The following is a 144,179-nucleotide window of genomic DNA, read 5'->3' as shown; positions in this document are numbered from 1 at the left end:
TATTAAGATGTATATTAGAGATTTATTTGGAATAAGATCAGAGAAAGAAGTAGGTGAAATGACAGCTCTTATAAGTTAGGCAAAGAAGTATGCAATTACGCAAGCAAGATTTAATAAAACAAGCTTGCAGAAAAAAATAAAACTGGAATTCTTAAGTTACATATAAGTCAGATAGTATTAGATTGGTTAAACAAGTATTAGGGAAATGTGGAATGAAATCTATGGAAAATTACTTGGCAAAGTTAATTCAAATAGGTAAGACTTATATTGTTACTTGATGAAGATTCTAAGTAAAGAATGGAAATTAACAGGTAAAAAAGAAAACAAATTATTTAGATCATTCTGATTTTTTTGCATGGAATTCAGTTGGTGACATCACTATCAAATATTTAGAAGTAATAGAAAACATGGTTATTGTAAATATTGATATTAAGTGTAAATTTGAATTATATGAAAGTAATATAACAATGTGAAGATACAAGAAACATGATTAACTAAAACCTTATAATGCAGTATGATTGTGAAGGAAACTTTGGTGCACATACTTCATTCCTGTGTGAAGATATATATGAAAATGTATGTATATATATATATATATATATATATATATATATATATATATATATATATATGGGTCTATTGAAAAGATGGAAAGCCCACTTAACCGAAGACGAAAAGACTGAGACAACATCTTCGAATCGTCACTTAAATGATTCCTCACATAACTGACAATTTTCTCAGAGAAAGGAAGTGGATGGCCAACAATTGCAAGAAACCACATGGAAGCACTTTGAAACCACACAAGTTGGGGGCTTTCCCTGAATAAATTGTTGGTTATGTAAGGAGTCATTTAAATGAAGATTCAGTGATGTCATCTCAGTCTTTTCAACTTCGGGTGAGTGGGCTTTCAGTCTCTTCAAGTAGACCCATATCTATATCTTTATTTATATTTATATGTATATCTATACCTATGTCTATAGATAGATAGATAGATAGATAGATAGATAGATAACTATAGATATAAATATATAGATACATACATATATAACTTAGCAGTGCTGAAAAATTTGGGTCCAGAGAACCAGAAAAATCTGGCACTGAGATTTATGTGAAGTTATGTGAAGCTCTGTTTATGACATTGCATTGTTGCACATTTTTTTTGAGTTGAAGACTGGATTAAGGAGAATTATAATAGAAGAGCAATGTATTTGTTGAGATCTGAATTATGTAACTACATGTAATTTATAATTGTTTATTAATTTTGTATGTTTGTTGTGTATATTTTTTTACAAATTGTAACAACCATTGGTTGAAACATTGAATTTATTCCTGTTAGTACAAATGCAAGAAACAGTAAGATCACCAACCACTTCACTTTTGGACAAACTTAATTGAGCCCTGATTGGTTCTGTAACTAATTTTGTAGGAGACAAATAGGGTCAGCAGCTAAAGGAAATGTAATACTTTCTGAGGATACAATAAGATGACTAATCAATTCCCTCACTAATTGTATGCTGTACCAGAGTCCTACTTGGTAGTCAACAGCTATGTGACAACATGAGACTTTCTAAGTATGGTGTAATCAGTTGATTTAACAGAATTTACTCTGCCTGGTTTCTTTATTGAAGATTTCTTGGGATTTCTGCTAATCCCTACTAATGCACCTTTAATCAAAAACTTTCAGAGTCTTACAGGAAGAACCCCCCCCTAAAAAATAAATAAATAGATTTACTGTGAAAATAACATGGAGCTCAGTTCACTTAGGTCATAGAAGCTGGCTGCAATGCATGTTTACAATTTCATATACTTGTGCAATACAGAAAACCAATTATTTAGATGACATTCTCTGTTGAGATTTACCTCTGTTTCATTCACTGGTGTTTGTTCAGGACTACTTCTAATTATTACTTTCTCTTTAGTTACAGAAAAAGAAAAAAAAACTAGAATAAGGCTGAAAATTAAGCTTTGGGCTTGCTACTTTGTGTCTGTTTGCTCCATATATCTAAATTTATAATCATATTATCCTAGCCACCTATTACATCATTCAGTTCAGCAGAATCATTTCGAACAACCTGTATCTACTCCAAACAAAATAGGGATGGGTGGGTGTTACAGTAATATTGCTTAGGTTATCTGTCTTTTAAATTACCTTTGCTTTTAAAACGTAATGCTTTTTCAACTAAAAAGGCTACATTTCTTGCAGCTGCACTCGTGTTTACTGCTTCCTTTGTCTTATGAAATTAAAATTTACCTCATCACTACACACATTTATGTCCTCTCTGTACACTATTTGCCTTAAGCATCATACCACTCTATTAGTAGGATCACCTTCCATATCTTTTCTCATTGAATTCCATCATACAGTGGCTGTAAGTGTAATACTTAGGTTCAGTTCTCAAAAATCCTGTTTGGTATTAACGGTGCAGTTATTCCTCTGCTGTCTTTAAAATATTTCTCTTGGAGGCAACTAGGGAACAATAAGTCTTGAAAACTTTAAAGATTCTTTTGTGCCAGTAAGGGCTCAGAAACCAGTTTACCCATTAAGATGTAATTTCATTGGTCTTAACAAGATTACCTTAACTACTCCCCTTTCAGTAAATTCCTTCCTATAGTTGAAGGAATGACATTCCAACTCATAGTCCGACAAGTATTTCTACCCTTGGCAGCAGCATAGACACACTTCCTGTTCAGGACCCCTTACCTCTTAGCAGCAGCGTAGCCACACTACCTGTTCAGGACCCCTTACCCTCCTCCTTTTTTGAAATACATGATCCAGTTTGTTTTCTACACTTAAAGGCTCCTCATCTTGGTGGCATCATGGATATGAAACAAGACTTTTTACAATCAACCTCATAGTAAATTCCTTCCCTTGGATGCTGTGATCATCTCATCCTTATTTACACTCTTGGTGCCATCCTGGGTGCAGTAACACTTCAGCTGTTCTTAATTTTCTTCCTTTGCTGTCAGCTAGGGCATAGTTTGTCTTTTAAGTTCAATTATATCTGTCCATTGGTAACAACAATGACACAGTTCCTCTCCTGGTCTTCTTAACTCTCAGACCTTTGTGGTAGTAATGAGTAAAGTAACCATTCCTCTAGTTTATTTTGATCCTTTGATTTCATCACAACGAATGTAACTATTTCTCCCTTAATAAATGATATCTCTTGGTGACAGCAGGACCATGCCTCATTATCTCAACACTGACTTCTCCATTGTGGCAGCAAGGGTTCTCCTTGATTTCCTTCCATTGGTGGCAGCAGATACACAGATATCCTTCTGCTCTCATTAATTCTCAACACCTTAGTAGCAGCAAGAACCAGCATCTATTCATCTTTGTAATTTCCTTTCCTGGGTCCACCTTAGGCACTTTCTTTACTTTACCTTACAATAATTCTATTCTATGGCCTCAACAATGGCACATTTTGTCATTTTTATCAAGTATTTCTCCCTTGGTAACAGTAAAGGTGTAACAACTCATCTGTTCTCAGTAATTCCTTTCCTTGCTGTCAAGAAGAGCACAATTTATCTTCTCTACACATTTAAATGTTCCTATTGGCTGCAATCATTGTGCAGATGCTCTCCTGCCCTCCTTAATTCTCAGCCTTTTGGGTAGTTGGTTGGGATCTGTGAAATTTACTTAACTTCTAGTTAAAGAAATATTACCTCTATGCTTTTGTTTCTCTAACTTGTACTCACTCATGGTAGCCAGGACATTTCAACTACTTCTTACATCCTTTTATAATCCAGCATTGGTTGTAGCAAGGCTCCACTATTTCCTCTGGAAATGTACTAGGCACAACCCACTGGAAGAAGTCCATGGGGCACACCCAGGGTATACCATTGACACTAACCCTATCAGCTGGTCTTGAAAGGCCACGGCATTCCTGGGAGGACCAGAGACTGCTTCTGAGGATAAGAAAGTCTGGACTGCCATACACAGCATAATAACACTGCAATCCTTAATGGAATAGTGGTTTACAAATGGATGGTTGAATTTGCTTATACATTGTGGAAGCTCAGCTACATATATAGGTTCATAGGTTCATAGGTTGGTGCTAGGCTATTGGCCTTAGGGCCTATACAAGCCTAGCCATAACAATTCCCTGGCTATTTCTTCCCACAGTATTTACTTCCCTGAACCCCTGTCTAGCAGGGTGACTGATGTAATCCCCGGGGTGAATTTCCTATCTCCCACCCAATCCTCTTCCTTTTGAAGCTGGCCAAAGAGGAGCTCTGCTTGACATGTATGTTCAGCCTATTCCAGTTTCTGGGGAGTCTCTGGGTCAGGAGCCTATCCCTCCAGCATGTTTTGTTTATTGTGATGACAAGGTTTAGATCCCTGGAGCATGTGTCTCTGAGGGATTGGTACATGCATGTAAGCTAACAATTTCAAGCTGCAGTTTCCAGAAAGTTTTGTATCAAGCTCAAAAGGTGGATTTTGTCCAAATTATAATAAAAAGCCATATGTTCCAACTTGTGAATAACCTAGCCTACAAAAATGAAAAATGTGGGTTTGGTAAAGGACAAAAGATGAGAACGGTCCTTCTTGTTTTCCCTGATGAAAATCACAATAGTAGGACTGATGGTAAATTAATTGGAACTAGTTCTGGAGACCTATCCAAAGCCTTTGAATACATCTCACTACAAACAACTGCAAATACTCCTTTATTTTATTATCAAAGATGATACAAATCTATAGTTTAACATTTGGTTAAACAGAACTAGCCAGTATCAGAAAAAAAATATCACCATTCCCTTCTACTTATACTCTTTATTCATCACATGTTAACAATATGTTTTACAATAGTTATCTATAATTTGGCAAGGATGTCAATTTCTGTTACCATGGCAATCTCTCTGACATTGTCTCTAAAGGATTATCTCATAAAAAAGAACTGTTTTACAGGTCTAAATCTATCCATCATCATAAAATAAATCACACGATACTAGGGACACTCAAGTAACTAGACTGTCTAAAGTCCTACCTTCCATATTCTCCCTATTTGATATTCCTGTGCAGCAAGTTACTTTTTTTTTTAAATGTGTAAGTGTATGGATTAATCTATCCCTTACTTGTAAATACCATGGAAGTAAAACATATATAACATCCAACTGAAAATAAATTTACAAATTCAGAAGAAAATTCCAAAATACTTCAAATACAGTCTCTTCATATTAGCTATAACCTGAATAATGCATTACCCACTACCAGTAAAGGAAAACAGCTTTCACATAATATGCTTCATATTTTCTAAATAAAGCCTGTCAGTTTAACACCTTCCCCTAACCTGAGCACAACTACATATCATTGTCCAAAGTCTGTGTTCAACAGTTCAGTCTCCAGACCAGCTCTTTCATTCCCACTATGCTTCACAAGCTCTCTTTCATTAGCTGTTGCCCTCATCACACACAAAAGCTCACTATCAAAATAAATCCGAGCACTAAGAACATATACCTTGACTAAATCCACTCTACTAACTCTTACAATCATTACTCCTATACATGCAATTATGGCTGTCCTGCTGAACCCAACCTGTGGAACTCATGCTTACTCCCCAAGCCTCTTCCACAAATGTACTAAAATTTCACTTTTTTGCCAAGTTATATGTCCATTTTACACTTGTCCTCAATTTTTGAACTAAATGTTTTAGATTATATTAAATCTTATCACATTCTGAAGAACTGACCTCATCTACAATTCTCTACTGATGCTGAAAACTTAATTATATTCTTTGTGAACCTAAACAGTAAAGTATTTTCTTCTGTGAATATCTTTAACATCTGTGTTTTATTTCACTGGTGCTATCTCTTTTGTACCTTTGCAATGTACTGTACATGATTTGAATTGTATTACTGTAAACATTATAAATATTCTGTAGTGTCATTTTTTATTTATTTGCAAGGTTGTTGCTGAAAATTTACCTTGTATGCAATAAATATGCAAAATTTAAAGATCAGTTTAGTACATTATAAGATAGATGTGAAAACAAGTAAAATAATTAGGATGTGACTTTACAGAAAATATGAATGGTCATATACCTGTAAGCTTCAGGAAACACTTGCTCTGCATAGTCACTGGAAAATCTATTCCATAATGTATATAAAATGTACAGTGTATATCAAAACCACAGGATGGGTAAAAATAAAGGTTTAAAAGGACTTATTTCAAAATCTTGATTGCAGTCAGACAAATTATTAAATTGTGAAGCTGTGCACCTGTTTTAGTGCTACAACATAACTTTGCTTAATCATATTCTGGAAAGAAAATATTGCTCGCGTGCAGTTTTAATGCAGAAAGACTGTTTGAATGGTTCCACTTCACAATATCGAATTACTGAAAACCCGAACTTCATATGGTCGAGACCATATGATCGAGTTTTCAGTAACTCGAAATTAGGAAGTGGAATAAAAAAAAAAACCACAAACACATCGTTCTCCCTACTTAAATATACCATCTCTATGATCACACTATAGCGAGGAAACAGGAGATCTGCACTTCTCCATACAGTGTGTAATGGGAGATTTCCCTTTTCCCCACTGTAGCGTGATCTTGGAGTTGATATATTTAAGTAGGGGGTGGGGGTGCATGGAGGCTTGCCCCCATGCAGAAACTGTGTTTGGGTTTTTTTTTGTTATTCCACTTCGTAATTTCGAGTTACTGAAAACTCAATCATATGGTCTTGACCATATGAAGTTAGAGTTTTCATTAATTCGACATTGTGAAGTGGAACCATTTGAACAATGCAGCAGGAATCCTTAGAGTTAATGCACTTTTTATATATCTATGAAACAATGACTGATTTTCATTTTTCCAAGTATCATCTCTGGAAAAAACACATTAGCAGAAATGCAATTTCCAAAGAACTTATGACATACCTCTGTATCCACTGCATAATGTAATAATCTAAATCAACAATACTCACTAGAAGCAGAAGAAAAACACTCCCCACATGACTGCAAGATGAGATGCTTTCCAAACAAAAATCTATGCAATTCTTGGTAAAATGTGAAGTGTACCCTATGTTTTCCTCTCTGAAATGCAAATTTATGCAGGCGAAAGTAATTTTGGTACCTATATTTTAATTTAGATACATCACTAAGAGGACATACTAAATTTGTCTGAAACATTGTTTCAAAGATGCATTTCTCTTGAACAATATCCTTAATATGTTGAGATCAATCTTTATTGAGATAAATAAAACAGAAAATGATTAATGACCCTTGACATCAGAAATGAAAATGTCCTTCATGCAAATATGCCATGCTAACCATAGCTTCTAATACAATGCTGAAGCAGAAATTAGAATTGCAAAATGCAGAAAAAAATGAAATGTATGGCAATTACACCAAGAAGTGCTTTTCAATGGGATGTCACAAGAGGCATATGAAATGCATACATGATAAGCATAATATAATAAGTCTATATTATTTTATAATTCCCCTCCTTCCGAAGGAGCTCCCATAGCAATGCTTCTAATTAATGAATGTGAGCTACAACAGCTTCATTCTAGAAGAACTTGGAATATAAAAACAGGAAAGCAAGTAATTGCTTTTAGCTTCATCTGGTACTTGAAATTTATTTAACAATCAGGAGTACTAACTTAGTTATATAGTGCAGGCATAAGAAAAGTTTTAGCATGAAAGCTTATATATTAGCAATGCATGGCTAAAATGCTTTCATACTTAGCAAAAAAAAGTTAGATTTCTCTGTGTAATTTTGACAAGCCATTTGAAGTCGGTCATTGTATTAAACATCAACAACATTCTATTTCATTTGTATGGCCTGCAATAAAAAGAGAAATAAAAGGAAGCTATTAAAACTACTTTAATTCCACATGATTAATCTTTAATTGATATGTTGTCCTGCTATACTGCTAAGGATTTAAATATATTTGTAAAATAAAGACAGCATTAAAGTTCAGAACCAGTTTGCAAATGACATATCTAAGAGCAGATGGCAATAACAGACATTACTAATTAATGCTTGTAGAGCACTATAAAGGTTATACTTACAAATATGGTTTAAATGTCATTTACCTTACCTTTTTCTTTTTAATAGATGTGGTGCTGTCACTATGAACATGAATATTCAATCTTTGTACTAGCAAGTGATACCTCTGATTAGGAATAAACATTCTGCACTGACATTTGATAGTTTAAGAAATATAATTGATTTATCTATTCAGAAAGATACTTGTCACGGATGAGAGATCAAGTGAATTATTTTCCAATATGCATTTCTGATAAACATGGCTGATCAACAAATTGGGGCACATTTATCGTCATTATGCTTAAGTGCAGCAGCTATCTGCACTGGTAGCACACAAGTTCAAGCAAGGCACATTTCTGAGACATAAGCTAAGCTAAAATGCAACAGTTAGAAAGTGATTCATCAAGTTTTATACAGATGTGGGTATACAGAGATGCAAACAAAAAAATGTTTGACTTAGTTAAGGAAATTATGCTCTCTTTATGTGATTCATAGGCAATTTTTGATGCAGAGCTTTGTTGTGTGCAGATGATTTATAAAAGGCTTGTCTGTACTCTTTCTGTTTACCTTGTTATCTGCAAAGATGCTCAGTTTTGCTGCAAGCCTATTTCCCACTTTGAGTTGCTTGCCTCAGTTATGTTGAAACCCAGTGTGCTAGGTGGTACTCAGTGACCCAGGAGAAGGTGGTACTGGCAAAGCACAACTAACCTCAACTTTGCTACCAGGAGTTACTAGACAGATTTAAAGTGAACGAGAATATAATAAGGACTTAGGACAGCTTGTGTGGCCCACTAAATGAGGAGGGATACCAAGTTATGTTTAGTCCAAACCACAGGTGCCACAGGGATGTTACAGAGATAACCTGGGAACATGATGAACTTCTCACAGACTTTGGCCTTACGGATACTGTAGTTGTTTTGTGATGTACTTTTGGCATATGTGGATGACCATATCTAATTTTCCATGTCACCACAGGACTGAGCTATTACCATGCATGACTCCTGAGGAATGATACATTTTCCTGATGTGCTTGGTAAAATATATTGTACCTATGTTGCTATAAGGACCCCATCTGGATCACAGTGGTGACATTAAAACAACAGAAGGTCTAGCACTTCATTAACTGCCAGGTAGTGTATGGCACTGTATGGGGGTGCATCACAAATATATTGGCCCAGCATCCTAGCAGCACCCATAACTCTCACATTTGTCACACAAGTTCATTGTTCTGCCAATTCCTGCATGGTAGGATTCTTCATGGTCCCTTAGTTGGTAAGTGCAAACTATTAAAATGTTATTAACCATAGTTCTTGTTTTATCTCTAGATATATAGTGGCATAGGTTGGGTAGTCCTGCGTTTTTAATGTGTTCAATCCCTGTTTTGTTTTCCAAAACAGGCAGGCTACCCTCATGAACCTTGGCAAATGAAACTAATCTGTAATGCAGAAGGAGATGCTGAGATGCACTTTAAACTGCCCTATGACAGACATGGACAGTCACTGAATGAGTGTTTGGCCTGCTTAAAACCTGTTTCATTGCCTGCATGAGTCAGGAGGAGGGGGTACCCTTCAGTATGATGCTGCTGCTGCATTCTTAATATTTATGACTTCATTCATACTGCATAAAATGATAATGTACCAGTTTGGTGTACGACTGCTGTAGCCAGTCACTGGCAGTGGCAGTGCAGCTCCCTATCATTTGTCCCATCAAAGATTATAGCAACAGTGGCTAGTCAAGGGAAAAACATATCAAGTCCTTCTGTAGGATCATGCATGGTTGCATCTAGTCTACAACTATGGGGCATGACATTCATTACATGAAAGCACAAAGTGACAAAGATACTACATACATAGTGCAGTCAGTGTTACTTGTGAGCCATGCTCAGTTTACACTGTACAGCAGACATTTTACCATACATGTGTATATATATATATATATATATATATATATATATATATATATATATATATATTTTTTTTTTTTTTCCTATTAGGTGCTCAATTACTGTCAACCATCATCATGTATAGACACACCTCTCAACCTCTTTGGGTAAGATATCTGGAAAAGGCTTAAAATAACAGAGAGCCAAATGCACAAAAATAAGGACAGATTTTAAATATTGCTCGTATAAACTTAGAAAGCTAATTGAATAAAAGGATTTGTGTTAGCACACTTTTTCTGAAGGGTAGGAAGTCTGAATCTCAAAGTTATGTCATTATTTATCCACTTCATACTTCAGTCTTTAGTGATGTGCCAGAAAACAACACACTTTATGAAGAACAAACCAAAAATATGAGGCAGAAATCTGGACACTCTGTGAAAATCTGGTCATTTGAGAGGTATGCTGGTACAGTGTTCAATGGTTAGTGGCACAAGTGCTGCACTGACTTGAATGAAGGAGTAGGTGATATGTCAAAACCTTAGGGCTTAGTTGAGTAACTGACTGATGAGTTACTCAAATTGTATTTACTTTTTAAATGAAATGCATCGTTACTGCAGCTGTTCTCATTTTTTGTTTTTCTGTTTTATCGTCTCATTTCTCTCTTGATCAAGAATTAAGTGTGGCACTTCTCATGTGGAGTAGTTGTGATGTGATACCATGTATACCTGTTTGCAAAGTTTCTTCCTGGTGATTAAGTTCTGTTACAGGTATTCAAAATGTCAGTTGCATTTGCAAGGCATTATACATGTAGAGCAATATATGTGTATGTACCTTTAAGAAGCTATCCAAGGGCTTGCACAAGTGTATAAATACTGAGCACCTGCAAGTCTGACTGCCATTTTGTAGTAAGCTGCTGAGATGTAAGCATGTATGTATGTATGTAAGATCTGTCTGTTAACTATCAAGTTACTACTTTATGATGATCATACCTCTCAACCTCTTAGTGTAAGAAATCTGGACAAAGGCTGACAAAATGGGGGGCAAATGCCATAAAATAGAGGCAGATTTTAAATATTGCTTTTAAAAACTTAGAAAGTTACTAGTGTAATAGGGTTTGTGTTAACATACATTTTCTGAAAGATTTTAACTCTGAAACTCAAATGTATGTCATTATTTAGTGACCTCAATCCTCATATATCAGTGATTTGAATTTTATGAGGACCACAACAAAAATATAAGGCAGAAATCTGGACATTCTGCAAAAATCTGGAGAGTTGAGAGATATGAATGATGATGCTATCCATCCTGATGTGTTTCTATATATTAAACCATATAAATGAAACCCCCTGCTTGCTTATCTTATGTGTTAGAGAAAGCTGAGCGACATGGTGTCAGAAGAGACATGGCTAAAGGACATGGAATCAGAAACGGCATATCTAAAGGGTGTGAAGTTTGAGGCGGATTGGCTAAAATGACTTAAAGCACTTGCTTTGAACTGCTGGAATATAGAGATGTAGTAAGTCATCTCTAAAGTGTGCATGCTTCGCAAAACAGGTCAGAAATTAATTTCAGGTATAAAACTTGCTCAGCACTATTTCTTTTCACATAATATGAAACAAGGCATACAGAACATTCTAAAAGATATTCACATAAACTGATATGTACGATATTGATAAAAGTATACAAATTACTATGTAAATGTTTGAAATAAAGTCTGAATTGCATAAAATGAATAAAATAAAGGGAAACAACCGTATTTTCACAAAGTATATATTTTTCATATTAAGCAAAAATATCAGAGTTATCAGAAGTGTATAAAGTGTCCACATGTTTGTGCTGTGTTACAGTAAAGCTATTTCACAAAGTACAGCCATTGCAAGGCATATTTTGCAAACGTACAGCCATTACAGAGCATATTTTGCAGAATTAGTCATTACAGAGCATATTTTGCACAGTACAGTATTTTGAAGAGTTTATTGTGCATTTGAATGTTATTACAAGCTCACAGAACAGTTTGTTCATACATAATAACAAGGACCATATTTTCAGTGTGTTTGTTTTTACTTTGTGGGGATTGTAGATGGATTTTGAAAATCCAGTGCACTTGTGTTTGAAAGTAATCTGGCTAAGAAATGTAGAGTATTTGAGCAAGAGTACGAGATATTCATACAGGCTACATTTTCTGATAAAGATGACCATACAAAGGCATTTATTCTACTTAATTTAGCTGGGTCAGAAGCCATAGAAAGGAATGCTCTTTTGTGTGTGTACCTGCTATCTATACTGGAGAGGGGGAAAACTATCACATTGTTGTACAGGCTGAGTGAAGGGAGGGCCCAGAGTACTTAAAGCATAAATTTAGAGAACTGTGCAGTGCCCAGACAAATATTACAATGGAAAGGCACTTATTTTATAAGAGAGATCAAAAGCCTGGTGAAACTTTTGCAGCATATATAACTGACCTCAGAAATAAGACTAAAATGTGCAGATTTGGTGATTTAAGGGAAGAGTTAGTAAAGGACAGACTTGTGTTTGGTATAAAAGATGATGCTGTGAAAAAGATTTTGCTTTGTGACAATAATTTAACTTTGAATAAGGCCATTGAGATTTGTCAGATATATGAGCTCACAGAAAAGCACACAAATATGCTTACAAATGAGAACAGCTATAGAAGACACAGTGACAACTCTCATGTTGATAGTATGCAGCACATTAAAAGAAACAGACGTAAGCACATGGCAGCAACTGTATCCCCTGCAGCACTCACTGGTAAACCCCATAACTTTCTAGCAAATTTCAGAGTTCGCACAGTCTCAGTGAAGCATAAGAGTGAGTCAGCAAACTCAAAGCATGAGCCCCAACCTAGTTTCATGGCCAGCTGTCATAACTGTGGTGGAAGTCATGAATGTAAAAGGGAAACGTGTATAGCTTTTTGTCAACAATGCCAGAAATGCAATAAATGGAATCATTTCAAAAGATTTTGTAGGTCAAAAGGCCCACATTCTTTTATTAAAAGGGAATGGTTTAAAAAACTAGTTGATCAATTAGAAAGCCATGACATAGGGTTGCAGCCTACTCTTTATATTGATGGTGTGTCAGTGCTTCATGAAACAGTCAATGCATTAGATTTAAGGGCAAAGAATGAAGTATTTTGTACTGTTCAGATAAATGGCAAACCCATAGAGCTCAAAGTTGATATAGGTTCCAAGTGCAATGTTATGTCAGCAGAAAGATTTGGTAGAGTGTGTAAAGGTGAAAGGCTTGATTTGGCAAGGTGCGCGTAGCTTGTTGCTTATGGAAGTGAAGAAATTCAAACCAAAGGCTCAGTAGTGCTTTTATGTTACTCCCAGCAGAGTGGAAGGAGCTATGACTTGTTATTTTATGTGGTCAAGAGGCACATCCAGTCATTATTAGGACTCAGGGACAGTTTGAAAATGGGATTGCTTTCAATTAATAAGGAAGTCCATCAGGTTAGCTTAAAATAGCACTAGTCTAATTTTCCCAATACATTTTTTTCTACCTATGCTGATCTGTTCAAAAACAAACTAGGCAAGCTTCCAGTTGTTTACGCCATGAAGTTAGACCAGGAGGTCAGTCCAGTTATCAGGCCAGCATGAAAAGTTCCAATAGCCATGCATGACAGAGTCAAAGCTGAGTTAGATAAAATGGTGTGACAAGGTGTGATTCTTCCTTTTGAATCTCCAACTGAATGGGCAACATCCATGATGGTAGCTCATAGGAAAAGCTCAGATGACATCAAAACATATACAGATTCATGAGATTTGAACAAAGAGCTGAAAAGACCTCATCATTCATTGTAAACAGTCAAAGAATTCACAGCTTTGATGCCAAATGCCACTATTGTTTCTGTCCTAAATGCAAAGAGTTCATTTAGTCAAATACAGCTTGATAAAAAAAATCATCATTGCTCACTACGTTCAGTTCTCCATTTGGCAGTTACAGATTTTTGAGAATGCCATTTGGGATAAATTCTGAAAGTGAAGTCTTTCAATGAGAAATGGAGCAAATTTTTTCTGGGTATCCTTGTGCTATTATAGTAGACGACATACTAGTAGGAGGTCATAATGAAGGAGAACATGACAAAAACCCCAGAAAAGTTCTGGAAAGGGCACGTCAAGTGAATCTTAAGCTCAGTCCACAGAAATGCAAGTTCAAGGTACAAGAAGTTACTTATGCTGGTCATTTATTTACTCGTACAGACCTGCATCCAGATCCTTCAAACCAAACAGCCATTCTCAAGATGCCAGCACCAGACAATGTTCAAGCCTTACAATGTTTTTTTGGCATGGTCAACTACCTAGGCAAGTTCATTCCAAACTTGAGCCAACTATCAGCATTGCTCAGAGAGATGCCACATAAATATGTATCTTGGTCTTGGTTAGAGCAACAGCAAAGATCATTTGATGTCCTGAAACAGAGAATTACTAGTCCACCAACTCTCAGATACTATGATGTTCACAAACCAATTACACTTTTCTGTGATGGTTCGGAATTTGGTCTTGGTGCAGTCATTCTACAAGAGGATCAACCTTTTTTCTATGCATGGAGAACTCTTACCCAAACTGAGAAGCAGTATGCTCAAATTAAGAAAGAGCTTTTGGCTTCTGTGTTTGCATGTTCGAAGTTCCATGATTATGTTTAAGGTAGATCTATTCAGATCGAGACAGACCACGAACCTCTAGTCACAATCCTGAGAAAAACAATGCATTCAGTCCCAGCCAGACTGCAATGTATGATGCTGAGATTGCAAAAGTACAATTTCAATCTTGTTTACAAGAAAGGCAAACTTCTTTATCTTGCTGATACATATCTAGATCACCCAGAAACACCACAGAACAGCATAAGAATGAGAACCTTGATTTTGAAGTCATGGAAGTGAGAAATATTTCTTCCACACATCTTGATGCGCTGAGAAATCACACAGTCACAGATCCAGTTTTACAAAAGGTCAACCATTTTATCAATCAAAGATGGCCATTAAAGCAATCAAGTTTACTTCAAGAAGTACAACCTTATATTCCACACAGAGATAAGACTTTGTCTGACAAAGGTATCATTATGAAAGATCCCAAAGCAATTGTTCTAAAGTCCTTGCAACAAGATTGCATTACTATTTTGCATCATGGTCACCCAGGAGTTGATTCTACAAAAAGAAGGGTGAGAGGTCTAGTATTTTGGCCTTCTGTGTCACAAGACATTGAGCGAGCACTTTTTTCTTGTTCAGTGTGTAATAGTACTAATCCACATCAACAGAAGGAACCACTTCAGCTAAACCAGATTCTGGAACTACCTTGGTTGACAGTAGCCACAGATATTTTCGAGTGGAATGGTCAACATTATTTGGTTTAATAAACTTTTACTTCAATTGATACGAGATTGACCTACTTCCTAACCTAGCATCCAGTACTGTCATTACTAAGACACAGCGGCATTTTGCAGTGCATGGTAGTCCACACAAAGTTATTTCTGACAATGGCACGCAGTTTAAAAGCCAGCAGTTCAAAAGATTTCCCGAAGAGTGGGACTTTACTCATGTCACAAGTAGCCCTGAATACCCGCAGTCAAATGTTTTGGCAGAACGTGAAGTTCAAATTGCAAAACAGTTACTTGAGAAGTCAAAATGAGACAATAGTGATGTTTTCCTGAATCTCTTGAATCTCAGAAATGTTACTCGTGATAAACATTTTGGTTCACCTGCTCAGAGACTTCTGTCGAGACAACCCAGAACCACATTACCAATCAGTAGTCAATTGCTGGTGCCACATGTCAAAAACAACAGGTTAGTGAAAGCCAATCTGTTGAAGAAGCGCTTAACCCAGAAGTCCTACTACGATAAAACCAGCAAATCGCTCAATCCATTTCGAGAGAGAGATGTGATGAGGATGCAAATGTCCAAAGGTTATTATTGGATTGGTTTCATGAAGACTAGTGGTTCAGAGCCAAGATCATACATTGTGGAATCACAAGGAGCAGTTTTTAGGTGGAATCGGAATCGTTTGAGGCCGGTGTCTGAGCCTATATCACAGCACATAGCCTGTGAGAAAGATTCTGTTTCAGAGTGAGTTGTCTGGTGTTCCAGTTCCTGAGGAAGCTCCAGAGGATATTCCAGTTCCTATAACAATTCCAGAATTTCCTGATATGAGTTGTGCAACGTAGACTGTCCATGTTGCTAACTTTGGTCCACACTGTTATCTCATGAGATATGGTCGAATCTCTAAATCTTGTGACAGATATGAAGCAACTTGGACATGGGCATTGTGTTTTGTTTCTGATGTATATAGCAATGCATGTCTACCTCTGATATTGTTTTTTCAAAGGGCAATCTTTTTAAGAGGGAGGATGCAGATTAATATGTGTGTATGTACCTTTAAGAAGCTACCCAAGGCTTGCACAAGTATATAAATACTGAGCATGTGCAATTCTGACTGCCATTTTGTAGTAAGGTGTTGAGATGTAAGCATTTTTGTATGTGAGGTCTGTCTGTTAACTAGTTTGTCCATACTTTATGATGATGCTATCCATCATGATGTGTTTCTATATATTAAAGCATCGAAACAAACCCCCCTGCCTGCTTGTCTTATGTGTTAGAAAAGGACGAGCGACAATACATAATGTCAAAAAAAGGTGATGTTGATGATGGTCTCATAAACTATGAGCAACTGTTAGCATGTAAGCTCAATGCTGAGTTGCTCCAATGATGGGATTTACTGTATGCAGATGAATCTGTTAATATTGATAACATGCTACAAGATCTATACCTTGAGACAGAAGTTCTACAGTAAGATATCAAACTCTGAAGAGGTCTAACTGCCCTTTTTTGGGGAAATTCACATGAATGCCTTCAGCACTTTCTTGGGATATATCTGGAGTCTAGTTTACTCATCCACATCCTGCTGGATCGCTAGTGTATGTTTAGTAAATCCTTACTAGTGTGTTGATGGAGGATAATATGGATTCCACATGAGCAACTGTGCTGTGCATAAGGATCATCATGGTATTGTCTCCAGCCTCTACCATTCTTATGTATTGTTGAATTTCTTCACATATACCCTGTGACACTCTAACCATCTCAACCTGACTATCAGTGACAATAGCCTGGGCTTTTTCAATATCATGGTCCATCTACTACTGGGCAGACAATGCCTTAAATGTGTCCAGAGTTGCTGTGAAAAAATGCTTTGACTGGCACCCATGTGTAAAAGTGGGTACTGCCACCTCAGAAATGGTGTCTTCTTCATCCAGGCATTTGGTCTCTGCACTTTGCTGTATTGTGATTTCCTCATTATGGTGAGTGTGTGAACCTCCAACAGTCTGGTTAGGGGGTTCTGCAGTACACTATATAAGTGTGCACTGCAGTGTCATAAGAATGTGAATAATGGTATAATTGTCGACAGCCATTCTGCCTTCTACATTAGCTGCTGTGGTTAATGTGATCCCTGACAAGGGAAGAATGTTGTTTGAAAGTTATAATGCCCACAGATACTACCATGGGAGGTCTACAGAGATGGTGCTACAGCTGAAATTGATGTCATACCCAAGGAAAATATATTTACCAGTTAAATAAACACAGTTATCCAAGCAAATACATATAGCCTGAAATCACCATTGCCAGCAAAACACTGATCATCCGCACTGCCTGTATGTAGATGTCGGAGGTGTCTCAAAGTACTGGTGTTTACATCACCTTGAATGAACATCATCTACCTCAAAGTAATTGCCCTTTAAGAGAAGAGGTAATTACTACTCATTAAGTGTTAACGGTTGGACAGTAGGAGATCCACCTGATGTGCTACTACAGGAAATTACAATTTGCCAAGCCTTTGTCCTTGAATGACCCAGCATGTCATTTGTTCATCTCTTATACTATGCCAAGGTATGGTTCCATTCCCCCTGTTTCATTTATGTTAGCCACAACTTGATTCCAAGACTTTGTTTATGCTGCTTGCTTTGCCCCCTTTTTCCAAAAACACTTTTTATACATCCTAAGTTATCCATGAGGATGTGGTTTCACTCAAAAGTTAAAGTTTCACTCCTATGCTTTGCTTCCTTATGCTGCAACATCCTTTATCTAGAAGTACAAGCAGTTATGCAGACATACACTATGGCAGGGAAATAAGAGCATTTCACTGAGGATTTGAACATTTTTCAAAACAAATAGTTATGTACATAGTAGTTTTGCCTGCTTTTTATTATTTTATACTATTTACTGCACTTTTTTATTGCTTTCCACCTACCTTTATACTGTATTTATTTACCAAGTACTAAGCTACACTCTTGTTCTGCAACTGTCTGCATTACTGTACCTGTTAAATCTAATTTTATTGTTGTTTTCATGGTTAATAAAGCTCTTTTTGCTATTTTCACTGTTTAAGTATTTACTGGTATTTTTCACTGTTTTAGATTTATCTGTTCTGCTTGTTCTTGTTTTCCCTTCAATGCGTGTTTAAATAACTGATATGTTAGCTGTTTAAAGCATTCTTTAGTACCTCCTTGCTGATTTTCTGATGTTTTAAATTTTTTTTTTCAGTGTCTCGCTGCTATTTTTCTGCTGAGTTAAACATTATCTAGTGTTTCCCACTGAAACTAGGGTAGCTAGTAATTGTAGCATAGTGCAGATGCAGGCTTGCTGCTTCTAGGTCTGTTTGAAGTGGTTTGTTTGTTCTGAGCCCATCTTGGATTGGAAGGGGCCTATTTGCACTTAATGAGAGGAATGTGCTGACTGCAATCTGTCTGGTAAAGGGAGACTGATCTAAGGATTGGAATAAACATCCTCATTGGCCCTTCTGAATCTTTTTAAAAATTTTTTCAAGCTTTTAGCTTCTGATATTTAGGCCCTGCATTTCAACAGGTTTCTGCTTTTGTGGGCATTGCTCAGCACCATGCACTGCCTCACAACTGTGCACCAAAGCCTGACAGATAAATTCAACAATTTTTCTCTAAATCCCAGCAAGAAATATCCATCCACTGAGCTCCTCTGTGATCGATTCTGAAAAGCCACCCCTAATGACATCAGTCTTCAACTTAACATTATGAACAGTTAGACTACCCTTGTTTCTCCTACCAGTCTTGTTGACTTGGGTCACTTGAGACAGCGGAGAAATTGCTTTGTGTACACCAACAACCCTCTACTAATAACTCACTGTAGTCCAGAGTGTGAGAGATGTATCTACACCAAGAATCTTGAATACATGCTCTCTCTCACACAGAACAGTAACACAATAATAGAATCTGGACCCTGGTTAAGTTATACTGGCTCCTGGGTATGGGGGTTAGACTAGTTAAGAAACATTTAGACTTTATTACAACTACTTCTAAAGGTAATATACTAGGAGGTGATTCAATTGTATCACAGATATTACAGAATCTACAAACAGGAAATCTCCTAGACTATTGTCCTCAGTCAAACAGTTAAAAAAATGGACAGAAATGTTGAAATTAAAAGATACCTTTAATGCTTTGGGACCAAATTCTTTACTATTTTCACACCAGGACTATAGACATGGTACCCAAACTAGAATCGATAAAATTTATATCCCATAAGATCTTTATTCTAAAATCTTGATTTTTTTTCAATACAATCTTGCCCCTTTTCAGATCATAATTCCCTGTTGTTAACAATACACTTGAAATTCAATAAATTAATTATTACTTCAAGGATTCCATCATATATCACAAAAATTAAAGACTTTAAATCTTGGATAACTTTTGAACTTCAGCTTTTCTTAGAGATTAATTATAAACCTGAAGCAAACACGATTATAGTTTGGGATTCTCTTAAGGCCTGTCTATATGGTAAAACCATTAGCTGATACAAAAATAAAATTAAAGAATGGGACTCAGAGTTACAGCAACTCCAAAATCAAATATTATCTCTTAAATGTAATGAGAACTTAATTGCTACAGATAATAAGAAGAAAATAGAAGAAGCAAATAAGAAATACAATGAAATATTATCCCATAAAACTAATTTAGCTAGGAAAAACTGAAATTAAATTCTTATGCTACCTCTCCTAAGACTCTTCATAACCTATCTATGAAAGTTAAGATACAATCAAAAATTAATAACATTGATAGCATCTTTCATGAAGGGAAAAGGAAAAAAGTCTCAGACATAAGGGACATTCTGGAGGCTTTTAATTATCATTATGCAGAGCATAATAAAGATAAAATAAGTATAAATGAATGTGAGAAGTTAGAGAATATAGTTCCCAACATAACAAGAATTCCTGAGGAACTTAAGTTAGAACTACAAAAACCTATTTCTCAAAAGGAAATTATAGATGGGATTAAAGGAAGTAACTCTAATAAAGCACCTGGAATAGATGGCTTAATTATTGAAATTTATAGATTGTTCCCTTCTTCTATAATCTCTCTCCTATATAAAACCTTTCTTGAAGTTCAGACATTAGCAAATATTCCTTCTTCTTGGAGATATTCCCTGATTTCCTCTTTATTAAAAGAGAATAAGGACCCTAATCATTGCAGCTCACATATACCAATTTCTTTGTTCATAGGTTCATAGGTTCATAGGTAGGTACTAGGCTATCAGCCCTAGGGCCTATACAAGCCCAACCAAAAAGGTACCCTGGCTTTTGCCACCCAAGAAAATTATTTTCCTGTGTCACTGTTGAGCAGAGCCACAGAAGTGATCCCTGGGGTGAATTTCCTATTTCCCATCCAATCATCAAGATTTTTCTTGAAGAGTGCTAATGAGGAGCTTTGTTTGATATAGATAGTAGTTTATTCCAGAGTATGGGAAGCTCTGGGACAGGAATCTATCCCTCCAGCATGTTCTGTTTATTGTAGTGACAAGGTTTAGGTCCCTAGAGCTTGTAGCTCAGAGAGATTGGGATTTCTTTAAGCGGAGCATGTCCAACAGCTCTGGGTTTGACATAGCTTTGTATGTTAGGCAGAGATCACCTCTGAGTAGACGATATGTGACGGAGTAAAGCTGGAATTTTTTGAGATGGTCTGAGTAGGGCATCTGTTTGTGGCCGGTAATCCTCTTTGTAAGGTATTTCTGTGGCCTTTCCACTTGTTGTAGATGTCTTGTAAGGTACATACCAAAAAGGGTGTTGTACTCTACAATGGGTCTAATGAGTGATGTGTAGAAGGGAACAATGACCTCTTTTTTTCTGGATGAGAAACCTTTTGTGATGAGGTGTGCCATGTAGAAGGATTTCCTGACTACTGTGGCAATGTGATTATCAAAGGAGAGACTACTGTCCACCTGTGTCCCAAGGTCTCTTATCACACTTTTGGTGTTAAGTATACTACCGCCTATGTTGTAGTTCATGGGTATAGAGATTTTACCAAAGGAGACGACAATGCACTTTTTGGCATTGAGTTTAAGGCCATGGCTTTGACACCAGGCATCTGTCTCATTGAGGCCCTTTTGTAGGATGTCCACATTATTAGGAGTTTCGATTATGGCTCCTAGTTTGCAGTCATCTGCAAACTTCATTAGCCAAAGACCTTCTGTGTTAGCCTGTACTTCAGAGAAGTAGATACAAAACAGGAGAGGACCCAGGACTGAACTCTGTGGTACTCCACTTGTCACTGATCTGAAGTTGGATTTGAAGTCTGCTACTTTCACAGTGTGGGTTCTGTCAGTGAGCCAGTTGGCAACCCATCTTGTGACATAGGGATTTATACCTAGTTTAGTGAGTTTATCTATAATTCCAGAGTGGGGGATGGTGTCAAAAGCCTTAGCAAGATCTAGATAGGCTGTGTGAACCACCTTACCCTCGTCTATGGCTTCGGTGACTGCTTCAAAGTAGTCTATCAGATTTAGGAGACATGATCTGCCTTTTACAAAACTGAACTGGGTGGGGTCCAGAGTTTGGAGATTACCAATGTCTTTGTTTATAAGTTCCATGATGATATGTTCCATGGCCTTGCAGACCAGGCACATCAGGCTAATGAGGAGGTAGTTCCTGGGGTCCGTGGTGGCTCCTCCCCTTGTGGAGTGGGATAACCATTGCTGTGTGCCATTCAGCAGGCACAAAGCCTGAGGTGAGGGTATGATTGAACATGGTACTTAGGTGGGATGGCAGTTCGTTCTGTAGTTCATGTAGAACACAGCCTGTGATGTTGTCTGGTCCCATGGATGCTGTGTTCTTGGCTTTGGAGAGTGTGGTTTTTACCTGTGCAGCCGTGATTACAGGAACTTTGCATTCTTCTGGTATAGAGATGGGCCCTTTAGTGTGTGAGAGGGGGTAAAGTTAGCACTAAACCTATCTGCCAGGATGTTGGCAATATCAGTTGGGTCTGTATATTTAGTGCCATTGTGCTGTAACTCAGAGCAGATCTGAATATTGCCATTGAGATTCCTGACATAGCTATAGAATGCTTTGTGGTTGTCTTTAGAATCAGTGGCAATTTTGTTTTCGTAACTAGCTTTGGAGGATTTTATCAGGGATTGCAGCTTCTTACTGAGGCTGACCATGGACCTCCTCCACTCATGGGATTTTACTCTCTTTTGCAACAGTTTCTTCCTTCTGTTGTACAGTTTGTTTATGGCAGGGGACCACCAGATTGGCTTCCTTTTTTTGGAGGATAGCATCTTGGTTCTGTTGGGATAGCATGATCCATTCACTCGTGTAAGTGCTTATAAAGTGCAATTGTGTAGGATTCAGTAGTCGTAACTGTATTATCCATCTGCATGGGTGTCATGAAGTTCACCACTTCTGTCTTAAGAAGCATGAAGTTGGCTTTGGAGAAATGTTTTACCATGGTTTCCTTAATGGGGGATGGGGTCAAGATGTGGATATCTAGGGTGATTAGCTTATGGTTGGATCGGACCCAATGAGGCATTGAGTTTAGGTATGGAACACCGGTCACTCATGTTGGTAATGACTAGATCTAGGATATTGTTGCCCTTGGTGGGGGTGCAGATAAGTTGATCCAGGGCATTAGAGTTTATGAATTCCAGAAAGCGTTGAGTGAAGCAGTTGGTACATGAGTAGTTTTCCCAGTTAATGGTGGGGTAGTTGAAATCGCCCATTATTAGGGTGTTTGGTTGAACCCTAATATTTTCCAGTACATCAAGAAAAGAGGAGTGGGAATCCTGGGGCATGGTGGGGGAACTGTAGCAAGCTACAATTTGGATTGCAGTTTTGCCCAGAGTTAGTTGCACTTGGATAACCTTGGATGCATTATGCTGAGCAACTAGCCTGGAGATGTGGATATCCTTAATGAATATGGACACACCTCCACCTTTGGTGTTCCTGTCCAGGATACATGGCCGAAAAGTGTGGTATGAGTTATAGCCTGGTAGTGCAGGGGTGCTCTCTGGAGCCTTGAACCAGGTCTCAGTCACTGCACAGATATTGATGTTCTCCATTTTAAGGAGTGCCTCAAGTGAGTGCATTTTGAGATTTAGACTTCTAGCATTGAGTAGCATCACCCTCAGTTTTTGCTTGCATGTTCCTTTTACAGTGGTGAATTTGTCATTTGAACCTTGCCTAAAAAAGGCACTATAGGGGAGGCAAGAACCTTAGCCAGTATCCGGAGTCCCAGGGGTGACAGGTGCAGGCCATCTCTGGCAAAGCATTGTGGTCTGTTGACCATGTCTTCCCAGGCAGACAGATACTGGATCCCTTTAGAGTGACACCAAAAGCTTAGCCAATTGTTGAAGTCAATCATTTTATCTTTGTACTGCGGTATCATTCTGGGTGATGGCTGAATGCTACTCAGGGCTAGGGTCATACCTGCCTGGGCTACAAGATCGAACAGCTCTTCCATGTTTCTTGTCATGTAGTCTAGGGAGGTACATCTCAGGTCGTTCACACCAACATGGACCATGACAGAATCATATTTGTACTTGTTGTGGAGTGACCTGAGTGTGTGGGTTATGGGCGGATCCTGACACCCGACAGGCAGCTGACAGTAACCTTCTCCTTGTTTAGCCTGGTGAGTGGGACATCAGTGTGCCTGACTACAGAGTCACCTATGACTAGTGTGTTGGGTACATTGTTTTGCTTTATTGGCTGTGGATGAGTGGCACACTGAGTCTGTGGGCTATATGTCATTTGGATTGTGTTGCGGGGGGTGGAGGTTGCTTGCATTTCTGCTTTGGAGGTCTCTGTTGCTTGAGCAGATTATTATTGAGAGCCTCCATGAGTGTTTTTGTGTTTCTATGTGTGGATTTTGGTGGTGTAGATTTAGTGAGACTATGTGATAATTGTGGTGTGGTGCAAGTGTTTACCTTCTCCTCTTGACTGTCAAGTTCAGTCTTGGTTGGAGAGAACTATACCTCCAGTTTGGCTAGATAAGTGCATCTCTTACAGGTTGTAGTGTTGGATGGTAGGAGGAGAGGGTTGTCTTTGTACATAAGGCAATTTTTACATTGCCCCAAGATGCCCAGATTCATCAGATAGACAGGAGAGAACACTGGGAGCTGACCCTTGGACATGCCTGAATAAAAAACTATTTTTCTCTAGATAAGTGAGGAAAGTGAGTACAAGAGCTGCTTTTCTCTATGCGAGTGAGGAAAGTAAGTACCAAAACTGTTTTCTTCTAGGTAATGAGGAAGATTGAGTGCTGCAGCAATTAGTAGCTTATCTAGTGCTTACAACAAGTTCCGAACAAGTGCTGATCAAGAACAAGCAAATTCAAGTGCTAAAACTAAGAATCTGTATCTGGACTAAACTAGTTACAGGAAAGGGGGGAAACAAGTGCAAATGCGGGATTTTAAATCAGAAAGTTGAGAGAGATGGAAAAACTGCCCAACTGGCCAATAACTACAATTTCTGGACCAGAACCACTTCTTATGTGGTATTTAGGTTACCTAGTGCATACCATTCCCACTGATAAGCTAGAAGGCTTCCCTACAACACAGAAAGCTTGGGGGGCTCAGAAGCTTACATACAGTCCTGGATACAGTAAATCTGAATCTGGACTACGCTAGTTACAGGAAAGGTAGGAAACAGGCTTAGAATTTTATATACAGAAAAGTAGCTAAAACAGCAGTAAAAAACAATTCAAATGCAGTGCAAGCTAGCACACTGAGTATGTAGCAATGTTAGACCAAACAGTTTAAAAAAAGCAATTAAATTAAAAATGACTAAAAACAAGTGCAGAAGGAGTCTATTAGGTAGAATGAGGTAAAGAGATGGGACAGGGGGGAGGGTCCCAGATCAAATCTACAGTGGGCATAGGCAACTGCAAAAGCCTCCAAATTTAAACAACAAGATAAGAATAGGGAGGGTGGGTAGGGGGAAAACAACAACACCTTCAGCGGAGATCTGAAGAACTATACAGTGAAGCAAAAATAACAGTGCACAACTCTGAAGTCAGCCAGCAATGATATATTTGTTGAATAATGATTTTGAATTTGTTGAATATTGATTATAAACTATTTATGTCAATTATGGTCAGTAGATTGAAAATACCCATATCTAAAATAATTAATGATGACCAAACTGGTTTCATACATAACAGGCATACACAGGATAACATTAAAAGAGTATTAACTCTGAAAGAGTACTTCAATAGAGGAAACCATGAAGCATTGATTATAGGTCTAGATATTCAAAAGGCCTTTGACTCCTTAAATTGGGGTTATTTATTTAAAGTCTTACAGTTATTTGATTTCCCCCCTTTTTATAACAATGATAAAGAAAATTTATGAAAATAATCTAGCATATGTCAAATTAGGTCCCTTTACTTCCAAAACATTCCAAATCACTAGAGGTACTAGACAAGGATGTCCCATGTCTCCTATCCTATTTGCTCTGGCCATAGAAATACTTGCCATTTTAATATGTAATAACCCAAAGATAAGCAGTGTAAATATATATGACCAATATAGTTATAAAATAATGATGTTTGCTGATGATGTCTTACTTACCTTACCCAACTCTAAGGAAGTGTTAGGTGAAGTGGATATAGTAACAACAAATTTCCAGAAAATCTCAGGACTCTCCTTCAACAAATCTAAATCAAAATATTTATTATTAAATAAAAAAGAACATACAGGTTCCAGTTAATCATATTATTGGAAACCAAGTTTCAACTCTAGACTATTTAGTAATAGTCCTAGGCAAGAATATAGAGGAAACCTTACAGCTTAACTATGCTAAAACCATAGACTTAATCAAGACATTAATAAGCAAATGGAATGATTTGTTTATAACATTTGATGATAGGTTACAACTGATAAAAATGGTTTTGTTACCTAAAATATTATATATAGCACAAGCCCTTATACTACCACCAGGAAAATAAAATCCTTAAAGAAATCACTTCAGCTCTGATGAAAGTCCTATGGTACCCCAAAAGAAATAGAGTGGCATATTCTCATCGTATCAGAAAATGGGAACAAGGGGGGATAAAATTCCCAGAGACTGAAACTTATATAAAGGCATCTATAATTAAAATAGTGATGAATTGGATAAATCCTAGATCCTCTTCCAATTTGAAACAGTTACACTGCATTATACTAATGAATGAAAATTATTTATCAAAGAATGCTTTGGTAACTGACATAGATAAGATATGGCATTATTTAAGTTTAAATTTACAGTATAGTACAACAAAATTAACTAAACTAACACTAATAAACAATATTTTCAATGTGTTTAGAAAATTCATTAACACAAATTTAGATATAAAACTGTGGCATGGATTTTTAATACCATTTACTATTACAAGGGATTTCCCTGATAAAACACACAGAGAGATTTTTGGTTTATGGGAAAATAATAACCTATTTTGTTGGTTGCAATGTATTGAAAACCAACAAGCTTTGAACACACAGAGTATATTGTCAACCTATGGCCTATCCTCTAATGACTGGTTGGTTCTTCAGAGTGTCACAGCATACACTAACGATCTGTGTAGAATAATACATAACTCATCCTTCAAAACCATACCAAAAATTATAAACTGGATTTTTGGAATTCTATATAATAATATCGATGTTAAGAATGAATTATCATATATATATATAACACTTTAATTGTCTATAAGACAGCTCCTAAAGATTCTTACTGGCAATACTTAACTAAAGGGTTTCAAGTATCATTATCAATGGAAGATAAAACAAACATTTTATTTTCAGTTAAACTAACTTTTTACTCACAATTCTGAAGGATTTGTCATTGGAAATTTCTACACAGATCCTTTTTGACACCTGAGAAACTATCAAAAATGAACCCTTCAAACAGCAAGTTATGTTGGAGATGCCATCTGTCCACTAATGCTGACTGGTCTCATATTTTTTATGACTGTACTAATATTAAACCATATTGGAATGAGATTATCAAATTTCTTCAAGTTGTCTATACTGATATATTTGTTTTGACAAAGTCTTTAATTTTATTGAATGTTGTTAATAGTAATAATATGAAGAAAGATGACCTGTATTTGTTGTGGATAATGTTAGCAATAGCCAGAAAATGTATAACTAGAAGATGGAACTCTAATGTAGCACCCACAATGGAGGAATTCCTATCATCACTGAAGAAATGCATACTAATGGAGAAAAGAACTAAATAGTTAAGAACCTTTCCTAAACCATTGGTTGATAGTCAGTGGAGGAAAGTTTTGAATTTGATTAACTCTTCCTAACTATCATAGTTTATATATTAACTTATTATTTAACTGCAAATGTTTTTATCTGAATCCTTTTTGTCAGACTGAATGCAAATACTGTAAATAGTTATTGAATGTTATGAATGTATTAAATTATTGTGTTATTTTATCAAAATAAAAATCATTTGAGTAAAAAAAAAAAAAAACAGTAACACAGAAAAGGTTGTCAACTCACCCACCACCACATCTGTGCATAGTACCACCACTCATACATATATCACTACTCATACACATAGTATGCATCAAATAGGTAAATCCACATACACGGAGGTTCTCTCAAAAATCATACCGAAAAACCTGAGACCTCCAAAAAACAAGATTGCTACAGTAAACAAAATCTCCACAGCACCCATGATGTATAGTAACACCAGTGTCTCATCCACCAAGCCTGTAACACATAACACTCAAAAAAACAAAATTTCTTGTCATTGGAGACTCAGTTATGAGGCACACAGATGCCCTAATCTCCAGGTTGAACAAAGAGAAAGTCACGGTCAGCTGTCTGTCCTTTACCAGGATTCATCAGATCATGCATACAATCAGGTCTCTCAGCAACAAGTACCATTATGTCCCTATCATAGCCCATGTTGGTGTAAATGACCTGAGATGTACCTCACTGGACTATATTAAGAGAGACATGGTTGAGCTCTCTGAGTATGTGTCCCAGGCAGGTATGTCCATAGCTTTGAGCAGCATACTACCCTCACCAAGAATGATGCCATAGTATAAACACAAAATGATTGATTTCAATAATTGGCTTAGTTTTTGGTGTCATTCAAAGGAGATCCAGTTCCTGTCAGCCTGGGAAGCCATGATAAACTTTGCTGCTTTCCAGAAACAGTTTGCACCTGGCACCTCTAGGCTTTCGACTGATGGCAAAGGCTCTTCCTCCCCCAAAGTGCCTTTTTTAGGCAAGGTCTCAAAAACAACATTAATGATGTGAAATTCGCCAGTCAGAACAAAATAAGGGTCATGCTGCTAAAAGCTAGGAGCTTAAACCAGAAACTGCACTCCCTGGAAGCACTTCTAACACCAGAAGATGTAGATGTCTGTGCAGTCACAGAATCCTAGTTCAAGGCCTCAGAGAGTATCCCAGCCTTGCAAGGCTACAATGTCTTTTATACTAGACTGTAAAATGAATGTGTGAAAACCAAAGGAGGCAGTGTTTCAATCTATATTAGATATAAATTCACCTCCCAACTAGTTAGACAGGACAGCTCCATGGAGTTACTCCAAGTCCAGGATATGGTGGGAAAGATCCCAGTTCAAGTCATAGCAAGTTATAGATCCCCCTCCATGGGTCATGATGCCCATGAATCCTACTTGACCAAACTGGAAATAATCCAAATTTTACCGAATACACTGGTTATGGGGATTTCAATTATCCCACCATCAACTGGGAAACCTACACTAGAAATAACTTACTAGCACAAAAGTTCCTGGACTTTGTTAATTCAAATGCCCTGGAACAAACTGTCCATACACCAACAAGAGGAACAAACATTCTAGATCTGGTCCTCACCAACATGTCAAAGAGATGCACTGCTGCAACTGTCAGACAATCATTAGTTAAAATTGACCATAAATCAGTCACCTTTGAGCTAACACTAACACCAGAACTCAAAAAGGGTAAAATCAGACTAAAAAATGTCACCAAGGCAAACTATGCCCCCATTGGTGAAGGTATACATGTATTCCAATCCCCACCCCAAGCTGGAAGTGGTAACTATGCCTAAGCTTACCCTAAAGCCCTGCACAATCACTTGCATAAGAGTATAAAAGTGGCTGTACCAGAAAGAATCAAAGCCAGAGCCCCAAGTAAAAACAAGCTGCCATGGTGGACATCCAGCATTAACAAACTTTACAATAAATGCAAAAAATTGCTGTCCAGGAAAACAAAGGCAAGGCCCCAACAATGGAAAAGCACCCTCCTCAGCTTCAACAGGCAAATAACACAACTTGTCAAGTCCTTCAAAGGCTCCTTTGAGAGACACTTAGCAAGTACAGCCAATGATAACCATAAGGCCTTTTACAACTATGTACATAGCCTAAAAGGTAGGACCCAGCATGTACAGAACTAGTGGCTAACAGTATCACACACACACACTGACTCCACAGAGATAGCAAACCTGCTAACAGATAGGTTTTGTGAAAATTTCCTTCTGTCATCTCCTCCAAACTTATCATAAACCTTCCCTCAAACATCCCTCCACCCTACATATCTAAACAGCAGGTCCTCAAAGCCTTGTCTAAGGCAAAAACACACAGCCTCTATGAGACCAGATGACATCAAAGGCTGTCTTCTAAACAGGCTAAAATATGAACTAGCATCACCAATTAGCACCCTTTTCAATCATAAACTAACCATAGGTTTGTTCCTACAGAATGGGAACAGCAACAGTTATTCCCCTCCACAAAGGTGGCCTAGCAACAGACCCAGGGAATTACAGACCCATAGGCCCGACCAGACTCATCTGTAAGGCCATGGAATGTATCATTATGGATCTCACAAATAAAGACATAGGTGACCTCCAAACCCTGGATCCTACCAAATTCGGCTTTGTCAAGGGCAGAGCCTGCCTGTTAAATCTGGTGGATTTCTTTGAAAATGTGGCCAGGGTCATGGTCAAAGGCAAATCTGTGTAGACAGCATACCTCAACTTGGCAGAGGTTTTCGACACAGTCCCACATTCAGGCATTACTGATAAACTTAGCAAATTGAAGGTAAACCCCTTCATTGTAAGATAGGTTGCCAAGTGGCTCACAAACCAGACACACTCTATCAAAGTGGATGACTCCACATCAACCAGCAGACCTGTTACCAGTGGAGTGCTACAGAGGTCACTGCTGGGTCCCCTACTGTTTATTATAAACTTCTCAGAAGTTCAGGTCAAAAGTAAGGAGTTGTGGCTGACCAAGTTTGCAGACAACTGAATCCCCAAATGATGTCAGTATACTCCAGGAAGGTCTCACGCAGACCAGCAACTGGCATATTAGTCATGGTCTCAAACTGAATTCAAAGAAATGCATCATCATTCCCTTCCGCACAAACAATGTCCCTTCAAACTATCAAATCAACAGCAATAGTCTAAGTGCACACAAAGTGGTAAGGGACCTGGGATTACAATTTGACTGCAACCTTAACTTCAACCACCATGTGTGTACTGTACTAAGGAAAGTTTTCTGCATAGCACACTTTATTAGTAAAGGCATTGCCTCAACAGCAAAAGAGGTTATAATCTCTCTATACTCGGCACCTATCTCTCCCATAATTGAGAATAACGCCCCGTTCGACATGTACTGTGCAAAGCATCTGTAGCAATTGGAGAGACCTCAGAGGTTTCTAAGAAAGAAGATCAAGGGGCTCCAGCATTTGCCTTATACAGGTTGACTAAAGTCCCTGTCACTATACTCTGTATCATATAGACTTCTTATAGGAGTTATGCCTGGCCTACAGAGCAATCCAATACCCAAACCTAATGAACTTGTGACATATCGGTAAATGAAACAGGACTAAGGCTACTCATTCCAGTGACCTAAATATAGCCTCCAACTTAAATAGAGCATGCTGGAGGGACAGATTTATCTCCCAGCAACTGCTGCATCTTTGGAACAGTCTACCAATTCATGTGAAACAGTGCACCTCTATGACACTGTTAAAGAGGAACCTGGACAAGTGGATGGGGCACCCTAAATTCTTACGGGGATAGCACCCACAACCCTCCTAGATATGGACAGTTATCACTAAATGCAATCTTGGGTATTAACTAGCATTTCTATGGTATTACATTGGGATGAAATGGCTAGGTTTAAAATGACCTCCGGGTCGATAGGCTGGTAATCTCCTATGATCCTATGCTATTTTGGTTTACCTTCAATGTCATTGTGCAATGCTCTAAAGTGCGAAAGTACAATGGCAAGATTTGTACATGTAAAAAAAAAATGTGTGAAATCAAATGAGCAAATGCCAGTGTCCATTCACTCATGTGAATTTGACATTCCGAGTGCAGATCGCACTACAGTGGTGATCGGGACATGTACCCCTTCCCTCACTGTAGTGCAATCTCAGAGTTAGTATATTAAATTAGCAGAGGGTATGGAGGTAGCAGGGGGGCTTGCTCCCTGTATAACGGTGTTTGGAGACATCTGGAAATGTTGGGTGTTTCAAACACATTTGACATTTCCGGATTGTGGAATTCATTGTGTAGCGCTTTTGCTGTTTTAAGCAGTCGAACATGCAGTTTCTAACATTCTGAGTTGGATATTTGACCGATCTCATATTTCATTTGGGACCTTATGAAGGTAAACCACTATTTCTCTTAGCTCTAGTGAATATTTTGTTTCTCTCTCTATTCTTCACTGTATTATACATTGGTCACCTGTCTTATTGTGCACATTGAATTGTAGGTCGGTGAGATGATGTTGGAAAGAAGGGAAAGGAGAATGACAGGTAAGTCTTCAGTCAGTTATTTTTTCAATTGCAGTAAGATTCCCTTCACTTTGATCCCATGTATTTCCATTACAATAAACCACATTCTCCAGTTAGCAGTTTTATGAATTAATGAGAAAAAGAAATGAGTATTCTATATTTACACAGCTTGTGTACATCTAACTACAGTGCTATTAAAGATTTCACACCTTACCAGTATAGCAGAGGATAATCTGAAAATATCAGAATAAAATGCAATGATAATTGCCTATTTCCAATACTTTTATCCTAACTGTGCCTGTTTTACACTTTTTTATTTAATTTGCACATTCTGTCAACATTTTCATAAACATAAAGCCCAATGACAGCCAAAGTGTAAACCATAAAATGTTTTATGAAAATGTTGTTTAGTTTTGCTTAGTTTTATAAAGTTCTTATGCAGATTTGGGAATTTTAGCACAAGTACGTGTAGTGAAGTAGCTTGGATCCTTCTGCTGTGGATGAGTCTCCAACTGGTCAAGTACTCAAGTGCAAGCTCTTTCAGCTAATGATTAATGGTGCAACACAGGTTCATGTGCCATGAATCAAGGAATGCATCTACTTAATGAGTGCAGTATGTAAGGTGCAAGAAAGACAAATGTCACTTATATACTTATTTATCTATCTATAAATATATATGTGTGTGTGTGTGTGTGTGTGTGTGTGTGTGTGTGTGTGTGTGTATATATATATATATATATATATATATATATATATATATATATATATATATATATATATATATATATATATATATATATATATATATATATATATATATCTATATATGGGAACACTTCACAATGCCGAAATCCTGAATGATCGAATTTCATAGGCTGAAATCATATGATTGAACTTTCGGAATCCCGACATTTACTGGAGATTTCCCTTTTCCTCGCTGTAGGGTGATCGCGGATTTGGAATACTAAAGTAGTGGGGGTGTGCAGGGGGGCTTTCCTCCCTGCAGGAACATTTAAAATGTTTTTTTTTAATTTGTTTTGGAATTTCAATATTCTGAAACATTGATCATATGGTCTCGATCATATGAAATTCAATGTTTTTGGAATTTCGAGATTCTGAAGTGAATCCATGTATGTATATATATATATATATATATATATATATATATATATATATATATATATATATATATATATATAGGTTCATAGGTTGGTACTAGGCTATCAGCCCTAGGGCCTATACAAGCCTAGCCATAACAATTCCCTGGCTATTTCTTCCTACAGTATTTACTTCCCTGGACCCCTGCCTAGCAGGGCATCTGACGTGATTCCCGTGGTGAATTTCCTATCTCCCATCCAATCATCAAGATTCCTTCTAAAGAGGGCTAAAGAGGCGCTCTGCTTGATATGCATGCAGCAGTCTATTCCAGAGTCTGGGGAGTCTCTGGGTCAGGAACCTATCCCTCCAGCATGTTTTGTTCATTGTGATGACAAGGTTTAGATCCCTGGACCATGTGTCTCTGAGGGATTGGGATTTCTTTAAGTGTAGCATGTCCAACAGCTCTGGGTTTGACATAGCCTTGTATGTTAAGCAGAGATCACCTCTGAGTAGAGGATATGCCACAGAGTATAGGTGGAGTTTTTTTAGATGATCAGCATAGGGCATCTGCTTTAGGCCTGTGATTCTTTTAGTCAGGTATTTCTGTGGCCTTTCCAGTTGTTGCAGATGTCTTCAGAGGTACATACCAAATGGGGCATTGTATTCTATAATGGGTCTAATGAGTGATGAGTACAGTGGGACAATGACCTCCTTTTTTCTGGATGAAAAGCTCTTAGTGATGAGGTGTGCCACATAGAAGGATTTCCTGACTGTTGTGGTGATGTGGTTATAGAAGATGACACCACTGTCCACCTGTGTCCCTAAGTCTCTTATCACACTTTTGGTGTTTAGTGTACAGCCACCTATGTGATAATTCATGGGTATATGTTTTTTTCCAAAGGGGATAACTATAAATTTCTTGGCATTGAGCTTGATCCCATGGCTCTGGCACCAAGCATCTATTTCTGTAAGGCCCTTTTGTAGAATATCCACATCATTTGAGGATTCAGTAATGGCTCCCAGTTTGCAGTCATCTGCGAACTTTGTTAGCCAGAGTCCGTTAATGTTGGCCTGTACTTCAGAGAAGTAGATGCCAAACAAGAACAGTCCCAGGACTGAACCCTGTGGTACTCCATTTGTCACTTGTCTGGAGATGGATTTAGAGTCAGCTACTTTTACAGTGTGAGTTCTGTCAGTAAACCAGTTGGCAACCCATCGAGTGATGTAGGGATTAATGCCCAGCTTAGTAAGTTTATCTATAATTTACTTCCCTGGACCCCAGCCTAGCAGGGCATCTGACGTGATCCCTGTGGTGAATTTCCTATCTCCCATCCAATCATCAAGATTCCTTCTAAAGAGGGCTAAAGAGGCGCTCTGCTTGATATGCATGTGGCAGTCTATTCCAGAGTCTGGGGAGTCTCTGGGTCAGGAACCTATCCCTCCAGGTCCAGATAGACTGAGTGGACCACCTTACCCTTGTCCATGCTCTCAAGACTGATTTGAAGAAGTCAATCAGGTTCAGGAGACAAGATCGTCCCTTCATGAACACTGCATGAGGTCCAGTGTTTGAAGGTTGCTAATGTCTTTGTTTATAAGTTCCATGATAATACGTTCCATGGCCTTGCAGATCAGGCTCATCAGACTGATGGGGAGGTAGTTCCCGGGATCCAAGGTGGATCCTCCCTTGTGGGATAACTGTAGCTGTGTACCACTCAGTGGGCATGAAGCCTTACGTGAGGCTATGATTAAACATGACACTTAGTTGAGGTGCCACTTCATTTTGTAGTTCATGTAGTACATAGTCTGGGATGTCGTCTGTTCCCATGGATGCTGTATTCTTAGCTTTGGAGAGTGCGCTTTTTACCCATGTAGCCGTTATTACCAGAATTTTGCAATCTTTCAGTATTGAGATGGGCCCTTTAGGAGGTGAGAGGGGGGGTGAAGTTTGCACTGAATTGATCTTTCAGGATATTGGCGATATCCTTGGGATCAGTATATTTAATGGCATTCTGTTGTAGCTCAGAGCAGATCTGAGCATTGCCATTTAGATTCTTGACATAGCTATAAAATGGCTTGTGGGTGTCTTTGGAATCTTTGGCAATTTTATTTTCGTAACTAGCTTTGGAGGATTTTATGAGGGATCTCAACTTCTTTCCGATGCTGGTAAGGGAGTTTTTGCATCCTGGGATACTCCTCTTTTCTGCAACAGTTTTTTTCCTTTTGTTGTAAAGTTTGTTTATGGCAAGGGACCACCAGATTTGCTTCCTTTTTTTGGAGGAGAGCATCTTGGTTCTATTGGGGATGGCATGATTCATGCATGAGTGGATGTGCTCGTACAGTGCCTTAGTGTAGGATTCAGCAGTCGAACTTTCAGGTCCCGTCTGCCTGGGTTTCATGAAATTTGTCACTTCTGACTTGAGTAGCATAGAGTTGGATTTGGAGAAGTTTTTTACAGAGGTTTCCTTCCTGGGGGTGGGGGTGGGATGTGGATGTCAAGGATGATAAGCTTATGGTCAGACCTGACCAATGAGGGGATGAGCATAGGTGTGGAGCATCGATTTCCCATGTTGGTAATGGATATTGGAGCCCCTGGTAGGACTAAGGATTAGTTGATCCTGGGCATTGGAATTTATGAATTCCAAGAACCGTTGGGCAAAGGTGTTGGTACATGAGTAGTTTTCCCAGATAATGGCAGGGTCGTTGAAATAACCCAGTATTAGGGCGTTTGGTTGTAGCTTAATATTTTCCAATATGTTTAGAAGGGTGTAGTGAGAATCTTGGGGCATGGTGGAGGATCTGTAGCAAGCTAGAGTTTGGATTGCAGTCTTACCTAGTGTTAGTTTCACCTGAAGAATTTCAGATGCATTGTGTTGGGCAACGAGCCTGGTGTTGTGAATATCCTTGGTGAATATGGACACTCCTCCACCTTTAATGTTTCGGTCCTGGTTTGGTGGCCGAAAAGTGTGGTAAGAGTTGAAGCCTGGTATTGCAGGGGTACTCATTGGAACCTTGAACCAGGTCTCTATTACTGCACAGATATCGATGTTCTCCATTTTTAGGAGTGGCTCGAGAGAGTGCATTTTGAGGTTTAGACTTCTAGCATTGAGTAGCATTACCTTCAGATTTTGCATGCTTGTACCTGTTATGGTGGTGGTTTTGTCTTTTAAACTTTGCCTAAAAAAGGCACTATAGGGTTGTCAAGAGCCTTAGCCAGTACCCTGTATCCCAGGGGTGACAGGTGCAGAACATCTCTGGCAAGGCATAGTTGTCTGTCGATCATGTCGTCCCAGGCAGACAAATACTGGATCCCGTTTGAATGACACCAGAAGCTTAGCCAATTGTTGAACTCAGTCATTTTGTACTTATACTGTGGTATCATTCTGGCCAAATGCAGGATGCTACTCAGGGCTAGGGTCATACCTACCTGGGCCACATGATTTTAGAGCTCTTCCATGTCTCTTTTCATGTAGTCCAGGGAGGTACGTCTCAAGTCATTCACTCCAACATGGACAATGACAGAGTCATATTTGTACTTCTTGTGGAGTGACTTGAGTGCATGCATTATGTGGTGGATCCTGGCACCCGAAAGGCAGCTGACTGTAATTTTCTCCTTATTCAGCCTGGTGCATGGGACATCAGTGTGCCTGACTATAGAGTCACCTATGACTAAAGTGTTGGGTACGTTGTCTTGCCTTAGGGGCTTTTGTTGGGTGGAACACTGGTGTTGTGAGCTATGTTACACTTTGGTTGTGATTGGTGTTTGTTTGCGTTTCAGCTTTGGAGGTCCTTGTTGCTTGGGCAGGTTACTGTTAAGGGCCTCCACATATGTGGGTTTAGTGTTGCTATGTGTGGGTGTTGGTGGTGTGGGTTTAGAAGGGCTATGTGTTGCTTGAGGTGTAGTGCGGGTGTTAAATATATATATATATATATATATATATATATATATATATATACTACTTGCTGACTTGTATATTATTTTGTTATAAAGCACAACAGTTATGCTGTACTTCGATATTAAATGCAGTTCAGTAAAAAAAACTTTTAATACTACCGATGTTGATGTTGTTACCTGTGTTTCACTACAATAATCATAACTCAATTTTCTGGTGAAATATTCAGCCAGAAATTCATTGGGGGGAATTTAATAAAGCCTACATGGACTTATTTTCCATGTAGTCATAGTGGCATACTGCTTACATGAAAGTAGGCAGGTGTGCAATCCAGGAAACAGAGCTGAGAGGTGTGCACCAAAACAGATGTGTCCATTGCATGCAAATCACCTCATAAGCAGGTGAATTGAATGCAAATGAGGGCGGTACAGTGATCCAGTAAGCAGATAATCAGTCCTGCAGATCTCGTGTTGGTGTCCATGTACAGGATGTTAAACAGAAAACAGGGGCTATAAAAGTGCAGTAAAAAGGATAGAAATAGCATGTGTTGGAGCATGTTTGTGAGTTGCACCACTGTACTGAGTGCGATCTTTCATGGGGGCATGTACACTGCTGAGCATTGTTTACCTTTGCTGCACATGTTTGCATGGTGCGTCTCAGTGCTGAGCCAAGAAGGTTGTAAAAAAAAAAAATGGCTGAGAAAGGCAATCCGATCTTAATTACTGGTAACCCCTGTTCCACTTGAACACGGAAAAGTAGCAGTCCTTAATGATTTGCTTGCCAGGTGGAATGCATCATATGTAGCCAATCACAAGGGCTGCACCTACAGCAGAGCATCATAAAGGTTGCAGAAACCCTACAATCTGATTTCACCCCTATACTCTGCACCAGTAGAGTACAGACTTGGGACTTTTAACTGGAGAAATGGTAGGGGCTGCTGCAGGTCTGCTACATCTGTATGTGCTAGATGCTGTGGTTAATGCTGCTGCTGCTACTGACAATAGGCCTAGACTGAGAAGGAGAAGAGTGTTCAGGCCCAGGGTAACCTACCAGGGAGCTACATGAGCTGGAGATTGTAGAGCCCTACAGTGTGGACAGGGACATAATACAGGAACTCAGTGAGCTATGACAACCTCAACTCAGACCCAGAGCCAACAGAGGGGAATCCATCACAGTGGAAACTATGGTATGTGTAGCTATAAGGATATTAGCTATGGGTACATAACAAAAACCAACTGGGGATATGATGGAGGTCTCACAGACATCAGCATCCAGGGTATTCCCTAGTTCCTGGATGCCATGCCACCATATGCCAGTGAGCACATTTATTTTCCCCTCACCCCTGAGCTGAGGGCCAGCAGTATGCAACACTTCTACCATGTATCACACTACCCTGAGGTACTGGGCGCCATAGATTGCAGCCAGCATGTGGGAAAAAAGGCACAAAATACCAAATGAATGTTGCATTAAGCCAAAAGGCTAAATCCGTTTATTGTCCATACCAGTTTCAGCCACAAAGCCTTCATCAGTGGAACAGAATCACAAAGCAAAAACACACAATCCTACCTAAATAGACCCATCCACACCAATAGAAAAATAGCCCTGCCCACTGCAACACAAAAGTCACCCCTTCCATAGTATACAAATAGTAATAGTAAAAAATGACCTGTGATTACACCAGCAACATTCTAAAGAAATACTATGCATATAAATATGTACCACAAAATGATAATTTCCAATAGAGAAAAAAGATAGAACCATACACATACCTAATCTAGGCAAAAATGGTCCCATAAAAAATATAATACAAAATGCAACATTACAAATAATCATTAAGTCCAGGAGGGAATAATACCCCCAACTTAATGATCCAATATTTTTCTTTTTTGTTTATAATGCTGTGCCATCCCTGTTTGTTGTTTCTGTACCCAATAATTCTGTCAATAATCATGAAATGGAATTCCGTATTAGAATGTATCATACAATGTCTATATAATGCATTGGTTTCACGCTTGTTATGAATATCACTACAATGTTCAGACATTCGGGTTCTAAGTGCACGTGATGTCTGACCACCATAAAAAGATGAACATTTACATGTGGCCAGATAAATAACCCATTTGGTCCTACAATTCCCAAAGAACTTCATATCATAAACTTTGCTGGTGCTTTTGCTACTAAACTGTTTGAGTTTACTGACATAATGGCATGATAAACAATATCCACAGGGAAACATACCAATCAGATTATCCCTGGATACTGTTAGTTGTTTATAAATCGCACCCCCACTGCCTGTATGTTTAAAATGGGAAAAGTGGGACCCCAATGTTTTACCCTTCCTGAATGAAAACTGACATGTGGTCCCTAATACTGTCCTTAAGTCATCATTAGCCAATAGAATATTCCAGTGTGTATGTATAGTGTCTCTAAGAGTGTTAATGTTACACCCATAGGTGGTTACAAACCTAATGGTGTCAGCAGGGTCTGCTCTAGTTTTGGTTTTGTATTCCAATAAAGAATCCCTATCCTGACAACTGGCCCAATTGCTAGCTGATATAATGTCAAATTCCCTGTATCCCCTATTTCTGAACCTGTCACAAAGTTCTTGGCATGATAAATCATAATCCTGCATGGTGGAACTAATTCTCTTTATATGGAGAAACTGAGATTTGAGGATGTTGCGGATGGTATGGCTAGGATGTAAACTAGTGGCATGGAGCAAACTATTATATTGGGGGTATTTGTGGAATACTCTAGTACTTAGAGTATTATCCACATTAATCCGAACATTGACATCCAGAAAATTAATTTCATCAATGTCCATATTAAGGGTAAATTCAATACCCCATTTATTTTCATTCAGGTATCGAACAAACTCATCCAAATAATCTACATCAGCCCGCCATACCATCCAGCAATCATCCAAATATCTTCGCCAAATGTCAAGTTCATCCAAATAAAGATTATGTGAGGAGTCATAAATGAGTTGTTCTTCCAGGAAGGCCATGAACAGATCTGCATAAGTCAGTGCAAAAGAAGTACCCATGGCCATGCCCTGTATTTGCCAGTAGCATTCTCCCTGGAAATAAAAAATATTCTTCATTAATACATGTTCCACCATGCATAACAGCAATGTATTAAAGCCTACATAATACAAAATGGCACGTTCCAACCAAAATTGTAGGGCTTCAAGACTGGCCCAGTGGGGGATGTTAGTATACAGGGCCTTAACATCAAGCGTGCAAGGTAACCACCCAGGTTCCAATTGTGTATCTGACAGAATTTTCAAAAACTGTGTGGTATCCTGTAATCATGACCTGATAAGAGTCAAAAGGGGTTTAAGATACTGGGACAAAAATGCTGAGAGAGGTTCAGTCAAAGAACCAATCCCAGAAACTACAGGTCGACCTGGAGGTTTGGTTAGGGATTTATGGATTTTTGGTAAGAGGTACAAAATCTGTTTTTGTGGGTCCTTTACAGTAAGATGAGTTTTGGTCATTTCACTGATGATACCTTCTTCTACTGCCTGACTCAAAAATGAATCAATAGCCCTCTTAAAGTTTGGTGTTGGATCCAGGGGCATAGCCATATAATGCCGAGGGTTGGACAACTGACTCTTACCCTCTTGTAGATAATAATCTGTATCCATTATGACTACTTTTTTTCCCACATGCTGGCTACTCATGTCTAATTCAGGATTTGGTTCAGCCTTGCATGTTCGTATGTGCAGAGTGCCTCCTACTGTGTCATAGATTGCACTCATGTACACATCAAGGCACCACCTGGTGAGGAGGGTAAAATCTACATAAACCACAAGGAGTACCTCCCTATCAACTTCCAGGTCATGTGCAATGCATTATCATGAATGTGTGTGTTTGCAGCCCTGGTAGTTATCACAACTCCCATATCTGGCACACATCACAGCTGTATCAAATGTTTGGTAAGGTGGATATCCCACATGGCCATATACTGGGGGATGCTGGCTACACACTGGAACCATGGATGATGATACCCATCAGAATGCACACACACTCACCGAGGAATGCCATAATGAGGCCCATGCACAAACTAGGAACATCATAGAGCATGTGTTTGGGCTGCTGAAGTCATGGTTCCGGTGTCTTTATATATCTGGTGGAACCCTGCAGTACTCTCTGGCCACATGTGCACACATGTTCACAGTATGTGCATGCTACATAATATGATCCTGCAGAAATAGCTGTAGCAGGATCAGCAATGGGAAAGGATACACAGCCCCCCACCAGTGCCTAGGCCACCACAGCCACACCCACAGGAGGACTCGGAGGAGGAAAACCCTGAGGTTGTCCCTGTAGTTAGGCATAGGCATGCCCAGTATGCCCTGGCCTTGGCCAAGAGACAATGCATTGCACATGCACTGACAACCTTGAGCCCTAGGGACTGACACACTACTTCGACTAGTATACATATTAGTAAAAATGATACCAACCAGCTCACATAACCTGTACCTCACCATGTATTGGCTGTGAACTGCATGCATCAGACAGAGTCAGCCTCAAACTGTAGGTCTGCCAGCAGCTGCATTTGCAAGGTAAGTCACACAGCATCTCATCATTTGTAAGGTATACTAGAATATGGTAACATATATATGGACCTGCCACATGCATGTAAGGGAATATAGTGGGCTACTGGGCTACTTACAGACATCTAACAGACACTTGGGACAACAGGTACCTTTTTCAAAATTATTTGTCCTTTAATATTCAGTAAGCCACATGTTTGGAAACCACACTACATTATTCAATGGAGATGCCAAACAGTGGGATCACAGAACAGTCGCACGACTGTGTATGCCACCAGAGCATAGGCTGGTTTCACCCATCCCCAACTCATCAGTGTACCCATATAAAAGCTATAGCAGTATATTTGCAATTATATATCACACAATTCCAGGGCTGTGACATAGAGATAGAAGCTGGCCACACATTCTATGTCGCATGTAACGAAGGAGTGACAATGTATATGCCTGTATGCTGTGACTTGTGTGATGAATGACGCATCCCTGTCTTCCAGCCTATGTGGCTCAATAGGCTAGGGACATGAGCACAAGTGATGGTGTTGAAGGTTTGAATCTAGCAGTAGCCACATCTTTTGCACTTGAGGTAGTTGTTTGGTGGTATTCCCATAGGCTATCATAACCTCTCAATCTGTTACCACAAGAAAGCTAGACAAATCCAGAGTGAATGGGGGTAAAATGGCCAAACCTACAGATATACATTATACATGCTCTGAGTAACCTAGAAAGTGACTAGTATAACAGCAGGTTGCAACATGTCAGATTAGCTGCAGGATGTAAAGGCAATGAGTTAAATGCCTCAGTAGTTGCAACAGTTCAGTGGCTGCATTTTACAATATAGTACCGGAAAACCACAACTGTATGAGAAACAGACATATGGGGCAAAATGCTGGACATTCTGCAAAAGCATGTATAAGGAGAGGTATGCAGACTGTCACACTGTGTGCAGTGTTACATCATGTACCCCAGTCACATCATACCTCTCAACCTCTTAGAGCAAGAAATCTGGCCAAAACCATGAATAAAAGTGGAACAAAGGCCCAAAAATAGGGACAAGTTTTAAATATTGCTCTTACAAATTTAGAATGTTGATAGAATAACAGGTCTTGCATTAGCATGAATCTCTTGATGTGTATGGAGTCTGAAACCCAAATATCTGTCATTATTTATTGACTTCAGTCTTCAATGATTTGCCACTAATTTGCCAGAAAACCACAGTGTTATGTAAAACAGCCCAAAAATATGAGGCAAAATTCTGGACGGTCTATGAAGCTCTGTACAGTTGTGAGGTATGAGTCATATATTAAGGTCAGCAAACAGCCGGAGAATGCCTTGGATAATATCAGGATAGTGCAGTACTGGGGTAACAGGTGCAGCAGCTAATGGCCTGTAGTACACTTAATCCCAGACTAAAGTACAGGTAGCTCTGGCCTGCAGTCACCTTGTAAGCACTGGCAGTCACACTGGGCATGCTCCTACACTTAGCTAGCTTGAGCCCAAGTCAGTTGCCTCTACTGCCCAAAGACTTGCTATGTGGAAATATGTCTGTACATACATACAGCTATGTATACATATCTGTCTCTCCCTATCCCCCTCATGCTTGATTAGTGTATCTATCAGTATGTGTCGCACACACACACACACACACACACACACACACACACACACACACACACATATACACACACATATATATATATATATATATATATATATAATATATATATATATATATATATACATATGGGTCTACTATACATGATCGAAATTTCAGAAATCCAAAACCCATATGGCCAAGACCATATGTTCTACTCCTGAAATTTCGAACATGCAAAAACAAAAATAAAAACAAAACACTACATTATTTTAAAGATGCTAGCAGGGGGGCTACGCCCACTACACCCCCTTAACTTTAATATACCAACTCCGAGATAGCACTACAGTGCAGTAAATGGAAATTCCACGCAATGAGGATCTTTCCATTCAAAACGTTCGAAATTTCAAAAGTCGAACATGTGGTCTCGGCCATATGGGCTTCGGCTTTTTGGAATTTCGAACATCTGTAGGGGTCCCATATACATATATATATTTATATATATATATATATATATATATATATATATATATATAGTTATATAAAGTACAATGATACATAGACTCTCCACATATATCTACATAACACATTTACATAACATACACATCACAACAACAGTTAATGAGATGTCCCAGTTATACACATTTATATAGTTACTTGTGGGGATGTACGAATGTCCCCACATACCCCAGAATGCTGGGGTTATCTGCACTTACACATTACAACAGTTGTCCTATGGAACTAGACAACAGTCCACAACAGTACATAATCCACTCACCCACATACCAGTCTGCCTGTGGACTGTCACCATGTAGACAGGCACAGGTACACAGGTGGTGTAATGTACTTCAGTGCAATGCATGCATTGGACAGGCCATATTGTCCCTGGCCACATGTCTGCCTATCAAACTGCAAACAGCCACATATTGCCAGACTGGTAAGTGTATCCACACAGCTGGGATATTACCAGGTATCCCACCCCTAGGCAGTAGAATCAATAACAGTACCAAGCAGTATCACTCTGCAGGCCCCACATGCTAACACAAGGCCACTTTCATACTCCACAAGTACTGTGCCTGCATTCTCATATATCATGGATATAACCTGTGGCATGTGTGATACGTACTATGAGCTGTAGTGTGTAATACTAGATAGGTAGGGGTTCTAATCTCACATAATCCAATATGTGTGTGTGTGTGTGTGTGTGTGTGTGTGTGTGTGTCTGTGTGTGAGTACATCAATATATCCCCTTATAGCACTATGGACATGCCCATATGAGCTATCTCCATGTCATGGCATGCATTTTATGGCTCTGTGACTGGCTGCTGGCCTCTAAATTGCCCTCCTCTACAAGGTCTGCTGATGTCATCCACCTTAAGTGTACTGGCTGATGATCTAATATTAGATATACTCTGTGGTGCATGCAATAAATTTTGTGAACAGTAGTGTGTAACAGTAGTTAGATAGGGGTTTTAATCTCACATCATCCATCATCCAACTTGTGTGTGTATGTAAATATATCCACTTGTGGTACTACACACATGCCCATCTGGCCTATCTCTGTACAATGGTTATGCATTTTAAGGCCATGTGATGAACTGCTGGCCTCTACATTGGCCTCCTTTACAAGGCCTACTGACTTCATCCAACTTAAGGATGCTGGCTGGCAGTCTAATGTCAGGTAATCTCTGTGGCACATGCGATAAGTACTGTCAGTTGTAGTGTATAAAATAATAGATAGGTAGGGGTTCTAATCTCCCATCATCCAACTCTGTGTCTGTGTGTATAAATATATCCCCAGACAGCACTCTGGACATCACCATATGGGTTATCCCAATGCAAGGGTCATGAGTTTTATGAGCATGTGACTAGCTGCTGGCTTCTAAATTACCCTCCACCACATAAGCATAACTGATATCCACCACCTTCTAGGATGTGTACGCTCAGAAAATCCAGGTGACATGTATCGATGATAGAAGACCTTGTCACAAAGTATGACTGCATGATGACTGCCCCATTGTCCCTTATACATTATTATGCACAGATGCAGCTAGGGAGCCATGCACTTATACTGCCTTACCCTGCTGACATCATGTGTCTGCTGTGCTGTCATGCCATCTTGTGCCACAGTATTGCCACCATGTTTCCATTGTTTAACCCCTTAGACACCTGAAATGGACACATACACAGGCCTGTGACACACCTGCCATTCTGTAACTCTACTGTCAGTGTAACATCATGCAACAAAGATACACAAAGTTTGATGTGTAGTCATGACACATGCAAGCATACAATACTTGTAGTGGCCCACAACAAGTGCCATGGCAAAACAATATTGCACTACACAAGTACCTGTAAAGTTATATAGTCACTCTGTGCATCAGACACATATTTGCATTTCCCTGCATCGATGTCATAGATGGCAGGGATGTGGTACAGGTATCATCACATGCACAGGGTGTGGTGAGGGGGTGCCAGAGGCCTAGGCTGTGCCAAACAGGTGACAGCATATATATGAGTCAAGAAGGGGTGTGGGTTAGATGGGCCATGGAGAGGTGGCGTGTATGTCTGTTGGTGACCTGCATGCAACAGTGGTGTTTGATTATGTGGGTGCACACAACAAGCCCAGTACTAGCCCTACATGTGTGTATGTTGGACACCTGTGGACAGTACATAGTAAAGTGGACAGCTCATTGTCTCCAGCCATTACCACATGAACTAGTTCTCCAAGGAGAAGCACTGGCACCCAAGGTCAGATGCAGTGCCAGTACTTGACTGTGATGGCAAAATGCTGGGGCTGTGGCCCACACAGGATTCCCCAAGACCACATGCCCATGGCTTTCCATGTTTGGTGTTGACAGCACACTTCCCTATGTAGCCCTGTAGGTACTGCCAGTACAGGAGTGTGACCATGCATGGCCACATGGACTCGCAGCAGATGATGTTGATGAGATTTGTCCATGCCCAACTCCAACCACATGTTCCTGCACAGACAGCATGCGGCCAAAGACTGACACTGTCTTAGTCCACTGTCTATCCACAACAGCAGGGAACCAATCCAGGGTGTCCCCAGTGCAGTGGAGACAGTCAAGAATGTTAGAATGTGCTGCATCCATAACCCTAAGCATCCATCTGGTGTTGAGTTCAGAATGTGCCTTTGCCTCCTTGATGGAACAAAACATGCAGTGAGTGACCCTTGATGTGACACTTGCAACAGATGGTGGATGAACAGCAGTCCCTGTCAATCTGCCTGTGTGGGACCTCACCAGCTCTCTGGCTATGGCCAGTGTCTAAACTCACTGAAACCATAGTTGTGACACTGCCCTGTTCAATGTCACCACAGTCTGATTTTCCACTATCTGTGGCCTCTGGGGATTGGGTATGTGTGGGTATACTCACTATGTGTGGTGACAATGGGGGCAGAGACAGATTCAGCCACCGACAACCCAGCCTGGGCCTCACTATGACCACCATCACCATCAGCATCTGATGAGACATAGACATCAGGTTATGATTGGGTCACACTCCAACCCCCCTGATCACCTGTGAGAAGCAAATCAACAGCAGTCCATTACTACCTGCACTATTATGTATGATAATCCACACAGACTCATACAGATGAGGATCCACAACTGCATTACAAGTCCCACATCTTCACATCTGTGCTCCCATGCACAACAGACAAACTCACAACAATATACCCAGACAACTCAGGCCCATTATAACATGCACATCATCCACATCCAGTGAACATCGCCAGTACAATACACCTGTAAGGCATGTAATATGACAGTGTATGTCATAGCACTAAATAAAACATCACATGCACCTATATTGAGATTGATATGTCAGTAGTAGTATCACTGCCTCAGGTATGTACCATGAGTTTGGGCCTTTGCCCTCCCATTAATTATGACTTTGTCCTGGGTTCTTGCTGTAGGAGGTTGACAAGTATGTTAGACATAGCTCTCAACCAAACAGGGCAAATGTCAACAGACACAGGGACTTAGCCAGAGTACACCTGGGACATTCAGGGTCTGTTTTACAATGCTAGAACTAATTATGTGAGACATGGACAGAATGAGAGGAGGTGAATTACAGTGCATCATTTGATGTTACAAGGGTGTACACCCTCCCTTATTGTCACTATGTACTCCATGTTATCCACTAGCTTTCCTACAACAACCAACCATTGTTGGTGGTACTGACTGCGATCAGAGCTGAGATGTGATTGAAATCAGGAACAATTGAGAGGCACGCTTGTAGGTGTAGGACACCACAGTATCAATGACATGTCATCATCATAGATCTAAGACAGGCTTACTGTTGCAATCCCTATTCTCCATACCTCTATTTTCCCATCTGCATCCCATTATATGTAGAAATCTATTACACAACTGGTGGCATGTAGTACTCCTTTGCTGAACTTTGCTTCAAGTAATCTTTTGATAATACACCATCTGTGTGTGTTAAGTCTCATACAGACCTGTTCCTTATAACCAGCTGCTTGCCTTTGTAAGGTACTGCTCATTACCAGGTAATTGCCCCTGCACCACTCTGTGGCTCAGAATTGCTAATTGCAGCCAACACAGCTGTACTGCTCTATCATTAGCCAATGACATGCCACCACAGTGCAATATATAAGGCCTTCATGTAGGCCTTGACCCCTGTCTTAGTTTTTGGGATGAACAATACTGAGGTGTGGAGACTACAGCATTGCAGATGGTAGGTACAAACAACATCCACTTTAGAGATATATGACATATGTCCACAATTTTGCCTCATGTGTGTGGTCAGTGTCCCATACCATTATGGTCATCTGGCAGTGCACTGGCAATCATTGTGGGCTGAGGCCAGTAAGGGATAACACACATGAGTGTGTCACATTGCATACCCATCAGACTATGCATGCTACTGCAATAGCTGTTATTCTATCAACTTGCTATCTTTGTAGGGGTAAACTGTTACACATGTCCCTACCTGTGAGCCTTTGCCCCCTCCATTAAATATGGCTGTGTCCAGATTCCTTGTTCTATGGGGATGGGAGGTATGGTAGGTCTGTAGCAGCTACCTTTACATACAGCTGTGTATGCTATAGGCTGCAGTTGCTTCTACAGCCTACAACACATACGGGGGAGTGTGAACATTTTGGTGGACAGCAAACTGTACGTGTAACTGTGTCAGCTGTGTCAGACCTGTTGTTATAGCAGAGCCAGGGCACAGGTATTCTATACAGTGCAATTGGGGCATGTGCATAAGGTATGTATCTTATGCAACAGTGTGACTAACATAGTAGAAGGTGACATATAGTTAGGCTATATGGATATGTGCATTGTGTATCTGCCTGCAGGCCTTTGTCTTGCAAAACTGGATGGCAGTTAAGTTGTAGTAACCTGTGGGGAAGTAAGATTGCATGACTCAGTCATTACTTGCTGTCTTTACAATAATGTAATTGAAGTGTAACACAACACTGGAGTCAAACCAAGGACTGTGTGTGGCAAAATGCACTGCATGGAAGGCATGTAACAGACTGAGAAACTGAGACACTGCAAAAGGATGTGTATTTGTAGGATATATATGCACATATATGGGCTGTGAGAAGCATTTTCACATCCATAAGTATGTGTGTGGCTTTATATGATTGTATTTCTGCACCAAGGTTCCCGTTGTACATGTTCTTTGCCATTGCTGCCTTAGCAGGTGTTTTTCCATAAGTTGCTGATCAAAGGGCACATATACCTACTATCACAGGCCTCCGTTATACCCATTAGTATGTCTTCATTATTATGTATTATTGCAGCAGACTCCAGGGTACACTCCCAGTTTTCACACTAGTTTCTTATGTCAGTTACATGCATAACGTCTGTGAGTAGCAAGCAATATGTTTTGATGGAAACTCCTCTTTAGCCTAAAGCATGTGTAATGTGGTGGGTTAATGCAGTGTGCTGTAGTTGGGAGGAGCCTGGGTGTGACACTTGGCAGAGGTGTTTATTTTCTACATGTAAGTAACACTGTAATAGACACATATAGACATTAAGGCACGTTAAAGCTCATTTAAGCTGAGCTAAGTGAAGCAGTGTGGTGCAGCTGCACAAAACTTCACTAAAGATATAAATAAAAGAAAAAGGGGGTGATAGGAAAGGGGTGAAATTTGGGCAAGCAGGGGTAAAAACAATGTGAAAGGCAGGTAGGGATGTGCAGAACAGGTGCAGGGAAGAACCATAGCTATCCATTTCTTGTACAGCAACAGCTGTGCATTTTGACAGGTATTCTCTGTAAACTGTTTTGTGTTTTTTTTTTTTTTTTGGACCTTTTCTCCTCGGGTCTCTACTGAAAATGGTCCACAAACCCAGCTGAACCAACCTGGTTAACAAATTGCAATAAATAAATAAAAATAAATAAATAAATTTAGATTCTAAAACCCCAGAGAGAGGGGTGAGGACAACATAAATTTGTTTTCAAGCCAATTGGACCAAATTAGTTGTGTCCAGTGCACATGTGCGTGAAATAGAGAGCTATGTATGGGGCAATATTTTTTTTTGTGGGACAGGACCCGTTTTGTTTTTTAAGGAGAGAATGAAATGTTGGGGAAGGGACATAAGTATGTGTGGGGAGGTAAGTTGGGTAGTAGAGGATGCTATAGCAGACAGACATGACAGACAAGACAGCAGAGAAGGATGGTGTGTGACACATGTGTGGGTAAACAACTAGGATGGGGAGGGTGCTGTGGATTCAGAGTCACATGTGCCTCCAGATGGCAGCAGCATGACTGACATCCCCACCCATGGGCAATCAACACTGCTCCTTCACTGCCAGGAAGATGGCTGTGCTGGAGGCTGAGTGCCAGGGCCAGCCTGCCTCACCAGGTTGGCCAGTGTACCCTCAATCTGGTGCAGGTGACATTTAAAGGTCCAATGAATGATCCTGCACATCATGACCATCCATTCCTGTTGAGTTACTGCAGCCCCTCTGCCACCACTCCCAGGGAGAGGCCAGGCCCCATCCCCTGAGGCGGTTCCACCTGATGTCACAGATGGAGCAGGGGCAGTGGAGGGGTCACCAGCATCATGGGTCCTAGATGTGCTAGAACCCAGTGCCACGGCCAGTTGAGGCAAGGTAGGCAGATCTCTAGGAACCGGCCTACCCTGACATGCAGTGGTGATGGAGATATAGCAATAAGTATAGGTTAGTTATGAACAAAACATAGTAATGACAGCATGCTAGAACAGTGGAAATAACCCAGTTACATGTCAATGCATATTTTGTGAAACGTAACACATGCCAGAACAGTCAGTATGTTAGCAGCATGCCAGTAACAAAGACAGCATAAGATCAACAAAATAGGTAATCCAGAAAGATACGTTAATATGCAATCATTATAATACATAAAAATAATAACACACATGCCCAAAATACAGATTATTTAACAACTTGTGTGAATAGTAAACCATAACTAATGGATAACAATGAAATGAAAATAATGGATGGAGAGAGAGAAAAAGAGTCCATTAGTACCATTATATGCTATTTTCTTGACAACAGTACTACTATCTACTGCTCTGGTCTGTCCTTTCTTTATGTGTACCAGTCCCCTATAGCTGCTGTAGCACACACATACCTCTTAAGCTATTTGCATGGGACAGTATGGGCCAAGCAGTAGCAACTGTGGGTACACAACTACACAGAACACATGCACATTAGGTGGACATATATAACTACCAAGGTATACTGTTTGCTGATGTAGTGATACTTTGCAATTTAAATAATCATTCCAATGGTAATCTTGTGACAGATGGATTATGCACTACTAATTACATTATGTGACAGCGTGACACTTGAGAGACATGTATGTGTACAGTACAGAAACTAAACAACTATCATGCCCTGCTTGACAGGTATGGGGATAGAACCCAACAGCAGTGTCTGCAGAGGACATCTGCATGGAATGTATGAACTGGCCGCAGCAATTTTGAACAGACACTTCAGGCATACAGCCATACCAAGATTACACGTTATTTATTTAATTATATTTTTAATTATTATATTTATTTCCTTTATGTGATGCTGCACTTTCACATTGTTGTTAATGATTTTGTCTGTGATATCTAAACACAATTATTTACTCATAATATGGGCTACTTCACCCATTTACCTGTAGTTCCTGTGGAGAGAATCTGTAAACATTATGTGACCAATACTGTAATATTTCATACTACATAGCACTGGATTTGAACCCTGGTCTGTGTGTGGCAAAATGTACTACAGAGAATTTAACAAATTAAATTAACAAATGCGTTACTGAGTCATTGCTGACTACTGATTGAAATTTGCCTAGAGCTGACCTGGAGCCAATATATAGCCTGATAGTACTACTGCAGTTGTATACAAAACTGCAGTGACAGCAAAACACGCATGCATGAAATACAAGCATGACAGAGATAGTAGGTAATCTATACATTAGTACATAGAATGCAGTTGTACACAATATATTCTTACTGGTTTGAAATATCGGTGAAGTCAACAAAAATATCAGATCATGGAATGGGCTACTTCATTCATATACCTTGCTTACCTACTGTCTGTGGATGACAGAGCATTATTTGGACAATATTGGCATAGAAACAGCCTTGAATGGTATTGTATGTGCTAAATAAGACATTTAGCTGCCATTATATTTGCATGTTATAGCTATTACAGTGTTATACTTGAATGCAGCACATCACCTTACAGTCTGAATCCATACAGTTGCACTGTAATGGTTAAATCAAGAAAAACAATGTACACGATTTATCTTTGTGTTATTTGTAGTGGTTCATGTGTTATTACAGAACAGTTGACATTATTCATTTATTGACAAACAGGTATAATTCCACACTTACTGCACTGCAGCCTTTATTGTATATACTTTCATACAGTTTCTGGTACTGTTTCTAGTTTTTATTGAACAACAGTTGTCATTATTCAGGTCTTGCAATACAGCTCTACTTCCACAGTCATTGCACTACAGACTTAATGTGATATACTTTAATGCAGGTAATGGTACAGTTTCATGTTTTTATTGCACTACAGTTGGCATTATTCATTCATTGCTCTACAGCTCTAAGTTCACTTTATTGCAATACAAACTTTAATGTACATATTTTATTGCAGGTAATGTGTTACTCTCTCTTGCTTATTTCACTACTGTTAGCAAAATACATCCATACTCACCATACTCATGGTGCAACCTGGCCAAGTGCCCAGCATGTGCCTTGAGGTTGTGAGCCCTCTCTGCTGCAGCTGTTGGGAGATAACACCATTATGCATACCAGTTTAGCAGACATTCAGATTAGATATTGGTGGTACAGAGGTAAAAGTACTTACATATATGTGGGACATCCCCTGCTCAAATTTCTTGGACCTGGGTGTCCAAGAGATCCCCCTTACAACTCTTCAGGTTGTCACAGTGGTGATGACACTGCTCACCTGTGTAGGGGATAGCAGTTGCACTGGTGAGGTCACTTGCCACTCGGGCCAGGCCTCCGCCTTGCACTCTGAGCCCAGGTAACCTCCCTGCAGAAGCCGGCCTTCTTGTTTTTTTATAAGGGGTCCAACCCTGACCCTGGACTCCAGGATGCCCCAACACTGTACCCAAAAGAGTCAACCCTCACCAACACCTGCCATAGTATCTTTTAGAGACAGAGCTCCAGTGGGTTATGCTGTATTCCTACATATTGAGCTTAATATAGCCTGTTTTACTGCCCTTACATGCTACTGGGTAACATTTAAAAATGTGTCACATTGCTTAGCAGTGCACAAACCAGTGCAGCTGAGCAGTGTGAAAACTCAAAGACCCATATGCTTAGCAGTGCTTAGCAGTGTGCAAACCAGCTAAATAGTGCATAAACATTTTCAGCCATTATTGTGCTTATGCAGTGCTTAGTAGGGCTTAGCAGAGTACAGTGGCCCAGAATTGAAATATAAGTGGTATAATTTATATTTCAAAAATAAATGCTCATCTTTCCTTGCATGTATTCAAATCCTGCACCTACTGTTCATGAGGCTGTACGTCTACCAACTTAGCTCCGAGGATATGTGGAATTCAGCTACACATTTACATATACCTCTCAGCCGCCTATAAGCACTGCTGAGCAACGTGCCACATCGCGCCATGCAAACCTGCTCAGCTATGCTTAAACATGACCTTTAAATAAATAATTAATTGCATCTGGTTTCTATTTTTAGATGTCTGCCAGGTGCTTCAATGCCACTTGGCATTACTGCTCTCTGTGTCATGCCACCCAAACATCTTTTAAAAAAAAACAGAAAAAATAACATTGGGATAATAGAAGTGGACAGTGCAGGAAGTGTCTTACTCATCTGTGGACACAGTTGGCACTACACTTCCTACACTGATTCAATAACTGTGTTCCACAGTTCTCCCTTGGCAATGCACCATGTTTAATATGCATGGCACGCTGCCAAGGGGGGAACTGTGTACACAGACATGGTAACATTCCAAGTAGGCTCTACACTGTGCCTACACAGATTCGATTAATCGTGGGGATTTACTTAATTTATTACTTATATTATTGTACTAAAAATATCCATTGTAGCACATTAACTCAGCAATGTAAAATGATATTGATAATGTATAAAGGATTTCAAGGACTTTTCTCATTTTCTGTAAATGATACAATCCAAGGCACAACACCCGTGGGGGGTGGACTTATTGAACTACATATCATTCAACAGGTTTGCACTAATGCTTGAAACCCTGATCTGTGTCATTTTTTGAAGGTGCACCTACTAATGAAAATATAATTGCAATGTAATATCAATAGTAGCAATGCAAAATATGCATACTAAAAATAGTAGGAACATATAATTTGGATGACTGCAGTTTCCGCAATGCAAAAAGAGTGAGTACTGTTTGGTGAAACTGCTTTTAACAGCAGTGGAGTTTGCTTTTTTCTCCAATATTGTGCGATACTGGAGTTGGTATACACAGGCCCTGGTGGGTGTGGTGAATGTCCCTCACATGGGGGTGCAGTGGTATTTGCTACCATGCAAAAAATAAATAAATCATTATGTTTGCCGAAGGTAGTTTTGGCAAATGGTTTGCAATTTATTTCCACTGGCTGAAATTACCCATTGGAGAATTGACATGAATCCAAAAAAAGTGAATAGGAATGGCAATAATTTACATTAGCTTTTATAGAACTCTTGAATGTTGTTTACAATCACAGCAATGCCTGCAATATCCCAGCCTTCCTGAAACTATCAGCAAAGGTGCTATAGCAGCAAACTTTTCACAGGTCGGTAGGGGAATACCTCAGTCAGTCACTGCCAGTTAAAGATATTTGGTCCATATGAATGTATCCAAAGCAAATAGATGCTCAGTAGGTAAGATATCCTTCCTGCAAAAATAAATGTATGTCTTTTGTAAAAGAATGGAATATAACTGAAATGCATGTAACAATTTCTTTTCAGTTGTATTCCATTCGTTCTTTTACAATAGACATACATTTGTTTATGCAGGGTGGATATCTTACCTACTTAATATGAAAACTTTAAACACAACTAGTTTGAAAGTTCCAATGCTTGAAAATATTCATTACATTTAAATGTTTCACTTGCTAATATAGGAGTTATGGATACCAGGGGAAAAAAATATACAAAAAAAGTGTACAGATATATTGTCTAACCAAAAATATTTCAGGAAAGCTTATACAAATATCATGTGAAAGTATTACGGTTGCACCTCTTTGAATTACACTCTTCACTCAATAATCATTCGGACTAGTAATTCAGGGTTAGCAGCCCATGTTTAGTACTCCAGGTTTAGCAGCTCAATGTTAGTAATCCAGGATTAGTAATTCAGTGTTAATAACCCTTTATTTCTTTCCTTCTTCTCTTATTTTGATAGCCCCAGATGAGGATGCTAACAACAATGCAAAGTACCTGAGGAGACAGAAGCATCTGGTTCCCTAAGTACTGGTTATTGTAAAGAACATACAAAAGTACAAATGAAATAGAATATATATTTTACCATAGACTGCATCCAGAGAAGTTGTCGTACTTACAGGAAGTGTAAATGGTCAGGAAATACAGATAAAATGTGGGATATGTTAATTTGCTTCCAGATATTCTTGCAGTTATTCAGTCATGGCAAAGGAAATACAATAGTACAGGTATGACTAATTGTGAAATGCTAACAGATTTGAATATGAACCAGTGGTTATCACTGTTAAACTAATTACAGCTATATTTCATTACTGACAGGTTAACATTCCTTAATAAAATATTACTGGTCTGATTTTCATCACTGAAAAAAAGACATATACTACTAAACTTATGAGTCATTTTGTTGTTTCCATTTCTCTCTCTCCCTCTTTTTTCTTTCCCTGTTGGTTGATTTTTTTTTCCTGCAGGGCCAGTAGGACTTGTAACACTTCAAGCACAATCAGCTCAGGAGAGGGACCGATTACCATTACCACAAATATCTCAGCCTTGGTACTACTTTAAAGGTTGGAAGCTGAGTCCACACTCCTGTGGGCACCCTGAGTTGTGGCTGCCTAGAAAGACAACAACTTACAAGGCCTCCTTCAGTGAGTGCAAGACTTGCCATCCTAGCTGGGTCTGACCACCATATCACTAGAGGCCTTTATTACCTCACCATGGGGTACTACCATATAAGACTATCAAGATAGGGCAATTACTGAGACTTTCCTGACCAGAATGGTATGATTCATATGGCCCTCATCTTCATTCCCGTATGCCAGTGTCCACTTCACCTTCGCAGCCCAAAATATTGCTCCTGTCTGTCTTGATTGTCTTTTACATTTTACATTTTCACCCAAAAATCATACATTTTTCCCTAACACTCCTACACTTCTCCTACACATTCTGCTGTAATTGTTTCCCAAACTTTCCTTATATATTTTTTCTTATGTTTTTCCTTAAATATAAAGTTGAAAAACAGGGGTCTGTCCCCAACAAAAAAATATTACCCATCCTCTCCAACCTCCTCTAACACAACCCTCTTCATGTGTTCCTTTTGTGCTTTCATTGTCTTCTGTCTTCCTCATTTTTGACTGCCATTTTTTTCTTCTTCCAAACTTAAGGGACAGAGTCAGAGTAAATTCAGGTCTTAAAAAACATTTGGTAAGCTACAAACTAATGGCACTAAACCACAACCAGTCCAAACTCTCATGAAAGCATTTGTACATGTTGTTGCATGTGAAGCATGTTCACAATATTTGGGACATATCCACACATACCTACACTGTTCTCAGATCAGTTTATGTAGATTTAGATATGCCAGACTGCATTGGGTGTTCACTCAGAAATCTAAGACCCTCTAAAACCAGCATAAGTTGTTCACGGTCTGTTTATTTACAAGAAAGCATAGCTGCATTATTGGCATATTCACTTTGTACATCTGTAAAGCAAAGGGCTGTGAATACCATCATCAATAGTTTTTCAGCAGTCTGATATGTTTTATTTGAGAAAATAGACCTACAAATGCAGACTAAACTACCAAGCACAGTAATCTACATATCCCTGCAGCATTTAATACATTTAATGGTTATTTTATAAATCAGTAAACATCACCAGCCCCAAATTAGCTTAAATATCTTGTAAATTACTAGTCATGCCATAGGAGCCATTGTTGTTCTGGCAGCATTAGAATGAAGAATGATAAACCCTTATCTCAGAGCTCACAATCAAGAAAGGGAAAGCTATTATTTGCTTTAATACCATATCATGGCCAAAAGAAAAATATTAATATATATTACAAACTCTACCACCTAAACTGCTCCTTAAACTTCTACAAACTGAACAGTCAAAAAGCATAAGGAGGGATAAGTCCAGTATCCCCGTCAGAAATGTGCAGCTTAGTACTGCAAACCTGATATTTCAAACATTTAAATGTAATTAAAAATGCTAAATTGTGAAACTTAACTCTTAATATTTTTAAATTGCATTTGCAGGGGTGAGTCACCTGTACCTCCATACCCAAGCAATTAATTATATTCTAATTCTGAAAATGACTGTACCTTCTAAGGCAATTTTAAGCATGCAATATAATCCCCTAATCATGCAAGCTTTCAAAGTTCTAAGAGCACTTATCCACCATATAATTCAGTAGCAATTTATATTCATTAGGAACATATTCCCAAAACAAAATGTCCTGTCAACACAAAATAAAGAAAATTCATCAAATGCCTCACTCAAACAGCCACTATTCCTTTACAACTCAACTGAAATAATATCACTCCCTTTTGAGATACTATAAAACAAAGCTTTGGTTGCTTAAGAGCCAGACTTGTACCCCATAAAATACCTGTGCTACTTTTAATATTTAATATCAGTATGACTTTCAATTTTTGAAATTGAAAATAGCAGCTTTCAGCTGCTTACAGTCATATGTGGGAAACACCTTGATCAAGATCTGATAATCAAAGCACCTTTTGGTAAATATGAACACTGGGGCCATGCACTCTTCCCCTTCAAATGGTTTCTACCACTAAATCTGAAATTTCTTTTAACCCAGTTCTCTTAAATAGTTAAGTAAATGATGAGGAATGTTTATTTTCTTGCTCTTGTGTGAAAAACTTTAATTTTCCTTAGCCCCTATTAGGGTGGCCATGACAATTTTACCACCATAGGCATCACCCTACAAAGGCTCTGCCAGACTACTTTTTTCAAGCAACAAACTCTACATCTGTTGCTTCTCAGCTTCTTTTCTTTTAACAATATCAGAACATGATCCCAACCAGGAACTCAGATTATTACTCACCCATACTCTACTAACATAGTGCAAGCATCCTGTCTACACTTGTAAAGTATTTCCTCCAAATCCTTCCACATTCCTGCTCCAGATATGTAATAAGAGTAGTGTTGCTACACACATACATCCAAAGGAAGTGGAAATGATACATATGATATATGCCCTCTACTCAATCTGGGGTTAAAAGCACCCTGTGAATTATTTTAATATCCTGTCCCCTTGCTTTAGGTACGTCACTTTCCTGAGCTTGGAGGGTTAACAGTACACCTTATCATACTTACATAACACATCATCCTGTTCTACATTTGCTATACTTCAAGCTGCTTTATACCTTAATCAGTATACTGCCATCTACATAATACATTCTTGGACTTTCATTTCATTTCCACCAAGAGTGATATAGCTTTTCAGATAAGCACCTCTGCCTGTGACAAGCAGCATTCAACACACAGTAAGAGGGGTTTCAGACAACTGGCACAAATTCTCTGGGGAACTGCATGACAGAAAATGTCAAAAAAAGTATCAGAGTAAGGTGCATAAAATCGTGGGGTGACCAGATGTATTGCACAGAAACCAGGACAGTGAAAGCAGAGCAACTGAGGAATCTTGAGATGCTAGAAATGCAGAACATGAGAGTTACAAAACATGAACAACCCATGCAACTACTTCATATATGAAATCCCTTTGGACAAAAGCGTAGCTAGGGCAAGGCAAAGGGGTCAACTGCCCTGGTTACAAAGTGTTATGGGGAGTGCATTCTGGCCTTTAAAAAATGATATTGCATTTGCGGTGAAGCTTGAGCTCTGTAGAACTTCCTATGTGGTCTAAACTGTAGCAAGCAGCTTGGTACAGTTTAAAACATTTCTTTTTTTTTAATAAAACCTGAGCACTGCAGCATTCCATGCAGAGTATAAACTGCAGTAATTGCTTGCTATTTTATAGCAAGCAGTTTGCTATGGTTTAAAAATATAAAAAACAAAACAAAACAAAAAACATTTCTTTATTTTCTTTTTAACTAAAACCTGAGAGTTGTAGCGCTTTGTGCAGTGTCTACACTGTAGCAACTGCTTGCAATGCAGCACTCCATGCAGAGTCTAAACTGTGTTAACTGCTTGCCATATTGTAGCAATAAGTCTTGCAACAATTGAAAGGATTTTTTTTAATTAAAAAGTGAGGAAAGAGGAGAGTTGGAGATAGGGCACAGAAACAGGAGCACATTGGCTCCTAGGGCAGGAGTGAGGGGCTACGTAGCTGGGCAGGAGTGGACCTAATTGTTTTCCTTCTTACTTGAACAACCGAGGGGGTGGAGCTGACTATCACTGGACCAGAATACAGTGCTAGTTCAATGAGTTATGCCTCTGCATTTGAAAACTGATACAGTTATTACAGACAAGAGTACTTTCACTGACAATTAATTCACCTTTTATCACCAAGTAGGCATGCTCATTAGGTACATTTATTTTGTCTTAGAAACATCCCTCTCAACTCCTCCCACATTAGACCAAAGCAGAGTGTAATGTCTGTATTGATATGCAGTTATCTAAATGCATAATTAAGTGAAGAAATGCTTCTGGTCTCTAGCTAAGATAGTGAAGGCCATGAAGTCTTTGTACTACACAAAATGCCTTATAGCACACTCTCCCCTCTGTCTCTCTGTTTCATACTAACTTAGAGGAGGACCTATACCTAGCATACAGAGCTTCAAAGGATCCAGTCTTATTGGACCTCCTACCAATCTATCAAACAACCACCACGCTTAATGTCAGGTTAAGGAAATTAACCTTCTAGTGCAGTATAAACTGGACCTACTGGTGAGATAGATGCCTGTCTTATAGAATTCCTCTTTAATGGATTAGACTTCCCTTAGATGTAAAGCAAGGTTGCTGCCTGACATACCTCTCAACATCTTAGAGCAAGAAACCTGGACAAAGACATAAATAATGGGCGACAAAGGCTGAAAACAGGGGCAATTTTTAAATATTGCTCTTACAAACTTAGAAAGTTGATAAAATAACAGGTTTTGCATTAACATGAATTTTCTGAAGTTATGAAGTCTGACACTCAAATGTCTATCATTGTTTTATGACTTCAATCCTCAATGAGCTGTCAATGATTTGACAAAAAAAATGAGGAAGAGACAAAATATGAGGTAAAAATACTGGACAGTTGAGAAGTGTACCCCCTTTCCCTTTTTAGCCTGAATAAATAGAAGGGTAACATTAAATTCAGCCTGTATTTGGCCATTCAAACATTTATTGAAAGGGGTACAGAATTTGGTATTATTTATTCATATCATTGGGAAATGATGAATTGGGATAATTGGATAGGCTACTAATAATCTTCCCAGTCAAGATCCTAGTAATAACTTATGAACATAGCAGGTGGATAGTAGGATGAACATTCTGAAACAGATGAAAACAAGGACAATATAGGAGATACCAAAGTAGCCCCAGTTGTAGATAAAGGCAAGGAAAACAGATTACTGTGGCTTGGTCATATGTGCAAGAAAGCAGAAGATGATTTGGAAAAGCAGATTTAGAAGAGAAATTAAATAGGCAAGAGATAGATTGACTGTGGGAGAGAGGACCTGTAAAGTGGGGCATGACTATTATATGTAAAACAATGGCTGTTAACTGAGTGAAGTGCTGGCAGCTAACCTAACACCCCAGCCTCATGTAAAGATAGGAAAAAGAAGGTTGACCATGGCTATAAAATTACAAATATCACTGGATTACCAGAAATGAGTGGAAAGCAATTCATATGTCTTTTAAATTTACCTAGTTTAGTTTATAACAAATCATGCCGATCCTTTTTAATTACCTTAAATAGGCCTAAAACGTCAATGTCAAACAAGTCTACACGCAAACTATATAGAGGTCAAGATAGCCCTTTGGAATTTTTAACAAGCCACTTTGCAGGCTATTCATTAAAATGACAACTCATTTGGCCTACTGTTTGTTTACACTGTGAAACATTCATTCTTTTACCCACCAAAGTTACCAACATCAAAGACTGAGCACAACCCTCCCACCTTTTACACCATCCATCTTACACAACAACTGTTTTTTACATGTATTTATTTATGTATTTACTTATTTTATAGAGAAGTCTATCTCAGCCAGCCTGCCAATGCATCATAGTGCAAATAATTGGCACTGGGTTTTGAATATAATTTCATATATCTGCTTAACAATACTCTGGCTCAGTTCCTTCTTTTCACACTTCATAGACAGATAGCCTTTGAACCTGAGCTGCTATATACTGTTCTTTCCACTGACCCACCGGTCTACAAATTTCAGTTGATCAAATATAGAGGGTTGGGAGGATGGCCTAATGGTTAAGGTGTTTGCCTTACAAGCACAAGATACAGGGTTTAAGTCTCACAAGGGATAATTGTCTAGGCTTAAAATGGTTCGCAAAGGCAGTTAGCTTAGTACTAATCTAAGAACCTATGAACCTAAGTGATCAGCTAAAACCTAAAGCCTCACCACTGTACAATACTGACAATAACAGACTGACTTCTACACAGATTAAGTTGATAAAGTTAATCATATTTTGCTTTTGCTTCAGTTATCCAACAAACTCTAAATCTCTCTCCAAACTTTTTTTTTTTATCTTAGATCTGATCAATGTATTGCAACAAGATCACATCTGTCCATATGACTGTCAGGAACCAAACTGACAAATGTTGTCTTCTAAAGGTTCCACCGAAGTTCAAAATTGTCAGCCCCTGCAAGTCATCTCCGTACCATTGATACTAGTCCTACACAGAAACATGGACCATTATTGCAATCTCCACTGCTGTTCACTTAATGCCCACTACTCACATAAGCATTTTAACTCCCCAATCCCATTGGATCAGCTCCAATCTTCATGTCTAGGGGAGCCACGTACCACAAAACAAACACAACATATGGTGCTGAAGCTCCAACACACTGATTTATTTCCTTCTCAAAAGTTTTGCAACATGGTGAAACAATATACAAGGTGTGTCATATAGTATCTAACATGGAATGGAATGTTACCATGTTGAGCACATGAGGTACTGTTGATGTATAAACAACTGTTACAAATGTGGCTAAGGAATCTTGTATTTAGTGCTGATGCTTACAGCTCAGAATTGTTAAAGTACTGCTTCCTGTAACCAAAGCATACAGAGTTTGATTCCTTCCACCTCTGCTTGACTCTGGACCAAGTCACTTAAATAGACAGTGCTCCTGTGCTGTTTCTGAAAAGGGACACTTATGCTTAATGGGCTTACTCAGTTATTGAATGTTTAAAAACATCTACCTGTCAAAATGCTGCGACAAACTCTCTTGATAATCATCCTTCTTTCACCCTATTACCCAGCTCTAATCAAGCTATTACTCCTTCTGAGTACTACATATCCTTTATGTCATATTCCCCTCTCATAAAGAGATCTATACTTACTAGAAGAAATAAACCAATTTATAAAAATTGGAAGCATTTTAAAAGGTTAATAAGCAAGTAATACGTTCACATTTCTGTTCATTGCTATACTTCATTGTGTGTTATGTCATAATAGCTATGAAATAAAAAAAGTCTGCATGCATGACATAGAGCGTGAAAGACATGAGAATAACAGTAATTTGTCTCCATGCCGTAAAAAGTAATGCAAGATTCTTATCATATAATGTCTAAGCTAAATTGCCTGGAAAAAATACACAAATAAAATGGCTGGTTTGTTCTCTGAAGAGTGCAGTCATGGTGAGGTCCTGTTAAAATCCACATTTAGTACTTCCTACTCATTACAGGTTATCAGAAATATATGTTATCTGTATAGTGTACTGCTTTGAAATCAGGCCCAGAAATACAGTATTTTTGTGTAGATGTGGAATATTCTATTTTACTAAATGTACTGAGTGTTCATTGAAGAGTAAACTATTTCAACCCACCTACTCTATTTTTTGCAGTGGTGATATTTTTTTCATTTTTGATGTAGCATCACTGGTGATGATCTTTTTTATTTATTTTTATTGATTTGCAGTTTGTTTGCCTGGATGGTCCCATTTTTAATGGAGTCCTGGGGGGAAAAGCTCCAGAAACACATTATACAATGTAAAATTATTAGCGATATAGGAATACAGAAGTACATGGTATTTAAAAGTATAGTTTAGTAAAAAGGAAAAAAAAATGTAAAAAGAGAAGTTAGGAAAACCATTAGTAAATATTTACAAAGATATTTGTTCATACTATAGAAATACAACAGCAGAGGCAAAAGATACATAGGTATCCTATGAGAGTTTTAGTAGGAAAGTGAGACAGAGGAGAAGTAAGCAGAGAGGGAAAAGTTAGGAGAAGAAAAGAGGAAATAAGGAGGTGGGGAAGTAGATAGCTTAGTGTGAGGTGAGTAAAAGAGAGAGGGAGGGAGAGGGAGAAAACAGGGTGTGTTGCTAAGGGAGTTATGTGGGGTGAGAGCAGGGACATTCCCACAGGGATATTAGATGTGAGTGAAGCAAGGTTTTAAAGGTAGAGAGGTTACGGGTGGTACAGATAAGAGGTGGCAGTGAGTTCCAAAGGTGTGTTAAAGAGAAGGATAGTAGATGTTTGCCTGGTGTGCAGGTAGGCTTGTGCAGTTCAATCAGATTTTGGTTATTGGATTTTAGAAGTCTATCAGGTAGGTGCATTTTAAAGGTGGAGGCAAGGGAGGAGTAGAGAGACGGACTGAAGATGAGTTTGAGCATGGGTGAGTTGAATGTAGGTAAGATAATTAGGCAACTCTAACCGATTTAGTTTGTAAAGGGAAATACAGTGGTGGGTGGAGGATCTATAGCCTGTGGCGAACTTGGAAATTTTGTTGTAATAGGAAGAGAGTTTTCTCTTGAGAGAAGATTGTAAGTTAGTAAGATGTGGGGCATCATATAGGGAGAAGGTATAAGGTATGTGGTAGAGAGAACAAACTTGGTAGAGGAAGTGAGGTAGCAATTGTGGCGATAGAGCATACCATGTTTCTGGTGGGTTTTTTTATGTTTGTTTGTAGGTGGGTATCAAACTTAAGCTGATCATCAATGAGGACACCTAGAAGTTTTGCATTGGATACTATTTTGAAAGATGTATTGTTTGGACTAGTAATAGAGAATGAGTTTTTGTCTATGGTGGTGTTTTTATTAGGAGCAATTGTCATAAGTTTATTATTTGACACATTGAGTGCTAGATAGTTATCTAACATCCATTGTTCAGTGGAAGAGAAGGCATCTTGGGTTAATTTTATGAAAATGGAGGCAGAGGTGGCAGAACAGATGATTGTAGAGTCATCTGCATATTGGATAAGTTTTGCATTAGGGATGATATGGTGGAAGTCATTTATGAAAATATTGAACAGTAGGGGACCTAATATGGAACCCTGGGGTACATCTGTGGGATACTTAAGGAAGAAGGAGGTGGCTTTTTTCCATTTGACTGCTTGTTGCCTATTAGAGAGGCAACTGGTAAACCAATTGATAGAGGAGAGGGATAGATTTAGATTAGAGAGTATCGTTAGGAGAAGGTTATGATAGATAGTATCGAAGGCCTTTGACAGGTCTATAAGGAGAGTAGACACAATGCAACCAGAATCATGGGCTTTGTTAACAGTTTTGAGGAAGGAGAGGCAAGCATTGGTAGTACTGTGGCCAGGTCTGAAGCCATATTGTGTGGGAGTTAGCAGGTGGTTACCTATGAGATAGGGTAAAAGCTGTAGGTGGATACATTTTTCAAGAAGTATTGAGATGGGGATAAGATGGCGATAGGTCAAAAATTAGGAATGTTATTGTTGTTGCCCCCTTGTGAAGGGGCATGATAAAGGCCTTTTTCCAAAGTTGGCGTACATAGCCTTCTTGGATTGACCGATTTATTAGAATGCAGATGGGGAAAGCAATGGGTTTGGCAGCTATCTTTAGAAAGTAAGAAGCAATGTTATCAGGTGTGTTGGAGCATAGTTTCAAGTTCAGAATAAGTTTTTTATGGTAGATGTAAGGATGGGTTTGATGGAGAAAGGAGGAGGTTGGGAAGTGGAAGTGCTTGAGGAGAAAGAGATGATGGAAAGTAGAGATGAAGATGTAGCATTATTAGTGAAGGATGCTGTTAGTTTGGTTATGGAGTCAATGAAGAAAGAGTTAAATTGGGTGGCTAAGTCCAGATTGGAGGCATTTGGATCAGGGCAGGGGTTTTCTTTTCTACCTGGATTGAAGAGGGAGGTGATACCATTCCAGAATGTTTTAGGGTTTGTCTTGTGGTTATTTTGAAGTATGGAGAAATAAGATTTGCAGTCTGATGCAATAAGTTTTTTTAACTTTGTTACAAAGTAGTTTGTATTCATTAAGGGTGGTGGAAGCTTTGTTTTTCTGGTAGCATTTCCAGGCTTTGTCTCGAAGATGCATGACAGCTATAGCGACTTTGGTTAACCAAGGGATGGTGTTACTTTTAATTCTTTTTGTTTTGGAGGGGGGAAAGGTATTTAAAAGGTTTAAGAATGTTGTATTGAAGTAGGTAAAAGCATTTTCCAGGGAGAGGGCTTTTAGAGGGCTCCAGTTAATATGTTTTAGAGAGTTCAAGAAGGTATCAGGGGTTGAAGTTTTTTAGGGAGTGTGTGGAGATATAGATATGAGATAGTTGTAAGGAGGAGGGAGGGCGATGAGCAAAAGTGGGAAAGTGATCACTGAGAGAGTTGGGGAGGATACCACTATCAGAGATGTAATGAAGGTGAGAGACCATAATCCAGTCAAGGGTACTACCACAGAAGTAGTCCCTGGAAGGTCTAGTTATGGAGTTGATTAGCTGTGTGAAGTTGTAGAAGTTTATGTTTAGGGAGTTTGTAGGAGATTGAATGGTGGTCCAGTTAATATTCATGTCACCCAGGATTATAGTCTCATTGCTAATGTTGGAGAACCAGGAGAGGATATCCTCGAGAACTGGGACATCCAGAAGGGATATAGAGGGCAACTATACATATATGTTTGTTTCTATTTTATTCATCTGAAGTAGGGCCAGGATTAGTTCTGCATTAGCGAACTGGGGAATAGGTTTAATGTAGGAGTAACTGAGAGGGAGGATGAGTAGAGGAAAGTGACTCTACCACCTTTTTATGAGTTCTGTCTTTTCTAATGATACAATTGTTGGGGGGTATTATCTCAGAGTCTTTTATATGAGGTTTCAGGCAAATTTCAGAAATGGACAGGATATCTGGCTGATTATGAAGAAGCCAGGTATGGAGGTTGGGTATTTTGTTACATATACTTTGAGCATTCAGTGATGTGAAAAGAATGGATTTTCCTGCTGAAGGGAGCATAAGTCGGGGGGAATTTGAATTGTGAGGAGGAGAGGGACCGGGGTTAGACTATATGTCACCAGAGAGAAGGATGGCTATGAGTTGGTGAATATGAAAAAAGAGGTATTTAGACTGCTTAGTGTCTGGTTTGAGGGTCAGGTATTTTGTGGGTGTAGGGCTAATTGGGGTTGGAGTAGAGTGTATGTAGATAGGTATAAGTTTGTAGGGAAAAAGGAGACAGTTATTGAAGATGTAAAGATAGAGGGATATGAAGTTTGAAGAGTGTTTGTGTTCTATGGGGAGTGAACTGGTTGTATGAAAAGGGGGAGAGTGATTAGTATTAACAGGACAGGTGAGATAGTTAAGATAAGATAAGATAAGGTGAGAAGAAGAAGTATTTGAGTTATGAAGGAGGCAGGTTTTATAAGCATAATGGTTATTTAGAATTTGAGCTGTGGAAGAATATTGAGTTGAGTGTGTAGTGGAGTGGGCTATACCAAGTATGTTTAGAAGTTTAGGAGAGGTGAGGGGGTGAGGATTTTTAGTAAGGGGAGTGGTGGAAGAACTACTATAGGCAGAGGATGGAAAGAGCCTATTAGGCTATGTGGGAGTGGATGTAGTTTTGTTACTATAAGTGTAGAGGTAACGGGGTGGGTGGAAATTGGGGGCAGGGTATGGGAGTGTAGTGAGCCCACAGGGCAAATGGAGTGGGTAGAGCCAAGGAAAAGGAAGAAAACTAGCCAGCAAAAAACAATCAGTGAAGTCAAGACCAAGCTCAAAGGTAAGGCAGAACAGGGTTAAGGCACTGGATCACTTTGTATGGAAAGTACAGATAAGCAGAGAATTCACTGGGGTATGGAACTAAACACAGGGCAGCCATAGATTAACTTAAAATATTAACTTAAAATATAGGGGTAGGGAATGGATAGATTCTGCCACCTAGTGGCCAAACTATGAGTGACTACAAGGATAAGCCAGGAGCACACAAGGGAGTGGGAAGGAGGCTGGGGAGTAAAAGGGAGACTAAAGGCCATAGTAGGCTGCTAGTGAGTGTGTGATGAGTTAAGAAATAACAGTAGAAAGGAATAAAATAATCATCACCGTAGGGTTACATACACATTATAGTTTTGATGATCTTCCTGTTATTCATTTTTTGTTGTTGGTTTGCTTGTCACTGAGCACTCTGATTCCACTCTTAATAGTGATGGAGATAATGAATGGATTGGTAATTTGGATCTTTTGCTTCATGCCATGCTGGTTGATTTGGTGACTCTATCTTTAGACTTTTTCATCTTTAACAGCCTGAACACAGGTCATACTGCAAGAAATGGTGAACAGTGGAAAGGGTGACGGTGTAAAAAATTGACCTAACAGTACAAAAGAACTTGGGTCAGGTAGTGATTGCACTAACGCAGCTGATGCTTCTGCACATCACAGCTCATTCATTCAACAACTAATCATGCCTGTTAGTAATCCATATGGAACCTATGTTGGACATTTTGTGAAGAGTAAGCTATTTCACCCACTTTATCCTATCCCGTAAAGTCTAATAGGCCTTTGTTGGATGCATACTGTCTAAGGCAGACCATGTTGCATACTGAATCATAGTTCTGCTTAACTTTATCTGGTGCAACTTTTGAGATATGCAAAGGAAAGTTATGGACTGAAAATCAAGGACTGTTCAACAGTGCAAATGAGACAAAAGGACTGAAAAACAAAGATATTCATTCCATATTTTCTCTGTTAAAACCCCATACCATAATATTTTATACCTTAGTGCACTGAGAAATACATGGAATGACATGTACTTCTATGAACTACAGACTAGGGTTACCACAACTTTGCGAGGGACAGCCCCTCTTTGGGCAGTTGTGTCCTGCAAAGAAATTGAAAAAGTGACAAATGTCCTGAGAGTTTAGGACAAACATATTTCCTATATTTTATGTAATAGTTGCATAAACAGTTATTATGTATCGGAAACACCTAAATGTTATAAGAAACAGAATAAGGAACTAAAATGCTACAAGAATAAACTTTTTTTAGGCAAAAGAGTGAAGTTCTGTCCTTTGTACTGGCCATGGGTATGTTTTTCCCTGCAAAATCTGACGTTTGCAGCAAACATGTCCCACTTTGGGCATTTGAAAAGGTGGCAACCCTCCTACAGACTCACTAATACTTAGAGCAGTTCAAGGATGTGACAATGCATTGTTTTTGATCCATGATGCATCTCATCTGCACATGACTTCAGAATTACACATTAGATGTGAAATACTGTTATAAAAGAAATCAGAATCCAGTTAATTCTTATTTGTAACACTTACAAATTCCATATCTAAGCCCACATCACTTGGAAACTTCAGTCATGGTTTCTCACAATGCAGTGTGGTCAAAAGATACTACAAAAATTTGAGAAGCCTATTTGGGGGACTACAGCCGTTCTGAACACGAGTTCCCAATATCACACTGCAGCTATCTGTCTATTCTGATGAGGAGTTCCAGCTTGGTCTCATATTCCACTCAAACTGGCACTGATGTATCAGGCCAGAATGAAGCAAACAAATGCAATGTATGCTTCTCTTCTACTGAATCCACAACCTACAGTTTCAACTGACATGATCTTCTTTCAACTACATTCCTGCATGGATATGCCAGCTCCCTGACTGGATACCTAAATCCAGTACACTTATTTTAAGTATAATGCTTTATTGCCAGTATATAGTATTGTATATAATACTGTAATGTGGTTTGGTAATATAACTCCTTATCATGTAACATCATTTCTTATACTTAATGCCTTTAATTTAAGTGGGACGATAATCTTTTCAACAAGACTTAATCATTTAAAAAATGCAAAGTAAATTGTGCTTTTAGATTTAGCAGTGACTTTCCAAGAAATGAGCTGTGACTAAACACTCATCTTATATTTCGAATGGTACAGTCATATTTCTGTACTTGTTTCTTGCAACTTTCCCAGCTATTTAATAACTGAGACGATAGAAAATTTAATATAAAAACAAAATGAGCCAGGATGCACACATTATTTTTTGTTTGTATGTGTTTATTTGTTTACTAACTTGTAATTATAGTTGTATACATTTACTGGATTGACATTACAGCAGTAGAAAAAATTGATATTTTTTAAGAGAAGTGAAGATTTCTACCACAGGACAAACACCACTACCAGAATTCCCTTTAATGACACAAGTAAACAAAAATGAAGAATTGAACTAAGTTTAAGCCCTTACAGTTGCAGCCATACCTATCAACTGTCTTTAATTTTCAGAAACATCCCTGATCTTGACTCAAATTTTAACTCTGTCCCTCTTAATCCCTCCTAAAACTGATGACATTTGGAGGAAAAGTGGTGAATTACACTTAGAAAGTAGTGACAATAATTAAGAGTTGTAGACTTCTATAACTTCAAAAGATGTAAATTAACTCACCTTCTCTTATTTAGTCAATGTCTCAAGTTAATAGTACTAATATTTTATAAGGTTCCCTGATTTTCTCTGGATTTGTCCCTGATTCTGTTGACATTTGTCCCTGATTGGTTGAGAGCTATGGTTGCAACTGCAGTCTTAAGTGTAGCATATGCCTAATTGTCTAGATGTGAAAGTTCAGGAAAACTTTATTAAAGACTTTAAAATGTTGTTTCTGAGCATGTGTCCTATACACAGATACCAAATTCAAACTTCAACAGATATGTCACAGCATTATTCTGTCAATTTACCTTATACTTGTTTTTAGTTATGATAAATGCGTTGATTATCGTTAGAGTAGATGAATGATTTCTACTTAGGGTCAGGCTTGCAATACATGCCTAGAATATGTATGTATGCATGCATGTACATATGTATGTACTAAGTTACATCAGAAGTAAAAATGATATACATTTTTTATACAAAAGTAGCATTTTCTGTGAACAAAGTATGTTAGCTTCCATCCCCATAAATCTAGACTCATATGAAGTGGCTACATTTTGTGTGTGTGTGTGTGTGTGTGTGTGTGTGTGTGTGTGTGTGTGTGTGTACGCACGCGTGTGTGTGCCTTCAAATATATAATCACCAATGATGTGCATTCTGTAGCTCAATGTTTGTTCTAATCTCTGATCAATGTCTGGGCAGAATCTGCATATACTCTCATCCCTAGGAGTTATCTCCAAATATCCCTGTTTCCTACCTCTTAAAAAATCATAGTGGTTAAGTAGCTACTCTAAATTAGGATCTACATCAGGTTATTGAAAGCTGATAACATCGAATGCCAGTTGATCGACCTCTAAAGGTCAAACAACAAAAATAGCGAAGACACAGAACAGCGATTTTTTTTCCCAGGGAAATAAAATCACTGGGCTGTTGTCACAAATTTGGCATTTCCTCCACTGTGGTGCAATCTTGAGTTGGTATATTTAAGTAGGGGGTGTGGGGGTGCACAGCCCCCACATTTGGGGGGGTGTGGGGTGAAGCTCCCCACTTTATTTTGTGTTTTTTTTTTTTTTGTGGAACAATGATTTTTTTCCCCTGGAAAAAAAATCGCTGTTCTGTGTCTTTGCTATTTTGGTTGATCGACCTTTTGTGGTCGATCAACTTGCGTTCAATGTTATCAGCTTTTGATAAGCTGATATAGACCCCTAAATTATGCATACATATGTAAAAATAATATTGGTTATTGTATCACAGCTGATTGCTGCAAAAGGGGTCCATAATGTCCACTATATTTGCCTGGTTAACAAATGTACAAGGCTAACTGTTCTTTAGAACTTTTTTAAGCCTAAACAGTTACCCCATATAGGAATAAAAACCCTGCACCTTATGCCTTTAAGGTAAATACCTTAACCATTATGCCAACCTCCCAACAATCATTTATACTTTGAAATGTGGTATAGAAAGTGACATTATAATTTCATATTGAAATGCAAGCTATAGATGGCTTTTTGACTTTCAAGATGGAACCAATTTCTTAGTTTACCGTACATTGCAGAAAATGTCCTGAATATGTCTCATGAAATTTTACAGACACATTGCTTTTCATACATGCAGTAACATCTCCAAAGCAGTGAATGACATGGTCTTCCTGAAAACAATCAGTTATAAATGGGGAAAAGCCAATCTTAAAATAGCCTATATGATAGGTATATGATATAATGATATAAAGAGATAGTTATACACCATCAACAATATTTACATCTTGATAGCACACTGCTTATTGCAGAAAGTCATATTCCATAGTTATAGGTTTGTTTGAATTTAAAGCAGTTCATATGGTATCTACCTAAATACTTTTTAAAAGTATTTTTATTTACATTTAAATGTGAAATAACAAATTATTGTAACCAAATAATAAACTATTTATACTTTTATGACATATTTTAATGTAAATTCTCCATATTAAACATGGTCATCTTATTAACCATTTAAAATTGAAATAAAAAAAGAAAAAAATCTAAACTAACTTATTAATACCTGTTATATGTATCCAATATCCAATATGTATAACTTGCTATTGTCTTTAAATTTATTCTATTTCCTACTGGCACAAATCAGTGGTCAATGATATAAATTCTTCTAAAATTGGAATTATATAAATTTTTAATTTCTTAGTAATCATTTTCGTAAATCTTGATAGAATGTTCCATAACTGTGCATATTATTGTTTCTGTGTACATTTAGGATGATAATTATAGGATCACAATACTTTCATGAATCTTCATTTTTTTAACCAAAATTCTCTAAAGCCATTGCAACTATAGAAATATGACTCCAATCAGTCATGACATTTCTGTTAAATTTCTGTCACCCATATTTCTAGGTATTACAGATTTCAACTGTTCTAATTGATTTATAACATTATCTATAAATACGTTTCCTTGAAAAATTATTCCAACTCAAATAATTTGTTAAACTAGATGACTTCACAATCTTATTGTTTTCATCTAGATTATATGATATATTTTCCATGCATTTCCAGTGGCTGCCATACATACATTTATGTAAAGAATATAACATCAATTTATTCACTGCTGACACTCCTATATATCCAAACCATAATCAGAAATAATTTGAAAGAAGTAATCAGGTAAAGGAAGAAATTATTTCTTATCACAATCTGGCATTCTTTGTATTTCAGCCACAACCTAGATATTGTTTCATTTACAAATGGAAGCACCTACTTATGAACCTATGAACCTATGGTATAGAGTTCAAATTATAATTAACATCCTCAACTGTTAATAAAGTATCCCTGCCAAGTAATTGGATTTTAAACTAATATGTAGATAAAAATCTCAGTTTCTTTGATTCAATTTTTGAAATTATGAACATTTGTAAATGGCTCAATGACAATGTTAAATAACAATGGAAACAAATCACATTCTTGTTTGTACCTTTGTATAGGTTCATAGGTAGGTACCAGGCTATTGGCCCTAGGGCTTATATAAGCATAGCCAAAAAGGTACCCTGGCTTTCACCATTCAAGAACATTATTTTCCTGTGCCCCTGTCAAGCAGAGCCACAGAAGTGATCCCCGGGGTGAATTTCCTTTTTCCCATCCAATCATCAAGATTTTTCTTGAAGAGTGCTAACAAGGAGCGCCTTTGTTAATATTTATTCCCTGTAGCAAAAAGGAAACAATTTTGATATCCAATTTAGAATTATTGTAATGTTTGGATAGAATCTTAACATGTTGCACAGAAATCCACAGGTTTTTAAAGTTGCATGGAAATATGTCTGCTGTAAAAAAAAACAAAACAAAGTCTAAACTATGTTTTGCATTACATTGTTGTTCCATCATAAATCCTATCTATTAAATTATGTAAATTGTTTTGCTCTGCTTGTTAAAACAGGCATGTATATTATAATGAATATGTAGTGATGAAATTGGTCTATATGCACTATATTACTCAATATTCTTATCTTGTTTTAAGATAAGGGATATAATAGCACACTTCTAAGAAGGAGAAGGAAATGTATTCACATAATAATCAAATAGAAAGTCTTCTTTATACAATAATGATATTCTAATGATATTCTAGCAGTCATTTATATATCTCTGGGATTAGTCCAAGCAGTCCTATACCTTATTTTCCTGTAGACCTCTTACTGAAATTGGCTTATAAGCACCATGACTTGTTCTTGAGATAATACTCTGAATACAATTTGCTTCAAAAACATTTCAACTGTATCAATGTTCACGTCCTTTTTCCTCTGTATTATTTACATAATCAACCTTTTTTGAAAGGTCCAAAGTATACCTTTTAAGTCAGATGATTTCTTAGTCATCAGAGCTGAATTAATAATATTCTTGACTTGTGTGGCTTTGTTTATAATTTCGAATGCATCCAAAAACCTCTGTAGTCCTTTAGAATTAGTTGCATATGATTGTAACTATACTCTTTCAATAATCATTGCCACTTTTTGATTCAACATGTCTTGTTAACTTTTGCTCTAGGAAATATTAACCTTAACAGTAAGTTTAATTTATTCTCAGACAACATAATCAGATCATTCAACTCATTCTACTCTGCATTCAGTTTCTTAAGCCATGAATTATTTTTACAAAAAATAAGTTTCATATAATTCTGGCAACCTTTTAAATTGTTCATATATTTTATAAACTGTCCAACTGTTCTGATTATTGAGTCTTTGAGGGCTTTCAATTTGGTCATATATCTAGGTGTTCTTATGAAGGTCATAAATCTTTTGAAATTAATATGCAATAATTATAGAATTGTGATTAGAAATTGACAACATACAACTTCTCATATCTGTCAGTAATTTCCCTAGAAATACATATTCTGTTCTCATTTGTGTACTAAAATAAAATAAATAATGAATAGAATACAATGTATACAAATCTGCTACAACCATCAAGTCTTTTGAATACAAATTCACAGTCCAATAATTCCTGGAGTCGTGTGTAAGCTTGTGTGTTCTTTCCCTACAATACAATAAAGTCTCGTATGACCCCTCTACTAATAAACATCACTTCATATTGGCGGTTATTGATACTAGTATTTCTCTAGCTATTCTTGTCCCCATTCTTTCAATCTAATATACAACAGCCAATGTGAAGACCTTTTTCCCCCCTTTTGGTATTCCATACAGACTAAAGATAACAGTCCTCTAGAATCAGAATAAAAAAGAAGTTAACAGACTTACAATATTAAACAGAATATGTATTTTGCTCCATTCCCCTTCAAGAAACACATCACACCGAATGACATTTGACGACCTTTATTAAATTTTCATAAACATAAATGTTAACCAATATTCATTCATTTCAACCAAACATGATACAGGTGAAATAACATACATGTAACATTATCATAGGACAGGACAGCGTAAACATGCTCATCCTGAACAGTAAGCAATGTCCTACCTCCACTCACTTACTTATGAAGCAGCATACCCACTCACTTCTGTTACCATTTATTGCATTATACCAACCAAATAAGAAGCTTCCTTCACTTGCTTATGTACTTATCAAGCAGTGTAACCGCTCACTTTCCTTTCCCAACTTATTGAATTGACCATCCAACACTAGAGGGGGAACAGAAGAGGGCAAGCCTGCCCCTCTTCTCCACCCTAACCAAACTAAACATAACCACATCCCCACTCATAAAGGGGGAGGGAAGGCGGGTAGCAAGTTCATGCCAAAATGTGACTCCTACTCCAGTTACACTTGCCTAACCTCCTTTAAGCCCCTCCCTACCCCTACCTCAATTCCTCCCAAACCTCATCCATTTCTATTTAACCCTGTCCTCCCCTTATACTCCCAATTCCTGCTACTCTATCTAACCCCCCCTCCTTGAAGATATCCCTGGACAAATTGGTCTGTTCCAAACCTCATTTGTCCTGGTCCCCTTCAAGAAACACATCCAACCGAATGATGTTTGACGACCTTTATTAAATTTTCATAAACATAAATGTTAACCAATATTCATTAATTTTAAACAAACATGATACAGGTGAACTAATATCCATATAACATTATCATAGGACAGGACAGTGTAAACCTGCTCATCCTGATCAGTAAGCAGCGTCCATACCTCCACTCACTTTCTTATGAAGCAGTGTACCCACTCACTTCTGTTACCATTTATAATGTTATAACATCAACCAAATAAGCAGCGTCCTCCACTTGCTTATGTACATATGAAGCAGCATACCCGCTCACTTCCATTACCATTTATTGCATTATTCCAACCAAATAAGCAGCGTCCTCCATTTGCTTATGTACATATGAAGCAGCATACCCGCTCACTTCCATTACCATTTATTGCATTATACCAACCAAATAAGCAGCTTCCTCCGCTTGCTTATGTACTTATCAAGCAGCGTAACTGCTCACTTTCCATTCCCAACTTATTCAATTCGCCTTCCAACACTAGAGGGGGAACAGAAGAGGGCTAGCCTGCCCCTCTTCTCTGCCCACCAGCCTGACCAGGCTGTTCCCCCTCTCTCCACCAAGCTTCCATCATTTAGCCACCATTAGGGGATAAGGCCAAACATCATTCGGTGTACAGTAATTACCAGGACATTACCAGTCCCTGGCAATTACCTAATGATTACCGGGGCATTACCTGCCACTGGACCAGGAATACTCAAACTCCCAACCATTGAAACTAAATAAAATGAATTGCATACCACCCTTCCCATAGCAACCCCTTTTGCTTGCCCAGTGACATGTAAAAACAACCTGAAAACTTTAAAATGCCATTTAACAACCGCCTTGCCAACACCAACTTCCCATTATAAACAGTAAGGCACCTACACCCCATGATAGCTTTAGCAATCTGACCCCTCTTAGCTCTATCAGTACCCTTGAATGCCAACAATATACCAAACTTGAAAATGCCCTATGACACCTGGTCAAAACAAGATTAGTGGCATACCAACTCCGTCCAGCATGTAGAAATTAAACCATACTCTTTCTGTCCTTCAAGTACAGTAAATCAAAACACACTTCCATGCAAGGACACCCCATCTAGCTCACCACTGAATCCACTTATTCAATGCAACCTACTAGTCCCCTACCTCTGAAGGCTGCAACACTACCAGAGCCAATCCAAGAAAAAAACCCAGCTACCAATAATACAATGTAATTCACTGCTGATGCTCCCCACCCAAAACAAGCAAAACAAACCATTACATTGTAATTATTGGGAAGAAAATATAACAAACAATGTCATATGTGGCTGCCTTGCTGGAAGACCATGACCTCTTTTCACACCACTCCATCAACAGACATCATCCTCGACCCCCTCTCATAACTGTCAAAGCCACCTTCATTCACATACCAAGTAATGACTGGTCAGCCCATCTCCATTTGCAACCTCCGAGGGATCTGTAAAAGAAAAAAAACTGTAAATACTTCATTCACACATAATCACAACTTCTTAATGACAGTATGCATCACTACTGGCATATCTCCTACATCAACTGCTTAAAATGCAGTTACTACCACATACAAAACACCAATGAAACTTAATATGTGTTAACAAAACTACCCATAAGATTTCCTTCACACCTCACAGATTTGTGATATAACTGATACTCATGCAAAATAAAACAAATGATTGCATTAAAAGGCCTATTCTATAAATAAATATCACTCTTTTTCCAACTACGTAGTTCCCAACAACATTGCTAATCATAATTAAGGCAAAGAGAAAACCATCCATAGTCATGCTATTATAGCTTATTACCAAACCTGAGGTGTAACCCCCCCATGGCTCTTTTGAACATGGCATTAATCACCCATGTCCCTCTTAAATAAGAGCAACATGCAGTGCACTCTGTATAAAGGAGTCTTACTTACCTGAAGCTTGGCAGTTCGTCAAAACCTTAGAGCCATTAACCAAGCAAATACCTACACTCCTGAAATTGGTGCCGCTCCTTCCCCCAGTAAAACCCAAAACTACCCCTATGGAAATATCAAACCCTGCTATAACTTGCCCACAACATACTCAATTTTCCCTTGGCCTTACACTACCCAGCTGCACCCACCTCAAAATGCTTTAATGAGTACAAAACCAACGCTTGTTAACATACCATCTACCAAACTTCAACCCAACCTCTCCAGTAGCATACCTTACTTCCAAATACATAATATCCATAAATAAAATTAACATCCCAGCCTCCCAATTCAATTACCTCACAACTCTGCTTCTCACAAGCCACTGACCATCGTTCAATCTGTATCTTGTCCCTTGTATTCTTGGTGTGCACCACTCTGGCCTTTGAGACATCCACAGCAAGCACCCTCATCCATATTCCCGACCTTCTTTATTTTGGCCAGTCAACCACCAGCCACTGTATGCCTCCACCCTGTTAACCAACTGTACAGCCTCTACACCTGCCCATGCCAACATCCCCAAGAAATTACCTCTATGAAGCTTCACCTTTGACTACTTGTTTTACTAATATCCCTAATGCAACCCACACTCTGCAGTGGTAGATAACATGCCTGGTATATTAGCAAGGTACACCCCTAACATACCACTAACCTTGGATAATGGCCTTACACTATGCATGCCCAAATGCGGCTACCAACCAACTTTGGAAAGCAGCCCACACCACATGTGACTATGATGTGTCCAAACAGATGATGATCATGCCATAATTAACTGTTAAAACAGATAAAGATGAATCACAATGATTAGACTGTCCAGCTAAGTCACAGCAATCTAAGGCTACCTTTAAGACATAAAATAACCATGTCGCTTCCTAAATTTTACTCTCACAGAATTCTAATACCATTATATGTACTTCCGTAAGGAAACTCTCACAGCTGTGTTTGAAGTCCTACTATTATGGGAGTGCCATTATAAACATTACCCACAGTTCAGTGTACACAGAAGTTGATGAGCAGTCAATATCTTGCCATCTTAGCGACAAACATCTTGTAGAACATTTAGGAACCCCGCACAAGTGCTCTACATGTTCTTTGGTTGCATTATGAAAACCCTGAGCACGAGCTGAATAAGTGACATTCACAACTGCTATCCTACTGCCTCAGTTTGCCATGCCATATTGTAAAATAATTAATCTTATCAACTGTCCCTTATAATCAACAGTCATTGTTTGCAGCTGCCAGGAATCTGAAAACCCATACAAAGATGAATTTAGTGAAACATTAATGGAAACTGAATTAGATATATTCAAACGCAGAAGGAAAAGGGGGTGTTTGTATTAAATTACATATAAATCATCATCAGAAGACTAAGTCATGTACTTCTATTAGGCATTAACATTAGATAGCTTTTCCACAGTTTAAATGGTCCTATTCAGGCTCAGTTGCAACTCCCTGCTTTGTAATAATGAAATAATTGTGCGGGCTATCTCGGCCAACAAAAGTCAAATAAATAAATAGAATACAGAACAATGACCCAAAATAGTGAAGAACTTTAAGCACAGAACAACTGCCAGAGAAGGCCTTACTCGCTCTCATTGACACCACCTGAAATAGTAACATAACATGCTGTGGCTTCCCACCTGCTGGAATCCCACCACCTTGAAAACATTATGCTTGAAAAGGCATGCTGCTACTGAGCTTATGTGAATACTGTACTTCCTTCCTTTCCCAAATGCTCCTGACAATGGTAAGGCAAAGCACACGGCCCGAGAAACCATGAACTGAGAAGCCAAAACCACCAGCTGAAGTGACACAAAGAACTAAAACCATGGGCATGATCCCATACCACTCCTACAACCTAGAAAACCAGTCATGCTATTATAGCCTAAAAATCAGAAACTGCAGAAAAAGTAATTACCGCAATGTGCACTTTCCTTACCTTATAATAAAACCAGATGCACAATACAGAAGGATAATAAAAATGGCAACTAGGAGGCCATGTAAAATAACTATACCTGACAAATTTCTACAAGGCTGTAAAGGCACTAAACAGTTTCAGCAAAAATATAGCCCTCCCCATCGCACACAAACACTATGCGACGAGCTGCTGCCTAAACAAAGCTCCACATCAGGGCGCCATTTTGTCTTCCACATGTAGCCCATTCACTTCGATCTTATGCTTAGTAAACACAAATGTCCTGAAAATGGCAACCATGCATGAAATTCCATCAAAGTATTTTAAAACTGCTTTGAAGCCTTCAGTTTCTTGAAATTAAAACTTACATCATTAATACCGCAAGCACTCAGGTCACTCCAAGGCAAGTACAAATTTGACTCAGTCATTGTCCATGCTGGTGTGAATGACCTGAGACGTACTTCCCTGGACTACATGAAAAAAGACATAAAGGAGCTCTCTGAGCATGTAGCCCAGGCCGGTATGACCCTGACCTTGAGTAGCATCTTACCCTCACCAAGAATGATGCCACAATATGAAGACAAGATGATCAATTTCAACAACTGGCTTAAGTACTGGTGTCATTCAAAGGGGATCCAATGCCTGTCAGCTTGGGATGATATGCTCGACATGCCACGATGCTTCGCTAGGGGCGGCTTGCACCTGTCACCCCTGGGCTTTCGGATATTGGCAAAGGCTCTTGCTACCCCCATAGTGCCTTTTTTAGGCAAGGCTCAAAAGACAAACCCACCTCCATAGGTATCACAAGGGATAAGAAACTAAGACTAATGCTACTCAACGCCAGAAGTCTAAATCTCAAGATGCACACACTCGAAACTCTCCTTAGCATGGAGAACATCAATATCTGTGCAGTAACAGAAACCTGGTTCAGGGCTCCCGAGAGCACCCCAGCACTACCAGGTTATACCTCATACCATGCTTTTCGGCCCCAAAACTTGGACTGAACCACAAAAGGAGGGGGAGTATCGATATTCATCAAAGATACCCACATCTCCAGGTTGGTGGCAAAGCACGAAACATCAGAGACTATCCATGTGCAACTAACAGTGGTTAAAACTGCCTTCCAGTTTATAGCCTGCTACAGACCACCCTCCCAAACCCAGGAACCCCACTCGGCCTTCCTGAGAACACTGGAAAATATGAAGGTCTCTCCAAACACCATTATATTGGGTGACTTCAACTACCCAAACATAGACTGGGAGCATTACTCTAGCTCCAACACCCTAGCCCAAAGGTTCCTAGAATTTATAAAGTCAAATGCTATGGAACAACTTGTTACCACTCCCACAAGAGGGGAAAACATACTGGACCTGATCATCACCAACATGGGGACTCTATGCTCCAGACCAGAAGTGTATCCCTCACTGGTAAGATCAGACCATAAACTAATCTCACTGGATATTCACATCCCGACCCCACCCCCTGCCCAGAAAACCACAGTGAAAAACTTCTCTAAAGCAAATTTCACACTCCTCAAAACCAAGGTGGAATCCTTCAAAGCCCCCGGGCCTGTGGAAAATATGGCCCAGACTGCAGAATCCTTTATAAACACATTTTATGAACACCTTCAGGAATGCATGGATCATGCGATCCCAAATAAAACCAAGACCAAATCCTCCAAAGGCAGACGTCCTGTCTGGTGGACCCCAGCCATAAACAAACTATACAATAGAAGGAGGAAGCTACTAAATGATAGAGCAAAATCCCAAAAAGGGAAGGCATCACTGATCAGTATTAGCAAAAAACTACGGGCGCTCATAAAATTATCTAAGGCCAGCTTCGAGAGAAAAATTGCACTGGACACTAAGGATAATCACAAGGCTTTCTTTAGTTATGTTAGGAACCTGGGTGGTAATTCCCAGATATGCTCAGAATTAGTCCAAAATGACAAAAAATACACTGAACCCACAGACATTGCCAACATCCTAGCTGACAGGTTCAGCGCAAACCCCCCCCCCCCCCCAGCCACCAAAAGGGCAAATATCTATCCCAGCAGAGTGCTGCCCCCCTGACATCTCAGATGCTCAGGTAAGAGCAGCCCTCTCCAAAGCAAAAAACACAACATCAATGGGACCAGATGGTGTCCCGGGCTGCGTCCTACATGAACTCCAAGATGATCTAAACCCAAACATAAAACTACTGTTCAATCTCAGCCTTACTACAGGATATGTGCCCAAAGAGTGGCGTACAGTAACAGTGGTTCCTCTCCATAAAGGTGGTGCCTCAACGGATCCTGGAAACTATCGCCCCATAAGCCTGACTAGCTTGGTCTGCAAAGCTATGGAAAGGATCATCATGGACCTCATAAATAAAGATATTGGGGACCTACAGACACCGGATCCTACCCAGTTCGGCTTTGTTAAGGGCAGATCCTGCCTCTTAAACCTGGTTGATTTCTTTGAAACAGTCACCAAGGCCATTGACGAGGGGAAGGTGGTCCACACAGCCTACCCGGACCTCGCAAAAGCCTTCGATACAATACCCCACTTGGGCATTATAGATAAGCTCACCAGCTTAAATATAAACCCCTATGTCACTAGATGGATTGCAAACTGGCTCAAGAACAGAACCCACATGGTTAGAATTGCTGGAGCCATGTCAGACTCCAAACCAGTTACAAGTGGTGTCCCACAAGGCTCAGTCCTGGGACCTCTCTTGTTTGGTATATATTTCTCGGAGGTACAGGCCAACACGGAAGGACTGTGGCTGACCAAGTTCGCAGATGACTGCAAACTGGGCGCCATAATCGACTCTCCAGCCAACACAAGCATCCTCCAAAAGGGCCTCATAGAAACAGACAACTGGTGCCAAAGCCATGGCTTCAAGCTAAATGTCAAAAAGTGTATAGTCATCCTCTTTGGCAAAAACAAAGTGCCCACAAATTACCACACAGGTGGTAATCCATTAAGTACAGAAGAAGTAATTAGGGACCTGGGGACCCAAGTTGATAGCAATCTCTCATTTGACAACCACGTGGCCAAAGTGGTTAGAAAAACATTTTATATAGCCCACCTAATCATGAAGGGATTCACATCTAGATCAGGGGAGGTCATCGTGCCTCTTTACTCATCCCTCATCAGGCCCATAATTGAGTACAATGCCTCTTTTGGGATGTACCTTACCAGACACCTGAAGCAACTGGAAAGACCCCAAAAGTACTTCACCAAGAGGATCAAGGGGCTCAAACAGATGCCATATGCTGCCCGGTTAAAGAAACTCCAGCTCTACTCAGTGGCATACCACCTGTTCAGAGGCGATCTGTGCCTGACATATAAAGCCATGTCCAACCCAGAATTAATGGACATGCTTCACCTCAGAAAATCCAAATCCCATCGAGCTACGCGTGCGAGAGACTTGAACCTCAGCACTGAAATAAATAGGACATGCTGGAGGGACAGATTCATAACTCAGAGGCTCCCTTCACTCTGGAATAAAATCCCAGTCCAGGTTAGGCAGAGTCCCTCATTGACTCTCTTCAAGAGGAATCTTGATGAGTGGATGGGAGATCATAGGTTTACCCTGGGTATCACTTCTGTGTCACTGTTAGACTGAGGCACAGTATACTAACCTCGAAACAGGGCATAGCAAATTAAATTTAAAATGGGTGGCGAAAGCCAAACACATTCTGGCTAGGCTTATAAATGCCCTAGGGCAGATAGCCTAGTATGAACCTATGAACCTATGAAACATCATTGTCAGTATCGTTGTTTTCAAGAACCTCATGAGTATTAATAACAAGACAGTAGTTTCTGCATAGCCTAAAGTTTAGGAAAGAATTACAGAAAGTAAAACTGTACTCCCCAGGCTAAACTGCATAAAGTTACCCCCCAAAAATAGCCAGGACCAATATAACCAGACCAGAAAACAAGGGGATTATTAAAACTCTCTAGCGCTTCGGCAGCCAGTAAAACACACACCATTCACCTATATGTAGTAATTGTGAACATTATTCAATTATGCAATTAAGGTTAAATGTTTTTGTACACTACTTTTTTTTTTAATTGGTTGTTCTACACGAGTAAACTGTATAATTTGTAACAGAATCCATATGGCATTATTGTACTTTCAAAGTAACCAGAACTGTCTGCCTGCAATGCTTAACCGGCCATTAACACAAAGCCTGCATGGTCTACAGGCAGAGATGCATGAGCAGAAACAACAATGCCTCAACAGCCTGTGAAAACTCACGGGGAACCATAAAGCAACAAGTTAACTGATGGAAAAGAAAACCTTATAAAAGCCACCAAAGTGCAGTCCGGACACAAACCCCAACACTGCAGAAACCTCCTCAATAAACAAAAGGTCACACCCTGCAGCCTTTACAGTCAGTCAGTGAAGCAAAGGTGACGATGCATAATTATAGATATATTGGCCATTCTGCTTCCTGAAGACAGACTTACTATTCAGTTCCCCTCTAAGGCTAAGCATATCTTGCATAAAAAAAAAAAAAAAACTCACACCAACAACTCCTTACCAGCAGTAACATGAGAACACCCTTAGTGAAAGCTCCCTGTTCTGGCACTTACTTAAGCACCAACAAAACCGCTATAAGGAATAACAGAAAGTACCACAGACTATGCACCTCACGGATTGAGCTATCAACAATGCTGTAGACTACAACGAGCCACATGCTAACCACCAACAAAAGAGCATGCATAATCTCCACAAGCAACCTGCATCATAACCTCAAAATTCAGTGACCATCTGCCCTAAATACCATCTAAACCAAATGAGTTTAACCCCCACACCATAACCTCTTCCACCCTCGGACCGCTGGATGCATAGAATGGCCATCCCTTGCAAATAAATAGACTTTTATATATATATATATATATATATATATATATATATATATATATATATATATATGTATAAATATATATATATATATATATATATATATATATATATATATGTATAAATATATATATATATATATATATATATATATATATATATATATATATATATGTTTATATATATATATATATATATATATATATATATATATATATATATATATATATATATAGATATATATATAGATATATATATATAAATAGACCATCCACCTGTTAGGACTATCCCACAACTCTTTTCCCATGGCCCACCTGTTCTCTGAAATACCCGACAGTCATCTCGGATGAAACACAACAATTTGTTTGTACCTAAAATGGGAGTGTTACTCATACTCACGTAGTAATAGCTGAAAATTGTGAATTATAACCATCCGTGATCACTGAACGGCATCTGAAAAGGCACCGCGCATATGTGGTGATGCCTGGTACTGTGCCTTGCTTAAAGCCTGTGAAAAGGAGCATAGCAACAGCCACAGCACCCTGTGAAAACAACACTTCCAGAAATCAAGAGATTCACCAGGGTGCATGCCCTGATCACTAAACTGAATGAAACCAAGGCACACAAATCAGAAAACCAAACTGTCCCCACGTCCCAAAACAAATCAGAACACCAATCAAACCAAGCAGCAGACAATAATGAATAATGTGTTTTTATTGACCCAGAAGCTTGTCGCACCACACCATTCAACAGCACCACCCTCCAAAGTCCTGAACTGTTATAAGGCATGCTCTAAAATTTAATTTCAGCAGGTCGGAACATTTGTCTTTTCATCCAGTGAGCTGTATATTTAAGAACTAAAAATATCATCTAGCAAATCTGAAGTCCGACAGGTGTGAGATATTTGTCCTTTAGTTGAGGAAGTTTTGGAAAGGCTGAAAGAAGAAGTTGAGGAAGTTTTTTTTTTTTTTTTTTTTTTTTTGACAGCCAACTCTGCCCTATAGTAATTGTCATTTCGGCAAATTTAGCCTAAACTGAATTATAGGTTTCTATCTGAAACTTTTGCTTTACATAAATGCTATTTACAGGCTGTATCACTGTCAAAAATATTTCCAAGACACAACGGAACAAAAGAAGACAAGTACCTGTGACTGAAAGGACCTACTGAGAGAGGCGGAGAAGTGGCATTGGCCCCTTACCCTACCCTTATGTGTGGCTCTCTCAATGAATACAACCCCAGTCTGTAACCCCTAGTCTCTTTAATAACACCTGAGACCCAACAGCCTAAATATATGAAAATATACTATAGATATACAGCTACTACTTACTAATACCATGCTACATATACTAACCACCAGACACCAGCCTAGATCCTGCAGGCCCACTTGCCCCTCCTAAAAAGGTTGTCTTGGACGTACACTTGCATTAGCAAGTTCACACCAAAATGTGACCCCTACTCCGGTTACACTTGCCTAACCTCCTTTAAGCCCCTCCCTACTCCTACCTCACTTCCTCCGAAACCTCATCCAGTCCTATTTAATCCTATCCTCCCCTTATCCACCCAATTACTGCTAGTCTATCTACCCCCCCCCCTTTGAAGATGTCCCTGGATAAATTGGTCTGTTCCAAACCTCATTTACCCATTTTTATTTAAATATTTCCCTACCAAATGTGTAAGAAATAATTGTACAAACATACAAGATTAGAGCATGCAATGTTTCTCAATAACAAAGCCACTTCAATTGTGGTCAAGGCTACAACTGTTCAGATAAAGACATTTAATATTAGCAATGTGCTAACTCAACAAATATAACAACAAACCATTTTTTTTTTCTTTCCTGGAGGAACAGCAGTCTCCTGTTTAACATCATTACAGCATTGCCACCTAGTGTCCCTTACTGAGCCACCAAAAATCTCACAGTGTTGAATGTTTTCCTATTATTAGATCTCATGTTAACTCATGGTTATCTCATTACATCTGTCCAAACTGATAGAGTTTAGCTGCAGACAACTAAAATCATCCTCTAGATTTTTAGCTTCTATCTAGTGGAGTAAAAAGCAGTTGAGATAAAACATTTATGTTTTGAATAGTCTTCTCACAAGCAACCTACAGTACATAATATGTAATGCATATATTTATTTAATAAATAGTCAGAACCAAAGCTGCTTAAAACTTATTAAGACTGACTACAATATGAGAACAGAAGCAAAATTCAGGTCAACGTGACTTTTAATAGTCATAATTTCTCATTTTGAAGCCATTTTAAAATCTGTTTTGAAAATAAAATGATATAATTTTATATATTTTTACTTCACTGCTCCAGCTGAAGAACTCTTCTTTGGAGAATATAAATCTTTTATGTAGAAAACACAAAAACTTCTGAACTTTAAATATATCTGTTATATTTACTGTGATTGTAGTTATAAATGGTTTACATACTGAAGTACTTCAACTGATATCTAAAGAGAAAACATAAAGTACAACAGTTCATTTGTCATTTTCTGTGCAAGCCGATATCTTCATCTATTTCTTCTAGTTTTTTGTTTAGGGAAGCCATATTCCATTTTCATTTCTTGTTTCTTTCAGAAGATTCTTAGATTTTACAAAAACAATTGCTTCTTGCAATGTTTTTGAACAACTTTGCTCCTTCTGATAAAAAAGTTTAATAATAATGGGAATACGATATGGATTTTTGTATCATTTTTGTTTTGCTCTTTTTAAGAATAATACACATTTTTCCCTACAACTTTCAAAGGATAGTTTTATTAGAGGACCAGACCATGTAATTCCCAAAACAACTCATGGTTCTAAGTGGAATATAAATCTCACAAAAACATATCTTAGAGTTGCCCTTTCTTAAGTCTATGGTTTAGGCAGGGATCAATCAACTCTTTCCACACATGTAAAAAATGTTTGCTAATTTAAAAAAATTGGATACAAGAATTAATATATCATGTTTTCTCCTATTTTCCTACACTTTATAAATGTGCAAAGTATTTCTTTTTTTCTTTATTCTTCAAGCCATCTATTTTCTCCAATAACCAGTTATTCTGCTTCATTAAAAATTCTATTTGATGTTCTCCTCATGGAGTTTCCCCTGTATAGCACTCATTGCATTTCCTATGCCATTTATAAATCCTTTTTTTCTGAATTAGAACTCTCAATAGCTCTATTTGCTTATTACAGTTATTTTGCAGGGTCCAACTTATTGTCCCATTTATCCATTTTAAAATATAGTTATTGAAATGAAGACATGATATTCTTTAAGACTCTTTCCATACTTCACTGTAAAGTTTTCAAGTGACTCATTTTCCATCAGTTTGATAAGCTTTATTTATTTATTTAAATTTGTTGACCAGGAGTGTCCGACTGGAAGAAGGTCCATTTTCAGCGGAGGCCCGGGGAGAAAAGCCCCACAGTTAAAATAAGCAGACAGTAGTTACACTGGATTACATAGCGATTAACAATTTAACATAGCAATTACTTACTACATATTTACAGCAACAGTGGTCCCTCTCCATAAAGATGGTGCCTCAACGGATCCTGGAAACTATCGCCCCATAAGCCTGACTAGCTTGGTCTGCAAAGCTATGGAAAGGATCATCATGGACCTCATAAATAAAGATACTGGGGACCTACAGACACTGGATCCTACCCAGTTCGGCTTTGTTAAGGGCAGATCCTGCCTCTTAAACCTGGTTGATTTCTTTGAAACAGTCACCAAGGCCATTGACGAGGGGAAGGTGGTCCACACAGCCTACCTGGACCTCACAAAAGCCTTCGATACAATACCCCACTCGGGCATTATAGATAAGCTCACCAGCTTAAATATAAACCCCTATGTCACTAGATGGATTGCAAACTGGCTCAAGAACAGAACCCACATGGTTAGAATTGCTGGAGCCATGTCAGACTCCAAACCAGTTACAAGTGGTGTCCCACAAGGCTCAGTCCTGGGACCTCTCTTGTTTGGTATATATTTCTCGGAGGTACAGGCCAACACGGAAGGACTGTGGCTGACCAAATTCGCAGATGACTGCAAACTGGGCACCATAATCGACTCTCCAGCCGACACAAGCATCCTCCAAAAGGGCCTCATAGAAACAGACAACTGGTGCCAGAGCCATGGCCTCAAGCTAAATGTCAAAAAGTGTATAGTCATCCCCTTTGGCAAAAACAAAGTGCCCACAAATTACCACATAGGTGGTAATCCATTAAGTACAGAAGAAGTAATTAGGGACCTGGGGACCCAAGTTGATAGCAATCTCTCATTTGACAACCACGTGGCCAAAGTGGTTAGAAAAACATTTTATATAGCCCACCTAATCATGAAGGGATTCACATCTAGATCAGGGGAGGTCATCGTGCCTCTTTACTCATCCCTCATCAGGCCCATAATTGAGTACAATGCCCCTTTTGGGATTTACCTTACCAGACACCTGCAGCAACTGGAAAGACCCCAAAAGTACCTCACCAAGAGGATCAAAGGGCTCAAACAGATGCCATATGCTGCCCGGTTAAAGAAACTCCAGCTCTACTCAGTGGCATACCACCTGTTCAGAGACGATCTGTGCCTGACATATAAAGCCATGTCCAACCCGGAATTAATGGACATGCTTCACCTCAGAAAATCCAAATCCCATCGAGCTACGCGCTCAAGAGACTTGAACCTCAGCACTGAAATAAATAGGACATGCTGGAGGGACAGCTTCATAACCCAGAGGCTCCCTTCACTCTGGAATAAAATCCCAGTCCAGGTTAGGCAGAGTCCCTCATTGACTCTCTTCAAGAGGAATCTTGATGGGTGGATGGGAGATCATAGGTTTACCCCGGGTATCACTTCTGTGTCACTGTTAGACAGAGGCACAGTATACTAACCTCGAAAAAGGGCATAGTAAATTAAATTTAAAATGGGTGGCGAAAGCCAAACACATTCTGGCTAGGCTTATAAATGCCCTAGGGCAGATAGCCTAGTATGAACCTATGAACCTATGAACCATCATTGTCAGTATCGTTGTTTTCAAGAACCTCATGAGAATTAATAACAAGACAGTAGTTTCTGCATAGCCTAAAGTTTAGGAAAGAATTACAGAAAGTAAAACTGTACTCCCCAGGCTAAACTGCATAAAGTTACCCCCCAAAAATAGCCAGGACCAATATAACCAGACCAGAAAACAAGGGGATTATTAAAACTCTCTAGCGCTTCGGCAGCCAGTAAAACACACACCATTCACCTATATGTAGCAATTGTGAACATTATTCAATTATGCAATTAAGGTTAAATGTTTTTGTACACTACTTTTTTTTTTAATTGGTTGTTCTACACGAGTAAACTGTATAATTTGTAACAGAATCCATATGGCATTATTGTACTTTCAAAGTAACCAGAACTGTCTGCCTGCAATGCTTAACCGGCCATTAACACAAAGCCTGCATGGTCTACAGGCAGAGATGCATGAGCAGAAACAACAATGCCTCAACAGCCTGTGAAAACTCACGGGGAACCATAAAGCAACAAGTTAACTGATGGAAAAGAAAACCTTATAAAAGCCACCAAAGTGCAGTCCGGACACAAACCCCAACACTGCAGAAACCTCCTCAATAAACAAAAGGTCACACCCTGCAGCCTTTACAGTCAGTCAGTGAAGCAAAGGTGACAATGCATAATTATAGATATATTGGCCATTCTGCTTCCTGAAGACAGACTTACTATTCAGTTCCCCTCTAAGACTAAGCATATCTTGCATAAAAAAAAAAAAAAAAAACTCACACCAACAACTCCTTACCAGCAGTAACATGAGAACACCCTTAGTGAAAGCTCCCTGCTCTGGCACTTACTTAAGCACCAACAAAACCGCTATAAGGAATAACAGAAAGTACCACAGACTATGCACCTCACGGATTGAGCTATCAACAATGCTGTAGACTACAACGAGCCACATGCTAACCACCAACAAAAGAGCATGCATAAACTCCACAAGCAACCTGCATCATAACCTCAAAATTCAGTGACCATCTGCCCTAAATACCATCTAAACCAAATGAGTTTAACCCCCACACCATAACCTCCTCCACCCTCGGACCGCTGGATGCATAGAATGGCCATCCCTTGCAAATAAATAGACTTTTATATATATATATATATATATATATATATGTATATATATATATATATATATATGTATATATGTGTGTGTGTGTGTATATATATATATATATATATATATATATATATATATATATATATAGATAGACCATCCACCTGTTAGGAATATCCCACAACTCTTTTCCCATGGCCCACCTGTTCTCTGAAATACCCGACAGTCATCTCGGATGAAACACAACAATTTGTTTCTACCTAAAATGGGAGTGTTACTCATACTCACGTAGTAATAGCTGAAAATTGTGAATTATAACCATCCGTGATCACCGAACGGCATCTGAAAAGGCACCGCGCATATGTGGTGATGCCTGGTACTGTGCCTTGCTTAAAGCCTGCGAAAAGGAGCATAGCAACAGCCACAGCACCCTGTGAAAACAACACTTCCAGAAATCAAGAGATTCACCAGGGTGCATGCCCTGATCACTAAACTGAATGAAACCAAGGCACACAAATCAGAAAACCAAACTGTCCCCACGTCCCAAAACAAATCACAACACCAATCAAACCAAGCAGCAGACAATAATGAATAATGTGTTTTTATTGACCCAGAAGCTTGTCGCACCACACCATTCAACAGCACCACCCTCCAAAGTCCTGAACTGTTATAAGGCATGCTCTAAAATTTAATTTCAGCCGGTCGGAACATTTGTCTTTTCATCCAGTGAGCTGTATATTTAAGAACTAAAAATATCATCTAGCAAATCTGAAGTCCGACAGGTGTGAGATATTTGTCCTTTAGTTGAGGAAGTTTTGAGAAGAAGTTGAGGAAGTTTTTTTTTTTTTTTTTTTGACAGCCAACTCTGCCCTATAGTAATTGTCATTTCGGCAAATTTAGCCTAAACTGAATTATAGGTTTCTATCTGAAACTTTTGCTTTACATAAATGCTATTTACAGGCTGTATCACTGTCAAAAATATTTCCAAGACACAACGGAACAAAAGAAGACAAGTACCTGTGACTGAAAGGACCTACTGAGAGAGGCAGAGAAGTGGCATTGGCCCCTTACCCTACCCTTACGTGTGGCTCTCTCAATGAATACACCCCCAGACTGTAACCCCTAGTCTCTTTAATAACACCTGAGACCCAACAGCATAAATATATGAAAATATACTATAGATATACAGCTACTACTTACTAATACCATGCTACATATACTAACCACCAGACACCAGCCTAGATCCTGCAGGCCCACTTGCCCCTCCTAAAAAGGTTGTCTTGGACGTACACTTGCATTAGCAAGTTCACACCAAAATGTGACCCCTACTCCGGTTACACTTGTGTAACCTCCTTTAAGCCCCTCCCTACTCCTACCTCACTTCCTTCCAAACCTCATCCACTCCTATTTAATCCTATCCTCCCCTTATCCACCCAGTTCCTGCTACTCTATCTACCCCCCCCTCCCCCTTGAAGATGTCCCTGGATAAATTGGTCTGTTCCAAACCTCATTTACCCATTTTTATTTAAATATTTCCCTACCAAATGTGTAAGAAATAATTGTACAAACATACAAGATTAGAGCATGCAATGTTTCTCAATAACAAAGCCACTTCAATTGTGGTCAAGGCTACAACTGTTCAAATAAAGACATTTAATATTAGCAATGTGCTAACTCAACAAATATAACAACACACCATTTTTTTTTCTTTCCTGGAGGAACAGCATTCTCCTGTTTAACATCATTACAGCATTGCCACCTAGTGTCCCTTACTGAGCCACCAAAAATCTCATAGTGTTGAATGTTTGCCTATTATTAGATCTCATTTTAACTCATGGTTATAGATTCATAGATTCATAGATTAGTACTAAGCTAACTGCCCTTGTGAGCCATTTTAAGCTTAGCCAATTATCCCTTGTGAGACTCAAACCCTGCACCTTGTGTTTGTAAAGCAAACACCTTAACCATTAGGCCACCCTAACCTGTTAGAGTTTAGCTGCAGACACCTAAAATCATCCTCTAGATTTTTAGCCTCTATCTAGTGGAGTAAAAAGCAGTTGAGATAAAACATTTATGTTTTGAATAGTCTTCTCACAAGCAACCTACAGTACATAACATGTAATGCATATATTTATTTAATAAATGGTCAGCTTCAAAGCTGCTTAAAACTTATTAAGACTGACTACAATATGAGAACAGAAGCAAAATTCAGGTCAACGTGACTTTTAATAGTCATAATTTCTCATTTTGAAGCCATTTTAAAATCTGTTTTGAAAATAAAATGATATAATTTTATATATTTTTACTTCACTGCTCCAGCTGAAGAACTCTTCTTTGGAGAATATAAATCTTTTATGTAGAAAACACAAAAACTTCTGAACTTTAAATATATCTATTATATTTACTGTGATTGTAGTTATAAATGGTTTACATACTGAAGTACTTCAACTGATATCTAAAGAGAAAACATAAAGTACAACAGTTCATTTGTCATTTTCTGTGCAAGCCGATATCTTCATCTATTTCTTCTAGTTTTTTGTTTAGGGAAGCCATATTCCATTTTCATTTCTTGTTTCTTTCAGAAGATTCTTAGATTTTACAAAAACAATTGCTTCTTGCAATGTTTTTGAACAACTTTGCTCCTTCTGATAAAAAAGTTTAATAATAATGGGAATACGATATGGATTTTTGTATCATTTTTGTTTTGCTCTTTTTAAGAATAATACACATTTTTCCCTACAACTTTCAAAGGATAGTTTTATTAGAGGACCAGACCATGTAATTCCCAAAACAACTCATGGTTCTAAGTGGAATATAAATCTCACAAAAACATATCTTAGAGTTGCCCTTTCTTAAGTCTATGGTTTAGGCAGGGATCAATCAACTCTTTCCACACATGTAAAAAATGTTTGCTAATTTAAAAAAATTGGATACCAAGAATTAATATATCATGTTTTCTCCTATTTTCCTACACTTTATAAATGTGCAAAGTATTTCTTTTTTTCTTTATTCTTCAAGCCATCTATTTTCTCCAATAACCAGTTATTCTGTTTCATTAAAAATTCTATTTGATGTTCTCCTCATGGAGTTTCCCCTGTATAGCACTCATTGCATTTCCTATGCCATTTATAAATCCTTTTTTTCTGAATTAGAACTCTCAATAGCTCTATTTGCTTATTACAGTTATTTTGCAGGGTCCAACTTATTGTCCCATTTATCCATTTTAAAATATAGTTATTGAAATGAAGACATGGTATTCTTTAAGACTCTTTCCATACTTCACTGTAAAGTTTTCAAGTGACTCATTTTCCATCAGTTTGATAAGCTTTATTTATTTATTTATTTATTTAAATTTGTTGACCGGGAGTGTCCGACTGGAAGTCGGTCCATTTTCAGTGGAGGCCCGGGGAGAAAAGCCCCACAGTTAAAATAAGCAGACAGTAGTTACACTGGATTACATAGCGATTAACAATTTAACATAGCAATTACTTACTACATATTTACAGATGAAGAACATAGTACATCAGTAGATAACTAGAATCTTTATCTGTGAAGTACATAACAGACATTAACAAATGTTACAATGAGACGTTCCTGCTGTATAATAAGTACTAGGCTTATGAGCATCTGAGCTTGCTATAGTCAAGGTAGTTAGTGGAATGGAAAGAAAGGTAGTGGTTGGATGGGGTGGGTGATATTAGAGTGGGAGCTGTAAGCTGTTCTCTCATCCACTGTATTGGCTTTGTCAAATAAATCTGACCAGAAACTTTTCTCTCTTTACTCTTTTCAAATAATTCTATGTAAAACTCATGTTTGTCAAATCTTGTCAAATTATTGCAAAATAGTAATTTTGTTAAGATTCCTGACAAAATTATTACAAATCTGCAGAACAAATTTAGAGTATTGTTAACCACTGGTCATCTTGGCACCACAGCTCTATCTAAATGTTCTTGTTCATGTGTGAATGGGACAAATACACATACAGATAGACAAGAAACAGAAAGACAGAAAAGGAATCTCACAACACAGCTACAGATATAACTAGGTTAATTAATTTCAAATGCCATGGCAGGGCTAGCTACACAGTGGTGTAAATTTGGCACTAGCTGATGGTCACTGATAAAGTAACACCCTGACCCCTGGTGTAAAAATGGGAAATAGGAGTTCTGGATGGATTTATTTATGAAGACGCCATCTGCATTAGCCATTAAACTAGCATTCTATGACTTAATCTCCAATATTACAAGGTTTGCTGTATTTTCTCATAACAATGCATACTGCAATTTTTAAACAGAAGAGTTTGTTTAGCTACTGGTGAATATTACTCCTTTCAAATTAAGGTAAACAAACGTACAGAATATCAGATTTTTAGTATACTGTTTTATGAAAATACAAAACATGAGGAACTCTCTTCACCCTTACCTGAAAAACAGCTGTAGGACAGTGTGGTTCAGTGAAACAACTAAAAAGACTTTTGGAATAAAAAAGGTTGTCTCCTAAAACAATCCTTGTCCATATGGAAAGTAATTAGGGTTCTATGTGCATGGTTACCTACAATAATTTAGAAATCTTTCTTAGTAACATAAATTTTTTTGTCAGAGAAATTTGAAATCCACATATAAAGAACATTCATAAAGGTGTAAAGTCAGCTTCTTAGCCATGGCCTTTAGCACTTACATTCAACACAGCAGAAATGTGCATCTTAGAAGACTTGAAATATAAGAATTCAAAGTACAACAGAGCGAAAAACTGGTGTTGAGTAAGTAAATCAGATTTATGTGGGTGAAGTGGGCATCTATGTTTATATACATATGTATGTTTAATACACACACACACACACACACACACACACACACACACACACACACACACACACACACATCTATATTTATATCTACATACTTTCATGAAACTCACACTGGATCTAAATGTGCATAAAGATAGATAAATACATAAAAGCACATACATTCACATGCAAATATTTGAAGATTTTGTCTGCTAAGCAGTGCCTGGTCCATAATTACATTTGATTTGCAACCTGTTCCAAAGGCAAATATACAGACAAATAATTTAAGTGCAATTAAATACACAGTTCAGACATAAGTAGAATATACAAGGAAACAGAGCAGTTCTCATCCTTATGAAATATTACCAACATTTAAATGACACATGCAGACATAACAACATATAGTCAACTTAAATCTAAAGAAAACGCTGCTCATCATTTGGAATAACATGTTTACTTAAAAAACAGAAAAAAAAACAAATGATTAAATATAAACAGTATAATTTCCTTTTAGCAATTTATTTATTTAACATTTGTTGACCAGGAAAGTTCAACTAGGACAGAGCCTATTTTCAGTGGAGGTCCTGGGAGAAATGGTCCAGACACATGTCTTTAGAAAGTGGGAGGAGACCCACACGAATGCATGGAGAACATACAAACTCCACACAGAAGGCACCCCAGCCGAGAATTGAACCAGAGAACATCTTGCTGTGAGGTGACAATGTTAACCACTGCTTCACCCTAAGATTCATGACCTATCTCAAGATAATGGCCTCACTATGTAATGAATGTTTCTGGGAGAGGAAAAGGAAGAAGAAACAATGGAAGTTTGTATAAAACATGCTTTGTCATATGAAAAATGACCAGTAAGAAAATAAAAGACTGGGTGAACAATATTCTGATAAGCAAGGGACTCTGTCTTATTGTTATACATCAACAAATAACAGAAACCCTTCTTCATGAAATACCTTAATTTTTCTAGATGTAAACTGGCCTATGATTTCAAAATGCATTACTTAAACAGACAGACTGCCCACTGGTGCTAATGCTTTAAATGCAAAACAAAACTACAACAGCAAATGTCCATGTGAGATGATCTATATAGAGTAAAAAGCATCTGACTACTCAACACATCATTCTTTAAGCTCCATGGCAATGTGGTGACAAGGTAATTCAAATCTTGCAATTTACGTGGCTTTGCTCATAAGATAAAGTCTGTTCTCTGCTTAAATGGAAGCCAGACTTCCCTTTCTAAAGGCTGATCTCATTTTGGGTATCTACAAAATACCATGACATGTTTCACAAACTGACACAGAGGTCAGAAACTGAAAACAAAGCATGCATTTTAATATAGTGATCACTGCCGTTCTAATATTCCCGCATTACTATAACTAAATAACATTATTTTATGTTTTTTACACCAAAAAAGACCCACTAGGGGACACACTAATAATGTCTACTGATGCTCAGCTACAAGTTCATGCACAATTACATACAGTTTGTCTGAACAGCACAAAATGTTTGCCCTTCCATTTGCGTTAGGTTATTCTCACCAAAGAAAAAAAAAATTAGAAAATGACGTATCTATTGACTACATTATTTCATCTCCATTTTAATAGTATTACAATGTCCTTTTCTGGTCCAGCAAAAGAGTATGACTAAAGCTGAATTAGTGTAAGACTAAAATGCATTTACTTTAATAATCTCCTTTATCATTCAATTTGCCTGCCAGAGCTTTGGTAAAACCTTTTTTGTATAGCCACAGATCTGCTGTTACTTGATACAGCAAATACATGATTACACCTTCTTTTCCATTTACTTAATAGATTTAATGACATTAGTAGGACAGAAACAAGACAAGGCATTGCTATATGGGCATTGTCTGAACTTAAAATCTCAAATATTTTGACAATAGTCTATTAATCATTAAACGTATTACTATACAACGTAAAGTGAGATATCCTGTAAACCAAAGATGGTGGTGAAGAATATGGAACTGACTCACAAACAAAGGAATCAGTAGGGGCTGCTTAATTCATATGTAGAAATACTAGAAAGAAAATACACAATAAGAAAAGAAAAAAATGGTGCCAAATATGATGTTTATACTAGGTGTGCCACGTGCTCCTTCAATAGATTAAATTAGTACAAATATGAAACAACAGTGGATTTGTAACTTAAATAAGGTAGCTGTGTACTTGTTATTGTATGTCTTTTTTAAATATTACAAGTAATAATTTTATTAATAATTTAAAACTCCAAGTATTTAATTAGCTTTTTCACAATGGATTGAATATTCATCATAAAGATGGATTTATGACAAAATATCACATATTTCTCTTTCAAGATATAAAAGATCAAAAAAGCAAACTCACTATGACTATCTTTTCTATGCCATATAGCCCGATACTAAAATACAGCTATGAATATTTTAATATTCAGTAAAGGAATGCATAATAAAATGCAGTGATCTCCAAAAAATCTATCAAAGGAAAAGCTAGTGTAGTAAAATTAGCACTCAGTCACTTGCTTTACATTTGTCATTATAAATCAGTATAAAACAAGTGTTAATTAAAAGCAAATGAATGAACAAATGAAATTCAAAAGGAAATTCACTGCACAGAGAACATCTACTGATGATAGCACCATCAGTCATAGCCTTCAGATAAGAGTAATGGTGTGCCCTTGTTTATTATTATTTTGAGAAAATGTAGTCCAATAACTACAAAACATAAAGACATGTGTCTTGCATGAGTGTACTGTGTTTTATATATACCATCATTTTGTGTTGAAAGAGGTGATGGGAGCAGAGCTGGATTATGGGCAAATGGGGCCCTAGGCGGGGTAATGGATTGGGGATCCCCAGCCCCCCTGCATCCATTCCAGTGTCCCATTATTTGGCTATTTCTCCCCAGTTACCATAAGCACTGCTCAAACCTCTCAGTGTACATACTATTTTCTGATTCACTTCTACAATGATTACAGATATTTGGATTTAATTTTCTACTTCTATTTCAAATTTATAGCATAAACACTGATAGACATATGCTGAAAAAACAATACAGTCTCATAATGAAAACAGACTTAGCATTAACAAACTTATCTGCCCTCAAAACTCATACTCATTGAAATGGCATTGAAACCCACATTCAAAGAAAATGCATCTTGCCAGTGGCATATAAAGTTTACCTTTGGGCTGTTTATGAACCTTAGGCCCCTTGTACACATTTTTTGGACTATGCATATGTTCATGTTTTCTCTGATTCACCTTCCTTCTTGTATTAAATTATATTCCTTGTATACAATCCAGTATCACTTGTTAGAGTGTGTTTCACAATTGCAGTTTTGAACATTTTTTCCAATAGCAATGAAACAAAATGTATAAAGAAATAATGACAAAATGGCCCATTTCAGAACATTTTACCCATAAAAGGCCATTCAAACTGCTGTCATTACAATCCATTAATATCAGTCAATATGTACAATCTCTGCAGAAGAAAATGTTATCTGAATAATTCACATTAAAGATATCTAATTTATAAAGAGTGTGCTGCTAGCTAACAACTTTATCTTTCAATGTTTCATCTAAAAATTCAGTGTCTGTTGCCCTTGAAGAATAAATTTGCCTATGTTACATTAAGAAAAAAAGGTAAGTTGATAATTTTGCAATAGAAAATGGCTGACAAACTAACAATAGGTTCATACTTACTAGGCATTCATCCAAAGGAAAATAAACTCAGGACTGCCGTGCCCCCACACCCCCAAAAAACAACAAAGTATCAGTAATCCATCTATATGCTGTAGAGTAGAACCCATAGCTTTCTGCATTAGAAGCAAGTATGCTCCCTGTTGTGCTACTGGCAAAGCTGTTGCATTCTTTAGCACAATATTGATGACCTAAACAAAACGGTTGTACATTGTAAACAGACTTAGCATGAGCAGCAGAAAACTTATTTTCCTTTGAAGCTCACAGTTCCTTGAAAATGCACAAACTCAATACTTTAAAAATGTACTGAAAATTAATTTCTTGGAAATGCAGAGAAACTCATATTTTTTAGCAGCTTGGTAGTTGATGTAAAGGATACAGGCTGCTGTCTCCTGAACTAAGGTACAAGGTTTGAATTTATGCAAATTAACTAACCTGGTATCCCTAACTAGGGCATTTTACACACACACACACACACACACACACACACACACACACACACACACACACACACACACACACACACACACACACACACACACACACTACCTTCACCTGTGCTGCTTGATTTCATGGAAGCAGCAGGTCCAGGCAGCATACATGCTTATAAGAAGCAAGCAGCAGGAAAGTTCATTCTTATTTTTAAATTCTGTGTCTGGTATGTGGAAAGGAAGATGCAAGCGTCAGGTGTGTGTGACAATGAGGAATGCAGAGGGTGTGTATGACAACAATGCACAAAGAGACACATGATTTCAGAGGGCATTTTTAAAGAAGAATTCCCTTAAAAAACACATAATTTTTAATTAGGTAACTTTTTTTTAAATTAAAAAAATAAAGGTGACAGCCCCCCACTCCCCAGCATGGGAAGTCCCCTCCCAGCCATTGGGCCCTAGATGACTGCTTAGGGTATGTAGTGCTGGATCTGTATGGGAGGCTTTATGCCCACAGAAAACAGCCTATTATTAGATGTGTAGAACAGAGAGACTGTTAAGCATAATGAGAACATGTTTTCTTCCAAGAGGTTGCAGTAGCACACTTCTTCTTTTGGCTATTCCCAGTTAGGGGCCACCACAGCGGATCACCTGTCTGCTCATGATTGGCAGTGGAGTTTTACTGTGTCAAGTTGCCAGCCCAGCACCCAACCTTCCACAGAAGGCACACACATGCACACACTCACTCACACCTAGGGCCAATTTAGAATGTCCAATCCACCTATAGCATGTCTTTGGGATGTGGGATGAAACCGGAGCACCTGGAGGAAACCCACGTGACCACAGGGAGGACATGCAGACTCCGCACAGAAGGCAACCCAGCCCAGGATCGAACCGGAGAGCCTCTTGCTGTGAGGCGACAATGCTAACTGTTGCACCAGCATGGCCACCCAGGTTGCAGTAGTACATTAAAACCTATTATTGGATGACCAGTAAATATTTTCAAATTAGCAATGTTAAACAGTCTTTAAGACAAAAAAGTCTCTCATTTTATTTTCTGCTTCCTTTCATGTTTAAAAACAATCATCATTCACTATTATGCCCAATCATCAGTAATGATAATAACAATATTGTTTTCATGTAATATATATCCTATTCAATGTTATGTTTTCCTGACAGAAAGCAGATAGGTCAGCATTCCCTAGAAACAGAAATAATAAATCATAGTCCTACAACCAGAGGAAAGCTGTGTGTCTGGTCATACCTTTCAACTGCATTTAACAGTTCAACAGAAGTACAGGGCTTTAATTCAACAGTTACAACAAAGAATTTAAAAGCAATATTGCAACTTAGGTGTTTTTCTTACTTCTTGTGTTTAAATGAAGTATGACCATGAGGACAGGAAATACAATAATTCATTTCCTTGAAAAAGATGCATGTTTAAAAACTAAAATGAAGGTTTTGTTTACCAGCTTTTTGATGGAACATGCTGCTGCCTTGGAACTGCTTGTTGATCATTTTGGTTGCTCAAGTATTATAAATATTTTAAGATTAAAGTAAAGACATTGTACCTGCCTAAATGCAAATTAATTGAAACATGTATTTCTTTAAATCCCTGCTTATTCACTGCAAAACCCTGCTAGCTACAGGAATTATTAAGACACAGATTTTCACACAATTGCATTGTGTGTGTGTGTGTGTGTGTGTGTGTGTGTGTGTGTGTGTGTGTGTGTGTATATATATATATATATATATATATATATATATAAGGGTGTTGGGCACTTGATCTGACACCCAGTAGATCAACGCAATAATGTCAAAGTCACATATATTGACATATTCTGCACATGTTCTGCGGCTTATCCCAGAGTGGCTTAAACCAACGGCAAGCAATTTTACAGGGGTCAAGTTCCACTGTACCCCCACACCCCCTGCTAATTATATATACTAACTCTGAGATTGCACAATCCCCAGGGAAAGGAACTATTCAAATAATAAACAAAAAATGGATCCTGGGTGTAGATTCTGCAATTGGCACAACTGCAAACACATAAAATCAAAAAAAATTTACAGAATCACCATGGCTGTAGGGCAAAGTATTTTATTATATACAGTAAGTGCTTTCATGACCTCACAGTCACTTCATCAGACTCTCACAATAAAAACAAATGCTCCTTATTTAAGTAAAACATAACCAATCTACCAAAACCAATCAAATATGTAAATGCCTTAAAAACATAGGAAGGACCTGGTTTTTACTGTTAGTAGGGATGTCAATATTCCCGTAGGAGTTGAATTACGACATTTAGATACACCCGTTACCATGGAAACTGAAGTTATGCCTACACACTCGAACAAAGTGCATACTGGGTCTAGGGCCATCTGCTTGCAAGTGGCTGCTGTATCTTCTTTACCAATGGAGTCTACTAATGCCACTACATTGCCTTTTTTGCTACAAGGACCATTACTGATCAACAATGAAGAGAGGTCCAGAAGCAGGGGGAAGAAAGTGAGAACCCTGTGGTTACAGAGCATGGAGATGATACAGACTGGACTGAGGACACAGAACAATCTGGGAGTGGATTGGTTTTCAATCTTTCATCTTTAAGACTGACACCAGCACAGATTTCTTTGCTGAACAGAGGTTCTTCCTTTGTTCTCACTAGGAAGTTGAATATGGCTGATTTGTTAATGGATTTACAGCTGTTTGCCAGGAGGTCTCATTAAGACTGATGTTTACGGAACAGAGTACTGGTAGTGGTTTGTTTAGAAAACATAGTGTATTTACATCAAAAATCTATCCAGTTGTAGAAACGTTTGTATCAGAATGTGAAAGTGATGTTAGACATATATTTGAACAAGAGCATAATCCCACCTTTTACAATTTAAATGTTGATGAATATAGAGCACTGTATAGAGTGGTGTCTTCACTGGAAATTAGACCAGCAGATAAAGGTGGTGGTGGTGGGGTTGAAGTCAGGGGCTTTTCTGGGCTGGTATGTGCCGGTATGGCATACCAGCACCTCTGCTGCACTGTTTCTTTAAAAAAAAACGTTATACTGGACAAGTGAGTGGTAGATGTGCATGTGTGTTTTAAGTTTTTAAGAGGAGTGTGTGTGTGTGTGTGTGTGTGTGTGTGTGTGTGTGTGTGTGTGTGTGTGTGTGTGTGTGTGTGTGTGTGTGTGTATAACTGACCGTCTTTGTACAAAAATGAGTATAAAGTAGTGAGAGGTCAAGGCAGTTGGTTGAAATGGGTGGGTGGAAATGGGTGAAGGAACCATGTTCTGGTAATTTTTAGTATGTGTGGTGTTTTGTTTTTGTTTTCTTTGGTGACCTGACCTGTAAATTTGTGAACAGGAGAATCGGTCATATTTCATAGGTGTTGGAGACAAGTGGATGTGTCCTCATGGAGAAACGCACAGTGCAAGTTTAAAACAGAGTTAAATATATGCAATGTGAATGTGTGAGTCACCCAAGTGGTGTTGTTCGATTCACAGCAGTGCTGGAGTTTCTTGTCAGAATGAAAGCCATCCTTTCAGATGATGTGTGTGTGTTTTATTTGAATCCCACGTTAATGCCTACCTGCAGTAGCAGTCATTTTCAGCTGTCTCTCTTTGCACATCGGTGTCTTGACTGGGGCAGACTGCAGTTAACTTCTAAAGACAATTGTGGTTGGCCTTTATATGTACTATTTCACCAGTAGCATTATCTGTTCTCATGTCTCGTTTTTAATGGGGTTTGCTTAGTTATTTACTCTTCTGTCACAGTGTTCAGTGGAACATGTTACTTTGAAGAATGTATTGGGGGGGGGGTTAATTGCAGTGCATGGATGTACCTTAGGAGTCCTTGCACTGGATATGAAATTGCCAGTGGTTCATACACGTTTGAAACTTGATGCATTATCATTTGCTTAGCTCTGTATGAAATTAATCCTTATCCAGCTGTTGTACTATTAAAAGGGCCATTCCTTTGCTTTATTGTGTACTAGTATGTCCTTGAGTTCTGAGCTGTTTTTTTTTTTAACAATATTGATTGTTTTGCAAAACTTTCTGCAGTGGTGAAGAATTGGTTAATATTTTCAGACCAGTATATGCAAGACTATCTGCTTGGCATTATGTAACCCACTGAGTTGTAAGATTTTGGGAAAATATTGACACTGGTAATTATGATCTTGTAGCATAGCACTTTTGAAGTGGGTTGTAGTGTAGCTAAGCTTAAGTTTTTTGTTACATTCAGCACATTAATACAAAACTTCAGAATGATTTTTATAAACCTTTGGAATTTGATTCATAGCAATGTTTTTTTATTTAGTCCTCAAAAGTTCACAGGTGTGCTTTTCAGAACCAGCAAATAACTTGCAACAGCTGAGACAATTTCTATACTTGATGCAAATAATCAACCACTACAAACTTTTCCCCAACAGAAATATTTAGGGCTCTTACTTGACCAAACCATTTCTTCCCTTTCAAATGGAACTCTTCAGGCATAAAATGTCTTAATACGGTTTAAAGCAGCCTGCAAGTTATCTTTTGTGTACAAATGAAGCTAGGCAGGCTACTGTAGTCATACATCTGAACTTCCTAGTGCGAGATATCTGGACAAAGCCAAAAATATATATTTTTTTAAATATTGCTCTTACACACTTAGAGTGCTGCTAGAATAACCTGTTTTACATCAGCATTTTCTTAAGGGTGTGAAGACTGAAGCTCCAATGTTTGACAGGATTTAGTGACTTCCATTCTCAATAACTTGCCAGAAAAAACACAAATGTTATGATGAACAGATCAAAAATATAAGGCTAAAATCTCAACATGCTGCAAAAATCTGGGCATTTGAGAGATATTATTGTGGTTGTTGTTCTATTTCCGAGGTTAAAGTACCCTTTATCTATAATCACTCTCCAGACTAATAAAAATAAGCAAATATCTCGGAAGTTGGAAAATGGATTATTTTTTTTAAAACAAGAAACGTCTTCATTGAATTATCACTTATAATGTAGACAATCGTACATTTATATAAATGAAAACAAATCATATTGACATATCTTCAGCTACAAACATTATACATCACATATCATTTTCTATACAGTCATTGCCAACTGAACATTACATAGCTTAGGCAATTCTTGCCTTTCCTTAAACCTAATTTCTCCTCCAAAACATTATTCTGCATGTTTTATTTCCACAATTCCCAATTATTTGTATGTAATTTGCTCCTACCCTTTTCTAAAAATCATTCTTCCAGTTTTTTGTCTGTGTTACTATATTCACTACTTCTGGTACACTTGGTTTAGACTTTATTTCTATTTTCTAGTTATTGACTTTTTTGGCAGCCACCAGAATTAGACTCAGCAAGGCTATACTATGTCTATGCAATTCAGATTCCGTATCATAGCTCAAAAAAAATCATTTCCTTAGTTACACAAATTTGTTCACCCAGTATTTCTGACAGGGTACTCTGCAGGGAAATTGTAATGTCTGCCAACTCATTACACTCCTAAAATATTTTCCCAGTTGTCTCTTTCTTCCCCATCCCATTTCCAACTTTTGTCATCTATCTGAGCAAAAATTCTTTGGAGTCTGCTTGGGGTATGAAATACCGATGCAAACACTTCCAAGCAAAAATCGTAAATCTTCTAAACTTAATTGCATAGTTGTGAGCAGGAAAATAGAGTATTCAGTTTTAGCTACCATAGCCAGTTTAATGAGCATTACACCTAGACATTCACTAAAAGTAATGGGTGCATGTTTCTTGTTCATTTCTTTTCCATGTAAACCAGTCCATGACCACTGCTGTCCTCATGTCAAGATCCTAATATATTTCAAAAGCTTACAGTATGAGTAACAGAATACTGATGTCTGTCTGCAGTTAAGTCTTCCTTATATATTAGCAATTGCCAGGAATGCATCCATCAGACTTACTCTGGCTGCATGGGACATAATTTCAATGGACATCAGGTCAGCAGACAATGCAATGCGTTTTTGTAAATATCTCAAAAAGTACATTATGTAGTCACAACAATGCCACTGCTTGAATAGCCATGAGTAGTATGCTGTTAACCAATTACTTCACCTAAAATTACTTTACATTTAACCCAAGTAAAATTCTGGTTGCTAGTTTTATTCATGTTGCTCCCATCTCAATCTTACAGATTTTCACAACTCTACCTGATGCCTAACACCTGTATCCTTTCACAATCCTACATTTCACTTGTAAAACCCCTGTTTTCACCATTCTTCCTCGTCCCTAGCTAGTTCTTCAGTGTAATCCTTAACCGTTTCCACTTCTGCTATGCTTACTCCCCTTTCTATATATCCTGGGATGCATTAAACCTTTCCTGTTCTGATCCAAATTTTCATGCACCCCTTATTGTATATAATTTCCCTTGCAAACAAGTTAATCAGTGACTGACACTGGTGTTAACGGAGTATTAAATTAATCCTTTGATTTTTTTTTTGTTGTGCTGTGTTGTACTTGTGATGGAGTATTTGCTAGGGTCTGATGCTAGATGTGTTGTTATACTGCATGGGGCTATTAATTAGTTGCGTGAAACCTTATAAGTTCATGATAGATGTAGGGGATAAAGCATAAAGCAGTTTGCACACTGAGAGTTTTAAACAGCATTTATGGCAACTGAGGAGAAATAGCCAAATAATGTGACACTGGAATGGCTGTGGGGGGGGGGGGGTGAGTGGACCCAAATGCAACATATGTGTACCACCACCTGTTTGTTTACAAAAAAGCATTGTTTGTAGTAATGGATAAGGTGTTTTATTTGGAACAAATGAGGAAATTGTTGAATGATGTCTCGCCTTATTCATTGATTTCCAAAGCAAATGTTAAAGGGTTATAGAGAAAATAGCTTTTTTGGTTTTTGATTTATTTATGACCAAATGATTACAGAGGATTTACAGAAATATGTTAACATTACATGTCCAGTGATTCCTGTATTATATGGCCTCCGCAAAGTACACAACAATTTGATGTTCCCACTTATGAGGTCCATAGTTTCTAGTAAAGGGTGGGTGACGGATCCACTTTCGATCTATGTAGAGAAGACTTCACGCCCAGTATTGGATGCAATAAAAACAGTTCTGAAAGACACAAAGTCCTTTCTGTGGGAGCTGTATAATAATGTGAAGAGGCTTGGACCTAATGAGGACTACTTTTTTTGTTACTATGGACATTGAATCCTTTTTTACTGTCATTCCAAATGCTTGGGGTATAAACAACATTAGGCAACTTCTGGTAGTAGGGAGGTATTTATCTTTTGAAAAGATTGATTTAATTTGTAAGCTATTGGAGGTCATCTTAGAGAACAATGTTTTTGTTTTTAATGATGGGTTCTTTTTACAGAAGGTTGGTATGGCCATGGGCACAGCATGTGCCAACAGCTACGCCAGCCTTGCATTGGTACAATGGGAGGAGAGTGTTGTGCTGCACGGCAATGAGTTTTGTAGGAACCTGTTTTGGTATACTCGATTTGTGGATGACATTTTTTTTTCTGTGGAATGGATCAAATGAGTTGCTGTCTCAGTTTATAGACTATTTATCCAGCACAATGACTTTTTTGAGATTCACATATAAATATTCTAAGGAAGAGATAGATTTCCTTGATGTTACTGTGAAAAAGTCTGAATTAGGAAGTCTGCAAATGAGGCTTGTATAGGAAACCAAATAGGAAGAATTAGCTCCTACACAAAAATAGTATGCATTCTAGGCATGTTGCCAGGAATGTACTTAGTCGCCAGATTTTAAGGTTGATGAGGTTACATAATGAAGATGCACAACTCATGCTAGCTATTAATTTTTGAAGAGAGGATACTCAGAAAAAGAGATGGATGCAAGTATTTGTCAACTATTGAGAGAGAGAGAGAGAGAGAGAGAGAGAGAGACCAGGGATCAACCATATTTCTCTGAACCCCCCCCCCCCCTGAAAATTGGAGAGATTATGAGCAAGTAGACTGTGGATTCCTATGGCTTTCTCTAGTGATGTAAATGTTTTTTGTGATATTATTAAAAGGAACTAAAATATTTTAAAGGTGTCTGTGGACCTTAACGATACTGTCAGGGAGAGACACATTTTTTCTTTTTGGAACACTCTCTCACTGAAAAGGCAGTTATGTTATAGGTCAGGGAAGGATAGACCAGCATTGACATCACAGAGACAAGGGACATATCCCTGTAGAAGTCGTAGTGCTTGTAGCGACATTCATACAGGTATGATGTTTTCACACCCACAGTCAGGTGTAACAGTTGAGTGCAAATGTTATGCCGACTGTGCATTGAGGAGTATGTTATATTATAGTTTTTGTGTAGTTTGTAATGTATTTTATGTAGGTAAAACTAACTGTTCCCTTAGAGAATGTATTTTAGAACATTTGAGGGAAATTAGGAATAGAACTGAGCTGGCCAAGCAGAGGTGGATTTTGTTTTTTAATGCAGCAAAGTTCCTGGGTGTTAATGACATGGTTTCTATTAATCCTTTGCTGCATGCATGAACACTTCCCCACTGACATACATTAAACTTTGTAACTGTTTTTATGTACTCCTTGTGTAATATGCTAATTTTTTATATACTGTAAGTGGTTTAGGTGCCTGTGTTTTTAAGACATTTACATATTTGATTGGTTTTGGTTGATTGGTTGTGTTTTATTTAAATAGGGACCATGCGTTTTTATTCTGAGAGTCTGATGAAGCGACTGTGAGGTTGTGAAAGCACTTATTCTATATAATAACATACTTTGTCCTACAGCAGTGATGATTATGTCCAAAAGGAAATATTCCCCTACCTGGAGAATGTCAATCTTGCACAACTGTCAAACATATGTGTGCATCAACCACATGGTGTCAAGCTTCTGGGTGTCAGCATTATGTCATTTTGATAGGATATCTGACTCCCATGAATATATTGTTTAGATAGAATTATCTGACACCTGTGTATATATATATATATATATATATATATATATATATATATATATATATATATATATGTACACACACACACACACACACACACACACACACACACACACACACACATAAGGAATGACAAATAAAGATCAGCGCCAGATGAAATTAGATAATACTAAAAAAGTTGCCAGTACAATCACCAGACCATCAAACAAAAGATAGAACTTTTGTTAAAACAATTAAAAACATACGATGAGTGCTTTCAGGTTATCCCAAACCTTTCCTAAGATCTACCATTAGTGAGTTGAAACATAATTTAAATATAAAATTAACAGCGAATCAAATGTCTTATTCAAGACACATCCTCCTCGAAAACCAATCAAATCTTCCTACGTAGTCTCCACCCTTTTAGGGCCAGTATCAATGGTAGATTCGCATTAAGACCAAATGGTAGGTAGGCCTGCAGTGCAACAATCCATTTCATTTCATTTTGTTCAGTTTGTACCATAATTTCTCCTCCCCTAATGCTTTCCTTGGTCACTCGTAGGGCCATAAAATAAATTGATGTTCAGCATTATCAATAACATGTCTCACAAGTGGATTTTTCCAATCATCCAATCTGATATTGCCAATATGCTTGGTGATACATTCTTAAAGTATCTATTGGTCTTTCCGTTATAAAAATTTGAGCATGAAGTGCACCAGATGCTTTGTCTTGCAATCTATGTATACATGCCAACTATATTTTTTACCTGTATATGGGTGTATAAACTCATTATTAGGTGAAATGTCTTGCAGCATGTGCAGGCCCTGCATCGGAATGTACCATTTCTGTTGGATTTGGGAAGAGCCATAACATTAGTAGAATGACAAAGCAGCTGTTTTAAGTTCTAGCTCTTTTTAAAACCAAAAGAGGGTGCATCACCAACTAGATCCTTTATGGTGGGATCAAGCATCAATATTTTCCAGTTGTTTTTTATAATCTCACAAATAAACTTAAAATCACTAGCATATGTAATATTTCTGAGTGTGACACATATAGAGATCCAAAATTTGACCTGAATTATTTCTTTCACAAAAAGGAAATATTATTGCATTTAACATAAAAAGACATGTTATCCTGTTTAATATGCTAGTATTTTTTTGTTGGTTCAATATTCCATCGAATCTTCATTCACTGAAGAAAATGCATTGAATGTTCACTTCAATGAACATTCACTTAACAAATTATTTACCTAGAGAAAGTAAGGACTTGAACAGCATTCCGAATGCACACAAAACACAGTATTTCTAACCCACCCAGGTGGGGGGCTCCACCCCCCCCAAACACTCCTAACTATATATACCAACTTTGAGATTGCACTACAGAGGGGAAAAGGGCAAATTTCCAATAATGGCCAAATCCTACTTTTCTCTGATCAAACAATTCATTGAAGTGAACATTTGATGCATTTTGTTCGATTAAATTCTCTTTCAATTAAGGTATATAGACCCTTTTTTGTTATTTAAAAGAAATAATCAGAAACGCTTTATAAAGGGCATGAGCAATAGTATACTTACTAGTCCATAGACCATGAAAGACATATGGAAGGAGTACTTCCTGCAGATTCTAAATGAAAAAACCCCTTCAGAAGTTGTACTATTCCCAGATACTACATAAGATGAAAAAAGAAGAGCCAACCCTAGGAGGAATTAGAATAGCTCTAAGGAAAATGAAGTGTGGGAAAACAACAGACTCAGATGAGGTCATGGTCATTATGATCAAGATGTTGGGTGAGGTAGCAAAGAAATTGCTCCAGAGGATTCTCACAGCAGTATGGAGAGAAAGATATATCCTGAAAGTCTGGAGGACAAGCATTCTAGTGCCAGTGTACAAGACCAAAGGGAATATTCAGAACTGTAGGCATTTAAAAGGTATCAATCTCTTGTTATACTGCATGAAATGGTGATTGATAAATGGATAGTCAAAGTAGTAGAGCGTAAGATGAGAAGTCTGTCAGTTAGTGCAGAGGGCTTAAGCTAAGGGCTGCTTCCTGTACCCAGGGTACAGCATTTGATTCCTTTCACCTTTATTTGCATACAATGGTTCTGAGAAAGTCACTTACAAAATATGTCAGTGTTGTCCCTAAAAGTGACAATTTTCCAGTAGGTTTACCCAATCAAAAATGAACAGTTCCAATTCAGATCAGGTAGGAGCTCAACTAACACAGTGCTGGAAGTCAGATAGATAGTTGAGAAAAAGTTAGACTTGAGGAAAGAGTCCAAATGGCCATTCCTAAACTTGGAGAATGCAGATGACAGGGTCTTTAAAAAAAGATAATTTGGTCAGTTCTGTCAAACACTGGTAGAATTAGTGCAAGCTATGTATAAGCAGCCAATGACACAAATACAAATAGTGTTTGGAATCAAAGAATCACATTACTCTGTCTTGGCTGAGAAAGTACAGTTGTGTAAAATCTTACCATAACAGTAGATGTCCTCCTCTTCACTGTTGCAATGTTCTTTACCTAAGAGATCTCCTGCAAAGGATAGCCCAACATCCATCCAGTATACAAAGCCTTCAGCTCTTATAGGCATGTATATCACTCCTGTGCTCCACATGCACAGCATTGGGCATAGAAGTGACATACTGATGCAAATACTCAGAACTGCTTTGCTGCTAGTCCAAACGCCATTATTGTACTTTCGTCTGAACACCTTTCTGCTGTGCAGGTTACCAAGTCTTTTTTCAGATAAGTGCCCCACTGGGGTTTCTTCTCTTTTTTTTTAGCACCACTTTTTTTTGCCTTTGTTGACCAAGCTAAATCTCACTACCTTTCAATGATTCCCTTAACTGTAATAACCTTTGACATTCTGAGTTTCAGCTTTTAGATAATCTCCATTTTACTGGGATGAAATTTTCTCCCTACATCCCACCACAGAAAAATATACCTTTTCTCCCCCCATCCCCATGATGATTCCTCCAACCACTGCATTGCTTTCATGATACAAGTGTTCAAAAGTGACTGTTTCCCTCTTCTCCAGTACCCCTCACAGATCCTTAGCCTTCCTTGCAATACATGCTTAATTGCAACCCAGTTGATAACATAAAGCAGATCTGTATATTTATCTAAAAAAATCATATATATGAACATTTATATGATATTAGAATGAAAAAAGATGCAAATGCCTTGAGTAAACACATAATGGAAAACATTGGTCAATCATTTTAATTAGTTAATATAGACTACATAAGAATGGACCCACGTGGGTGGCTTGGTCTTTACTATTAGAAAAGTGTGAGCTATTCTGGCAGTTACACCTAGATGCAGGTAACTGGCCAGGCTTAAATGAATACATATCTATTAAATCCTTGCTTAGACTTAAAGCACTTGAAAGATAAAATTAAGGTTTTTAATATTATGTTATTTAATGATGGTAAACATATTTATTACTATCTGTTTTTATGTATGCTTTTTTATATATGCCTGTTTTGCACATTTTATAGTTTTTGTAGTTATGTTTGAGTATATTTTTAAAAGGGGGTGTGTCTTTATAATTGATTTAATTAGTGTTTATGGATACATATAATAGGCTTGCTGCTGCTTTTCTAATTTGTATCTGATGAAGTTCTGATTGCAGAATGAAAGCGCTTATACCATTAAAGTTTTATTTTGCTTCTTGGACCTTGTGCTATGTTTATTATATTCATTTAGAAGTGGTGAATATATTGTTCCCCAAATCTACTTAACTGTGATATCTCAGCATCACAAATAATATGTCACCTAACACAGGGATGAAACTTAACAAAAAAAATTCAGCAATGTCGTTTGATAACTATTGATTGTCTGAGCCCTTGCTCATGCCTGGTTGCTACTACATTCCTAACATTCTGCTATTATAATCACACTTAACTCTTCCTAGTTGTGTTTCAGAGTCTATTTACATTTTTTTCTTTCATTCTTATTTAATTTTGTTATATTATTTCTGCACCCATGCTTGCTGTCCATGAAGACTCTCCATGAAGGGACAGTGTCCATTTCTTCATCTGCTCCACAGAATACACTCAGAGCCAGGTCAGGAGCTGTGTGGGTCCTCATTTAGATAGCCATAAAAGTGCCCAGCTAAAACCATTATCTTAATAATAGTTATTGATCCTATTAAGGAGTATACTTTGCCACTCCACTTAGTTTTCCAATTATCAACTGCAACAACACCTATAAGTAGGCAGATTTCTTTCATCCAAAGATCCCTAGACTTTAATCCCAAAATATTTAACCCTGCTTTTCCTGCTTGTCAGTTCCCCCCATATATATGTGATATTCCCTTCTTCTCTCAATTGAAGTGCCTTGGAGCAGTTATAAACTAGACCTGTGTCATTCCTTTAGTCATCAAATATAGTCCAATGCCTTGAACAACTAGCTACAGCCTATCATCCAGTAACACACACATTGCAGTAACATACACAAAGCTCCACTTTCTCGGTAATGCCCTAAGACTTCAAAACTAATACAGAGATACTGGGAAAAGAACATATTTCTTGCTTAGTACATATTTCCTTGTCCACATCTTTGGAGAGTTCTCTATTAACTAGCTAGCTTATTTTTTGTATACTTTAGAGGACCTTAATCCAGCTTTGAAAAGTTAAACAATTTAATTTTTTTAAACCTGTAGATACAAACCTCAGCTAAATCAAAGACTCTCCTTATAACTGAAAAAAATCACTCCAATTTTACACATTCTCCCAGCATCCATCAACTTCCTTCCTCTTTTCTCCTCTTCACAAATCCTCTACCAATCAGAAATGAAAACTTCTGACCTTTTCTTCCAAATCATAGCAAGCATCTTAACAGCAGCATTAATTAGGGATACAGGATAATAAATCACTAAGTCTAACATATAGTGCTACACTATGGAAATCAAGGCCACCTTCATTCTTGTAAAAGAGCGCAGTAAGACAACTGTGCTGCACCCCTCATTTTATATGTTGCACAAATGCTGACCAACTACTTTTCCTACACATATACACCTACAAAACTCTTTCAAGAAATCATCTGCACCCAATGCTTTCACATTATTGAGCATAAGAATCACCTAAAAAAAACGTATTCCTCTGACTCTCCTTATCTAACCTATCCATAACCACCAACTGCACACAAGTCCTTTTCCAAACCATTATTTCCTTTCTACTTTCCCTCACTATTTTTTGCTGATTCTGTTCTGGAAATATTCTGTCACACTATTTATATCCCCTTTATATCATCTTGCCACTCTGTTACTTGCTTCTAACCCCAAATTTCTCTCTTTTTCTCTCACCAACTTTATTTTTTTTATGTTCATTGTCAGAATTTTTTTATATATATATATTGCCTTATGACCAAAAAACACCCTGGTTATTAAAAACTCCTAATTCACCTACTATGGTTGCGATCACTGCTGTTGTGCCTGATTATTTAATATCTAAAATCACATATCACTATCCTCCATCTCTCCAACTGCATGTAGATAATCTTATAGACACTCAGTTTCTTCTCCAAACCCCTTGTTAATCTCTACTATGTCATTTTCAGAAGTAATGTTGATGTACCATTCCCCTCTTTCCCATTACATAGGTTCATAGGTAGGTGCTAGGCTATCTGCCCGAGGGCATTTATAAGCCTAGCCAGAGTGTGTCGGCTTTTGCCACCCCATTGATTAATTAACTGATCCTCTGTCAAGTAGAGCCAATGAAGTGATCCCAGTGGTGTATTTACTGTTACCCATCCACTTGTCAAGGTTTCTCCTGAAGAGTGTTATTGAGGGGCTCTGCCTGATGTAATTTGGAATTTTGTTCCAAAGCATGGGGAGTCCCTGTGACAGGGATTTATCCCTCCCGCATGTTCTATTTATTGTTGTGGTGAGGTTTAGCTCACTAGAGCTTGTGGCTCGCAGTGACTTGGATTTCTTTAGGTGGAGCATGTCCATCAATTCTGAGTTGGACATGGCTTTGTAAGTCAGGCAGAGATCACTTCTGAGTAAGCAATATGCCACTGAGTACAGTGAGAGTTTTTTCAGTTGGGCTGCATAGGACATATGTTTGAGGCCAGTAATCCTCTTGGTGAGGTACTTTTGTGGTCTTTCCAGCTGTTGGAAGTGTCTTGTGAGGTACATCCCAAATGGGGCATTGTACTCTACGATGGGTCTAATGAGTGACGAGTAGAGGGGTACTATAGCCTCTTTATTTCTAGATGCGAACCCATTAATAATTAGATGGGCCACACAGAAGGATTTCCTAACTACTTTGGCAATATGATTGTCAAAGGAGAGATTACTATATACCTGGGTCCCCAGATCTCTTATTACCTCTTCTGTATTAAGGGGGCTGCCACCTATGTGGTAATTCGTGGGTGTTTTGTTTTTCACAAATTAGATGACTATACATTTTTTGGCATTTAGCTTGACGCCATGACCTTGACACCAGGTGTCCGTCTCAGTAAGGCCCTTTTGGAGGATGTCCATGTCAGCCGGAGAGTCAATTATGGCTCCCAGTTTGCAGTCATCGGTGAACTTGGTTAGCCATAGTCCTCCTGTGTTTGCCTGTACTTCTGAAAAGTATATGCCGAACAGTAGGGGTCCCAGGACCAAGCCTTGCAGGACACCACTTGTTACTGGTTTAGAGTTGGACCTGGAGCCCGCTATTCTTACTGTGTGAGTTCTGTCTGTAAGCCAGCTGGCAACCCATCTCATGACGTAGGGGTTTATGTTCAGGCTGGTGAGTTTTTCTGCAATACCCAAGTGGAGAATGGTGTTGTAAGCCTTGGCGAGGTCAAGATAGGCTGTGTGAACCACCTTTCCCTAGTCTATGGCCTTGGTGACTGTCTCAAAGAAGTCAACCATGTTTAGTAGGCATGATCTGCCCTTAACAAAGCAGAACTGGGTCGGATCAAGTGTTTGGAGGTTCCCAATGTCTTTGTTAATGAGTTCCATGATGATGCGCTCCATAGCCTTGCAGACCAGGCTAGTCAGGCTTATGGGGCAATAGTTACCAGGGTCAGTTGTGGCCCCTTCTTTGTGGAGAGGAATTACCGTTGCTGTGCGCCATTCTATGGGCACATAGCCTGTGGAGAGGCTGAGGTTAGGTGGGGGGGTTAGTTCGTTCTGTAGTTCTTGCAAGACGCAGCCTGGGACACCATCTGGTCCCATTGATGCTGTGTTTTTGGCTTTTGAAAGGGCTGTTTTCACCTGTGCTTCTGTGAATTTTGGGACACTACACTTTTCCGGTATCGTTGTGGGCCCTTTTGGAGGTGAGAGGGGGGTAAAGTTTGCACTGAATCTATCTGCCATGATGTTGGCAATATCAGTAGGTTCAGTATATTTTGTGCTATTTTGCACTAGTTCAGTGCATATCTGTGAGTTGCCACTTAGATTCTTAACATAGCTAAAGAAGGCTTTGTGGTTATCTTTTGAATCCATGGCTATTTTTCTTTCAAAGTTAGCCTTGGATGATTTCATGAGGGACCTTAGTTTCTTACTGATACTGATCAGGGATGTCTTTCCTTCTTGGGATTTGCTTTTTTTCTGAACTAGTTTCCTCCTTCTATTGTATAGCCTGTGTATTGCAGGGGTCCACCAAACTGGTTTCTTTCTCTTAGAGGGGTGAGTCTTGGTTTTGCTAGGGATGGCATGATCCATGCATCCTTGTAGGTGCTCATAGAGTGCATTTGTAAAGTTTTCTGCATCTTGGGCAACGTTATCCTTTAGCGTGGGGGCTGTGAAACTTACCACCTCTGTCTTAAGTAAGGTGAAGTTTGCTGTAGAAAAGTTTTTTACTGTGGTTTCCTTAGTTGGGGGTGGTGGTGGGATGTGGACATCCAGAGTCATTAGTTTATGGTCTGATCTAACCAGTGAGGGGTTGACCTCTGGTGCGGAACACCTGTCGTCCATGTTGGTGATGACCAGGTCCAATATGTTTTCACCTCTGGTAGGGGAGTTTACCAGCTGATCCAGGGCATTTGAGTTGATGAATTCCAGGAAGCGTTGGGCCTGGGAATGTGTACTCGAGTAGTTTTCCCAGTGAATGGTAGGGTAATTGAAATCACCCAATATCAGGGTGTTCGGTAGGAACTTCATGTTTTCCAGTGTCTCCAGAAAGGTGGAGTGGTGGTCCTGGGTCATGGAGTGTGATCCTTTGCAGGCCACAATTTGCATTGCAGATATACCCGATGTTAGTTGCACATGAATGATCTCAGAGGTATCATGCTGTGCCACTAACCTGGAGGTGTAGGTATCCTTGATGTATATGGATACACTCCCTCCTTTTGTGTTTCAGTCCATGTTCTGTGGTATGAGATGTAACCCGGTAGTGCTGGAGTGCTCTCTGGAGCCTTGAACCAGGTTTCAGTTACTGCACAGATGTCGACATTCTCCATACTGAGGTGTGCTTCGAGCTCGTGCATTTTGAGATTTAAACTCCTGGCATTGAGTAGCATAACCCTTAGTTTTTTGTTAATTGTGCTGTTTACGGAGGTGGATTTGACTTTTGAGCCTTGCCTAAAAAAGGCATTATGGGGGCAGCAAGAGCCTTGGCCAGTATTCGAAAGCCTAGGGGTGACAGGTGCAAGCCATCTCTTGCGAAGCAATGCGGCTTGTTGAGCATGTTGTCCCAGGCTGACAGACACTGGATCCCCTTTGAATGACACCAGAAGCTTAGCCAATTGTTGTAATTGATCATTTTTTCTTTATACTGAGGTATCATTCTTGGTAAGGGCAGGATGCTACTCAGGGTCAGGGTCATACCAGCCTGGGCTGCATGATCAGAGACCTCTTCCATGTCTATTTTCATGCAGTCCAGGGATGTACATCTCAGGTTATTCACACCAACATGAACAATGACAGAGTCATATTTGTACTTGATCTAGAGTGACCTGAGTGTTTGTGTTATGTGGCAGATTCTGGGTCCCGACAGGCAGCTAACAGTAACCTTCTGCTTGTCCAGCCTAGTGAGTGGGACATCAGTGTGCCTGACTATAGAGTCACCTATTACTAGTGTCTTAGGTATGTTATTTCGCCTTAAGGGCTGTGATTGTGTGGCAGACTGATTTTGTGTTTTATGTGTTGTCTGGTTTGTGATGGGAAGTGCAGGTTGTTTGGGTGTCTGCTTTGGAGGTCTCTGATGCTTTTGCAGGTTTTTATTTAGAGCCTCCGAGTATGATTTTGTGTATTTATGTGTATTTTTTGCCAGTGCTGTTTTAGTAGGTCTGTGTGCAGCTGGAGGTGTGGTGCAAATGTTAACCTTCTCCTCTTGACCATCTGTTCCAGTCTTGGGTGGAGACAGCTTAGCTTCCAGTTTGGCTGTATAATTGCATCTTTCGCATATGTTAGTGTTTTGTGGTAGGAGGAGAGGGTTGTCTGTGTACATGAGGCAGTTGTAACATTGCCTCAGGATACCCAGATTCACCAGCTGGACTGGAGAGTGCAACTAAAGTTGCTCTTTGGTCATGCCTGAATAGTAGGGTGAGCTTTAGTCGCTTGGTTGGTGAGAGGTGAATAAAGTGCCTTGCCCTGCTGGGCAATCAGTGTCAGGGTATATTAGTGCCTGCTATTAGGTCTGAGCAAGTGCTGGGCTGTAAGATGCTTTTTGAGAGCTTAGGTTGAGAGTTAGACTAGTTTCAAGGGAAAAACTAAAGAGGAGACTTAGTGGAGCTGGAAATAATTTAACCATAGCTAACTGGCACTGCCCAGTGCGCAAAATCGTGCAAATGTGTTTTTTATAGTAAGGAAATAAAAGAGATAGAAATTAGCCCAAAATGGCCAATAAACTACTTACTTCTGGGCTGGAACCACTCCTCCAGGGACAGATAGGTTGCTCAAAGCTCCCCTCTCTCACAGGTGAACAGAGAAACTTCCTTTTATCCAAGTAAGGTATGGGCAACTCAGAAACTAGTATCACAGCCCTGAATTCAGTACTAGCCTAAAAACTGGACTATCCTAGCTTAGAAAGGCGGGAAACAAGGATTTTTTTTTTTTGTTTTTGTTTTTTTGAAAAGATAAGGAAAAACAGTAAAAAATGCACTTAAAACAGCTTTAAACGACTACAAACGATCAGAAAAGGCTATCGCACTTTAGTGTGTAGCCTACAACAGTTAAACAAATTAGTTAAACAAAAAACAACTTTTTAAAAGTGCAGGCAGTCAAATTAGTACAATATGCGAAAAAAAACAAGCTTTTAAATCACAATAAACACTGGAAAATCTGTGTTTAGGCGGAAAACAATTAAGTACAGCAAGAAAGTACAGAAAACTGATGCTTAATCACTCCAAAGTCACTCTTCTAAGCTCGAAGGCTTGTATCAGTTTAAGGCTTTCTAGTGCTACCCAGTAGGTTAGTTACAGGAAAGATGGGAAACAAGTACAGATGTGGTCTTTTAAACCAGAAAGTTGAAAGAGACGGACAAACTGTCCAAATGGTAAATAAACTACAATTTCTGGGCCTAGAACCTCTCCTCTTGTGGTAGACAGGCTACCCAGTGCTTACCACTCCCACTGATAAGCTAGAAGGCTTTCTTCCAACACAGAAAGGCTTGCGGGGCACAGAAGCTTACCAACAGTCCTGGATACAGCAACTCTGTATCTGGACTAGGCTAGTTACAGGAAAGGTGGGAAACAAGCACAAGTGTGGCTTTTAAACCAGAACGTTGAAAGAGATTGAAAAAAAAATGCCCAAATGGCCAATAGCTACAATTTCTGGGCCAGGAACCACTCCTCTTGTGGTAGATAGGCTACCTAATGCTTACCACTAACACTGATAAGCTAGAAGGCTTCCCTCCAACACAGAAAGTCTTGGGGGGCTCAGAAGCTTACAAACAGTCCTAGATACAGCAGATCTGTACCTGGACTAGACTAGAAACAGGAAAGGCAGGAAACAAGCGCAAACACAGACTTTTAAATCAGAAGTTGAAAGAGATGGAAAAGCTTCCCAAATGGCCAATAAACTATAATTTCTGGGCCAGAAACCACTCCTCCTGTGGTAGATAGGTTACCTAGTGCTTACCACTCCCACTGATAAGCTAGAAGGCTTCTCTCCAACACTGAAGGGCCTGGGGGGCTCAGAAGCTTACCAACAGTCCTGGATACAGCAAATCTGTACCTGGACTAAACTAGTTATAGGAAAGGTAGGGACCAAATGCAAAACGGGCTTTTAACCAGAAAGTAGAAAGAGATGGAAAAACTGCCGAAACAGCCAATGAACTACAATTTCAGGGCCAAAACCCACTCTTCCTGTGGTAGATAAACTACCTAGGGCTTACCACTTCCACTGATAAGCTAGAAGGCTTCCCTCCAACACAGAAAGGCTTGGAGAGCTGAGAAGCTTACCAAAGTCCTGGATACAGCAAGTCTGTATGTGGACTTGGCTAGTTACAGGAAAGTCAAGAAACAAGCTTAGAATTTTTTTTTTTTTTTTTGTTACAGAAAAGCAGCTAAAACAGCAGTAAATACAATTCAAATTGTAGTGCAGGCCAGCACACCCAAGTGTGTAGCAACATTACAGCAAATACAGTTCAAATAAATGCAATTAAATTAACAAATGACTAAAAAACAAGTGCAGAGGTAGTAAATTAGAAGGCTACTAACAAGCAGTAATAAGTGCAGAGTAAGAGCAACTTAGGTAGCATGCAGAAGAGCAACTAAGGCAGTTACAGTAAGAGCAGCCGAATAATATATATATATATATATATATATATTTTTTTTTTTTTTTTTGAGGGAGGGAACAGAGCAGGATTAAGAGGCTACAGGGGTTGTCCTTCCCAAATGCTCTCTTTGTACACAGTAGGAGTGCCTGAAATCAGAATATGATCTCACTGCACTCAGTTAAGTGAGCAAATGAGATGGGCCCAGAAGGAGTATCCAAATACAAATCTACAAGAGGAGCAGGCAATTTCAAAGCCACCAACATTAACACCAAAACAAGAACAGGGATGGTGGGTAGGGAACTAACTGTAGAGAGACAGCCACAACTTCAGTTGAGTTAATATTCAGTGAAAAACACAAATAAATTAATTAAATACAGTACTATATGCAAAAGAGCAGATAAAAGTGTACTTAAATTCACTTATACATCCAGCTGATTTCAGGTAGATGTTAGCCGGCCAAAGCTCTGATATTAAGCTGAGATAACTCCAAATGTACCACTTATATAAGACAAGACAGAATGTCAGTGTTGAGCTGAAACTACACCCCACTGCTATCAATGGCTACACAGAAATTCTAAAGAGTACTCTGTAAAGAGACAGCCACAACTTCAGTTGAGTTAATATTCAGTGAAAAACACAAATAAATTAATTAAATACAGTACTATATGCAAAAGAGCAGATAAAAGTGTACTTAAATTCACTTATACATCCAGCTGATTTCAGGTAGATGTTAGCCGGCCAAAGCTCTGATATTAAGCTGAGATAACTCAAAATGTACCACTTATATAAGACAAGACAGAATGTCAGTGTTGAGCTGAAACTACACCCCACTGCTATCAATGGCTACACAGAAATTCTAAAGAGTACTCTGTAAAGAGACAGCCACAACTTCAGTTGAGTTAATATTCAGTGAAAAACACAAATAAATAAATTAAATACAGTACTATATGCAAAAGAGCAGATAAAAGTGTACTTTAATTCACTTATACGTCACGCTGATTTCAGGAAGATGTTAGCCGGCCAAAGATCTGATATTAAGCAGAGATAACTCAAAATGTACCACTTATATAAGGCAAGACAGAATGTCAGTGATGAGCTAAAACTACCCCCCACTGCTATTAATGGATACACAGAAATTCTAAAAAGTACTCTATAGAGAGACAGTCAGGATTGCCTGCCAACCCACATCCATCCCTTCCAATTCTTCTAACATAAAACTGTAGCATCTCCTCTTTTGTATCACCTTCTGTTCATGTTTGCTCAAATGCTAGCTAAATTCATGTCTTCTACCTCCAAAAGTTCGTCTTTGTCTCTATCATTCCATTATTAAGTAGCATCCTAACATATGTACCTTCTAGCAGACATTTCTTCCATTCTGACAACTCTAAGCCTACTTTTTCTGGTTGGAAACCTAAACAGTCTGCTTGTTTGCTTGCTGATATAATTTCTTTAAACATGTACATTTTCTCTGCTGTGGATGTTTTATCCACCTCATTTCAGTCCATGCTTTATTTTTTTCCCCATTTTGCAAGCAGCTCCCTCATTTTCATATGCATGTCACTCTTCCATATTTAGGATCGTGCAAAGGTCCACTGCCACATTACTATCCTTGGTCCACTGCCACATTACTACCCTTGCAGTCAGTTCCATAGCTAAAGCTCATGAAAATTTCTGAATCATCCTTATTTAGTTTATACAGGAGTTCTAGCATCCAGTAAACCCAAACCCTTCTCTGCAATTACCCATCATCTTATTTTATCTTTCCTCAGAAACTCAGTATTTCCATTCATTCTCAGTCTTTATCAGTAACCATTCCATACACCCTTTCACAACTACAGCCTACTACTTGACAAGTTCTCCCTCCCATTATTAAAGCCTCACCTGTTTTCAATTTAGTCACTTGCAAAAAATGATACCCCTCCTATGTCTATTAATTTTCTATAGGTGATGATCCATATTCCACCAGCTTAATAACTTTTCTTTTATCACCCCATTGTCCTCACTCCATTTAATTTGTATCACTAGGTGCTGTTCACCCAGCCTACAGCACCATGGTGATTTAAATATTGTGTTATACAAGAGACCAGTGTGGTTTCTGCCTTTCTCTGTAGCCAACTCTCAACTCTGTCATTCAGTCCTTTGTGCTGTTATTGTGAAGAATGTATGTGAGATCTTCAGAATGTGACAGTGAATATGTGTGGGCAGTAGACACTGTCTGAGGTTAAGATACCTAAGAATTTTCCTCCCACTCTGAGGTACAGCAGTCACAGACTTTGTTTATATTTTTTTCATGAGTCCAAGGACAAATCACAAAACCTTGAACAGCAATGGGACACTGTAATAATAGGGTTCATATGTCATTATTTTAACTGTAGAACTGTACTTTATTTTTGCACTTGTTGGACTTGTAATATTGCTTCTTTTGGCCAAATAATATGAAAATATACTGGTGAGACTGTACAGTGCAGGTCAATTGAACTACCTTATAGTTTGCTGTCTAGAGATTTGCAGATTCTTATGGAAGTTTAGCCACTTGCTATGTCTCATTTCAGAAACAAGTTTGAGAAGTATTTAATTTGTCTATTAAGAACAGCACTTTTCTTTTCAAAATTAATAGCATTCTTTGCAACTGATGAAAAAGTGGGTGCAACTGTCAGAGAAACACCACATGCAAAATAATATCCAGTATCTGTCAATGCTTGCTAAGACCCATATAGTAATGTTTCACCACACAGAGGATATCATAATCTATTCCTCTATCTAATGATGCCACAAAGCTATTCTTAGGCTGAATTATCCACAGCTGTGGAAGATGATATTTCAATATGATGTACTAATGCTAGTTTTGTGTAAGCAAATGGTTAATACCTGCACACCTGTAATTCCATTACCCAGTAAATACACCATACAATTTGCCAGAGTGAGGGAACAAGGTCTTTCTTAACTGGATTTTGAAATTTACATTTGTTCCCTTTGAGGCTTAGACTGCGGAGGGTTTTCAAGTAACAAGAACCACGTCCTAGATGTGTAATAAAACAAATGAAACCAAATTTGGCTTTCAACATCATTCAGATCATTAGATGTGACTTATAATATAACAAAATTATGCTGCATCCTCAAAATGCATTTATTAAGGCCATTTTGGTCAGTAAATTTTAATTCTTTACAACTTTAGTTTTAATAGAAAGGCAAGCACACATATCACTAAAGCTTTTGTAATATAATGCAGAGAATGGAGAAGCATGGTGTGTATTACCTTGCCTCCATAGTGGTTTACTTCAAAAGATTAATGCTTTGAGCTAATAACAAACTTTACTCTGTAGCACTGGGTTTGATTCCTTTAGTGTTCAGTTGTCTACTTTATTATCTGCTAGTCACTTAACTAGACAGTAGTCTTAGATCATCTCTGCAAAGAGGTCCTTGTCCCTAGTAAGTCTGTGTCATTAACAAATTAATTAAAAAGAAATACATAAATATAATGAATCCCTGCATGCAGTATTTTCAGCCAAGTATGCTAAAGGTTTATAGATAACATACACAAACTTCATATAAAAATATTTGTGTCACTGGTATTTGTTCAGTAACAATGCATTGGAAGAAGATATTTCTTAGGTCCAACTAATGAGATCAGGACAAATGATTGTGTGTTTTATAAGTTCCTATGGATATTGGAAATATTTTGCACAGGAATCTTTAGGTCTCCTGGCATGCCTCAACTGTAAGTTAAGAAGAAAAAAAAGATCCAATTTCAGGACTAAAAGAAAAACTCATAAAAAACTTTCTGCCATTAATAAGTGTAGACAACCTTTAGCTACATTTATAGCCAGCAGCTTGCTACAACAAAGTGACTGTAGATGCAGTACTGGCATTCATTTCTGTACTTGCATTCAGAATGAATGCTGGAACTACACTATCAATAGATTAACATTTACTGATTATTCTTCCTAACATGGTGTGCAAAGGCCTAGCTTTGCCTCTGGGTGGATAATCCAAAAAAAGGAGGAGCTCACTTTTCTTCACTCATAGTACATCACCTCTGACCTTTGTTTCTAAAATGGAAATCCTACCTGATGAATTCTATCCATATTCTTGAAACAGAAGCTAAATACATTAAAAATTGACCCTTATGTAATAGCAAACTGTTTGAAAGACAGAACCCACATAATGCAAGTGGCAGCAGTCTCATCAGAATATATGAAAGTGACCAGAAGTACCCCTCAGGACTCAGTAATGGGAATTCTGTTTTTAGGCCTCACTTCTCAGATCTCCATGTGTAATACTATGACTTTTGGCACACACCCCCAAATCATACTGTATAAACAACATACCAATTCAAAATGAAAACATAGCCCTGGACCTAGAAACCTGAGTCAATAACTCAATGGTGTTTTGAACATCATTTGGCAATGGTTGACAAGAAATAATTTTATTTAGCACAACTAATTGCAAAAGGAATATTGTCAAGGGTTAAAGAGATAATTACTCACCTATTCTCAGCATTGATCAGACCATACATATCGAACAATTAGAAACACTCTGAACGTTCCTAACCAAAAAGATCACAGACCTATAGTCCCTGAGGTATCAAGACAGGCTGAAAGTTATATCCATTTATTCAGCATTTTATAGGCTTTTGAAGGGATATCCATGTCTCACTTACTGAGCCATATGCAATCCAGTTCTCTTTGATCTCCTGTACCCCAGCAAATCTAGTAGCTATACCAATGCTAGAACCAAGGTCTTAAATCTTCACCAAAGCATAAATAAAAATTGGTGGAGGGGCAGGTCTATATTTCTGCACTGCCCAAACTCCTGGAATAAAATTCCCTTGCATGTTAAGCACTGTAACTCAGCATCTTCCTTCAAACATAACTTAGACAACTGGATAGGTGTTACATTTTTTCTCTGGTATTAACTGATATGATCTTTCTCAGGAAAGGAGGTGTGTCACTTGCGGGAGGGTATTGGCAAGACATAAATGGTCAAAAGATAAAATTGCTTTGTAATAAGTAAGAAATCTTCCATGTATATAACACATCCAACACGTAATTTGTACATACAATGGTATAAAAGGCAAATGTTAGTATATCTGTGAACCACCCTATGTCTATATAGAGAGGGTCGGTCACTATCAGTACAGAATGCATCAATTCCCATAAATTTGTCTCAGACAAAACGAAGATAAGTCACGTAGTAGTATATTCTGAACCAGAAATAAAACCTCTTCTCCTTCCTATCATATCATCTTATATAATGTGTGGTGTTTAATTTTTTTAATTATTCTGTCATGTATGGTTGTTACTGAAAATAAACATTTTGAAGTCGAATAGATATTTACTGTCACACATTTTCTGTGATATTTTATAAACTGCAAAACTTAATGCTCTTATTTATTATTTTAATGTATAAGCCATTGTCATTATTTTTGATGATTATTGCACTGAATTATAAAGCTTAGAGCTTGGAGGCATCCCTTATTTGTCAATTATCTGAGAAGGCATGGTGGGTACTCTTCTGAATAATACAAAAAAAGCAATGTTTCAAAACAGCATTACAATTCTTTTTACAGTTTGATATGCACTCTCTCTTTGAAACATACTGAAAACAAGCCCTATCAGAGGAATTTAATCGACTCTCTGTATAACTACATGCAGATGTGAACAATCATTTTTCTTTGTTTTGATACAAAACCGGATGCCCTGTGTGGTCAGGAAGCTGCCAATCTCCTTACTGAATTGGCATTAATTAGTCCTACTGGATTCATCAAACAAACAACTGTTACAGTGTCTTTGTTTTCTTTTCGTCTTATTTTTCATCTGAGTTGTTATGGAGCATCCCATCAGTTTATAGCATCTGGCTTCCCAATGGAATGATTTTGCTTAGATGTATATCTTGGTAGAATAGACTGTTCAGGTGGTCTGCCAAAAATTATTTACTGTGTATGTTTTTTTCTTTCATTGCAAAAAGGACTTAACTCTTTGATTAAATAGTTTCCAAGCTTGTGGTCAAATGTTCTAAGCAGCATATAATAAAACTATTTTTATTGAAAATAATAAAAATAAAATATTACAAATAATGTAAATAATTTTAACAATGACATTTCTTGTTATGATCAAACATGTCAATGTTTAATCAGACTCTCTTTTCATAATTATATATATATATATATATATATATATATAGAGAGAGAGAGAGAGAGAGAGAGAGAGAGATGGTTATATATGTTTATATATGTATACATATATTATGAGAAAATGAAGAATATCATTACTGTATTCAAAACAAGTAATTACTGTTTATAATACCAGGAAATGGAAATAATTCAGAAATTGATTATTAATAGGAAGAACCGGGTATATCAAAGGAAACCATCATATGCATATACATCAAGCACACTGCCTAAATGCCATATAATCTTCTTTTATAAAGACACATGTACCTGCATGCATGGGTGCACGTGCGTGCGCGCACACACACACACACACACACACACACACACACACACACACACACACACACACACACACGCAAACATACATAAATGTAATATTCTTTATCCATTTGAAAACAACCACAACCAATTTCAGATTACATTGAAAAAAAGGCAGGCTAGTACTGCTACCAGTGGAAGACAAAGCAAGATGTGATTAAATCTAATATTAATAATTGTAATGACAGTGTAGGGACATAAAATAACAGGCTAAATAGGTCACTGTTTAAAGAAGCATGAGGCAAAGTTCCTTAACAAAGGTGTAACAGCATCTAGAATCAGACAAATGCAGTACATTTTGACTCAGAGTACTAAGGGCTGGTGTCTGGAAATGAACATAACTCAAGATGAAAAGAGCAAATCGACGGTTATTAAAGGACAAAATGAGCTTGTTAGCTAAGGATGTAAATGTATCATTTTGAAAAGAAATAAATATACTGAATCCTCCACTGTACATTTCATATCATGACTGGCATACATTTCTCCAACAAAAATTAATATAAAAGCTAAGTATGGTAAAATCCCCCTGAATAAACATCACAAAGAATACAGGAAAAAGTGTTCAAGGACATGTGATACTTCTTATTACAACTAGCACAAACAGACATTTGTACTATAGTTTCAAAAATAACCACCACAATATTAAGGATAATGAGGAAAGCTAAATCCAATAATGAAAAGATCATTAATACAAGCAAATAAAACTGACATTTTTTTCTTCCTTTATATTTTTTATTTGTTAACCAGTGAAATAGATTAGTTTAGACCCTTTCCTGTCATGTCCCTGCCAAAGGAAAATGTTACAACATAATAGAAGGGCATAAGACTGTATATCAAATAAAAGGAGTACTATACTAAAAGTGAAGCTTACAGTGAATTACAAATAGTAAAAATAATTGATATAGTAAGCAACAGATGTTTATAGGACATTATGAACAGACCATAAAAGCCAAGTCACAAATCAAAAATGTTCCATATATAAAATCATGTAAAACATCTAACATATGATGTGTTATAGTTCACTTTTATCTAAATGAGAGACATTACATTTTAAATTCCATATAAATTCCCATAATGATCATATTTATTGAAACAAGTGTCTGATATCTGACAGATTACGTCAAATGGTTTTCTGGTCCCCTTCATAAAAAGAACATGCTATATGTATCGATGATGTAAATATTTTTGAAAGTGATTTTCCCTCTCTCTCTCTCTCTCTCTCTATATATATATATATATATATATATATATAAAACTACTACTTTGTAATGAAAATATTCTCAACTCAAAGTAATATTGAACACTAAATGGGAGACTTATATAATATGAAATTATTTTTTTTTTGTTTTACTTGAACTAAAGGTCCAGGTACATGACAACTGTTAGTTTGAGTCAGAGGAGATCTGAAGAGAGAAAGAGACCACACCCTTATGAACTAGACAGAAATTGTTAGAGACCATTCTAGAAAACTCTGTCACAAATGGTGCAGCCTGTTGCTTTTTATGCCATAGAAAGATCTGGACATCCCTAACATACCATCATCTTCATGACTGGGACATATTTGAATGTTATTATATAGTCAGACACAGTATACAGGAGCCTGTAGATGTGCGGTCCACACAAGGAATCTCATAGGACATAAGAAATACCCATCCCTGTTGACACACAGGCATGTGTAATATTTATGATCATTGCTAGAGAGCCCTTCCAACAGCAATCAGTGAATATGGAGAGTATTTCACAGGAGTAGGCCTCATGAACTCCAGTTCTTTGATGTTATGTTGCAACATGTAGACAAGCATATGTGGCTCTCACAGACCATAGAGGAGAGAAACAACACAGTATGGACACCCTGTGAAGCAGCCCAGTTCTTTAAAGTTCTTCGACCCACTAAACCACCCACACCACTAACAATGCACCATCTGTAGCAAGTGGCCATAGGTATATCATCTTGAAGGTATTCCACTCCAAAAAGCACCAAGTGGTATGCAACACACAGGGTGTTATATGCAATGTGTCTATGCACCATCCAGGCAGATCCCAAGAATCCCATATATAGTGCATAGCTGACTTATACCAGTGATTCACATGGGGTGATTTTACCTTGTTGGTGATGCTGGATATGCACTGGAACATGGCTGAGATACAATACAATACAAAACTGTTCCAGACCCATGTCATTGTTGAGTGTGTGTTTTGTGCGATGAAGCTCTTCTTTTACTGTTTTTTTTTCTCTGTAGCATGATGCTTTATGGTCCAAAGATCTATAGAAAGATATTTCTATTTGATGCAGTCCTGCACAATATGATAATATACAGACAGCTATAGCAGATGATTGCAACTAGAAGACAATATAGAGAAAAGAAAGCTGATGAGGAGATACATCTCGAGGAGCTTTTGGGGGAATCAGATGCAGGTACAGACCCTATGAGGAAAAAGCAGGCAAGATATAAAAGGTCCTAGCAAAGAGGCAAAGTCTGGTCCACAGCTATGGGCCAGACTAAACAAAACAGAGATTAAAACTGATACATGCAATTCTATAGGGGGGAGTTAAAAATGTTGAAAGGATTGAATGACGTAGAAGGGTAACTAGATGGAACTGGGTATACTGTGTCAGGTGAGAGCAGTGGTTTTCAGGTATAGTGGGTACTTGTTTAGTATAGGTTCTAAAGTGACAGTTTCATAACATGATACTGCACTGTATTTATGTGGCTATAACAGTGGTAGTGGAATCCCAGGTAAGAATGACACTGAATGTGAACACCCCGGCCAGTGGGGTATCCCATCTGAGGAATGTTGTGGGCACCATTTCCCACCATGACTGCCTAGCCATGCCAAATGACTAACCACCATATAAGGTATGTCTGTATGGTCAGCCATACTAAGTCACCACAAACAGGTGGCATAGAGGGGGTAACAGTACTTGACCTGGACCTATCTGCACTGTGGGGTATACATACAGTGAAGGCCAATAAGAAGCAGCTATGGGAATGGCACCCACCCTACTGTAAAGAAACAGACAACCCCATGGAGGCAGTGGAGGAAAATGGGTACTTGGTCAGCATGGCACTCATTTGGACAAATGTCTTACATACATCTGCACACATACTGCTCAGTCCACCTTTAATCTCTGCTATGGCAATGATGGAATCTAGCTGCTCTGGATGACTGTCTTGCACATCCATTGTGTAATTCTCACTGTGACACTAAGTCTGAGCAATGATCAGTAGCTGTGGCATGGATGACCACTGGTCCTAATTACTGTTCTCACACTATGTGGCGGTGCAGCAGCAAAGATAATGGTGATCTCTGGATAGGGGTGCCAGTATGAACTGTACCTCTACAGGCTCTGGAAAGGTGAGTGGACTCCACAGGTAACAGAGCTGTGTCAGTGGACATGAGTGTCATTGCCAACAGAGACTATGCCTTTGGAATGTGCTAGTGTTAGGCTGCCATTGTTATTAGCGTCAAATGTAGCGCTTACATCAGACATTGCCTTCCACAGACATAGCCTTCCATACAGTGAAGGCCCTTATGGCATTAATACCTCTGCAAAGAACAGAAACATCTGTGAGTAACATTATGCCAGTGTAAACTATTTGGATACTACTATTAAAAACGAAACAAGTTTTTCTTCCACCATATATAGAAAGCCAACCTTCTCAAATAGTTATCTGCACTTTATTAGCTGTCATCCCTTAGCATAAAAAAAGAAAACTTAGTAAAAGGCCAGTTCATCAGATTAGCTAGGATGACCTCTGACAAATCCATATTTGATCCAGAGAGAAAAGTTTTAAAGCATTTATTTATCAATAGAGGTTATCCTATGTCCTTAATTAAAGAAATAAATGATGACATTTATGCTGGTTGGGGCAAGAAATTTGAGCCATTGTTACGTGATGGGTTAGATGAACAGGTAGCAATTAATAATTTCACAACATTCTGCCCCCCCCCCCCAAGAAGACTATATAAACCTAGATACTTTATCTCAAAACACATCAGAATGTGAAATAAAGGAGAGAGGGGTCCAAATGGAGAGATGATAAGTCAGCAAGCAAAGGGTAGTATTGCTCACACTGAATTCATCCTCAGGTCTTGGTAAGTAACTTCATGAGGTGGACCCTGTTTTCACAAAATTATACCAAGATGACACTGATATATAGACTGTATTTATATAGAATATATCATGGACAGAAATAGGTTAAAAATTAAAAATGATTGCTGGGTGCACAAGACCCAGGATAAAAAAGTGCCCAATCCTGGTAGGCACACTGGTGCCAGGAATGAAAAACATGATAGTGTAGAATCCTCAAAATACAAAAAAATTTCTACAATGGGGCCAGGCAAGGCCCAGGGTGAGGATGGCCACCCTTTTGTAGAAGGAAGTAGTAGTCCACAAAAACTGATAGGCCAAAGAAGAGCCATAAAGATGATAAAGTGGACTTTTGAGAAAAACAAAGAAATTATGTATTGTATCTATTATGCAAAAAGCCCAGAATTTCCGGACACAAGATATGCAAAATGATTAAGAGAGAAATTAGAGGAAAGAAAAATAGTTCCACAAGAAAGACTGTCAGAAGCTTCAAATAAAAAAATTGTATTCATTAATGCAATCTTCCTATACTCTATTTCTGATCACTTCAGTTTTTCTCTCTCTCTTTTTCCACCTGCCTTCTCCTTTCCTCACTCCTCTAACATTACAATTTAGAATATCAAAAATCTGCTCTTGTAAATACCTCTACTCAGGATCTACATCTGCTACTATTGTATTTGAAATTTCTGAAACATATACATTTAATTTTATGATATTGTTTATCTCATTTTATGTAATGTCTCATGCCAATATTACTATTAAAATTAAAGTCCTATTGGAATTTGAAATGTTTAACTTTGTACTAGTTACTGGATTGTATTAGGTACTGGATTGTCTTATATATGTAATTGGAGCTTTTCTTCTCAGGTCTCCAGTGAAAATGGGCCTTTGGCTCAGTTGGACCAACCCGGATAACACATTTATTTATTTATTTTACATTTGTTGACCGGGATAGTCCGACTGAGCTGAAGAGCCCTTTTTCAGCAGAGGCCTGGGGAGAAAAACTCCAACAATGACAAATGACAATAAATAAATGAATTAAATAAATAATATAACAGGTCTGTGAAAAACAGTATATAGATCAAGAAATAATGATGTTTTGGAAAAAGAAGCATCTGACGAAGGGAGAAAATATAAACAACAAAACCTAGAGATTTTTAAAAAGTATAAAGAAAAGAAATATGGACATGGTAAAGAAAGAGAGATTTGATATGGTGCAATATTTATGCAAAGGATAAAGCCACATTAATCAATATAAAGAAAGCAGCTCCAAAGATATTCGAAGAGAAATACAGGCAAAGGCATCCAGATATAGCAAATTTCACAATAAAAAAAATAATATCACAAAGAGGAAATGTAGAAAAGATTAGTAAAGTAGAAGTTACAAAAATAGAAGTTGAAGTTACGGAGTGCCTGTGAAGTGAAGGATTTGATGTATAAGGTCTACCACAGGTTACATCACAGCATGAGGGAGTGAGGCCCCAAAGTAAGGAAAAGCAAGAAGATCTTGAGACATCTGAAGAAGAAATATGGACATGGGAAAGAAAAAGAAATTTATGCAAAGGAGATAGCAAAACTAACCAATATAAAAAGAGCAGCACCAAATATATTTGAAGAGAAATACAGGCAAAGGAATCCAGACATGGAAAACTTTACAATGCAAAAATTAAGAAGACAAAGAGGAAAATTAGAATAGGGGCTTTGTAATGGAGACGTTAAAGAAATAGAAACCTGTGAAAGGAAAAATTCAGTGTAGAAAATCTAATTCATAAAGCACTACAACAGGCTAGAGCAATGAATATCCAAATTAAGGGGAAACCAGTGGAATGGGAAGCAATTGGTCAGGTGTTATATGAAGATATTTTGGAGCCTTCCACAGGAAACCATTATAAATGTTCACTTAAAGCTGAACAGCAAGGAAAGGAACAAGAATCTATGGAAACTCTGATGCAATGTGTGACGGGTGTGCCCAATGTTTTTGGTATGCCCCAGCTTCACATATGGTGTTCACCTGATATCTGTCTGTGAGTGGTTGTGAGCTATGTTGGTGGCTGTAACACATGTAGACTGCTGCAAGGTGATGTGATATAGTGATAGAGTAACATACCGTTTATCAGCATTATATGTCAGACAGGTATGATGTCTGCTGCTGCCATGTCTGTCACTACAGTAAATGTGACATATTTGGAAATGTGTCTCATAAATTCCCATTGTTAAGGGACATAGGCAACATATTGGTTGCAAACATCTGGATATTCCATATACATATGTACAGATGGCTGGTATGGCCTGTACATTTTAACATGGTGCATGCACAGCAGATGCCATTAACTGGCTCTTTAAAGTAATGTCATGAGGAGGGAGTCAACAGGCCATAAAATGGTATCACCAACATACACAGCGGATATGCTTCACAACAAACACACACAGTAGCTATAGTTTCTAGTACAGAGCTTGTAGGGCTGAGGAGTGTATACAGGTACTTATATGGTGGATGACATCTGCAGACCCCCCCACATAAACAGTATTGAGTTTAGAACCCCTGCCTATCTAGTTGTTGGTACTACAGTGTGCCATTTAGCTTATAAGTTTGAGGAGTATCCCAAGGTACTTCTAAGGTGTATAACATCACCAGCCCTTGTAAAGTATGGCAGTGGGAAGTGTACTGAAAGAGAAAGGCCTCAAAATACTGTATTTTAAAAATATACACACTACCAGGACTGAGATTAGCACCCCTAGCTATACTAGTTATTTGTACTGTAACATGGTTATTGCACATGCTGTAGAGCTTGTAGGGATGAGGGTTGTCCAAGAGTACTTCTAAGGTGAATGACATCAACAGCCCTTGTAAAGTAGGGCACTGAGATATGTTGTGGATGGGAAGGTCAACAAAACACTCTATCCTACAAACATGCACACTTATACCCAAACCTACACACACACACACACACACACAGACACATTTGCCAGAATAGTGTTACACAGTTATCACACACGCCACAGAGATTATAGGGCTAAGTGTCCACAGCTAATTTTTAGGTGAATGACATCAGCATGACTGCTAAGGTAGGGCACTGGGATGTGTTGTGGGTTGGAAAGTTCTCAAAATACTTTATCCTTCAAACATACACTTGCAAACATATTTACACACACTTATACTCAAACATTTGCTGGAACTGAGAATAGAACTCCTGCCTCTCTAGTTATTTTTACTATACTGTTACTAAGTTATTGCATGCGCCACAGTGCTTATAGGGCTGGGGCTGTCCAAAGATACTTCTAAGGGGAATAACATCAGCAGGACTGCTAGAGTAGGGCACTGGGGATTGTACTGGGTGGAAATGGCCTAAAACTGTTTCACCTACAAACCCATACACATTCCAGGACTGAGATTAGAACCCCTACTTATCTAGTTATTTGTACTATAGTGTTACACAGTTACCGCATGTGCTACAGAGCTTATATGGTTGACAGGTGTCTAATGGTACTTCTAAGGTGAAAGACATCAGCAGATCTTGTGAAGTAGAGCAATGGGAAGAGTACTGAATGGGAATGGCCTCTTAATACTTAAACCTACGCACACACACACACACACACACACACACACACACACACACAAAGGCAGGTGATGTGATATTACAACTCCCACTTCAGTACTATTACACAATGGAGCTCACCTTTATGCTGGCACGTGCAACTGGTTACTACCGGTATGCCACTGCCCACAACAGGACATCACTCTATGCCATTCAGGGTATCCCTGTGTATGACTCACTCTTTGTGTGTGTGTGTGTGTGTGTGTGTGTGTGTGTGTGTGTGTGTGTGTGTGTGTGTGTGTGTTTGTCTGTGTGTGTGTCTCCCTGTGTCTCTCTCTCTCTATCACTGTCTGTCTCTCTCTTCCCCACATCTATTTGTGTGCATGCTTGACATATTGTCGTATGTTGCCCATATATATGTCTGTGGATCACACACAACAGATGCAGATATATCACATATGGGCCACCTACAGCTAGCTGAGGGTAATCCTGTCTGATGGGTGTGTGTAGAGACAGATGAGGTGTACATAGATGTCTGTATGCAAAGACATATATGCACAATACAGTTATATAGTCCGATGTGGGTTCTAACATGGGCTATGATTCTCTAAGTATAGGAGCATGCCCAGTATGACCTTCCACAGTAAGAGCGGGACTCCATTACATAGATAATTGTACTCCAGTCTGTGGTTTTGTGTGCTACAGCCATAGCTTTCAAAAGTAAACAGGAAGTTGCTAGAGGTACTAGGTTTCTTTTAGCAGACATTTTCTGACATATCTGATGTCTGACACTGGAATGTATTGTGTCATTACCTATTGATAGACATCCTCAGATCATCACAGTGCTTTACCAGAGTAATACAAGATGTATGATGCACAGACCAATATTATGAGCTCAACTATAGACATTCGTGGCCAAAACAACCAGTTGAGAGGTGTGGCTACAGGAGACTGACTGATGAAGCTGTGTAAATAGACCAGCAACTTGGTGATATACTGGTTGGGGATCTCCTGCTTATGTGGTATTCTTCTTACCTGAAAAGTCATATCCTGGTGTGGCCATACCTCTCAACTGTACAGTTTTTAGCAGATTGTCCAGATGTTTGTCTAGAAGTTTTGTTTAGTCTACATAATCTTGTGTTTTTATAGCAAGTTAGTTGTGAATAAGTAAAGACTGACATTACAAAATAATAACATACATTAGTGTTTCAGACTTCTTAACCTTCAGACAATTCCTGCTAATGCAAAACCCATTATTCTACCAACTTTCTCAGTTTGTAAGTGCAATATTTGCAACACGTCCCTATCATTGGGCCTTTGTCCCATATTTATTTATGAACTTATCCAGATGTCTTGCTGTCAGCGGTTGAGAGATATGGGTGTGGGGACAGAGTGCATTCTACTGTGCAGAAATGTCCATTATATGTGTAATATATTCCGCATAACATTGTGATTTCCAGGTATGTCAGTGGCAGAGCAGTACAGAGTAATGTGGTGAACCACTGACAGTTGTGTATAGGTTGATATGATGTTCTGCTATTGGCCCTGAAGCCCTTTTAACCCACACAGATGAAAGTGTAGCCCATGTTAAGACATATCAGCACACAGAGCCCCTGTCTAGCAGGGACACAGGTTGAATCACAGGACTATATTTTGTGTTTCCCATGCACTTATACAGGGAGCACATCACTAGGGGTATTGAAGCACTTGGCTTGATGTGGACAGGGAGTGTATTCCACAGATGGGGAAGTGTATGGGACACATATCTGTCACACCAACAAGCCATACTGATATCACAGACCAGGTTGATGCTGCACCTACAGGTTGATTGAGTGGGCCTTGACTTCAGATGTACAACAGTCTCATCAAGGCAGGGTCTGGATTGCTTTGTATGCCAGACAGGGGTTACCTCAGCAGAGTTTGTATGGAACAGGGTAGAGGGACAGTGCTGTTAGCCTATCTGCAAGTGCTGGCTGGTGACTTCAAATCAAAGGGGGGCTGCAGGAGACAGTTGAATGGGTGGGGCCAACAGGAAGGGGTGTGTCCAACTATAAAGGGGTGGAACGATACTAAAACAAGCAAAAACTGGGACTTTAATTAAATACGCTGCCCTGTGTGCCAAACCATCATTATCAGAGTCCAATCAAGACAAACATGAAGTGCAGAAGAAAAAAAAAAATATTTCAATGCATTGGCTACATGACAGCTTACTTAATATCTAGATGGAAACAAAAGGGTTGTTAGGCATGAAAAAATTACTTTTAAAATAAATTACTGGAATGCCAGTTAAAATCAAATATAAAAAAACAAGCAGCACTCAACTCAAACCACTTCTCCTTGCACTGCAGTTCTAATTATAATTTATATTCAGTTTTATAAAAGTACCAAGTAAAATGCTGAAAGTAGCAATCTCTGTGATACCTCCACTAAGAAAAAATGTTTCTTATCCAAAAAAGACCTGCTGCCTGACAACAACTATCTACTTGTTTCATAGGGAAGACATGATCAAAGTAAAAAATGAACAGCAAACAAGAAACAAGCTCAAGATAAATTGCTTAAAGGATTACTGCACAGGTTATGGACCACACATGATAGATTGGCATTCTGTTTAGTTTACGGGTAAAGCCTGCAAAGATGATTGCAAGTCTCCAACAAATGTAATGAGTTTCTGGAAATACTGTAATCCTCTCCTTTATTACAAATACTGTCATATGCATTTCAATACCTAAGGCTTATACACTATCTAGTCATGTAAATATTCTCTGCATGCTAACAACAAAAAGGCTTTCAATGTTGGTAATTCTTTAACAGTATGCTCATTAAAGCTTACTTGCATCTTATAGTCTCAGACAAACTTACCTGATGGTCATTAAAGCATTGCTACTTAAACACAGAGCAACAGGCACTGCAACATGCATTCTCTGAATAAAAAAGAAGCATAAATAAACAGTATAAAAATATGACATAAAACCAGAACATTCTGCAAAATCAAGGACAGATGAAAAGCCAATGTAATACTTGCTTCCACCTTGGATGGGGGGGGATACTTTGCACACTTACACTGCATAACTGCTCCTTGCCTTGCTTGGACAAATCCAGAGTCACTACGTGGGGGAGTAGGGTGCAACAGGTATGTCACAATTCGAAATGTCTTTGGCTGACAGTGATGGCCCTGACACATTTGTCATACCTATCAACCTCAGAGCAAGAAATCTTGACAAAGTCATAAATAGAAGTGGGCAAAGGCCCAAAAATAAGGACAGTTTTTAAATATTGCTCTTATAAACTTAGAAATATAATAGAATAGTAGGTCTTGCATTAGTATGACTTTTCTGAAGGGTATGAAATCTGAAACTCAAATGTCTGTCATTACTTTCTAACTTCAATCTTTAATGATTTGCCATAATTTGCCAGAAAACCACAATTTTATGAAAAAACAGACCAAAAATGTGATGCAAAAATATAAAATAGCCACGCAATACAGCTGGGAACCTGTCAAAGAAGGGACACTTTTTTAATATTAGTACTGTTAACTTGAGCAGCTGACAAAATAAGAGAATCTACATGCATTTCTGAAATTAAAAGTAATCTATAACTCTGATCATTACAATTATTTATTTATTGTAAACCCTCCACATTTTCTTCCAAATTTGCCATTTTGCAAAGGGATTATTAGGGGGAGAGCAACATTTTGAGCCAAAATTTGGGACAGTTGAAAGGTTTGGATATACCTAATTCTATAAAGTGATTTATTTGCCCACACCTCTCAACCTCTTAATGCAGGAAATCTGGACAAGGCCAAATATATTGAGGGAACATGCAAACAGTTCTAAAAATTGCTCCTGTATAAACTTAGACAGTTGACAGAATAATAGGACTTGCTTTAGCATGCATTTTTCTGAAGGGTATGAAGTCTGAAAGTCAATGCCTGTCATTAATTAGTGACTTCACTCCTAAATGATTTGCCAGAAAACCACAAATGTTATGAGGAACAAACCAAAAATAAGAAGCAAACATCTATTCATTCTGCAAAAATCTGGACAGTTGAGAGGTATAGTTCAGCCAGGGCTGCTTGAGTTTGCTACCCTTCCCCCCTCACAAAATCATGGTCGAATGTCCCCCCCCCCTGCAGCTATTCCAATATCCCATTACTTGGTTATTTTGCCCCATTTACCATAAACACTGTAATATGCATACTGCTTTACTTCTACAATAATTTGGATTTCATTTAAAAGTTTTATTTTACATTTACAGCACAAACACTAATACATATCTGCTAAACAAAGCAATGCAGTCTTACAATGAAAAAAGACTTAGCATTAAAACTTCTCTGTCCTTGAAACTCACATCCATTGAAACAGCATTGAAACCCACATTCAAAGAAAATACATCTGGCCAGTGACAGATAAAGATTAACTTTGGACTGTTTTCAAATCATAGGCCCCTTGCACAGGAAACATACATGTCTTCCTTGATACACCTTCCTGATTGTATTAAATTATATTCCTTGTATAATGCAGTACAGTTGTTAGAGGGCATTTTAAATTTATTATTTTGAACTTTTTTCCAGTAAGCAATGAAACAAAATGCATGGACCAATAATGACAAAACTGCCCAATTCAGAACATTTCCATTATAAAAGTCTACTCAAACTTCCACAATCCACTAGTATCAGTAAATATGCACAATCTCTGCAGAAATAAAAGTCATCTAAATAATTCCACATTAAAGAGATCTGTAACTAATGAAGAGATTGCTGCTAGCCAACAACTTAATATTTCATTGTTTCATCTACAAATAAAGTGCCTGTTGCCCTTGAGGAATAAATTGCCCATGTTACATTAAAAAAACAATAAGCTAGTAATACTGCAATAGGCGATGGATGGCAAACTAATAACAGGTTTATCGTTACTAGGTGTCTCCATCAAAGTGGAAATTCTCAGGACTGCAGCATCCACCCCTTTAAAAGTACAACACAGTATCAGCAAAGCATCTATACACTGTGGGAGTAGAACCCACAGCCTTTTGCATCAAAAGCAAGGTCACTACCCATTGTGCTATTAACAATGCAACCTAACTTAGCATAAGCAGCATTAAACTTCTCTTCAAGCTCTCAGCTCCTTGTAAAATCCACTTGACACTCAACTGTATCTCTTAACATTGAAGCACAAGAAATCTGGAAAAAGCCAACATTTAGGGAGGGGGGACAAAAGCCCAAAAACTAGGGACACATTTTAAACATTGCTTGTATAATCTTGGAAAGTTGCTAGAATAAAATGATGTGTTACCACCATGCATTTCATTGTCAACTCTTGGCCCCAGGACCCTGTGAACTACAGCCAGAGCAACATACCACTATGCCAAATCAGCTATTTCTTAAAAGGCAGGTCGACTGAAACTTAAATGGCTGTCATTTAGTGAATTCAGTTCTCACCATAGCTCTCAACCTCTTAGCACAAATCACCTAGACAAAGCCAATAATGGGGAAATACAGCCTCAAAAATAGGGACAAATTTCAAATATTAATCTTATAAACAGAAAATTGCTAGATTAAAAAAGTTTTCTGTTACCATGTACTTTCTGAAGAATATGAAGTCTGAAATTCAAATGCCTGTCACTAGTGAATTAAAAATGCAGAGAACCACATATTTTATGAGGAACAGAACAGAGCAAAATTGAGGCAAAAATTTCACAAGTGGTGGTGGGTAGGGAATTTAAGCTGTTGTTACCTCCTCCCAAGATACAGGGTTTGAGTCTAGCCACCATGTATTTCCTGAGTTTGCTCTAGCCACCAGGTATAGGGCATTACACACACACACACACACACACACACACACACACACACACACACACACACACACACACACACACACATACACACACACACACACACACACACACACGCACACACACACATGGTGACTAGAAGATTTAACTGGTTCAGACATAGGGGCATGCAATAAGATTTCACCTCGTCTACTGACTAGTCCCAGTCAAATTACTTTACACAGTCCTTCAGCAAATGTATAAGTGACAAAAAGTTTATCATACCATGATTTATGTGATCAGGTGTCAAACCACAAGACTATCCACACTGCTTGTATCATGGAAGACATGCTTCTCAATTTATTTGCCCACAAAATCAGAGTCAAGAGCCAAAAATAATTTTAGGTGGAGGGAAAGGTCCAAATCCAGGCAAATGTTTTTAAATATTCATCTAATTTACTTACAAACTTGAGAACAACACATTTTACATCTGTATTCATTTTCTGAAGAGTGAGAGTTACAAAACTCAAATTTATGGCTTTATTTACTGACTATAATCCTCAGCAATTTACCAGAAATTCAAAAATTGTATGAAAGACAGGGTGAAAATATGAGAGAAAATTAAAGAGATTTGAGAGCTGTGATGGAACTTGTTAATACTGTTGATATTGGTAAAGTTGGCAAATTGCTCTAAGAAGGGAAGCAGTAAGGTAAGTAAGTAGAATTATGGAAAGCAAAGTGACATAGAGCTCTGGAAGACTGGTTCAGATTTTTTCGGTTTAAGTATCCCTAATTAGAACTGGTTGGGCTTTCACATCTCTGCAACTACGGTGGTAAAGAGATACCATAATTGGTTTAGAATCAGATTAAAGCTAGTCTGAATGGGCATCTTAAAATTTAAGCTATGTGGGACAGTTGCTCTGTGGTAAAATCTCCATCTCACCAATAAGCAGCATAATACCTCAGTGGCAAGATCTCTGCCTCACAACTCCAGCATTTGGGTTCAAGCCAAATTTCTGGAGACTGTGTTGAGGTAATATGTTCTCCCAATATCAATATTGTTTTTCTGCAAATGCTCTGGCTTCTTTCCACCTCCAAAGAACATGTTGCTTGACTGGCTACACGAAATTGTCCATACCGATTTTTGCTATTGCTATTGCATGTAGCTGACAACAGTCCATGGACCAGCCCACTTACCAGGGTAAAGAGTGAACTTTTTTGAACTTCATGCCAAGAAAAAGAAGTAATAGACTGTTCTCATTTAAAGGGAAAATAACTGACTTTTATTAAGGAAATAAGTGAGACTTCATCAGATGGAAATTAGATTCTTAGGATTCACAGAGTAGAGGGCAAATAAAATGAGGACAGGTGCACAAGTGATGAGATAGCAATCAAGTTTAATAATTAAACCACAGTGCCATTGTATGCTGAAACAAAAACTGCTTACAGTAAAAGTTTTAATGAGATTCTAATATTCAGAAAAAATGTACATACACACTCACATAGTGCTGAAGGGTGCATAAACATGCGCATGTCATGCTGAAGGACATACCTTATCCAAGTAGCCAGAGTGACCTGCAATAAATATTTGTGGCATTTTCTGTGATCTTTCAAGCTTTTCATATTTTAATAATACATGCCCACAGCACTTCATTCTACATCCCAGCTTATCAGTAGCTAACAGAGTAGCCCTTTGCACAAAAAAAGCTATGCAGCATGCTCAGACCCTCAAAGCTGGGTAACAGTATTGGTGGTCACATCAGAATACCAAGACCAAAACTAGGTCCAGAAATAAAGCCCCACATCATACCTTTTGTAAACAATTGCAGAGATAAAGGCCCACATTATGCATTTTGTAATCAATGTCAACGAAATTTAAAAGTTATCATTGCCCATTTTCACTGATTTTGCAATTACAGCTATAGGATAGGATAAAAATGAATGGCCAAAAAAAAAATAAATAAAACTGTCATGAAAGAAAAAGAAGACTGGAATCAGATGACAACTTTGAACCTACAATCAAATGTACAGTATTGCTTATGGGTGACTGCAGTATAAAGGCAACAAAATACAAGAAAGAAAAAAAAAGATTGCAAGTCTAACTGTTGAAGTATTGAGTGAGAAGGTACAAGAAAACTATAATATCTTATATATTAATTACATTTTAGTAAGTGAGGAGGTCCAGTTGAGTCAAACACCTTTTACCATGAATAAACAGCAAATAAAATACAGAAAATATTAAATGCCACTATTATTCAAATATATGCCAGCTTACTAGAAAAGTAAATTTTCTGTCATGCACTGTGATACCTTAATATTTCAGCTTAAACTTGGTAGCTGTGTGCATCCCTAGTAAGAAGGGAAAGGAGGAAGGAAGGAAGGAGGGAAGAAGCATCTCTTATGGAATTTGAAAACTGCCATCAAACACAGCCAAAATGTCTAATATGGAAAGTAAACATCTTTAGTTCCTTAACCTAGTCCAATGTATTGTGATGCAGGGGGATGGGGGAGTGAAGAAGAGATGAAAAACAGATGGAAAACAATAATGATGATGACAGAGTGCTTTACCTTCTCTAAAATAATGCTAGGATGCACCACTAAAGCAGATATTCAGTACAGAAGAATTGGCATGTGCACTTCCCAGTGTGAGGAAATACAATGTAGTTTAACAGAGAAAAGTGACAGGAAGTAAGAAGAGGTGAAAATATTGGCAGCCTTCCTCAAGGAAGGACTGAAGAACAGAACAAAGAATGGTATTAGCAAATAATAATTTAAGTAGCGTGGGAAAATAAAACATTTAGCCTAGATAAAGAGAAACATAAGAGAGTCGAACGACAAGCGAGGGAGGTATATACATGCCCTGCTGCTTCACAGTATTTCCTGCCTAAGAAAACACACACACACACACACACACACACACACACACACATATATATATATATATATATATATATATATATATATATATGTATGTATTTGTATCACTTCACTGAAAGACCATTTCAATGACATCCATTTCACTGAGACCAAATCAGCTAAAGTTAATTTCACTGAAAGCTCATTTCACCTAAAATGCAATTCACTGACAAGTAGTACTCTAAGGCAAGTCAAAGGTATATGTCCTTTTCCCCACTGTAGTGCAATCCTGGTGTTAGTATATATAGTTAGGGGGGTGTGGAGGGCACGGCCCCCCACATTTTCTGTTGTCCGGTTTTGTTTTCCATTATTTGGTAAAACCCAACTAGTTGGGGGCAACACCCCCCACACCCCTCAATGTGGGGGGCTGTGCTCCCCGCACACTGTCTAACCCTCTAACTATATATACTAACACCAGGATCGCACTACAGTAGGGAAAAGGACATATACCTTTGCCTTGCCATAGAGTACTACTTGTCAGTGAAATGAGTTTTAGGTGAAATGAACTTTAGGTGATTTGGTCTCAGTGAAATGGCTGTTAGTGAAATGGTCTTTCAGTGAAGTGATACGAATCCATATATATATATATATATATATATATATATATATATATATATATATATATATATATATATATAAATTCACTTTATATCCTCGAAATACTGAAATATCAACATTCAGTATGTCGAGGCTATAAAGTGGAAACCTGAAAAGAATGAAAACTCTTGCATACCGGAGATTTTGAATTACCGCTTCTGGTGTATACAAACACACACCTTCCTCCCCACACACAAACACAAGCTCTATCCTACATAAAAGCAGTGGGGCAATCCCCCCTGCACCCCTCACACCCCCTACTTAAATATTCTAACTCTGAGGTCGCACTTCATTCAAAAACACACAAAACGCCACCACACAAGCTACAGTCTCCTCGCACACATATATCACAGTAACAAAACATACCAACACACACCACAATCCCTACCCAAAACCCTAAACACATAAACACTTACCTGAAGCCATAACCACAGTGAAACACCCGAAGCACTAATTCAAAATCTCCAGTATGCGAGATTTTGAATTTTGCACTTGTGAGTTTTCGTTCTTTTCAGGTTTCCACTTTATGGGCTTGAAATACTGAAATTCGATATTTCAGTATTTCGAGCTTCTAAAGTCTAAAGGGAATCTATATATATATATATATATATATATATATATATATATATATATATATATATATATATGAATATATGTATATAAATATATAAATACGAGACAAGCACGTCCATCTCATCTGCATATATTGCAGTATGACATGTTCCTTCATACTGACATCACTCCATAACGTATAGGCCTTGGAAGAAGAAAATGGGCAAAATACAACAGAAGTGCAACCCTTAATGTAACTGGCCAGGTAAGTTTGTTGCCACCAACATATGCTAAGACAGTTCCTTCACTGTAAAAAGTACAATGTCTTTCAATTATGTTTAATGCACTAATGATTTTATTCTTATACAGGCTACACAGTATGTAAGGGGGCAAATACACTTAATTAAAACATGGACTATCAGTAACAATGCAAAGGGAGATAAGGAACTGCATTTCACCACCCACCCACTGTACCCCCCCCAAAAAAAATGCCACAGTTTTCTAAGTATGCAACATTTCAGAAGAACACATTCACACAGTAATGTTGGCAGTCAGTAACTCGAAGTTCAGAGAGAACTGAAATAAATAAGTTATTTCTTGGGCTCAACACATTATACTTTGCTAAACTAAATGATGACATAAATTTCCAGGTATAACAGTCAACTGTAACCAAAAAGGTCTGTCTACACTGTCAACCCCAGGGATAAGACAACCTTTCAAAACATTTCTTATGCTATACACACAAACATTTTTTTAATTTAATGCATTCATGAGCAGCTGTTGACAGAGATAACTGTGCCAGAAATTTTACTGCTGATTATAGACACGCATTTCAAATCCTGGTCTTTCTAATGATCTACAACACAGTGATGCAATAGAGAAGTAACATACAAGCCAAGCACTGTGAAAAGTTTGTCTGCAA

The sequence above is a fragment of the Protopterus annectens genome, chromosome 7.part0 (genome assembly GCF_019279795.1).
Source record: "Protopterus annectens isolate FY-2018-M chromosome 7.part0, PAN1.0, whole genome shotgun sequence".
NCBI classification, from domain to species: Eukaryota; Metazoa; Chordata; order Ceratodontiformes; family Protopteridae; genus Protopterus; species Protopterus annectens.
Note: the sequence above shows the minus strand (reverse complement) of the source record.